The sequence below is a fragment of the Salvelinus alpinus genome, chromosome 25 (genome assembly GCF_045679555.1).
Source record: "Salvelinus alpinus chromosome 25, SLU_Salpinus.1, whole genome shotgun sequence".
Taxonomy (NCBI): domain Eukaryota; kingdom Metazoa; phylum Chordata; class Actinopteri; order Salmoniformes; family Salmonidae; genus Salvelinus; species Salvelinus alpinus.
In genome coordinates this window covers 24,418,003-24,556,823 of record NC_092110.1, presented here as the reverse complement: position 1 = coordinate 24,556,823, position 138,821 = coordinate 24,418,003, and the positions used below count along the sequence as shown (strand labels likewise).

Below are 138,821 nucleotides of genomic sequence, written 5' to 3'. Positions count from 1 at the left end.
TGTTTGTAAACTTCCGACTTCAACTGTATGTCCTCACACATGACACAACAACAAAGGCAAAAAGGCTCCTATATGTACAGTACCAGTCAAAAGTTGAAACACCTACTCATTCAAGGGTTTTTCTTTATTTTTACTATTTTCTACATTGTAGAATAATAGTGAATAATAGTGAAGACATGAAATGAACTATGAAATGTTATACATATGGAATCATGTAGTAACCAACAAATTGGTAAACAAATAAAATATATGTTATATTTGAGATTCTTCAAAGTAGCCACCCTTTAACTTGTTGACAGCTTTGCACACTCTTGGCATTCTCTCAACCAGCTTCACCTGGAATGCTTTTCCAACAGTCTTGAAGGAGTTCCCATATATGCTGAGCACTTGTTGGCAGCTTTTCCTTCACTCTGCGGTCCAACTCATCCCAAACCATCTCAATTGGGTTGAGGTCGGGTGATTGTGGAGGCCAGGTCATCTGATGCAGCACCTCATCAAATCAAATCAAATTTTATTTGTCACATGCGCCGAATACAACAGGTGTAGACCTTACAGTGAAATGCTTACTTACAAGCCCTTAGCCCTTAACCAACAATGCAGTTTCAAGAAAATACCTAAAAAAAAGTCAGAGATAAGAATAACAAATAATTAAAGAGCAGCAGTAAATAAAAATAGCGGGGCTATATACAGGGGGTACCAGTACAAAGTCAATGTGCGGGGGCACCGGTGTCGAGGTAATTGAGGTAATATGTACATGTAGGTAGATTTATTAAAGTGACTATGCATAGATAATAACAGAGAGTAGCAGCAGCGAAGAAGAGGTGGGGGGGGGGGGGGGGCAATGCAAATAGTCTGGGTAGCCATTTGACTAGATATTCAGGAGTCTTATGGCTTGGGGGTAGAAGCTGTTTAGAAGCCTCTTGGACCTGGACTTGGCACTCCGGTACCCCTTGCCGTGCAGTAGCAGAGAGAACAGTCTATGTATAGGGTGGCTGGAGTCCTTGACAATTTTTAGGGACTTCCTCTGACACCGCCTGGTATAGAGGTCCTGGAAGGCAGGGAGCTTAGCCTCGGTGATGTACTGGGCCGTACGCACTACCCTCTGTAGTGTTTTGCGGTCGGAGGCCGAGTAGTTGCTATACCAGGCAGTGATGCAACCAGTCAGGATGCTTTCGATGGTGCCTTTTGAGGATCTGAGGACCCATGCCAAATCTTTTCAGTCTCCTGAGGGGGAATAGGTTTTGTCGTGCCCTCTTCACGAATGTCTTGCTGTGCTTGGACCATGTTAGTTTGTTGAGGATGTGGACACCAAGGAAGTTGAAGCTCTCAACCTGCTCTACTACAGCCCTGTCGATGAGAATGGGGGTGTGCTCTGTCCTCCTTTTCCTGTAGTCCACAATTATCTCTTTTGTCTTGATCATGTTGAGGGAGAGGTTGTTGTCCTTGCCCAACACGGTCAGGTCTCTGACCTCCTCCCTATAGGCTGTCTCATCGTTGTCGGTGATCAGGACTACCACTGTTGTGTCATCTGCAAACTTAATGATGTTGTTGAAGTTGTGCCTGGCCGTACAGTCATGAGTGAACAGGGAGTACAGGAGGGGACCTGAGCACGCACCCCTGAGGGGCCCCTGTGTTGAGGATCAGCATGGCGGATGTGTTGTTACCTACCCGTACCACCTGGGTGCGGACCATCAGGAAATCCAGGATCCAGTTGCAGAGGGAGGTATTCCACAGATGTGGCATATCAAGAAGCTAATTAAACAGCATGATCATTACACAGGTGCACCTTGTGTTGTGGTCAATAAAAGGCCACTCTGAAATGTGCAGTTTTGTCACACAACACAATGCCACAGATGTCTCAAGTTTTGAGTGAGCGTGCAATTGGCATGCTGACTGCAGGAATGTCCACCAGAGCTGTTGGCAGAGAATTTAATGTATATTTCTCTACCATAACCCACCTTCAACATCGTTGTAGAGAATCTAGCAGTACATCCAACCGGCCTCACAACCACAGACTACGTGCAACCACACCAGCCCAGGACCTCCACATCTGGCTTCTTCCCCTGCGGGATCGTCTGAGACCAGCAACCAGGACAGCTGATGAAACTGTGGGTTTGCACAAGAGAAGAATTTCTGCACAAACTGTTATAAACCACCTCAGGAAAGCTCATTTGCGTGCTCGTCATCCTCATCAGGGTCTTGACCTGACTGCAGTTCGGCGTCATGACCGACTTCAGTGGGCTCACCTTTAATGACCACTGGCACGCTGGAGAAGTGTGCTCTTCATTCTTTCTTTCAACTGTACATGACAGATGGCAGACAGGATGTATGGCATCAAGTGGGCAAGCTGTTTGCTGATTTCAACGTTGTGAACAGAGTGCCCCATGTTGGCATAGGGGTTAATGATATGGGCAGTCATTAGCTACGAACAACAAACACAATTGCATTTTATCGATAGCAATTAAAATGCACAGAGATAAAGTGACGAGATCCTGAGGCCCAATTGTCATGCCATTCATCCTCCGCCATCACCTCATGTTACAGCATGATAATACACGGCTCCATGTCGCAAGGATATGTACACAATTCCTGGAAGTTGAAAATATCCAAGTTCTTCCATGGCCTGCATGCTCACCAGACATGTCACCCATTGAGCAGGTTTGAGATGCTCTGGATCAACGTGCACGACAGCATGTTCCAGTTTCTGTCAATATCCAGCAACTTCACACAGCCATTGAAGAGGAGTAGGACAACATTCCACAGGCCACAATCAACAACCTGATCTACTCTGCAAAAGAGATGTGTTGCGCTATATGAGGCAAATGATGGTTACACCAGATACTAACTGGTTTTCTGATCCACGCCCCTTCCTTTTTTTTAAAGGGGTCTGTGACCAATAGATGTATATTTGTATTCCCAGTTATGTGAAAGCCATAGATTAGAGCCTAATGAATTTATTTAAATTGACTGATTTCCTCACTGTAACTCAGTAAAATCTTTGAAATTGCTGCATGTTGCGTTTATATTTTTGTTCAGTGTTAAAGACATCTGCCTTGGAAACACTTGCTGTATTTTATGCACTTAAGGAGACAGGGAGTTCCTTTTTTTGCTCCAGTTCGAGAACTGGTCCAGGCAGTTTGCTGGGTGCACCTGACAGAATGCACACCATGTCTCCACACGCTGAGAGAACAGGAAAATGACTACAATGTTCTGTGTCTGTCTGTACACCGCTCTATTAGACAGTGAAAACAGCAGGGGCAAGCGTTAACAGGGAAAATGAGGAGTTAGGGCAGAACTAAAAGACAATCCTGTACAGTCTTGCTGCTGCCAACATGTGTATTTTCTTTGTCTACATAGTGAAAGACCCACAAGTCCTGATTCAAGAGGCTGAATAGAGAGAAATAACATTCTGTGTCAACAGACCAGGTCCAACCTTGATTCCTGGTTGATTATTACAGAGTTAATTTTTTACAGAACACAAAAACATACACTTCACTGAACAACTGAAATTCCCCTTTCTGGAATACAAAGTGAGACTAACTTGTTCGATTTCACCTCACAGCCCTGTGTTCAACCCTTACTACTACGATATCATCCCTTTTATGATCTCTAATTTCCATGTAAACAGGGGAGTCATCTGTCCCAGAGACTGACAGGTCAATTTCCTCCACTGGGAGGGTCATCTACCACCCTGGCTGACGTATAAAACTGGGGATTGGACCGGTCCTCTTATACAATTAGTGTTGCTCATACTGTATGTTCTGATCCCCATATAGAATGATTGTCATTAATATGTGACCAATGCACTGGTGCTTATATGGGACTAATCTCAGCAGTCAGAACCAGCACTGAAACAGAGAGCACCAGCTGTTCCGGAAAACTGTGTGATCCCACTCTCTGCAGCCGATGTGAGTAAGACCTTTAAACAGGTCAACATTCACAAGGCCGCAGGGCCAGACGGATTACCAGGACATGTACTGCGAGCATGCGCTGACCAACTGGAAAGTGTCTTCAGTGACATTTTCAACCTCTCCCTGTCAGAGTCTGTAATACCAACATGTTTTAAGCTGACCACCATAGTCTCAATGCCCAAGAACACTTGGGTAACCTGCCTAAATGACTACTGACATGTAGCACTCACGGTCTGTAGCCATGAAGTGCTTTGAAAGGCTGGTCATTGCTCACATCAACACAATTATCCCAGAAACCCTAGACCCACTCCAATTTGCTTACCGCACTAACAGATCCACAGATGATGCAATCTCTTTTGCACTCCACACTGCCCTTTCCCACCTGTACAAAAGGAACACCTACTGTTGAAGTCGGAAGTTTACATACACCTTAGCCAAATACAATTAAACTCAGTTTTTCACAATTCCTGACATTTAATCAGAGTAAAAATTCCTTGTCTTAGGTCAGTTAGGATCACAACTTTATTTTAAGAATGTGAAATGTCAGAATAAAAGTAGAGAAAATGGGTCAGAAGTTTGCATACACTCAATTAGTATTTGTTAGCATTGCCTTTAAATTGTTTAACTTGGGTCAAACGTTTCGGGTAGCCTTCCACAAGCTTCCCACAATAAGTGGGTTTTGTTGTTACGCCCGTTTATTCGTGGTTCCGGTATTTTTCCTGCACCATTGTATTGTGTTTGTTCTGGTGTTTACTTTATTAAATACCTTGTCCACGCATCTCAGCTCTCCTGCACCTGACTCCTTTTCACCAGTTACCCACAGCCTTGACAACTCCAATACCTTGAATTTGTTGTCCTTAAGCCATTTTGCCACAACTTTGGAAGTTTGCTTGGCCTCATTGTCCATTTGAAGACCCATTTGCGACCAAGCTTTAACTTCCTGGCTGATGTCTTGAGATGTTGCTTCAATATATCCACATAATTTTCCTGCCTCATGATGCTATCTATTTTGTGAAGTGCACCAGTCCCTCCTGCAGCAAAACACCCCCACAACATGATGCTGCCACCCCCGTGCTTCACGGTTGGGATGGTGTTCTTCGGCTTGCAAGCGTTCCCCCTTTTCCTCCAAACATAACGATGGTCATTATGGCCAAACAGTTCTATTTTTGTATCATGTGCAGTTGCAAACCGTAGTCCGGCTTTTTTATGGCGGTTTTGGAGCAGGGGCTTCTTCCTTGCTGAGCGGCCTTTCAGGTTATGTTGATATATAACTCGTTTTACTGTGGATATAGTTACTTTTTTACCTGTTTCCTCCACATCTTCACAAGGTCCTTTGCTGTTGTGAATTATAAGTGAAATAATCTGTCTGTAAACAATTGTTGGAAAAATTACTTGTGTCATGAACAAAGTAGATGTCCTAACAAACTTGCCAAAACTATATTTTTTCTAACAAGAAATGTGTGGAGTGGTTGAAAAACGAGTTTTAATGACTCCAACCTAAGTGTAAACTTCCGACTTCAACTGTATGTGAGAATGTTATTCATTGACTACAGCTCAGTGTTCAACACCATAGTGCCCTCAAAGCTCATCAATAAGCTAAGGACCCTGGGACTAAACACCTCCCTCTGCAACTGGATCCTGGACTTTCTGACGGGCCACCCCCAGGTGTTAAGGGTTGGTAACAACACATCCGCCACGGTGATCCTCAACACAGGAGCCCCTCAAGGATGCGTGCTCAGGTCCCCTCCTGTACTCCCTGTTCACTCATGACTGCACGGCCAGGCACGACTCCAACACCATCATTAAGTTTGCAGATGACACGACAGTGGTAGGTCTGATCACCGACAACGGCGAGACAGCCTATAGGGAGGAGGTCAGAGACCTGGACGTGTGGTGCCAGGACAACAACCTCTCCCTTAACATGATCAAGACAAAGGAGATGATTGTAGAAAACAGGAAAAAGAGGACCGAGCACGCCCCCATTCTCATCGACGAGGCTGTAGTGGAGCAGGTTGAGAGCTTCAAGTTCCTTGGTGTCCACATCACCAACAAACTAACATGGTCCAAGCACACCAAGACAGTCGTAAATAGGGCACGACAAAACCTATTCCCCCTCAGGAGACTGAAAAGATTTGGCATGGGTCCTCAGATCCTCAAAAGGTTCTACAGCTGCACCATCGAGAGCATCCTGACTGGTTGCATCACTGCCTGTTATGGCAACTACTCGGCCTCCGACTGCAAAGCACTACAGAGGGTAGTGCGTACGGCTCAGTACATCAGTGTGGAAAAGCTTCCTGCCATCCAGGACCTCTGCACCAGGCGATGTCAGAGGAAGGCCCTAAATTGTCAAAGACTCCAGTCACCCTAGTCATAGACTGTTCTCTCTGCTACCGCACAGCAAGCGGTACCGGAGTGCCAAGTCTAGGTCCCAGAAGCTTCTAAACAGCTTCTACCCCCAAGCCATAAGACTCTTGAACATCTAATCAAATGGCTACCGAGGCTATTTGCATTGCCCCTCCCCTCTTTTACACCACTACTACTTTAATAACTCTACCTACATGTACATATTACCTCAACTAACGAGTGCCCCCGCACATTGACTCTGTACCGGTACCCCCATGTGTATAGTCTCGCTATTGTTATTTTACTGCTGCTCTTTAATGACTTATTTCTTATTCTTACCTAGATTTTTATTTTATTTTTTTAACTGCATTGTTGGTTTAGTATCTCGTAAGTAAGCATTTCACTGTTGTATTCGGTGCATGTGATAAATAAAATTAGATTTGATTTGAAATCAGCTAAGAAGAGAGTAAAATGGGACTGATTCCTTTTGAATGGGAAATTCAATGCTACGGGACTTTTCATGGTCTTGATCCTTATCTAAGTCTCTGAACCAAGAAAAAGCATTTGAATACTGTCTGTAATGAATTAACACAGGTGCCATCATAGAAAAATTTACTGTATAGGGGCATTTTTCTCACAATGAGTGTGGTCTCTTGTTTGTATGTTAAAAATATTCCAAAACATGCATCCTGTTTCCAACAAGGTACTAAAGTAATATTGCAAAAAAAAGGGGCCAATCAATTCACTTTTTGTCCTGAATACAAAGTGTTACGTTTGGGGCAAATCCAATGCAACACAATACTGAGTACCACTCTCCATTTTTTCAAGCATAGTGGGGTCTGCATCATGTTATGGGTATGCTTGTAATCGTTAAGAACTGGGGAGTTTTTCAGGATAAAAAATCAATGGAATGGAACTAAGCACAGGCAAAATCCTAGAGGAGAACCTGGTTCAGTCTGCTTTCCACCAGACACTGGGAGATTAATTCACCTTTCAGCAGGACAATAACCTAAAACACAAGACCAAATCTACACTTGAGTTGCTTACCAAGAAGACAGTGAATGGTCCTGAGTTGCCTCGTTACAGTTTTGACCTAAATCTACTTGAAGATCTGTGGCAAGACCTGAATATGGTTTGTTTAGCAATGATCAATGACTAATTTTACAGAGCTTGAAGAATTTTGAAAAGAATAATGGAAAATGTTGCACAATCAAGGTGTGGAAAGCTCTTAGAGACTTACTCAGAAAGACTTGCTGCCAAACGTGCTTCTACAAAGTATTGAATCAGGGGTATGAATACTACTGTAAATTGAATATTTCTGTATTTAATTGTCAATAAATTTGCTAACATTTCTAAAAACATGTTTTCACTTTGTCATTGTGGGGTATTATGTGTAGATGGGTGAGATAAAAAAAGATGTAATAGATTTTGAATTCAGGTTGTAACACAACAAAATATGAACCAAGTAAATGTGTATGAACTCTTTCTGAAGACACTGTAAATATCCCCAAATATGTTTACATCCATGTATTTTGAGATACACAGTTTCATCAACAGCTTACAGAAACACACTAAAATCATTATCTCTACTGGCTTTATGCAGTGTATGTATTTTAGAATATACAATGTAAAAAACATAAACACAGAATAGCCATACTCATTTTTCAAGCCATGTTTGTGCATAATTTATAGACTAACATCTGACCAGAAAAATACTCTCAAAGTCCATAGAAGAAATTAAATATTTTTAATTGTCTGAAAATACATTGCTCTTTGCTCCATCTTTTTCACAACAAAGACTGATGCAGTCTCTGCCATTCGTAATGGAGGATGAGACAGGGAAAACAACTTCTCCAGGGCATAAGAACAGCAATGGTATGGGCACAGTGTGGCAATGGTTGAGTCCTTTCATAAAAATAGCCCTGGTAAAGTTGTGAGGTGTGGTAGACAGCGAACAAATAACATAAGAATAAATTACATTTCCCAGCCCTAGCGTGAAACTTTCCTCTGTAAATGATGGATATTTTATTTAAAGTGACTAATTGATTTGTTTAATAACCCGGTCAATGACAGAATGGTAGGTAAACAAGTTATCCAGGAATGTCAAGAGCCATCCAGTTCCATTGTAGCTCAGGTAATGAGAAGTCTTGAATGGCAGTGAAGAACTCTCTCGCCCAGTGAGGGCCTGAAGATAAATGGAAGATATTTCCCATTGCCTCCATACTTACTTGTCTTCTTTGCATTCTCTCATTCAGTCTCTAATGTCGTTGTCCAGTCTTTACCTCAGGCATACACGACAACGCTATACGATGGGGCTGAGGTATCCTTGCTGGGTAGCTTTATTGAGGGCAGCTTTAGTGAGTTGGACTGCATTCCATTCTTGCCACCAACCACCAGGGAGGTAGCCATGGCCATCTGGCGTGGCTGGATGGTGGAGGAGGGTGAGTTCTTGTGCATACGGGTGAAGACCTCTTTACAGCGTTTCCCCACCAGGTACAGGATCTCGAAGAAGGAGAGCAGGATACAAGCCAAACTGGTGACCACCATGAAGATGGTGAATATCCGCTTCTCAGTGGGGCGAGCAATGAAGCAGTCCACCTTGTTGGGACAAGGCTTCTGCTCACACTTGATGAGGGAGGGGAAGTCATAGCCCTCGTAGATATGGTAGATTAAATACACAAAGGTGGCATCCACAGCCATCTTGAAGACCAGGGTCAGGACGTAGGTCCACCACAGCCCTCCACGCTTCTTACCGGTGTTCATGTAGATTTTCTGGCAGCCCTCACCGTATTTTAGTGTGTGTTTACGCTCACGTTCATCTCTGTAGGCTACGTGCATTACCACCAGGAGAGAGGGACATGTGACGAAGATGAGCTGCAGTGCCCACAGGCGGACGTGGGACACAGGGAAGAAGTGGTCGTAACAGACGTTGTGGCAGCCAGGCTGGGCCGTGTTGCACGTGAAGTCTTTTTGCTCATCGCCCCACACATTCTCGGCTGCCACGACAAACACCATGACCCTGAAGAGGAAGACAACGGACAGCCACACGCGGCCGAACGCCGTGGAGTACTTGTTCACCCCACTGAGGAGGCTCTGGAGGAATGCCCAGTTCATTGTGAGACTGACTCACAATCTACCTCCCTGACGAAAGTTATTACGGAATAATTAGTGTGAGAAACTATTTCCACTGTTGGTTGAGATCTCAGGTAAAATTCTGGAGTGTTCTTCACTTTCAGTGATCTTTAGAAAAAGAGAGAGGAAGTGGGGAAAAGATTATGCCTTTGAGTATGAGTGAACAAAAGGACACAAACAACTGGTGTCACCTGTTTTCCCAAGTGTAAAAAGTAATTCCCAACCAAATAACTGGTAGCTATTTTCACACTTGCGAATTAAATTGAATAATAAAGTTCATATATTAAGGATGATAAAAGCCCCCATGTCCTAAAAGCACATGACAGGATTTCTGTTGAGTAGCAAGTTACAGTGCCTTCAGAAAGTAGTCACACCCCTTGACTTTTTCTAAATGTGTTGTGTTGCAGTGGGAATAAAATGGACTTAATTGTCATTTTTTGTCAACGATCTACACAAAATACGCAATAATGTCATTTGTAAAAATAAAAAAAAAACAGAGTCAATACATGTTAGAATAATCTTTAGCAGCGATTACAACTGTGAGTTTCTGGGTAAGTCTCTAAGACCTTTCCATACCTGGATTGTGCAACATTTGCCCTAAACAAACGTTTTCAGGTCTTGCAATAGATTTTCAAGCATATTTAAGTCCAAACTGTAACTCGGCTACTCACAATCACTGTATTTTTGGTAAGCAACTCAAGTGTAGATTTGGCATTATTACTTTAGTGCCTTGTTGCAAACATGACGCATATTTTTTTGATTTTTATTCTGTAGGTGCTTCCTTCCTTTCACTCTGTCAATTAAGTTAGTATTGTGCAGTAACTATAATGTTTTTGATCCCTCAGTTTTCTATCACAGCCAAACTCTGTTTCAAAATCACAATTGGCCTCATGGTGAATTCTCTGAACGGTTTCCTTCATCTCCGACAACTGAGTTAGGAAGGACACCTGTATCTTTGTAGTGACTGGGTGTATTGATACACCATACAAAGTGTAATTAATAACTTCACCATGCTCAAAAGGATATTCAATGGATTTTTTCATTTTTACCCATATACCAATAGTTTCCCTTTGCAAAGCATTGGAAAACCTCTGGTTTTGTGGTTGAACCTGTGTTTGAAATTCACTGCTCAACTGAGGGACTTTACAGATACGTGTGCTTGTGGGGTACAGAGACGAGGTAGTTATTCAAAAATCATGTTTAAAACCTATTATTGCACACAGAGTCCATGCTACTTATGTGACTTAAGCTAATTTTTAATCATTAACTTATTTTAGGCTTGCCATAAGGGGTTGAATACTTATCGACTCAAGACATTTCAGCTTTTCATTTTTTAGTAATTTGTGAACTTTCCTAAAAACATAATTCCACTTTGACATTATGGGGTATTGTGTGTAAGCCACTGACAAAACATCTCAATTGATTAAATGTTAAATTCAGGCTGTAACACAAAATGTGGAAAAAGTCAAAGGGGTTTGAATACTTTCTGAAGACACTAACTATTGCATTCATAGGCCTTAACATTAATAACGGACACATTTATAGTTTTTATCACACAGTTAGGCTGTGGAAATTGTTGTTGATTCTAGTCAGTGCTCTGCAGAGAAAAATTGTCTCAAATGCAATCACTGCAATCATCGAAAAAGAACCCAAACTTGATCTCTCGCAATCGTTATCTAATAACCTTATAGTACAGCTAGCTATTGATTCGCAGGTGGGAATCTAAACAAATAATGTACTTACACTTCAAAATGACTTTATATAGAAAGGACCATAAACTCCGTCGGGAAAGTTGCAGTTCGTATCGTAATGGATTAACATGATTTTACTGCGCCGCCACAGATGAAAATCTATGAAGATTTCCCAAGGGAATTTACATAGCGACGTTACCGTACAACGTTCCATTTATCCAGGTGTGGTTCGTGAACGAACCAACGAGCTGAGTGTTTTCGCCGGTCATTTAAATGTTATTCAGAGTGGGGCGGCTGATCATAGGCTTTATTTCAGACCTTTAGTCATAAATATCGAGTCTTTTTTTCCATTGAAGACCCATAAAATTAAATTATCAAATATATAATGCAACCTCTTAGAAATGTTGTGGTAGATTTTGAATGAAAAATCCTAAAAGACAGATTTCTAGAGGAAATGTAAGTATTTTTATTCACTATACAGTCCTACACTGTATCAACAAAGAAAACGTTTTATTTACAATTTGGAAAATGTGACATTTATCAGCAGCTGTTTATGTTTAGTATACAAGTGTTTATTGTAAGATTTACAGAGAAGGTGGGACAAACAGGGAGAATCCATGTACAGCAGATGAGTCATGGACATGTGTAGTACATGATAAAAACTGAGCAGTTTACCATTCTTCAGTCTGACACTGCATATTTTTCACAAATACAGTCACACACACAGCTACAACAGTCACTCTTCTGTGCTTCAAGTTAAACATACTCTCCACAGTCTGAAATGATCACTTTCTGCTTGGGCTTGCCTTCTTTTGTTCCTTGTGCCTGTGGGGACAGAAAACATGACATGAGTCTTGGTACACAACTTCTTCACAATCTGTAACAACCTATAGGACCCTACTTCCCCTCCATGGGAGACTCTCAATTGCCTACTCCTCGCATCCCCTCTCATCATCTCCTTCTCAAAACCCATTGGAGGAGAAAGTTAGAGGGTAGGGACCTCTGGCTTTCTCATCCAATGGGTTTGAGAAGGAGACAAGGAGAGGACGCGAAGAGTATGCTTTTGAGATCTTCCCCAGCATGTCCCTCCCCTCTTACCTCCATGGCTTTTGCCACCTCCATGCCCTCCATCAACTCTCCAAACACCACATGTTTGTTATCCAGCCAATCCGTTTTGTCACAGGTGATGAAGAACTGAGAGCCGTTGCTGTTTGCTCCAGAGTTATCCATGGAGAGCTGACCTATTACACAACAAAGCATCCTTCACTCATGCTGCCAAACATACCCTCGTAAAACTGACCATCCTACCGATCCTCGACTTTGGCGATGTCATTTACAAATAACCTCCAACAATCTACTCAACAAATTGGATGCAGTCTATCACAGTGACATCTGTTTTGTCACCAAAGCCCCATATACTACCCACCACTGCGACCTGTACGCTCTCGTTGGCTGGCCCTCGCTTCATACTCGTCGCCAAACCCACTGGCTCCAGGTCACCTACAAGTCTCTGCTAGGTAAAGCCTCGCCTTATCTTAGCTCACTGGTCACCATAGCAGCACGCGCTCCAGCAGATATATCTCACTGGTCACCCCCAAAGCCAATTCTTCCTTTGGCCGCCTTTCCTTCCAGTTCTCTGCTGCCAATGACTGGAACGAACTGCAAAAATCACTGAAGCTGGAGACTCATATCTCCCTCACTAGCTTTAAGCACCAGCTGTCAGAGCAGCTCAAAGATCACTGCACCTGTACATAGCCCATCTGTAAATAGCCCACCCACTACCTCATCCCCATACTGTATTTATTTATTTATCTTGCTCCTTTGCACCCCAGTATCTCTACTTGCACATTCATATATATATATTCTGCACATCTACCATTCCAGTGTTTAATTGCTATATTGTAATTACTTCACCACTATGGCCTATTTATTGCCTTACCTCCCTTATCCTACCTCATTTGCACTGTATATAGACTTTTTCTACTGTATTATTGACTGTATGTTTGTTTATTCCATGTGTAACTCTGTTGTATGTGTCGAACTGCTTTGCTTTATCTTGGCCAGGTCGCAGTTGCAAATGAGAACTTGTTCTCAACTAGCCTACCTGGTTAAATAAAGGTGAAATAAAAAATGCAGATTTGAATGAGTATAGTTTCTGATCACATGAGGATAAATGCACCTCTCTCTCGTGTGTAATAGGAAGCAGATTCTAGATGTAATTTTGGATTGGAGATGCTTAATGTGAGTCTGGAAGGAGAGTTTACAGTCTAACACCTAGGTATTTGTAGTTGTCCACATATTCTAAGTCAGAACTGTCCAGAGTAGTGATGTTGGACGGGCGGGCAGGTGTGGGCAGCGATCGGTTAAAGAGCATGCATTTAGTTTTACTTGCATTTAAGAGCAATATGGAAATGCATCATGCACTTCCTCACCACTCTACACATTCATTCACAGACAGACATATTTACAGCTGGACAGGGACATGTCTCACCTGCAGCAGTGTGTTTGAGGACAAAGTTCTCATCTTCAAACTTTCGTCCGTAGATGGACTTACCCCCAATGCCATTGTGGTTGGTGAAGTCTCCTCCCTGACACATGAACTGTGGAATGACACAGTAGAAACAGCTGCCTTTGAAGCCAAAGCACTTCTCATGTGTGCACAAGCAGCGGAAGTTTTCTACAGGAGATGTCAGAGCAGAGGAGTAGTAGATTTTAAGGGATGCTGCTTCTATTTAACAGGCATGAAAAACTGTAGACTAGAGAAACTTAATTGGCTGAATCTTACCAGCTTTACATATGATCTCTTTTGATACAGTCCAAATATTCCTCTAATGACAGGGTTCTATTTTCAGAAATGTCCCTGGTACTTTAAAACAAGGAGGACCATGGATACCTGCTGTCATAGGAACAATGTCTACTCGGAGCAGGAAGCGCAGTCTCCCTGCTGGCTTATTGCCAATCTTGATGTCCATGTAAACCTGCGGGTTTGTTCTCCCCTTCTTCGGCTGGGAGCTCACTCTGCAATCAATCAATGATAATATATTATTGTGACAGGCTTTTACAATATAAGATGTTATTACACAATGTACTACACTCACAGAGACCGACAGGAACACACACACAACTTGCATCTGCTGTTGTTGATTTGGCTGATTCTCCAGTGGACTCCGTCACCTCAGCCTCATCAGCGGTCGTTCCCGAGAACTTTTTCAGCCAATCATCATCTGCCCAAACTGAGGAAATGGCATAAAGTTAGCGATTTTATCACATCTATGGAGTTTCATTATAGGTCAAAGCCATGGGACAGTTTAAGTATTTATAGAGAGACTAATGAATATCACTCACCTGGACGAGAAGAGCCCTCTTTGATCCTCATAGGTTTGGCGATGTTGACCCGGATGGTTCTTCCAAACAACTGACTCCTTCTGTCAATAAAACAGAGGGAAAACCTGCATCAATGAGAATGGTTCAAACCACAGCTTTGAAAAATGAGAGTCACTGTCTCAGAGTACATAGTAGCAAAACAGGGGATAATGCAAAGGTCTATTAGTAAAACCAAACTGACTTTAGAAACAGACAGTGTTTCACTCACCATGTTATCAATAGCAGCAGCAGCATCCTGTGGAAGATGAAGGGGATGAAAGAATCACAGCAAATCAAACTGTATTAGTCACATGCGCCAAATACAACAGGTGTAGACATTACAGTGAAATGCTTACTTACGAGCCCCTAACCAACAATGCAGTTTAAAAACCCCCAGGGAATAAGAAATAAAAGTAACAAGTAATTAAAGAGCAGCAGTAAAATAACAATAGCGAGACTATATACAAAGTCAATGTGCGGGGGCACCGGTTAGTGGAGGTAATATGTACATGTAGGTAGAGTTAAAGTGACTATACATAGATGATAACAACAGAGTAGCAGCAGTGTAAAAAAAAAAAAGAGGGGGAGAAGGCAATGCAAATAGTCTGGGTAGCCATTTGATTAGATGTTCAGGAGTCTTATGACTTGGGGGTAGAAGCTGTTTAGAAGCCTTTTGGACCTAGACTTGGCACTCCGGTACCGCTTGCTGTGCGGTAGCAGAGAGAACAGTCTGACTAGGGTGGTTGGAGCAAAACATTACAACACAATCATTACTGTGAGCATTTCACTGTAAGGTCTACACCGGTTGTATTCGGTGCATGTGACAAATAACATTTGATTTGATGGCCAATGACCATCCACCACAACCACTAGATGGCGGTCCATGCTGAAACCTGAGCCATTGGAATACACACACATTTGTTAACTGGCCATATCCAACATAATATGGCATACTTGCATAGAGGTTGATTAAACTTATCTCAGCCAATTCAAATTCAATTAAGGCGAATCCTCTGTGCTTCTCTGCAAAGCAAACAATATAGGGTGCATTCGTAAATTAACTCTGGCCATCTACTCTGATTTCAGAACACTCGTCTGTGTGCCAGAGCACAGAATAACTGATGAATTTACAAACAACGTTCAACACCCGTTGAATATGGTCGGTGTCAGTAAACATTGGCAAACAGCGTTATTAAATTGTTGCCAGCAGCACAGTTAGTCACCAACGCACTGGATAACATGAAAACAGCCTGCTTGGGCGGTAAAATGGTCAGTGAGGTGTTCTCATTTGTGTCGGGAAGTATCTAAGTAAGCTATCCAACGTTAGCTTGGATGCTTGACTGCCTTTGTGAAGTCCGAACGCCCGGATCAACCCTACTCCTCGGCCAGAGCGTCCAGTGTGCACTCTGAAAGCTTCGAGAGCGAAACGCTCTGGATTTACGAACGCCCAGAGCGCACTCCAGATTGATTTTATAAACACACTCATGAGACATGAACTTCAGCTCTAACGTTAAGGTTTTCATCTCCAGTAGCAGCTAACTCTGGCTAAGTAGCCAGGCAGGATGGATGAGTTTCTCTTCACTGATTGCGCTTTACGTTTATGCAAAACACTGAATGGTAGTCTATTGGAATCTGAATATCTGTGATATCCCCGAACGGAATGAACGCCACATGCAGCACTTTTTCGTCCACCTCTGTGAGACCACCTGTCAACACATACAGTCACGTTAGCTAGCTAGTCAATCAAAGTAGTAAATGATCAGATAAACTAAACGGTTTCTTAAGTGTATTTGACTTCGTATTAAAACAATGAATGGGGCTTTAGCTACAACAACCAATAAGTTGCTAAACGTTATCGAGTTAACGTTACTGGTCGGTAGGTGGCCTGGTGGTTAGAGCGTTGGGCCAGTAACCGAAAGGTTGCTGGATCGGATTCTGTCGTTCCTGAACAAGGCCACTGTTCCTAGGCCGTCATTGTAAACACGAATTTGTTCTTAATTAACTGACTTGCCTAGTTAAACAATGGTAAAATGCTAGCTTACGTTACTAACGTTAAACAACTAACTTCATCAAGCTATTAAATGTGAAGCTAAATTGCCAGGTAAAGGTTTCATTCAACTACACAGCTAACAATATATAAAAAAGTGATGCGTATCCAACTCATCAACATAAAGGACTCGTTTGGTCGAAGCCATCTTGCTTTAACCCTTGCAGGGTTGCCACGTCCAGACGAATTACAAGCCCTGAAAAATACCCCAAAACATGTTTTCGAAGAAAGACAGGAGTTTCCACATTGATCCAATAAACACTTTTCCATTACGTTATGAGCGAATTAAAAATAAATATCGACGTCATTTTTAACGAAGTAGGAACAATTCTTGCAAGTTTAAGAAAAGATAAATCACAATTTTTAAACTCTTCAGATCATTTTCCATCAATGGATGTCGATTTAATTTGTTTTGACTGCTATGATTAAGCAATAAGGCCCAATGAGGTATGGTATATCGGCAATATACCACGAGCTAAGGGCTGTTCTGAGGACATATCCCTTAGCGGTGGTACTGTGTATTGGCCATATACCACAAACCCCTGAGATGCCTTGCTAGTTATCAACGTAAAAAAAAATATATGTTTTCGTCATTCCCTTGGTACACATGAATTCTATCATTTCCATTTCAGTATCACTCCAGACCCGTTTGTCCTTAAGACAAGTCGACATTAGAATGCAGTTTACTTTAAACTAGTGATTCCCAATCAACTGAATTTCACTCAAGTACCCAAATATTTTATATATATATTTAATCTTTAAAAGTCAGTTAAGAACAACTTCTTATTTACAATGACAGCTCCCCGGGAGACAGTGGGTGTTTGTTTTCGCAGGGGCAGAACAACATACATTTTTTACCTTGTCAGCTCAGGGATTCGATCTAGCAACCTTTCGGTTACTGGCCCAACGATCTAACCACTATGCTACCTGCCGCCCCAACCATTCAGTAACAGCCTCTGATAGTCAGCAGCATGTCACAGCGAAATGTATATTTTTCAAGATAAATGCCATGGCGGCCTTAGAGTAATTTAGCAGTAGCCACCTGCGTGCCCGGGAAAACCACGAACATGGCAACACTAAACCCTTGACCTCAGCAAAACTCGTGATTGGTCCATTACAACCAAAACCCACTTTCTTCTTCTGTGGATTTTATATGGCGGTAGGCCACCAACTGGACTGGACTGTTGACCAGAGACAGGGAAGGCCTAAAAACCCTACCCATTAATTCTAGTTTAGACTGTAACCTCATATAAATATCTTGTAATTTTAATTGATGACGACCTCTCTTTTAAATTGCATATTCGACAATTTACAAAAGAATTGACGCTGAAATTGGGATTTTATTTTAGGAATAAGGCCTGTTTTTCTTTTGAAGCCAGAAGGAGGCTAGTATCAGATACATCTATGGGGATATTTTATATATGAATGCTTCTGCTCAGTGTTTGAGATCAGTTGACACCCTTTACCATGTCACTTTGAGATTTATTTTAAACTGCAAAACCCTTACGCACCACTGCACTTTGTATACCAGGGTTGGCTGGCCTTCTCTAGTCACTCGTAGGCTCAGTCACTGGTATACTTTTATTTACAAAGCCATTTTGGGTTTACCTTTATATTTGGGCATTTTTATTGTTCAGAAATGTGGTGGGTACTCTCCACGTTTGCTGGACTTTATCCTGCTAACTGTTCCAAATTCCTGAACTGAATTTGGTGAAAGGGCTTTTATGTACTCTGCGCCATCGTCTTGGAACGCCTTACAAAATACTTTTAAACTGGAAGAACTTGTCCCGATTGGTATTTTTAAATCACTGATGAATGATCTCGATACTGATTACCTGACCTGTCAATGTTTTTAATTTGCTGTTTTTGATTTTGTTATACTCTTGTGAATTCTATGGTTTTTACTAGATTACTTGTAGTTTTTCATGTGGTTTGTATGTCATTTTTTGAAATGACTTGGTGCTGCCCATCTTGGCCAGGACGCTCTTGAAAAAGAGATTTTAAATTTCAATGAGCCCTTCCTGGTTAAATAAAGGTTTAATAAAAAATAATAAAAAAATAGTCTCATTAAAAACAAACTACACAAGTAAATACATCACCTGAAGGTTTCTTTAACAATTCACTTAAACTTGGCTCTTGAATACCATTACTCCTTAAATCGAATTACAATCTCTCCCTTTCCCTCCCATTAAATAGTGCTGGCACTGAAATAGAACATGTTCCACGGTTTCCATCTCCTCTTGACAGTGATCACACTTCCCAGTTGGATGATTTCCTACCAATTTCAATGTGCTGTTGAGCTTTGTGTGTCAGTCTCAGCCTTGTGATTACACTTTCCTCCCGTATCTCTTGACCCGAGGCCGTCCCTGACCCCACTTCTTCCTGAATTGTATACAGGTGTCTTCCCTTTCCCCTCCCTGTTCCACAACTCTTGACATTTTTTAACCACAGTTCTTATTAACCCATTGGCTTCTGAATTTACTGAATGACATTTCCATGTCAACATTAGGATGTTTGAGAGCCTGCTTGGCGAGAACATCCACCTCCTCATTCTCCTCTACTCCAACATGAGCTGGTACCCAGAGGAACCTCACCATTACCCCCATCTGTCTCAACCTAAACAGGCACTGCAAAGTCACATACAATACATTGTCTGCTCCGTGATACAAAGTGCTGAACATGAGAGACGATGACTACCCTGTCTGGCCTCACCTCCCCCACCCACTCTGTAGCATGAGTAAGGCCAGGAACTCCTTTGTGTATACTGATAAATTATCCATTGGTCTTTTTGTCACAGCCATCAGGAACACTAAAAGCTGCACCTGTGCTCCCTGTTTTAGGGTCCTTAGATCCATCAGTGAATATATTCAAGAAAGCATAGTACTGAGTTCTTAAATGTTCACTTACACTGTTTACTGAATCTACCCTAGGTCTAACATTGATTGAGGGAGAAACCAAGGGGGGATACCAAAGCCTGCCACTCTGGTGATCCACTTTTGAGCTCTGGCGCCACCCATCTTTGCAATTTAAAAATGCTGGCTCAGGCATAACCAGGGGTGTAATCATTATTCTAAATAGTTATAAAACGTTCTGTTTTGCAACTAAAACAAGCATTTCTATAGGACAGATTCAGGTACTGTAGGTCCCTCCCTGTTTGCTGAACCTGTCCAATAGAAACGCTAGTATTCATTGCAAAATGTAAAATTTCCAACTGTTTGGCATGATTACACCCCAGTGACACTCCACCAAGCTGAAATTATATGGCCTCGTCAACTCATAAAAATTGTAATTCTTTGTCACAGTTGTTGGCCAGTTGGTATAATAGTGGTCTCAGTCCTCAATTCCCAAATCCTAAATTATATTTACTTTATGCTCCCCAGTCTGCGAAGGTAGCTAGTTTAATGTACCATAATTCTTTGGTTTTGTGAAATGAATTAATAATTTCACCAAAATCGAATATTTCTTAAACGCTTCACTTGAGCAATGCAATGTGTACACACTATGGGGCTACGGTAGTATGCAAACGATAGTGGAAGAGAAAAAACAGACAATGTGGTACACTTGATATATTAATCCCTTTACTGAGAATAACATATACCACACCACCCATGATAACATGATGGGATGGAGGAATCCAATTGTTCAAATCATTAAACACAAAACTTTCAAACAAAGAATTAACAGCAAAGCTAATTTTCCTTACAGAAAACGGTTCTGTACTGGCCACAAAATAAAGGGCCTTAGTTGGAAGAATTCCATTAGTTTTTGGTGAAGTTTAAAATTGTTACACAACTAGAAAAATTAAGTATTGTAATATTTTGTTTATTAATGCTCAAGTATGTTAAAATGTATTCTTTTTAACCTTGTTTTTTATTTTTGCATAGGATTTTGTTGATGACCCAGGCATTTGAAACCAATGTAGTAATCTCTACCCGCCTTTTCTCAGTTGCCTGTGTACAAAAAAGAAAAACAAGCATAGGATGAGAAATATTATTATTATTTTTAAACATTTAGTAAGCGGTCTTTACACATCAGGAGGTAGCGGCAGCAGCGGTTGTAGTGATGACTCCCACTTTCTGTGTGGCATCCTTCTTTGCCTGGTGGGCCTGGAGCACGGCAACAGCCTCCTCCACCTGCACAAACAGTGAAATAGGAGACAGTCAGAGATTTGGACAAAACTATGACTCTAGATCCCTTATGATCTTATTCTGATATTATCCTGTTGCTGGTACCTTGGAGCGCAAGGATTCTTTGGACTCCAGCATGTGCAGCAGCTCAGAGTTGTCGATCTCAAGCAGCATCCCAGTGATCTTCCCTGCCAAGCTGGGGTGCATGGCCTGGATCAGGGGGAACAAGCGTTCCCCTGAGAGAGAGAGCGAGAGAGATGGAAGGTTAAGAATGGTTCTCACAGGTAAAATTATACTGTATAATTGCACCTTGTTGCATTGATGTTCAAAATCCCTCCAAAGGGTCTAGACTCTAGAACTTCCAAGGAACAATATGACACACCGCCAATCTGTTCCAGCACTCACTCACCAAGCATCTGCTTCTGCTCCTGAGGCGCTGCAGCAGCCAGCACAGAGGCTGTGAGAGGCTCCTGACCCTGCACATCAACAACTGGTTGAGACTGAGAAGAGAAAGACAGGCCACAAAGAGTTTAAAAACAGGGGGAAGTGATGAATATACAGTACCATTCACAAGTTTGGACACACCTACTCATTCAAGGGTTTTTCTTTATTTTTACAATGTAGAATAATAGTGAAGACATCAAAACTATGAAATAACACATATGGAATGATGTAGTTCCCAAGAAAGTGTTAAACAAAATCAACATATATGTTATATTTGAGATTCTTCAAAGTAGCCACCCTTTGCCTTGATGACAGCTTTGCACACTCTTGGCATTCTCTCAAACTAGCTACACCTGGAATGCTTTTCCAACAGTCTTGAAGGAGTTCCCACATAAGCTGAGCACTTGGTGGCTGCTTTTCCTTCACTCTGCGCCAACTCATCCCAAACCATCTCAATTGGGTTGAGGTCGGGAGATTGTGGAGGCCAGGTCATCTGATGCAGCACTCCCCTTCTTGGTCAATTAGCCCTTACACAGCCTGAGGGTTTGATGGGTCATTGTCCTGTTGAAAAACAAATGATAGCCCCCACTAAGCGCAAACCAGATGGGATGGCATATCGCTGCAGAATGCTGTGGTAGCCATGCTGGTTAAGTGTGCCTTGAATTCTAAATAAAGCAGACAGTGTCACCAGCAAAGCACCCCCACACCTCCCCCTCCATGCTTCACGGTGGGAACTACACATGCCGAGATCATCCTTTCACCTACTCTGCCTCTCACAAAAGACACGGAGGTTGGAACTAGTGTCCATGTCCGTGATTCTTGTCCCAAGCAACTCTCCTTATTGGTGTCCAGTAGTGGTTTCTTTGCAGAAATTCAACCATGCAGGCCTGATTCATGCGGTCTCCTCTGAACAGTTGACGTTGAGATGTGTCCGTTACTTGAACTCCGTGAAGCATTTGTTTGGGCTACAATTTCTGAGGCTGATAACGCTAATGAACTTATCCTCTGCAGCAGAGGTAACTCTGCTTCTTCCTTTCCTGTGGCGGTCCTCATGAGAGCCAGTTTCATTATAGCGCTTGATGGGTTTTGCGACTGCACTTGAAGAAACGTTCAAAGTTCATGACATTTTCCGGATTGACTGACCTTCATGTCTTAAAGTAATGATGGACTGTCATTTCTCTTTGCTTATTTGAGCTGTTCTTGACATATGGACTTTTTTTTTACCAAACAGTGCTATCTTATTTATACCACCCCTACCTTGTCACAACACAACTGATTGGCTCAAATGCATTAAGGAAAGAAATTCCACAAATTAACTTAAGGCACACCTGTTAATTGAAATGCATTCCAGGTGATTACCTCATGAAGCTGGTTGACAGAATGCCAAGAGTGTGCAAAGCTGTCATCAAAGGCAAAGGGTGGCTACTTTGAAGAATCTCAAACATAAAATATATTTAGATTTGTTGAACACTTTTGTTACTACATGATTACATGTGTAATTTAATAGTTTTGATGTCTTCACTATTATTCTACAATGTAGAAAATAGTAAAAATATAGAAAAACCCTTGAATGAGTAGGTGTCCAAACTTTTGACTGGTATTACGTATGTATGCATACAGTTGAAGTCAGAAGTTTACACACACCGTAGCCAAATTTAAACTCAGTTTTTCACAATTCCTGACATTTAATCCTAGTAAAAATTCCCTGTCTTAGGTCAGTTAGGATCACAACTTTATTTTAACAAGTGAAAAGTCAGAATAATAGTAGAGAATGATTTCAGCTTTCATCACATTCCCAGTGGGTCAGAAATTTACATACACTCAATTAGTATTTGTTAGCATTGCCTTTGTTTATCTTTGGTCAAACGTTTCAGGTAGCCTCCAACAATAAGTTTTGGCCCATTGCAACTGACAGAGCTGGTGTAACGGAGTCGGGTTTGTAGGCCTCCTTGCTCGCACACGCCTTTTCAGTTCTGCCATCTATTTTGTTAAGTGCACCAGTACCTCCTGCAGTAAAGCACCCCCACAACATGATACTGCCACCCCCATGCTTCACGGTTGGGATGGTGTTCTTTGGCTTGCAAGCCTCCCCCTTTTCCCTCCAAACATAACGATGGTCATTATGGCCAAACAGTTATATTTTTGTTTCATCAGACCAGAGGACATTTCTCCAAAAAGTACCATCTTTGTCCCCATGTGCAGTTGCAAACCGTAGTCTGGCTGTTTTATGGCGATTTTGGAGCAGTGGCTTCTTCCTTGCTGATCGGCCTTTCAGGTTATGTCGATATAGGACTCGTTTTCCTGTGGATATAGATACTTTTGTACCCGTTTCCTCCAGCATCTTCACAGGGTCCGTTGCTGTTGTTCTGGGATTGATTTGCACTTTTCGCATCAAAGTACATTCATCTCTAAGAGACAGAACGCGTCTCCTTCCTGAGCGGTATGACGGCTGCGTGGTCCTATGGTGTTTATACTTGTGTACTATTGTTTGTACAGATGAGCGTGGTACCTTCAGGTGTTTGGAAATTGTTCCCAAGGATGAAGCAGACTTGTGGAAGTCTACAATTTTATTTCTGAGGTCTTGGCTGATTTCTTTTGATTTTCCCGTGATGTCAAGCAAAGAAGCACTGCGTTTGAAGGTAGGCCTTGAAATACATCCACAGGTACACCTCCAATTGTCTCAAATTATGTCAATTAGCCTATCAGAAGCGTCTAAAGCCATGACATCATTTCCTGGAATTTTCCAAGCTAGTAGATGTCCTAACCGACTTGCCAAAACTATTGTTTGTTAACAAGACATTTGTGGAGTGGTTGAAAAACTAGTTTTAATGACTCCAACCTAAGTGTATAAACTTCCGACTTCAACTGTATATGCGTTTTATGGTTACATACACCAGATAGGTGCAGTTAAATGTGTTGTTTTACAGGGTCAGCCATGGTAATACGTCGCCTCTGGAGAAAATTAGGGTGAAGTGCCTTGCTCAAGGAGACAGACAGATTTTTCACCTTGTCGGCTCGGGTATTCGAATCACCATCCTTTCGGTTACTGGCCCTATGCTCTAACCGCTAAGCTACCTGCCGCCAGGTTAGTGAGTTTTACCTGCTGTAAGGCGATGGGGTGCACCACCTGGGGGTTAGTGTTGCGTACACTTGTGGCGTACTTGTAGGATGTCATGGCCCGAGGGGCAGGGACTCCCATGGAGGGACGAGGACCCATGGCCTGGCCAGCAATTCCTAATGGTAGGGATTAAACAAAGTATGTATGAGCCAAGCATATGAAGTTTGATGAGGTATTATTTCCACAATGTCAATTGTAATCAGATGTACTGAGGCAATCCAGTCTTACCAATTCTCTGAGCTCCAGAAGGCCCCATGCTTCGGGGGCCCTGGTCGCTGGCATTGGGAGTCAGGTGTCTCAGGTTGGCACGTGGACCAGGCTGGCGCAGGGAGTTGGGCATTCCCTGGAACCCACCTAGGAAGGAAGGTGGAGGCAGGGTTACTATTGGACAGAAGTTAAAGTCCCCATAATACAGTATGTCACCAGGACATGTAATACTTGAATAAACATCGCCTGGATATACAACTCATGATAGATTCAGTCATTGTGTATAATGTCATCTCTAACCCTCACCTTGGCCTCTGCCACCCTGCTGCTGCCAGCGGGGGTTGTGCCTCATCTGGGCCAGCTGATTGGGTGCATAGTAGGTGGTCCTGTTCTGGGCCTGACGCGCGCGCGCACACATAATGTTGCACAACATTAAAGTTCTCAATCTTACTCTACATAAAAAAAACGGATTCTTACTGGCATATGCACAGCAGTCTATCATATCAACTGTCAGAACCCTGACATGGCTGTTGTGACGGGCATTTCCAGTAAAGCACACAACTCTCAAAACCATTTGAACCCGCTCTCCCTTCAACACTAACCTGTGGCACTGCAGGCATGAAGTATCCACTGGCGGGCTGGAACTGGTTGATGATGGCATTGGCTGGCATGGCCCTCATGCCAGCGATGCGCTGCACATACTGGTTAGTGAGGTGGGCCTTGCGCTCTTCTTTGCGCTGAGCCAAGGCCACGTAGAGTGGCTTGGAGCCCACGATGCACCCGTTCATCTCAGTCACAGCCTTGGTGGCCTCCTCAGGAGAGGAGAAGCAGACGAACCCAAAGCCCTTGGACCGCCCCTCCTCCAGCATCACCTGCATTGAAAGAAGTCAGCTGTGTTAGATCTGGATAACATACTCCAAATACAAAACTAAAAAGGGGTCATTGTGTTGTTGGATCACATTGACCTCTGCTAAACGCTCTCACCTTGGCACTGGTGATGGACCCGAATGTGGTAAACTCCTTTCGCAGTTTCTCGTCGTCAATGGTGTCGTCCAAGTTCTTAATGTAAAGGTTAACGCCCTGAAACCAGAAATACACAGTTATGACACACATACTCAGCCTGGCTTGTTGCCTAATGGGTGGGTACTATGAAACAATATGTCAAGTTGAATGATGGCATTTGTTTCTTATCAGTGTTCTATTAGACATAGTGGTGCCAGAGGAGGTGACTGACCTGGTAACGGCTGATCCTCTCCTGTTTCAACATCTCAAACTTTCTCTTTAGCTCTGCCTGCCGTTCCATCTTCTTCTGAGCACGCCCCACGAAGACGGTCTTCCCGTTGAACTCTTGACCGTTCATCTCCTCACATGCCTGAGAAGAGATTAATTCGTTACAACCAGTGTATATGTAGTAAACCCATAAGTTAACACAATGTGATGAGTGATTGTCTCAGTATTTTTCCACCAACAATGAAATCCCACTGACTTGTATTGACAACTGTTGTTATGTGGGTATAATATACCTACCTTGTTAGCATCCTCGTGTTTCTCGTAACTCACAAAGCCAAAACCTCTGGATTTGCCACTGGGGTCAGCCATAACCCTCACACTGAGAGTTTTACCTGCAGGGAGGAAAAGGGAATAATTGGGACTCCGGTATATGAGTTTGGAGAAAGGCAAGTTCATGTTTAGGTTGCTTGGGTGGATTTCAAGACTAATATGTGAAAAACTAAATGGCTCCACTAATGAGAAAACTCAGTATGAACCTGTGTGTCACAGCTTACCGTATTGGTCAAACATTTCCTTTAGCTTGTCATCATTCATGTCGTCTCCAAAGTTCTTGATGTAGACGTTGGTGAACTCCTTTGCTTTGGCCCCCAGTTCTGCCTCCCTCTCCTTCCGAGACTTGAAACGTCCAACGAACCTAAACACAGCGAGAGAGCAGCGACACAACTCTTGTAAAACAGTCCTGAGCAGGAGGGAGAAAGGGACTGTGATCCATCTCTCATGTTTTTCATCTGAGATACATGTTTTCTGGCTTCAAGCTGGTGTTCACAGCACTGACATTGAGGATGCCCAGACATGACTACTAAATAGAAGGAAGCACTTCGTATAAGAGCACATTGAGTCAGTCAAGGACCTCTCAGGAACAACATTGATCAAACTTCTTGCACGGTTTGTGGCACCACAATCAGGAAAACAGAGCATTCATGCTATACACCCAGAACATTCATGCTATACACCCAGAACACAGCACACAAAGAATGACATTTCCTGGTCCAAGACCTGAAGGATGGAGGGACAGAGGTTCATAAAGAGGAAAGCTGAGGACCAAACGAGCTTGTTGGATCATTTTCCTCACCTCAGACTTTACCTTGCTATGCAGACCTCTCCCAATCCGTGCTCCAGTATTGCATTCCTGCACTCGCTCCATCACTAAAACACACAAGCGTGGTTAGACACACATACACACGACAGGCAGGCAGACGGGGTGGACAAACGTACAGACGGACGCTCAGCTAACACGGGGTGTGAGGTGACCAGAGTGTGGACATGTTTTGTAGGTTTAAAAAAAAAAAGGTTAATTTCCCAGTAAGCACTGCAAAAAAACATTCACTGTTAGTTGTGTAGTTCAACAAACCACACAGAAAGCCAGGGTGTATGGGGACAGTGTGGGGTGTTATATGGCTCGTTATATCTATCTACAGGCCTTTTTGGTTCCAGGTAGAACCCCTTTGGGTTCCATGTGTATCACTTTCCAGAGGGTTCTACATGGAACCGAAAAAAAGGTTCTCCTATACCTATGGGGATGGCCAAAGAACCCTTTTTGAGTTCTCTCATTCACCTTCATTATCACTAGAACTGTTTAACTTCCCCCTTAACAAGTTGAATTGTCTTTTGCCTTGTCACAGTATAGGCAAACAGATGAGCTACTACAATCCTTATCAACATCCTAGCTGCCCTTGATTTATCTTAACCAGGAGTCTCCAACCCTGTTCCTGGAGAGCTACCGTCCAGTAAGTTTTCGCTCCAACCCTAATCTAGCGCACCTGAATCTAATTATTAGATGATTGATAAGCTGAATCAGGTTAGATACAACTGGGATTGGAGTGAAAACCTACAAGAGGGTAGATCTCCAGGAACAGGGGCTGCGTTTCAAACTCATTAAAGACATACCCTCCACCACTTACCCTCGCCTTATGCCCTTGGGGGAATCCCCGCGGCCATCTTTGTCGTTGGTCCAAATGATTAACAAAGCAAGGGAAGTTGGCAATGTAAGCCCCTCAGCCCTCGTTTTTGATCGAGTTAGCAAGTGTACAATTATGGTCACTCCGGGCCTGAAATTTCCCATAATTAAATTCGCTAAGAAAAGTCAGCCAAAACTTAAAACCAACATTACCCACCCTCTCCTAGTTAATCAGACACTCACACCTTGCGATCGTTCAGAAGCATGCCGTTCATCTTCTCGATGGCGCGGTCAGCTGCGTCCTGCGTTTCAAAGTGCACAAACGCGTATCCCTTGGATCCATTCTCATCACATACAACCTGTTTGAGAAAAAAATGTATGCCGTTTAAAAAATACATTACATAGTACGTATACACATAATGTCTATGGTCATACAGATGTCTGGCCGGAAACACTTCCATCTTACTTTGCAAGACAGGATGTTCCCAAAGGCAGAGAAGGTGTCATAGAGGGCCTTGTTGTCAATGATCTTGTCCAGGTTCTTGATAAACACGTTGCCCACCCCAGACTTCCTGAGTGAGGGATCTCGCTGTGACCACATGATTCTGATTGGCTTCCCTTTCACCACATCAAAGTTCATGGTGTCCAGGGCTCTCTCGGCTAGAGGTCAGAGGGTAGAGTCAGGGTGTTAACTTACAACATTAAAAACATCTCAGACACTGGGTCCACCACACCATGTTGTTTATGCTATTTAGTGCCCACTTCGAATCATGGACACCACACCACTCTGCATGCTACACCATATGTACGCCTCCCAATCATTCACTCCACCAAATTGTGTCCTGGTGGACAGGACTAGAAGTTATTCCTGGTCATGTGGTCAGAAAAAAACTACTGGCCCTAGTTTAAAACTTCTTATGGCTGCATCCCGCTACCGGGATCGATATGACAGCAGCCAGAGAAAGTGCAGGGCGCAAAATTCAAAACAACAGAAATCTCATAATTAAAATTCCTCAAACATACATGTGTCTTATATCATTTTAAAGGTATTCTTGTTGTTAATCCCACCAAAATGTCCGATTTCAAATATGCTTTTCAGCGAAAGCACTACAAACGATTATGTTAGGTCACCATCAAACCACAATAAGCACAGCCATTTTTCCAGCGAAAGATAGCAGTCAGAAAAAGCAGAAATAGAGATAAAATTAATCACTAACCTTTGATTATCTTCATCAAATGACACTCATAGGACTTCATGTTACACAATACATGCATGTTTTATTTGATAAAGTTCATATTTATAACAAACAATCTGAGTTTACATTGGCGCGTTACATTCACTAGTTCCAAAACATCAAGTGATTTTGCATAGCCACATCGTTTCAACAGAAATACTCATCATAAATGTAGATGATAATACAAGTTATACACATGGAATTATAGATATACCTCTCCTTAATGCAACTGCTGTGTCAGATTTCAAAAAAACTTTACGGAAAAAGCAAATCATGCAATAATCTGAGACGGAGCTCAGAAGAATTTTGGGGTCAACAGAAACCAGAAAATACATGATAAATGTTTCCTTACCTTTGATGAACTTCATCAGAATGCAGTCCTAGGAATCCCAGGTCCACAATAAATGCTTGATTTGTTCGATAATGTCTGTTATTTATGTCCAATTAGCTACTTTGGTTAGCGCCTTTGGTAAACAATTCCAAAGTCACAAAGCGCCTCCACTATAACGTGACGAAATGTCCAAAAGTTACGTAACAGTCAGTAGAAACATGTCAAACGATGTACTGAATCAATCTTTAGAACGTTGTTAACATACATCTTGAATAACGTTCCAACCGGAGAATTAGATTGACTTCAGAAGAGCGGTGGAACGGACGTCCTCTTTAATTTTTTAAATTCATAATACAAAAATCAACTTACATTGCTACATCAAACATGTCTAGCAAACCAAACACCGGTATTAACAATGCTCAAACATACAAAAAATATAAATACAAATAAAATACAAAAAATATACAATTTAAGTGCAATTATATTCACTCTGAAAATATCTTATTATAATGATTCATGAAGATGTTATTCTTGTCGTTACTCACTGGGGTTAGTGTTTTAATAAGATAATTAAATTAAATCAGAAAAATTGGTAATTTTGGTATAGAATTTTGGAATTTTTGTTTGTGTATAAAGTATTTGGCAACAAGAATAAAAAAAATTAACAATCATTTCAGTGGTTTTGTTATCATTGCAATAGTAACATATTATGTATTTTATGTAAAATTTTGAAGTGCACTTCCTTAACTTTGTTTGGTATACAGTATTTGTAAGGCCTTAACCATGCATTTTTCCAGACAATGTCAGGAATAAGCATGTTCCAGAAAAACTTTCCTCTCGGTGTAAGTTGTATTTGTGAATGAAGAATTTGTCTTATATATTTATTACAACAAGATTTCTCAAGTAAGCCCACGCCTTCCAATCTGAGTTCTGGATAAACTTTGTGATCATTCCCAAAATTAAGATTACTTTTCATAAATGTAGTTAGACCACTGGGAACGGCTTTGATCACAGAAATAAACTCTCTGAAAGGTATTGGAAACTCTTTCAATGTTAGAAATTGTTCATATGTGAGAATATTACCCTTGTTGTCGAAAATATCAAGAACAAAGTCAATATTCCTCTCATGCCAGCTGGGGTAGAACATTGACTTATTCAACTTATTCCGCTTTATGAGGGGGAAAAATTGTGCAGGAAACATATTTTCCAGGCCAGTAAAGCTTGTTGGTGAAACCTAGCCAATTTAGCAGGTAATCTTTCAGGAATATAATTACATTTCAGTAAAAATTGAAGACCTCCCAATTTATTAAACACATTATTTGGAATGAAATACCATATTGAATCAGTATCGAGCAAACATTTTTTCAACCAGTTTATCTTGAAAGTGTTATTTATGTCAACAAAATCCAAACACTTCTAGACCGCCTTCAGCTCTTTTGTTAGAAAGGACATATTTTTTTAGTTTGTGAGACTTATTTTTCCAGATGAAGTCAAGAAAGGTCTTATTGATCTCTTTACAAGTAGCTGGATTTACACATAATGATAATGAGGGGTACACAAAACGAGACAGTCCCTCTGCCTTGGACAGAAGTACTCTCCCAAGTATAGAAAGATCTCTTTGTAGCCAATTATTAAATATATTTTTTGTTCTCTTAATTTTAGGAGAGAAATTCAAATGTTGTCTGACTAAGTGGTTTTTCGACAGATGTATTTCTAAATATTTAACACAGTCCATTACAGGAATATTTTCAATTTCTTTATCATCAGAGTCAAATAAACATAAGATTTCACATTTAGAAACATTCAGCATTAATCCCGATGCAATAGAAAATGCAGTTATAGCATTAAGGGCATGTGCGACCTGGTCTTTGTCTCTTAAGAAAAGAGTAGTATCATCAGCCAGTTGGGAAATTTTGATTTCTTTGTTAAAAATGGTTAAGCCATACAAATGTGCATCATTCAGAATATCTAGAGATAGAAGTTCCACAACCAAAATTAATAAAAATGGCGAAATTGGGCATCCCTGTCGTACACTTCTGTTGATACTAAATCTTTTGGAAGTATTAAGGTTTAGTAGCACAGAACTATTTATATCTTTGTAAAACATGCAAATTACTTTAATAAAATGTTCACCAAATCCAAAAAGTTTAAGAGACCTAAAGAGAAATTCATGTTCAAATGGGTCAAAAGGCTTTACAGAAGTCCAGAAATAGGACAACCGCATCTGAGTCAATTGCATCTGAATAATCTATAAGGTCCAAGACTAAACGAATGTTAGAGCTTATGTGACAGCCCTTCAAAAATCCTGTTTTGAGTCTCATTTATAATGGTATCTATTCCTTTCTTTAATATTTTGGCATAAACCAGAGCAATCAATTTTTAATCAACATTTAATAAAGTAATTGGTCTCCAATTGTCAATGAGAGAAGGGTCATTATCAGGCTTCGGAATCAAATAAATAAGGCCCTGTTTCATAGTGGAGACCATTTCCCCATTTTTAATGCAATCTTGAAACATATTGAAAATCGGGTCTTCTAGCAACTCCCAAAACTGTCTATAGAATTCAACTGACAGGCCATTAGGGCCAGGTGACTTCCCTTTTTTCATTGAATTCAGAGCCTCTCCAATTTCTCCAATTGACACAGGTGAATCGCAAACTGAGTGGAAATCATCCTCAATTACCGGGACACAACTCTGAATGTGGCGAATGTAACTTTCACAACCATCTTCCTGAAATTGAGAGCTGTAAAGGTTTTCATAAAAGGAATTGACAAATGATATTGTAATGGGATCTTTGCATAAAACATCGTTAATTTTGAGTGCAATTATAGATTTTCTTTTGTAGTTTCTCTTTTCAAGTGCAAAAAAGTAACTAGTGTTTCTTTCCCCTCTTCAATCCATTTTGCTCTTGACCTTACAAAGGCGCCCTTTGCCAGATCCGTGTAAGTCTGTTCTAATTCTAGTTGTAAAGACCTGAACACAGACTCCTCTTCTTCAGATAGATTATCTTTCTTTAGAAAACTGTCAAGCTTGCTCATCATCTCCTTTTCTCTATGGTTCTTTAATTGCATCAGCTCTTTGGCGCGTTTAATGGCTACCACTCTGACTTTATATTTGAAAAATTCCCATCTACTTCCATGACCCAAATCTTTTCTTGCAAAAATATCTTTAGCTAATGATTTGCTGTTTTCAAGTGTATTGTTTAATTTCCAATATCCTCGAGTACCTTTTGATTTTTTAGTAGCTTGTAAATTCAGGGAAATCAAGTGATGATCAGAAAAGGGAGCCAACTGATGATCTACATCTATAACAAATTGTAACAAAAAAGGGGAAATTAGGAATAAATCTATTCTAGATTTACGTGACATAGTTTTGTTGGTCCAGGTATAACCCTTAGCATCCGGATTGAAATAACGCCAGGCATCCTCAACACAGAGATCCTTGCACAATGTAATGATAATGTTACTATTTTGAGGGTTTTGACTCGTTCTAGGAGGAAAACGATCAGCAGATGCATCAGGTGTTTCATTAAAATCCCCTGAAATAATTAGAAAAGTCTGAGGAGGACGGACGTCCTCCTCATGTGAAGGCGCATGGTGAATGCGTGATCAGCCCGTGGAAGCGATTACTCATTCCTGTCTCCTTCGGCCCCCCTTCACATTAGAGTCATCAGACAAAGTTCTGTTTACTGTTGACATCTAGTGGAAGCCGTAGGAAGTGAAAACTCATCCATATCTCGCTGTAATTTCATTGAGAGCTTGGTTGAAAATCTGCCACCTCAGAAAAAATTCAAACAGGAAGTGGAACTTCAGGTTTTTGCCTGCCATATGAGTTCTGTTATACTCAGACATAATTCAAACAGTTTTAGAAACTTCAGAGTGTTTTCTATCCAATATGAATAATAATATGCATATATTAGCAACTGGGACTGAGGAGCAGGCCGTTTAATATGGGCACCTCTGTGCACCTTTCATCCAAGCTACTCAATACTGCCCCTGCAGCCATAAGAAGTTAATTAATTAAGGCACATTTCTTTAAAGAAACCACGCTACTATTGGAGTGTCCTAACTACTAACTAAACCATGTGACTATGGAGTCTGACCCCCGCCTGCCACCACACTGACCAGCTGTTAGGGGAGGGCACATGGCGCTCACAGACACATAGGACCAGAAGTGCCTTGCAGGCCACAAGTCATAATTTATGCACACTCTCATAATGAATATAAACAATGGGATACATACTGTACATGTACGGTTATAATTCAAATGGGGCAAATGGCTCTTGAAAACGTGACATTCTTTAACAGGTTCTCTTTTAGAGGTTCTAATTAATACCAGCCACTATTCATTTTATTTGTCCAAACTACATATGCTGCCAGTGTGCTGCAACTTCGATTTACGTTTCTAGATCTGCCTATCGTTATTTATGTTGTGCCAGTTTGCATTTTCCTGCTGCCTCTCTCATGTCCATCTGGGCACACGTGCCAACCAGAGACCTCCCCTTTGTTCCCGTCACTCCACAGCAACACACCCGGGCTTTAGAGCTAAACATGTCCGGTAAACAAAACAGAGCTCCCTTGCGTCTGCTGGCATCAGCAGTTTGCTGTGCAATTGTACTTCACACAAACCAGCTCAGAGATGGTGTGTGATGGTTTTTCATTGTCTGTCTAGTTCTGGAAGGTTCCCATGGCCAACCTTGATGAAAAAACATGAGCACCATGTGGAGCTGGGATTGCTGAATGGATGAATAGCAGAAATAGATAAACACATGAAATCAAACAAGAGGTGAACTGAATGTAACACACAAAAAACCCTTGAAGTGAACTTCACAGGTCAATGTGATATACTGTAAATGTATTTTGTCATAAAAACTGAAAACTGGATAGTTTATTCTAGGCGAGGCAGGTAGCCACCCTAATATATTCTGTCAAACATTAACCTTAAGTGGAGACTTTAGGGTTTTAGATATTATAGGCAGGGAATATTTAGGCTGCCTGAGAGATATTTAGAGAGGGGTCCTGAGTGTATGTGCTGGTGTGGAATGTTGAGGAGTTGAGCATTATCTGCCTGCCATTGATGGGAGACACATTCAACAAGAATGTTCAGATGATCAACACCAGGTCTTGAAACTTAAATGCAGCTGTGACATGCTGAAAGTGGAGATGGTCAGCCAAAGTGACTTTAGACACATGAAGGAAGACTAGTCTTTTCAAATTCACTGAACAAAAATATGAAAACGCAACAATTTCAAAGATTTTTCTGAGTTACAGTTCATATAAAAGGAAATATCTGAACTGAATTAATTGAAATAAATTCACTAGGCCCTAAATCTATGGATTTCACTTGACTGGGAATACATATATACATCTGTTGGTCACAGATACCTTAAAAAAAAAATAGGGGTGTGAATCAGAAAACCAGTCAGTATCTGGTGTGACCACCATTTGCCTCACGCACATCTCCTTCGCATAGAGTTGATCAGGCTGTTGATTGTGGCCTGTGGAATGTTGTCTCACTCTCCTCTTCAATGGCTGTGTGAAGTTCCTGGATTTTAATGTAAATCCAGAGCGTCCCAAACATGCTCAATAGGTAACATGTCTGGTGACTATGCAGGCCATGGAAGAACTGGGACATTTTAAGCTCCCAGGAATGGTGTACAGATCCTTGCGACATGGGGCCGTGCATTATCATGCTGAAACATGAGGTGATGGAGGTGAATGAATGGCACAACAATGGGCCTCAGCATCTCGTCATGGTATCTCTGTGCATTCAAATTGCCATCGATAAAATGCAATTGTGTTCGTTGTCCGTAGCTTATGCCTGCCCATGCCATAACCCCACCTCCACCATGGGGCACTCTGTTCACAATGTTGACATCAGCAAACCACTCGCCCACACATGCTGTCTGCCATCTGCCCAGTACAGTTGAAACCAGGATTAATCCATGAAGAGCACACTTCAGCGTGCCAGTGGCCACCGAAGGTGAGCATTTGCACACTGAAGTCGGTTACAACGCCGAACTGCAGTCAGGTCAAGACCCTGGTGAGGATGACGAACACGCAGATGAGCTTCCCTGAGACGGTTTCTGACAGTTTCTGCAGAAATTCTTCGGTTGTGCAAACCCCCAGTTTCATCAGATGCCCGAGTGACTGGTCTCCGACGATCCCGCAGGTGAAGAAGCCAGATGTGGAGGTCCTGGGCTGGTGTGTTGAGGCCGGTTGGACGTACTGCCGAATTTTCCAAAACGACATTGAAGACAGCTTATGGTAGAGAAATTAACATTAAATTCTCTGGCAAAAGCTCGTGGACATTCCTGCAGTGTACATGCCAATTGCACGCTCCCTTTACATCTTGAGACGTCTGTGGCAATGTGTTGTGTGACAAATCAGCAAATTGTAGAGTGGCCTTTTATTGTCCCCAGCACAAGGTGCACCTGTGTAATGATCATGCGGTTTAATTCGCTTCTTGATATGCCACACCTGTCAGGCGGATGGATTATCTTGGCAAAGGAGAAATTCTCACTAACGGACGTAAACAAACTCAGAACATTTTTGGGATCTTTTATTTCAGCTCATGAAACATGGGACCAACACTTTACATGAGGCGTTTATATTTTTGTTCAGTGTATGTGGTAGTAGTTGTACTACACTTTTACTTCGTGACATGATGCTAGGTTGAAGATGACAAAGGTTAAAAGCCAACTCATGCTTGACCCGACAATGTAGTCGGAGACTTCGTATGGAGAGTGACAGCATAACGAAGCCCCGGGAGGCATGCAGAGGCCAAATCATGCGCCGTACCGCATCGCCTTGCCACTCTCAAACTTTCAAACAATGCGGAGGGCTCCGTATAGCACCGTATTGACATGATTGGTTGATGGTAGGTGGGGGCGGGTGGTCTTGTATAAACACAAACTCACTTCCTTGACAACTTACTTCACAATAGCTCTGCTCAGCGCAAGAAGTATGAAAGCCCTGACTTATGCGTCGCAGTACGGCCACTTCAGACGTCAAATTGACCATGCAGAGCCTTTAAAACAATGGGATTCTAATATCCCATAACTCTTTGCAACAATGGGACTAGCTATGCTAGTTAGCAATCCGCGCTGGTAACAGGTTTGTGATGATGTTGTCTTAACCTGTATATTCACGACCTAGACATGACGTTATATTGTGTTTATGTGATCAAAATACAACCTCCAGGTAATATTGCCATGGGGTTCTCTACACTGGCTCAGACAAGTGATGGCAGGTATAAAATGAAAACATCCCAAACTGTATAAACAGTTGGCAAACACAGACACCTTCATAGAACACAAATTATAGCTCAATCCTGCCAGGTCACACTCACCAACAAATACAGCATTCTACTGTAGATGATAACTCGACATTGGATAATGAGAAGAGTGATTGTTGAATCAAGTGGCATATCAAAGCATGAAATTATGTTGTATTTCAGACTTCTTACAATAGCCACAGGATTGGGGCTTGGACTGACTCCCAATACAAATGCTGGAAATTCCTCAAGTGTGTACCCTTGTATGGCGTGAGTTGTGAGTGGATTTGGGAAAGAAATTGTAAGCCCCTAAAACATGAGCAAAACATTACAGATCCACATGTAGAATTACAGAACCCTTCAACAATTACTCAAGAAATCCAACCATAAAAAGGTGTTACATCCCAGAGAAAAGTTTCTGCTTCTACAAATACATTCCTGCTATCTATTCAGACTTATTCTTTTCAGATCAGATGACACAAATTAATGACATCACATGATCTGAAGAAAGCAGACAAATGCACAAGTTAATGTTCAGATGTGCCTTTTCTTCCTCTCTGTGTGTGTAAGGCAGCAGGGGAGGCGATGGGAATTAATTTCAATGCAGAACGTTTTCCTGATGGCCCTTTAAATAGGAGCTGAAATGAGTCACTTTGGGTTCCAGCGTTTCCCAAACTTGGGCCTCGAGACCCCAAGGCGTGCACATTTTGGTTTTTGCCCCAACAACACACAGCTGATTCAAATTATCAAAACTTGATTAGTTGATTTGAATCAGCTGTGTAGTGCTAGGGAAAAAGCCAAAACATGGGATCCTGAGGACAGAGTTTGGGAAACCCTGGGTTAGGCAGTGTGGAGCAGTACTCTGGAGAAAAACTGTAGCGCCACTTATTCAAACGTAAATGCAGAACACAGACAGTAGCCTGGCTACAACATGTACAAAGCAGGAGTCTTGGAGCAGATTCTGGTCAATCCTCCAACACTGTCAGATGGAAGAAGTGGGCCATCATTGCTATATTGGTCAAGAGATACTATTCCAAATGTGTACTTCTCCACTCAACGGAGTTGGTCCATGCAAGGCAAAACGTAGTTTGAGTCTGTACAGTATCAAATCAAATCAAATCAAATTTTATTAGTCACATACACATGGTTAGCAGATGTTAATGCGAGTGTAGCGAAATGCTTGTGCTTCTAGTTCCGACAATGCAGTAATAACAACAAGTAATCTAACCTAACAATTCCACAACTACTACCTTATACACACAAGTGTAAAGGGATAAAGAATATGTACATAAAGATATATGAATGAGTGATGGTACAGAACGGCATAGGCAAGATGCAGTAGATGGTATAGAGTACGGTATATACAGTGGGGAGAACAAGTATTTGATACACTGCCGATTTTGCAGGTTTTCCTACTTACAAAGCATGTAGAGGTCTGTAATTTTTATCATAGGTACACTTCAACTGTGAGAGACGGAATCTAAAACAAAAATCCAGAAAATCACATTGTATGATTTTTAAGTAATTAATTTGCATTTTATTGCATGACATAAGTATTTGATCACCTACCAACCAGTAAGAATTCCGGCTCTCACAGACCTGTTAGTTTTTCTTTAAGAAGCCCTCCTGTTCTCCACTCATTACCTGTATTAACTGCACCTGTTTGAACTCGTTACCTGTATAAAAGACACCTGTCCACACACTCAATCAAACAGACTCCAACCTCTCCACAATGGCCAAGACCAGAGAGCTGTATAAGGACATCAGGGATAAAATTGTAGACATGCAACAGGCTGGGATGGGCTACAGGACAATAGGCAAGCAGCTTGGTGAGAAGGCAACAACTGTTGGCGCAATTATTAGAAAATGGAAGAAGTTCAAGATGACGGTCAATCACCCTCGGTCTGGGGCTCCATGCAAGATCTCACCTCGTGGGGCATCAATGATCATGAGGAAGGTGAGTTATCAGCCCAGAACTACACGGCAGGACCTGGTCAATGACCTGGAGAGAGCTGGGACCACAGTCTCAAAGAAAACCATTAGTAACACACTACACCGTCATGGATTAAAATCCTGCAGCGCACGCAAGGTCCACCTGCTCAAGCCAGCGCATGTCCAGGCCCGTCTGAAGTTTGCCAATGACCATCTGGATGATCCAGAGGAGGAATGGGAGAAGGTCATGTGGTCTGATGAGACAAAAATAGAGCTTTTTGGTCTAAACTCCACTCACCGTGTTTGGAGGAAGAAGAAGGATGAGTACAACCCCAAGAACACCATCCCAACCGTGAAGCATGGAGGTGGAAACATCATTCTTTGGGGATGCTTTTCTGCAAAGGGTACAGGATGACTGCACCGTATTGAGGGGAGGATGGATGGGGCCATGTATCGCGAGATCTTGGCCAACAACCTCCTTCCCTCAGTAAGAGCATTGAAGATGGGTCGTGGCTGGGTCTTCCAGCATGACAACGACCCGAAACACACAGCCAGGGCAACTAAGGAGTGGCGCCGTAAGAAGCATCTCAAGGTCCTGGAGTGGCCTAGCCAGTCTCCAGACCTGAACCCAATAGAAAATCTTTGGAGGGAGCTGAAAGTCCGTATTGCCCAGCGACAGCCCCGAAACCTGAAGGATCTGGAGAAGATCTGTATGGAGGAGTGGGCCAAAATCCCTGCTGCAGTGTGTGCAAACCTGGTCAAGAACTACAGGAAACGTATGATCTCTGTAATTGCAAACAAAGGTTTCTGTACCAAATATTAAGATCTGCTTTTCTGATGTATCAAATACTTATGTCATGCAATAAAATGCAAATTAATTACTTAAAAATCATACAATGTGATTTTCTGGATTTTTGTTTTAGATTCCGTCTCTCATAGTTGAAGTGTACCCATGATAGAAATTACAGACCTCTACATGCTTTGTAAGTAGGAAAACCTGCAAAATCGGCAGTGTATCAAATACTTGTTCTCCCCACTGTACATATGAGATGAGTACTGTAGGGTATGTAAACAAAGTGGCATAGTTTAAAGTGGCTAGTGGTACATGTATTACATAAAGATGGCAAGATGCAGTAGATGATATAGAGTACAGTATATACATATACATATGAGATGGGTAATGTAGGGTATGTAAACATTATATTAAGTGGCATTGTTTAAAGTGGCTAGTGGTACATTTTTACATAATTTCCATCAATTCCCATTTTTAAAGTGGCTGGAGTTGAGTCAGTATGTTGGCAGCGGCCGCTAAATGTTAGTGGTGGCTGTTTAACAGTCTGATGGCCTTGAGATAGAAGCTGTTTTTCAGTCTCTCGGTCCCTGCTTTGATGCACCTGTACTGACCTCGCCTTCTGGATGATAGCGGGGTGAACAGGCAGTGGCTTGGGTGGTTGTTGTCCTTGATGATCTTTATGGCCTTCCTGTGACATCGGGTGGTGTAGGTGTCCTGGAGGGCAGGTAGTTTGCCCCCGGTGATGCGTTCTGCAGACCTCACTACCCTCTGGAGAGCCTTACGGTTGTGGGCGGAGCAGTTGCCGTACCAGGCGGTGATACAGCCCGACAGGATGCTCTCGATTGTGCATCTGTAGAAGTTTGTGAGTGCTTTTGGTGACAAGCCGAATTTCTTCAGCCTCCTGAGGTTGAAGAGGCGCTGCTGCGCCTTCTTCACAACGCTGTCTGTGTGGGTGGACCAATTCAGTTTGTCCGTGATGTGTACACCGAGGAACTTAAAACTTTCCACCTTCTCCACTACTGACCCGTCGATGTGGATAGGGGGGTGCTCCCTCTGCTGTTTCCTGAAGTCCACAATCATCTCCTTTGTTTTGTTGACGTTGAGTGTGAGGTTATTTTCCTGACACCACACTCCGAGGGCCCTCACCTCCTCCCTGTAGGCCGTCTCGTCGTTGTTGGTAATCAAGCCTACCACTGTAGTGTCATCCGCAAACTTGATGATTGAGTTGGAGGCGTGCATGGCCACGCAGTCGTGGGTGAACAGGGAGTACAGGAGAGGGCTCAGAACGCACCCTTGTGGGGCCCCAGTGTTGAGGATCAGCGGGGTGGAGATGTTGTTACCTACCCTCACCACCTGGGGGCGGCCCGTCAGGAAGTCCAGGACCCAGTTGCACAGGGCGGGGTCGAGACCCAGGGTCTCGAGCTTGATGACGAGTTTGGAGGGTACTATGGTGTTAAATGCTGAGCTGTAATCGATGAACAGCATTCTCACATAGGTATTCCTCTTGTCCAGATGGGTTAGGGCAGTGTGCAGTGTGGTTGCGATTGCGTCGTCTGTGGACCTATTGGGTCGGTAAGCAAATTGGAGTGGGTCTAGGGTGTCCGGTAGGGTGGAGGTGATATGGTCCTTGACTAGTCTCTCAAAGCACTTCATGATGACGGAAGTGAGTGCTACGGGGCGGTAGTCGTTTAGCTCAGTTACCTTAGCTTTCTTGGGAACAGGAACAATGGTGGCCCTCTTGACGCATGTGGGAACAGCAGACTGGGATAAGGATTGATTGAATATGTCCGTAAACACACCAGCCAGCTGGTCTGCGCATGCTCTGAGGACGCGGCTGGGAATGCCGTCTGGGCCTGCAGCCTTGCGAGGGTTAACACGTTTAAATGTTTTACTCACCTCGGCTGCAGTGAAGGAGAGCCCGCAGGTTTTGGTAGCGGGCCGTGTCAGTGGCACTGTATTGTCCTCAAAACGGGCAAAAAAGTTATTTAGCCTGTCTGGGAGCAAGACATCCTGGTCCGCGACGGGGCTGGTTTTCTTTTTGTAATCCGTGATAGACTGTAGACCCTGCCACATACCTCTTGTGTCTGAGCTGTTGAATTGCGACTCTATTTTGTCTCTGTACTGGGACTTAGCCTGTTTGATTGCCTTGCGGAGAGAATAGCTACACTGTTTGTATTCGGTCATGTTTCCGGTCACCTTGCCCTGGTTAAAGGCAGTGGTTCGCGCTTTCAGTTTCACGCGAATGCTGCCGTCAATCCACGGTTTCTGGTTTGGGAATGTTTTAATCGTTGCTGTGGGTACGACATCGTCAATGCACTTCCTAATGAACTCGCTCACCGAATCAGCATATTCGTCCATGTTGTTGTTGGACGCAATGCGGAACATATTCCAATCCGCGTGATCGAAGCAGTCTTGAAGCGTGGAATCAGATTGGTCGGACCAGCGTTGAACAGACCTGAGCGCCGGAGCTTGTTGTTTTCGTTTCTGTTTGTAGGCTGGAATCAACAAAATGGAGTCGTGGTCAGCTTTTCCGAAAGGAGGGCGGGGGAGGGCCTTATATGCGTCGCGGAAGTTAGTATAACAATGATCCAGGGTTTTACCAGCCCTGGTAGCACAATCGATATGCTGATAGAATTTAGGGAGTTTTGTTTTTAGATTAGCCTTGTTAAAATCCCCAGCTACGATGAATGCAGCCTCAGGGTGTGTGGTTTCCAGTTTACAAAGAGTCAGATAAAGTTCGTTCAGGGCCATCGATGTGTCTGCTTGGGGGGGAATATATACGGCTGTGATTATGATCGAGGAGAATTCCCTTGGTAGATAATGCGGTCGACATTTGATTGTGAGGAGTTCTAGATCAGGTGAACAGAATGACTTGAGTTCCTGTGTGTTGTTATGATGATCACACCACGTCTCGTTAATCATAAGGCATACCCCCCCGCCCCTCTTCTTACCAGAAAGATGTATGTTTCTGTCGGCGCGATGCGTGAAGAAACCAGCTGGCTGCACCGACTCCGTTAGCGTCTCTTGAGTTAGCCATGTTTCCGTGAAGCAGAGCACGTTGCAATCCCTGATGTCTCTCTGGAATGTTACCCGTGCTCGGATTTCATCAACCTTATTGTCAAGAGACTGGACATTGGCGAGTAGTATGCTAGGGAGTGGAGCGCGATGTGCCCGTCTCCGAAGCCTGACCAAGAGACCGCTACGTTTGCCCCTTTTACGGCGTCGCATAGGGTCCCCGGCTGGGATCAGATCCATTGTATTGGGTGGAAGGCAAAACACTGGATCCGTTTCGGGAAAGTCATATTCCTGGTTATAACGATGGTGAGTTGACGTTAATCGTATATTCAGTAGTTCCTCCCGACTGTATGTAATGAAACCTAAGATTACCTGGGGTACCGATGTAAGAAATAACACATAAAAAAACAAAATACTGCATATTTTCCAAGGAACGCGAAGCGAGGCGGCCATCTCGGTCGGCGCCATCTTATTTTATGTACACTGACTGTGCCATGCATGGTTCTGAGCAAGTTTACTTGAGAGTCCAAAGTGAGGGAAAACGTTTATCCTCGCCCATTAATTTTGTTACTTGCAGAGTTGGGGCTTAGCCTACGCCTCTTAGGTTGCCTTTGTATTGGTATGTTTGCACTATGTAGTGGAGTCGGGAGGTAACCACAGAGCTCTATATAGGTAACATAGGCGTGAATGATGTAAATATGATCAAAAGTAGGTGTGAATTATGTAGATATGATCAGAAGTATGTGGACACCTGCCCATTGAAAAATCTTATTCCAAAATCATGGGCATCAATACAGAGTTGGTCCCCGCTTTGCTGCTATAACAGCCTCCACTCTTCTGGGAAGGCTTTCCACAAGATATTGGAACATTGCTGCGGGGACTTGCTTCCATTCAGCCACAAGACCATTAGTGAGGTCAAGCACTAATGTTAGGGGATTAGGCCTGGCTCGCCGTGTGCGTTCCAATTCACCCCAAAGCTGTTCGATGGGGTTGAGGTCAGGGCTCTGTGTAGGCCAGTTAAGTTCTTCCACACTGATCTCGACAAACCATTTCTGTATGGACCTCGTTTTGTGCACGGGAGTATTGTCATGCTGAAACAGGAAAGGGCCTTCCCCAAACTGTTGCCACAAAGTTGGAAGCACAGAATCGTCTAGAATGACATTGTATGCTGTAGCTTTAAGATTTCCCCTCACTGGAACTAAGGGGCCTAGCGCGAACCATGAAGACAGCCCCAGGCCATTATTCCTCCTCCACCAAACTTTACAGTCGGCACTATGCATTGGGGCAGGTAGCGTTCTCCTTGCATCCGCCAAAATTCAGATTCATCCATCGGACTGCCAGATGGTGAAGGATAACGCATCACTCCAGAGAACTCGTTTCCACTGCTCCAGAGTCCAATGGTGGCCAGCTTTACACCACTCCAGCCGACACTTGGTATTGCGCATGGGGATCTTAGGCTTGTGTGAAATGGAAACCCATTTCATGAAGATCCCGACGAACAATTCTTGTGCTGACGTTACTTCCAGAGGCAGTTTGGAACTCTGTAGTGAGTGTTACAACCGGGGACAGACAGTCCTGTTCTGTGAGCTTGTGTGGCCTACCACTTCGCGTTTGAGACGTTGATGCTCCTAGACTATCCACTTCACAATAACAGCACTTAAGTTCAGCACTTAAGGCAGCTCTAGCAGGGCAGAAATTTTACTAAATTACTTGTTGGAAAGGTGGCATCCTATGAAGGTGCCGTGTTGAAAGTCACTGAGCTCTTCAGTAAGGCCAGTCTCTACTGCCAATGTTTGTCTATTGACATTGCATGGCAGTGTGCTCGATTTTATACACCTTTCTGCAACGGGTATGGCTCAAATAGCCGAATCCACTAATTTGATGGGGTGTCTAAACTTTTGTATATATTGTGTACTTTCTAACAGGAAATCATAACACAATTGATACTCATTAAAAGCAAGATGTGCTTTACATTGTATACTCTTAGACAGATGCACAGAATAACACGGTGAACAACATGCTAAAATCAAAGATCCAATCAACTCTTTACCGTTATGCAAACAGACACCGATTTTGAGGCATGCTTTTTTTCTTACCGTCCGTGGGTTGCGAGAAATTCACATAGGCATAACCCAGAGAGCGTCGGGTGATCATATCACGACATACTCGAATAGACAGCACTGGTCCAGCTGGGCTGAATTTCTCATACAGCATAGCTTCAGTGATATCAGGGTGCAGGTCGCCAACATATAGAGAAGCCATTGGATAACTCCCCTCATTCGCTGTGTTAATTTCTTGAAGTGCACAAAATGTATGAGTTCTTCCCTCACGCTAGCCACGAGAATTGTTAAGAATTGTCCGCCGGGGCAGAATCTCTGCGTAATGAGCCTAAGACGCTCTTTCCACCAAAATGTGACTTGACCTAAAAGTATTCCACGACTCGCTGACGAGAAGAGAAAAGAGACAGCTAAAACAGAATGAAATTTCGGCGTATTCTCCTGAAAATTCGATTTGTCCTAAACGTCGGGTTAAGCCCGAGGCCTATTATTAACCCCCAAAAATAATATTTTGCGATTTCAAATATTTTTTAGATTACGACAGCTACTTATTTTTGAGATTTTATGTATTTTATATTTTTCATATATATTTTTTTTAAAGTTGTTAAAGAACGGTGAGTTACACTCACGGTTGTTTTGTGGCCGGGAAAAGAGACTGCGTGGGAAAAGCATGGGCACTATATAGACAGTGCAGTGCGCAGAAGAAATAGACAGGGTCAGACTTGTGATAGAAAAAAAACTGAGCATGCGTTGTAAAAGAGAGCGCGGCGGGTGTTCCGTCACAACTACTCAACACAAATCCCTACAGCGACATCTGGGAGTGACCACAGCTTTTTGCCATTGACCGGTTTATTCAACCCAAAAATAATAATTGCGACATGTGTAGGGTAACATGGGGTAAGACTACCCACCTAAGATCAATGTCTAATTGCTGAAAAAAAGTTTGGATACTTTTTAAAATGTTATTTTTAGGTGGATGATGGTCATGCTTATGGTAACAAACTATAATGGAAAATGGCTGCAGTTTAAATTTTTATTATTTAATAAAATGTCATTTTTATGAAAGGAGCATTTGATTAGTTGAGGACGATGATTTATTTGGTCAAGTGTGATTATATCTACAACTTTTTCTAAACGACAATTAAAAAATATATATATTTACCTCATTGTTTTGATGGAATGACTTCAAACTGATGAAAAACAGGAAAATTGTAGTTGATCAGGACTAGTTGCAACCAAAGGAACTGTTAAAATAATTTTGTAAGACTAACGGGGGGCGTCTTACCACACAGAGGGCGTCTCACCCCATTAGTGGTGGAAAAAGTACTCAATTTTCATACTTGAGTAAAAGTAAAGATACCTTAATAGAATATGACTCAAGTAAAAGTCACCCAGTAAAATTCTACTTGAGTTAAAGTATTTGGTTTAAACCTTTCACGAGCCTCTACCCCGGGTCCGGGATCACCCCCCACCCCCCCCACACACTGATTAGCATAGCTAGCATAGCTTCACAAGTAGATAGTAGCATCTAAATATCATTAAATCACAAGTCCAAGACACCAGATGAAAGATACAGATCTTGTGAATAAAGCCATCATTTCTGTTTTTTAAAATGTTTTACAGGGAAGACACAATATGTAAATCTATTAGCTAACCACGTTAGCAAAAGACACCACTTTTTTTACTCCACCAGTTTTTTACTCCATCAGTAGCTATCACAAATTCGGCCAAATAAAGATATAAATAGCCACTAACCAATAAAAAACCTCATCAGATGACAGTCTGATAACATATTTATGGTATAGGATAGGTTTTGTTAGAAAAAAGTGCATATTTCAGGTAGAAATCACAGTTTACAATTGCACCGACCATCACAACTCGACTAGAATTACTAAAGAGAGCAACGTGTATGACCAATTTACTCATCATAAAACATTTCATAAAAATAGACAAAGCATAGCAATGGAAAGACCCAGATCTTGTGATTTCAGACAATATTTCAGATTTTCTAAGCGTTTTACAGCGAAAACACAATAAATCGATAAGTTAGCATACCACATGTGCAAACGTTACCAGAGCATCGATTCAAGCCAAAGAGAGCTATAACGTAATCATCGCCAAAATATATTAATTTTTTCACTAACCTTCTCAGAATTCTTCCGATGACACTCCTGTAACATCATTTTACAACATACATATAGAGTTTGTTCGAAAATGTGCATATTTAGCCATACAAAACCGTGGTTATACAATGAAAATACTAGCAAATCAAGCCTCAAAATGTCGGACGTCATCTTTCAGAGTGATCTAGTTTAATCGAAAGCTAATCATATACTTGACTAAAAAATACAGGGTTGACAGGAATCGAAAGACAAATTAGTTCTTAATGCAACCGCTGATTTACATTTCTAAAATTATCCTTACTGTGCAATACAGGGTTCGCCAAGTGAAGCGATAACAAACAAAATGGCGGATTATGCGTTTAAAATATTTCGACAGAACAACGATTTATCATATTAAATATTTCTTACTATGAGGTGATTTTCCATCAGATTCTTGGGCAATGTATCCTTTCTTGGGTCTAATCTTCTTTTGGTCAATAGATGTCCTCTGTCCTTCGAAATGTCCACTAACATCGACCGAGACCCCGAAACGTGCCCAAAGCTTCAAAGTGCACGACAAAGAAATTCCTCAAAATCGCACTAAACGGATATAAATTGCTATAAAACGGTTCAAATGAACTACATTATGATGTTTTTAACAACTATAACGACTAAAAACATGACCGGAGAAATATCACTGGCTAAACAACCATTTGGAAGGAGGCAAGTCCGATGTCCATCTTGCGTAAGACGCGCGAAGGGAAAGGACGGTACTTCCACGTTTTGTTGTTTTATAGTGGCTCTGATTGTGCAATCGACTCCATTCAAAGCGTGATGACGTACTGACACCCAGAGGAAGACGTAGGCAGTGTCGGTTTCTCCATAGCATTTACAGGCACCTTAAAACCGACCCCAGATCAGGGGTCAAAATTTCTGAAATCTGACTCCCTGTCAGGAAAAGTGCTGTAGAAGTAGTTCTGTACCACTCAGAGACAAAATTCCAACGGCTATAGAAACTAGAAAGTGTTTTCTATCCAATAATAACAATAATATGCATATTGTACGATCAAGAATTGAGCACGAGGCAGTTTAATTTGGAGACCAAAAAATGCTAATGCGGAACAGCACCCCCTATAGTTGCAAGAAGTATACTTAGTGACTAGTAAAGTGTGCTAAGGAACAGAAGCTGGGTATTGGAGAAAGGCCATCAGTTCTACCAGACAATACAGCTGATGAAGGCGCATGAACTTGGTGAACGGATAGACGTGGTTAAGGGCAGTGAGGAAGAAGGTGAAGAGCCGAGTGCAGAGGGAAGATGTGTGTTGAGGAAGAATGGCACCAATGGTCTGAGTCTTTATGTGGCTTTTGGTAAACTCCAAGCGGGCTGTCATTTGCCTTTTACTGAGGAGTATCTTTCGTCTGGCCACTCTACCATAAAGGCCTGATTGGTGTTGTGCTGCAGAGATGGTTGTCCTTCTGGAAGGTTCTCCCATCTCCACAGATAAACTCTGGAGCTCTGTCAGAGTGACCATCGGGTTGGGCTCCAGAGTTGGGCAGAGGTCTAAGGCACTACATCTCAGTGCTAGAGGCATCACTACAGTCCCTAGTTTGATTCCAGGCTGTACCACAACCGGCCGTGATTGGGAGTCCCATAGGGAGGTGCACAATTGGTCCAGCGTCGTCCGGGTTAGGGTTTGGCCGGGGTCGGCCGTCATTGTAAATTAGAATTTGTTGACTGACTTGCTTAGTTAGATAAAGTTTATAACCAAGGCCCTTCTTCCCCGATTGCTCAGTTTGGCTGGGCGGCCAGCTCTAGGAAGAGTCTTCGGGGTTATAAACTTCTTCCATTTAAGAATGATGGAGGCCTGTGTTCCTGGGGACCTTCAATGCTGCAGACATTTTTTGATACCCTTCCCCAGATCTGTGCCTCGACACAATCGTGTCTCAGAGCTCTACGGACAATTCCTTCGACCTCATGGCTTGATTTTTGCTCTGACATGCACTGTCAATTGTGGAACCTTATATAGACATGTGTGTGCCTTTCCAAATAACGTCCAATTAACTGAATTGACCACAGGTGGACTCCAATCAAGTTGTAGAAACATCTCAAGGATGATCAATGGAAACTTTTCATTTTTTTGTCTCATAGCAAAGGGTCTGAATACCCATGTAAATAAGGTATTTCGTTTTTTTATTAATTTGCAAACATTTCTAAAAACCTGTTTTCACTTTGTCATTATGGGGTATTGAGTGTAAGGCTGTAATGTAATGAAATGTCGAATATGGTCTGAATAATGTGGTCTGCAATTTCCAAATGCACTGTATAAATATTTTTATTTTATTTAACTAGGCAAGTCAGTTAAGAACAAATTCTTATTTACAATGACGGCCTAGGAACAGTGGGTTAACTGCCTTGTTCAGGAGCAGAACGACAGATTTTTATCTTGTCAGCTCGGGGATTCGTTCTAGCATCCTATCAGTTACTGGCCCAACGCTCTAACCACTAGGCTACCTGCCGACCCCACTAGGCTTCCTGTCACCCCTGTATATATTGTATCCACCCATTAGTTACCTAAAATATAGATGTATGCATTATACAAATGTATGCAAATCCTTCAGGAGGGCTTTGAGGGAGATAATAAAAAAGAAAAAAAGAGCCCTACTAACTTCTAAAAACCCTACCCCATCCCCTTCCAACATCAATAACCCTACACTTCTATATTTCCCTCTCTTCATCATACTTACACCAATATAACACATGCTCCACCGTTTCATCGACCATGCAATCCAGACACATACCATTTACATGCTTGCCAACCAGATGTAATGACGAGTTCAATGTCCTAGGCGCAACCGAGCAAACAACACCTCTTCCTTCCTATTCTGACCTTTGAATCTTGGTCCACCGACATTTCTCTGGAGGGCATATAAATATCGGCCCTTGTGTAACGGATGTGAAATGGCTAGCTAGTTAGCGGTGGTGCGCGCTAATAGCCTTTCAATCGGTTACGTCACTTGCTCTGAGACCTTGAAGTAGGGTTTCCCCTTGCTCTGCAAGCGCCGTGGCTTTTGTGGAGCGATGGGTAACAATGCTTCGTGGGTGACTGTTGTTGATGTGTGCAGAGGGTCCCTGGTTCGCGCCCGGGTCGGGGCGAGGGGACGGTCTAAAGTTATACTGTTACACTTGGTCTCAGTCCCATCTCTTCTGCCACACATCTATCAAAATTGCTCTGATCTTACATGTGGCCTCAGCTCTACCCAGTGGAGCATGAATATCAATTATATCTAGTTTTAAAGCCGTTTTGCCTATCTGGTCTACAATTTCACTCCCTTCCACACCCAGTCTCTCGATTCTCCTTAATAGTGTTAATGCTTACAATAGTAGATCACTCCTATTAGATTTTCCTGAGGATAAACTACTCAATACAGAAAGAGAATCTGAGCATAATACAATTCTGACAGGTTGAACGTCCTCCACCTACTGGAGGGCAACCACTATTGCCAACATTTCAACAGAGTACAGACAGTTAATCTATTAGTCTTCTACATATCTGCACATAAAATTCAGGAATGTAAAAGCCTGCTCCTGTGTGCCCACAATCTGGGTCCTTGGATCCATCTGTGAAAAACTGTAAAAATGCATAAACGTCTACCAATGTCATTGTCAACCAGTTTCCCTATATCACTGACTTCTGACCAATCTTTTATTTTTTTATAGCTAGCCTGATTGTTTGGCCTTTTATTAGGCTGTTATTACACAGGCAGCCCAATTATGATATTTCTTCCACAAAATTGGTCTTTTGACCAATCACATTAGATATTTTCACATCAGCTCTTTTTCAGCAACAAACACTCAATCTAGACAGTTTTATCTCAATCTCTTCATTCAAAGACTCAATCATGGACACTCTTACTGACAGTTGTGGCTGCTTTGCGTGATGTATTGTTGTCTCTAATTTCTTGCCCTTTGTGCTGTTGTCTGTGCCCAATAATGTGTGTACCCTGTTTTGTGCTGCTACCATGTTGATGTCATGTTGTGTTGCTACCATGCTGTGTTGTCATGTGTTGCTACCATGCTGTGTTGTCATGTATTGCTGCCATGCTGTGTTGTCATGTATTGCTGCCATGCTATGTTGTCTTAAGTCTCTCTTTATATAGTGTTGTCTCTCTTATCGTGATGTGTGTTTTGTCCTATATTTGTATTTGATTTATTTTATTTTTAATCCCAACCCCAGCATTTTGCCTTTTGGTAGGCCGTCATTGTAAATAAGAATTTGTCCTTATGTTAACTGACTTGCCTAGTTAAATGAAGGTTAAATAAATTAAAAGAGATGATCTGGTTGGTCAAAAGACCAATTAGTGAAAAAATATCAAATCGAATTGTATTTCGTACACCGTACAATGAAATGCCCTTAACCAATAACGCTTTAAGAAGTTAATTTAAAAAAACATATATAATAATAGATAAGTTTAAAAAATTGGGCTGCCTGTCTAAACGCAGCCTTACATTACTTGTTTACCCATATATGTGTAGGTAGGCTACGTCATTGGAAATACAGTAGAAATTCCTTTCTGATCAGTTTTGACAGAGAACTATTATTTCACAGGTAATAGCCAACTCGAGGCGGAGCGTAGCGTCCTGAAACTGAAGCACGCGTTGGATTCTATGCAGGTGTGCGGAAAGAGAAGAGAACGAACAAAGCAGAAGCGGCGTTCGCAGCTTCAAGAGCCAAATGGCGATACAGAAATACCTTTAAAATGACTTGAGTGCAAACGGAATTCAACATGGGAAATTTAGGTGAGTTTACTTGTATTCATTGTACGGATGTGTAGTTTAAATGGAAGTGAAGATACGTAGGCTACTACAGAAGTGTGAGTTACCAATCTGAGCATAATTTTCTGGGTGGGGTCGGGACGCCGACGTTTTTTTTGTAGAGGGTCTGTCATAAAAGGAACTGCCATGGGATGTCGTCGTGTTTATGGCAATGTCGTTTCCAGTATAATGCATAGATCTACCTAATGTAGTCTAACTATCTGGCTATCTGATTTAATATAGTAACATTAAACAATATGAATAACAGAACGTGGGTCAATAACGTCATTTTCCCAGTTTGGACAATGATTGCTCATTAGGCAGGCCTACAGTTTGCGCTGATCTGTGAAGGGAGTAGTACACAGCGTTGTACGAGATCTTCAGTTTCTTGGTAATTTCTCGCATGGAATAGCCTTAACTTCTCAGAACAAGAATAAACTGACGAGTTTCAGAATTAAGTACTTTGTTTCTGGCCATTTTGAGCCTGTAATCGAACCCACAAATGCTGATGTTCCAGCTTCTCAACTAGTCTAAAGAAGGCAGTTTTATTGCTTCTTTAATTAGAACAACAGTTTTCAGCTGTGCTAACATGAATGCAAAAGGGTTTTCTAATGGACAATTAGCCTTTTAAAATGATAAACTTGGATTAGCTAACACAACGTGCCATTGGAACACAGGAGTGATGTTTGCTGATAATGGGCCTCTGTACGCCTATGTAGATATTCCATTACAAATCAGCCGTTTCCAGCTACAATAGTCATTTACAACATTAACAATGTCTACACTGTATTTCTGATCAATTTTATGTTATTTTAATGGACAAAAAATGTGCTTTGTTTCAAAAACAAGGACATTTCTAAGTGACCCCAAACCTTTGAACGGTAGTGTATTCAAAAGTATGTGGACACCTCTTCAAATTTGTGGATTTGGTTATTTCAGCCATACCTGTTGACATATGTATAAAATCGAGCACACAGCCATGCTATCTCCATAGACAAACATTGGCAGTAGAATGGCCTTACTGAAAAGCTTCGTGACTTTCAACGTGGTACCGTCATAGGATGCCACCTTTCCAACAAGTCAATTCGTCTAATTTCTGCCCTGCCAGAGCTGCCCCGGTCAACTGTAATTGCTGTTATTGTGAAGTGGAAACATCTAGGAGCAACAACGGCTCAGCCGCAAAGTGGTATGCCACACAAGCTCGCAGAACGGGACTGCCAAGTGCTAAAGCGCGTAAAAATGATCTGTCCTTGGTTGCAACACTCACTACCGAGTTCCAAACTGTCTCTGGAAGCACTGTTCGTCGGGTGCTTCATGAAATGGGTTTCCATGACAGTGAAGCTGCACACAAGCCTAAGATCACCATGCGCAACAGCAAGCGTCGGATGGAGTGTTGTAAAGCTCACCTCCATTGGACCCTGGAGCAGTGGAAATACGTTCTTTGGAGTGATGAATCATGCTTCACCATCTGGCAGTCTGACGGACGAATCTGGGTTTGGCGGATGCCCGGAGAACGCTACCTGCCCGACTGCGTAGTGCCAACTATAAAGTTTGGTGGAGGAGGAATAATGGTCTGGGGCTATTTTTCATGGTTTGGGCTAGACCCCTTAGTTACAGTGAAGGGAAATCTTAATGCTACAGCATACAATGACATTCTAGACGATTCTGTGCTTCCAATTTTGTGGCAACAGTTTGGGGAAGGCCCTTTCCTGTTTCAGCATGACAATACCCCCATGCACAAAGCGAAGTCCATACAGAAATGGCTTGTCGAGATCGGTGTGGAAGAACGCTGACTGCGAGCGCTGACTGCGAGCCAGGCCTAATCGGCCAACATCAGTGCCGACCTCACTAATGCTCTTGTGGCTGAATGGAAGCAAGTCCCCGCAGCAATGTTCCAACATCTAATGGGAAGCCTTCCCAGAAGAGTGGAGGCTGTTATAGCAGCAAAGGGGGGACTAACTCTATATTGATGCACATGGTTTTGGAACGAGATGTTCGACAAGCAGATGTCCACATATACTTTTGGTAATGTAGTGTACATTGAAGTCAGTGTTTACTGTTTACCCACAGATTATCTACAGTGATGAAAAATATTGAAGCAATGTTTCTATCCTCTGCTCCAGGTGTGTGCTGTGCAGACCTGAAGGACAACAAGACCCTTATGAAAATGGGCCTGGGACTGGTGCTGGTGGGACACGTCAACTTCTTGCTGGGAGCGCTGGTACACGGCGTTGTGCTCAGGCACATCAACGTGCATGTTCAAGCCAGGGTCATGGGGTACGCCATCTACATCATCATCGCCCTGGTGGCAGGGCTCGTGGTGAGTGACTGGAGGCTGGCACCGATAATAAAACCACTGATCATCAGCAGCCAAACTATTCCCTGTGTTGTCCTTGCATTGTGTATTGCTCATTTGAGCAGTATACTGTGTTTTGGCTTTCTTTAATCAAGTAATGAGTCTTGTTTGGAATACAGTATCAGCCTGTAGTAACAGACCCCAAACAGAATATTGTAAAGGTTGTGACCTTTTGGTGACATTGTGGTAACTTTATCATGTGACCTGATAGTAGTAGTATCTCAGTTTGTGGTCCTTTGGTAGACTGGAGCCATTTTAGTTAGTGAATTGTTGGTTGTACCATTATAGCCTGTGGGCCAATAGGAGCAGTGTATTAGCTAACATGTGACTTGACTTCTGTGTCTTCAGGGAATCATAGCTGGAATAGTAGCCATTGTCCTATCCAAAAACCCGAAAAACAGGATTCTGGTAAATATTGCTTCATTCTCTCCTACAGTAGTTTCCTTCTCCACCTATCAGGGACTGGGCAAAATACTGTTTTGTGTTTGTATTTGTCAGAACTTGCCCTTGTGTCTGGGCACATTTAGTATCCTCTGGTTCTTTATCTATGTGTGTGGGTGAGTTAAACCCATATTTAAAAATGTATTGCATGCCATGTACATTCAAATAAAGGCAGCCATTATCAATACACATGCAAAAATGGAACCCACCCTCCATACACATACATAATTTGATTTACATATTAACTGTCAGTCATAGTCATAAAACTTACTTGTCAAACAATATATACTGTATAGGCATAATATACACATTTACACTGTTTTGTTGCATTACAAAGTGGGATTTAAATATACTTTTATCATTGATCTACACAAAATGCTCCATAATATCAAAGTGAAAAAATTATACAAATGTGATAATTCAATAACTAAAATATATAGTCATTGCATAAGTATTCACCCCCTTTGTTTAGGCAAGCCTAAATTAGTTCAGAACTAAACTTTGGTTTAACAAATCACAAGTTATATGGACTCACTCTGTGAAATAATAAGGGTTGACATGATTTTTGAATGATTACCCCTTCCTCTGTCCCCCATACATACATTTGTAAGCACAGCTTCAACTACAAAGACCAGGGAGCTTTTTGAAAGCCTCATAAAGAAGGGCAGTGTTTGGTAGATGGATAACAAATCAGACATTGAATATACTGTATCTTTTTAGCATAGTCAAGTTAATAATTATGCTGTGGATGATGTATTAAACTACACACACATCAAAGATGCAGTCCTCCTTCTGAACTAAGCCTTAGTTAGGACAGCAAGGAAACTGCTAGAGGACGTCACCATGAGGCCATTACTGATTTTAAAACGGCCATTGGCTGTGATGAGAGAACTGAGGATGATTCAACGACATTTTAGTGACTCTACAATAATGATAAAATAATACAAATATTGAGAAAATATGCATATGTATTCAACAAGGCACTAAAGTAATACTGCAAAAAAACATGGCAAAGATACTTTTTGGCCTAAACGCAAAACCTTATATTTGGGACAAATCCAACACAACACAACACATCACTGAGTAATTGCCTCATCTTCAAGCATTGTGGTAGCTGCATCATGGTATGGGTATGCTTGACATCGGCAAAGACTGAGGAGTTGTTCAGGATAAAAAGAAACAGGATGGTGCGACGCACAGGCAAAATCCAAGAGGAAAACATGGTTGTCTACTTTACACCAGACACTGGGAGAGGAATTCACCTTTCAGCAGGACAATAACCTACAACACAAACTCTATGGCAACACTTGAAACTTGCTGTCTAGCCATGGACCCAACACCTGGACAGCGCTTGAAGAATTTTGAAAAGAATGGCCAAATATTGCAGAACAGAAGACTCTCAGCTATAATCACAGCCAAAGGTATTTCTAACATGTTTTGAAGTGAATAATTATCTAATCAAGGTACATTAGTGTTTCCTTTTAATTAATCTTTAAATTTAATAATTTTTCTTCCACTTTGACAGAGTATTTTGTATAGATCATAGACAAATGACAATTAAATCAATTGTAACATAAGATGTAAGGAAATCCAAGGGGGGTGTAGACTTTACAGTATATAGGCGCTGTACAGTGTGTGTATATATATATATTTTTTAAATATAAATTTTTTTTGCTAAAATTGTGCTGACCTGCACCATGTGTAGCCACTTATTTTACTACCCAATAATATTGGTATATACACCTAGTACATGCTAGTCTACCTGTCACGTGAGCTTTTTTGTTTTTGGTAAATACGCTACGTGACAAAGTATTGAGGCTCGCTTCTTTTCAGCCACGCGCATTAGTGCGGTCGGGCATTGATATTGGGCGTTCGAATTCTTCCCAAAGGTTTTCGATGGGGTTGCGGTCAGGGCTCTGTGCAGGCCAGTCAAGTTCTTCCGCACCGATCTTGACAAACCATTTCTGTATGGAACTCGCTTTGTGCATGGGGGCATTGTCATGCTGAAACTGTTGCCACAAAGTTGGAAGCACAGAATCGTCTAGAATGTCATTGTATGCTGTAGCATTAAGATTTCCCTTCACTGGAACTAAGGGGCCTAGCCCAAACCACTAAAAATAGCCCCAGACCATTATTCCTCCTCCACCAAACATTATAGTTGGCACTGCATTCGGGCAGGTAGCGTTCTCCTGGCATCCGCCAAACCCACATTTGTTTGTCGGACTGCCAGATGGTGAAGCATGATTCATCACTCCAGAGAACGTATTTCCACTGCTCCAGAGTTAAATGGTGGCGAGCTTTACACCACTCCAGCCGATATTTGGCATTGCGCATAATCTTAGACTTGTGTGCGGCTTCTCTGCATTGGAAACCCATTTTATGAAGCGCCCGACTAACAGTTCCTGTGCTGACGTTTCTTCCAGAGGCAGTTTGGAACTGTGTAGTGAGTGTTGCAACGGGTGTTGCTTAAATAGCGGAATCAACAAATTTTGAAGGGGCGTCCATGTGCTTTTGTGGGTGTGTGTATATATACACTGCTCAAAAAAATAAAGGGAACACTAAAATAACACATCCTAGATCTGAATGAATGAAATATTCTTATTAAATACTTTTTTCTTTACATAGTTGAATGTGCTGACAACAAAATCACACAAAAATTATCAATGGAAATCAAATTTATCAACCCATGGAGGTCTGGATTTGGAGTCACACTCAAAAATAAAGTGGAAAACCACACTACAGGCTGATCCAACTTTGATGTAATGTTCTTAAAACAAGTCAAAATTAGGCTCAGTAGTGTGTGTGGCCTCCACGTGCCTGTATGACCTCCCTACAATGCCTGGGCATGCTCCTGATGAGGTGGCGGATGGTCTCCTGAGGGATCTCCTCCCAGACCTGGACTAAAGCATCCGCCAGCTCCTGGACAGTCTGTGGTGCAACGTGGCGTTGGTGGATGGAGCGAGACATGATGTCCCAGATGTGCTCAATTGGATTCAGGTCTGGGGAACGGGCGGGCCAGTCCATAGCATCAATGCCTTCCTCTTGCAGGAACTGCTGACACACTCCAGCCACATGAGGTCTAGCATTGTCTTGCATTAGGAGGAACCCAGGGCCAACCGCACCAGCATATGGTCTCACAAGGGGTCTGAGGATCTCATCTCGGTACCTAATGGCAGTCAGGCTACCTCTGGCGAGCACATGGAGGGCTGTGCGGCCCCCCAAAGAAATGCCACCCCACACCATGACTGACCCACCGCCAAACCGGTCATGCTGGAGGATGTTGCAGGTAGCAGAATGTTCTCCACGGCATCTCCAGACTCTGTCACGTGCTCAGTGTGAACCTGCTTTCATCTGTGAAGAGCACAGGGCGCCAGTGGCGAATTTGCCAATCTTGGTGTTCTCTGGCAAATGCCAAACGTCCTGCACGGTGTTGGGCTGTAAGCACAACCCCCACCTTTTGCAGCAATTACAGCTGCAAGTGTCTTTGGGTATGTCTCTATAAGCTTGGCACATCTAGCCACTGGGATTCTTGCCCATTCTTCAAGGCAAAACTGCTCCAGCTCCTTCAAGTAGGATGGGCAATCTTTACGTCATACCACAGATTCTCAATTGGATTGAGGTCTGGGCTTTAACTAGGCCATTCCAAGACATTTAAATGTTTTCCCTTAAACCACTCGACGGTTGCTTTAGCAGTATGCTTAGGGTAATTGTCCTGATGGAAGGTGAACCTCCACCCCAGTCTCAAATCTCTGGAAGACTGAAACAGGTTTCCCTCAAGAATTTCCCTGTATTTAGCACCATCCATCATTCCTTCAATTCTGACCAGTTTCCCAGTCCCTGCCGATGGAAAAACATCCCCACCACCATGCTTCACTGTGGGGATGGTGTTCTCGGGGTGATGCGAGGTGTTGGGTTTGCGCCAGACATAGCGTTTTCCTTGATGGCCGAAAAGCTCAATTTTAGTCTCATCTGACCAGAGTACCTTCTTCCATATGTTTGGGGAGTCTCCCACACGCCTTTTGGCGAACACCAAACGGGTTTGCTTATTTTTTTCTTTAAGCAATGGCTTTTTTTCTGACCACTCTTCCGTAAAGCCCAGCTCTGGAGTGTACGGCTTAAAGTGGTCCTATGGACAGATACTCCAATCTCCGCTGTGGAGCTTTGCAGCTCCTTTAGGGTTATCTTTGGTCTCTTTGTTGCCTCTCTGATTAATGCACTCCTTGCCCTTAATGCTCTCCTTTATTTAACGTATGTGACTTCTGAATGTAATTGGTTGCAACAGATCTTATTTAGGGGCTTTCATAGCAAAGAGGGGTGAATACATATGCACGCACTACTTTTCCATTTTTGAAGTTCACTTCACCAATTTAGACCATTTTGTGTATTTCCATTTACATGAAATCCAAATAAAAATCCTTTTAAATTACAGGTTGTAATGCAACAAAATAGGAAAAACACCAAGGGGGATGAATACCTTTGCAAGGCACTGTATGTAATCCCCTAACCCCTCTAATTGGAATAAACTAATGGACATCAACACTTAAGCTTCTACTTTCAGTTTTTATGGAGACTATTTTACGAGTTGTTTTTAGTCCCACCCTTCAGCTCCACTCAAACCCTCACGTGAGCATTTTTGTTTATTGCCCCTTGCAGATGTGGGCACTGTTGGTGGTCAGTTTAGTGTCAGGCCTTCTGGCAATCGCCTCCACTGTGGGGTTAACCATTTCCATGGTTAAGGCCATTATGAGTGGAGGTCGGGGCCTGCTGAAGAATTGCAAGTTCCCTGATGCGATTGGCTACTCCAGTGTCAACGAGTGCCCCTTTGACCCCACAAGGATCTATGTAAGTATTTTAATCAAAAGCTATTAATGACATGCACTTATGTTTTTAACTTCAATAAATGCACACAACAGTAGAATTTAATATTAAGATAAGAGACATATACTCCTCTACAAGCCCGTACTAACACACCTTTGTGCTCCCTAGGAAACTACTATTATTCTGTGGGTTCCTCTCATTCTAATGTGTGTGGTGGAAGTGGTGTTCTCAGGCCGCTGTTTTGCTGTCTGCACCTCCTTCCTCCGCCTCTGTACGTGCAGAAGACGAAGGAAGATTGTCAATGGCAGAAGGGTAAGTTAACTACCCGTACATGTATGATGACTTACCTTGTCTGAGACCTGAAGATTTGTATTAGCTCAGATCTAAAGCGCTGAACCCCAGGTGTGGGCCTGTTTTATATACGGCTCTCTGGTGTGGGCTAATGCAGCCTTGACGCGTCTGGATGACATTTGTTTGTATCCAGGTCGCAAAGTCCTGTCTTCACTTACAAACGGCAATGCTAAACGTTTCACCGACTGTGTGCTGATCAGGTGGCATATTCATTATGGCTATTCTGTTGCAAAACATTTCTCAATCAAAACAAATTTTGCTCTTACGGTTTCATAACCAATGTGAGTGTCATGTTTCACTATAGCTAATGTGTGGGTGTGCGGATCATGTTTTATACCCCTTTGTTGCAGGTGCGCATTCAGACTCCAGGTGAAATGTTACCGGTGTCGCCTACTCCTGAGTCAGAGCCGGCAGAGCAACACGAACTGCTGAAGCCTGACTCACCGACCGAGAGGAGTGAATGGGTCTGAACTATAGACTAATCCACCATCTGCACTGACTGTTCAGGACCCATGGTTCCTGTGTTGACTGGAGGGAGTAGTGCTATTGAATAACTGGCCAAATTTGAGGTTCTTGTCACATGATTGCCGTTTCTTAAAAAGGAATATGTTCAAGACCAACCTCTTGATGTGTCACTGCAAATATTGTCTACTTTACCTGTTTCCCCTGCCATGGAAAAGGAGTAGGGTTGCAAAGGGTGGGTATAGTACTGTTGAGGCTTACCAAAACTTTATCACATGACATCTAGTGGCCTTTTAGGTACTTCAGATTATCACAGGTGCTGTATCACATGTAAATTATGATTTATGTTTTTTTTAAAGCTGCAAAACAAGCTTGGTGAATACCATTTGAGGGTTTCAACATGAAATCACTTTTACTATGTAAATGTTTTGGCACATGGAAAGTCATATTGGAGCAGTTGCAGAGTTAATTGAAAATGTCATTATTGTTTAGTTCTCTCCATTAATTAGGCTATTTCCTCTTGAACATATGGTCTATCCACTAGAAATTAATGTACAAGATGAACAGATGTAATACATCAAGTAGTTTTGCAACTCTAAAAAGGAGCAACTGAAGATGTTCTGGACTAAACAATTCAATGCATTTGTAGTATATAGCTGTAGATTTTCTTAGTCTTCATATTTGTAAGCACTCCTGGGAAGACATCTTCAATTTCATGTTTGTAGAATAAAAACAGTAAATTTGTCATGACATTTTTGCTTGGCTTTAACTTAAAGGAATGTGCCCTTACCAGAACACCATGTTCTAGAGAAATAATCCAGGAACTCTGATTTCATTGGAACTAAACAATGACATGTTTAAAAATACAATACATGGAAGTCATTGGATTATTTATGTTTTATCACATACTGTACTGTAGGCCTGGTGTAGTATTCAGGTTAATTCTATCCTCCGGACAATATTGCTCAGAGTAGCTTTAGCCGGTAACACAGAATGAATACATCTTTGAGAAGTATACTTCATGTCATGTTTCCAAAGGCACAGGACAACAGTGGGACAAAATACAAAAGGGGGTACAAGAGATGGCAACATATCTATGATTTAAATTAAATCTGAAATTTATAAAATGCATAATATTTTATGCCAGGCCTTTAATATACTGTAGACTACATTTGTTTGGGTAAGGGGAGCAGTATTCATAGGATAAAGCATACAAAAACAGCAGTACTTATAAAAATTGCAACATTAAGTGTTCTAGAAAATACATGTTTAGCCCATTTCAATCTGGAGGGGTGGGATTTTCCCTTGCAGCAGCCAGTAAAGGTGACTGGTCTGGCAAACAGAACTATTCTCAACATGGCCCGGTTTCCCAAACGTAAAATCCATATCGTTATAACGAACTTAGCCTTCAGATGCTTTTGGGAAACTAGGCCCAGGTGTGATTGCTTTAAAAAGATGGCTAGGAGCTCCTCACGGTGTCTTGGACTCCTCTTTTGGCCTGTTGAACAGAGGGAAAATGACTTAACACATTGACTATTGGATATTCCCTAAACATTTAAAATGAATGTTTGCTAACCCCTTTGTGTCCATTTTCTCCTCCTCTGGCACCTTTTCTTCTTTTACTTCTATCATAAAGAAGCAACAAACAATTATCCTCAATGTGCAATGGGACATGGTATGCCTGATATAGAACTTAATGTCTATAAGGCTTCAAAAAGTTAGATGACTGCAGTTGTGCACCACAAAGCATCAGTATTCCACAAGAATGAGAGAATTGATTAAGATACCTTTCTTGTCATCAGCTTTCTTTTCATCACCTGCTTTCTTCTCTTCTCCCTCTTTTTCTTTGTCTTCTTCAGTCTTTGTTCTCTTGGCTTTCTTGAAGCTGGCAGCATTTCTCCGTCCGCCCCCTTGACCCTCAGCCTCGTCCTCAGAGTCTGAGAACTCCTCGTCACACGCTATCCTCTTGTCATGGGCGCGAACTGCACAAGAAGACATGAGCATCTCATCTGTGAGTAACTCAGACAAAGATTTGCGTGGCGGGGGCATTTAGAAGGTATATTTCTCATATGTTAATTCTGAGAAAAAGTAAGTATGCCAAGATTGTGTTACTATGAGATGCATGTGTTGTGGCTGTGTGTCAGATTTTAAAACGTGTAGGCTTGTGGCAGCAGATACCCTAGAGGATAAAGCGTTGTACCAGTAACCGAAAGGTTGGTTTGAATACCCGAGACGAAAAGGTGAACAAAAATCTGTCCTTGAGCAAGGCACTTAACCCTAATTTGCTCCAGGGGCACTGTACTACTTTTGCTGACCCTGTAAAACATTTCACTGCACATAGTGCATTCAGGAAGGAGACCCCTGGACTTTCCCCACATTTTGTTATGTTACAGCCTTATTCTAAAATGGAGTAAATCGTCACCTCCCCATATTGACAAAGCAAAAACTGGTTTTTAGCAAATGTATCACATTTACATAAGTATTCAGACCCTTTACTCAGTAGTTTGTTGAAGCACCTTTGGCAGCAATTACAGCCGCGAGTCTTCTTTGGTATGACGCTACAAGCTTGGCACAACTATTTGGGGAGTTTCTCTGCAAATCCTCAAGCTCTGTCAGGTTGGATGGGGAGCGTCGCTGCACAGCCATTTTCCGGTCGGGGCTCTGGCTGGGCCACTCACTGATCCCAAAGCCACTCCTGCGTTGTGTTGGCTGTGTGCTTAGGGTCATTGTCCTGTTGGAAGGTGAACGGTCGCCTCAGTCTGAGGTCCTGTGTGCTCTGGAGCAGGTTTTCATCAAGGATCTCTAATTTTCTCCATTCATTTCCCCCTCCCTGCCGCTGAAAAACATCCCCACAGCATGATGCTGCCACCACCATGCTTCACCATAGGGATGGTGCCAGGTTTCCTCCAGACGTGACACTTGGCATTCAGGCCAATCTTGGTTTCATCAGACCAGAGAATATTGTTTCTCATGGTCAGAGTCTTTAGGTGCCTTTAGGCAAACTTCAAGCGGGCTGTCATGCCTTTTACTGAAGAGTGGATCCATCTGGCCACTCTACCATAAAGGCCTGATTGGTGGAGTGCTGCAGAGATGGTTGTCCTTCTGGAAGTTTATCCCATCTTCACAGAGGAACTCTGGAGCCATGTCAGAGTGACCATCGGGTTCTTGGTCACTTCCCTGACCAAGGCCCTTCTCCCGATTGCTCAATTTGGATGGGCGGCCAGCTCTAGGAAGAGTCTTGGTGGTTCCAAATTTAATTTGGACCGTCAACCTCATGGCTTGGTTTTTGCTGACATGCACTGTCAAACCTTATATAGACAGGTGTGTGCCTTCCCAAACCATGTACAATCAATTGAATTTGCCATAGGTGGACTCCAATCAAGTTTTAGAGACATCAAGGATTATCAATGGAAACAGGATGCACCCTAAGCTCAATTTCGAGTCTTATAGCCAAGGGTCTGAATATGTAATTATTAAGGCATGTTTATTTTTTTATACATTTCAAACAACAAAAAACATTCACTGTGTGGGGTATTGTGTGTAGATTGAAGGTAAAAAGAATGTAATACATTACAGCCTTGTATTAAAATGTAACAAAATGTGGAAAAGGTTAAGGGGCCTGAATTGCACTGTATTTGACAAACATTTTTCTTCATTGTCAGTCGGGTCTAAACATTTGGACAGGGGACTTACTGGATATGCGTTTGTTAGGGTCTTCCTCCTCCTCGTCTCCACTGTCCTCCTGCACGGCGTCTTCTGGGATGGCCTGCATCTGGACCCCCGGGGCGTGGGGCAGCATTCGAAGGTTCTCAAACAGACGCTGCCTGAATGGACACATACAAGTGAGACGCATTAACCTACGTGACACCACTTCAACTAACAGTGGCAAAAATACCATCATAGATACACGTCTCAAGGTCAAGGATATGTATAACAAGTGCCGTAATATGACCTATGTGGTATCTGAAATTACCTCGTCAATAATTAGCTTACATAACGGTTACTGTTTATGACCCAAATCTAAAGACAGTACTTCATTATGACCAATATAGTTTGATCGTGAACAAAAATATTGTTCTAATTACGTACAGTAGGCACAAAGTGTGGTCAACGACTCACTTGATCTTCTCCAGGTAGTCGTTGGTGTTCTGGTTGGTCATGTTGGAGGGACTGATGTGCAGTTTGAAGTCTGGCCCAAAGTACTCAAAGTAATCATTGTATGGAAGCTCTGTGGAGAAAAAATCATGTTATCAACAGTGACATACGTCTACTGTAGTGGAATCTATCCTAAAACACTCATGCCCCTCAGACCTGTCAAATACTAATACTAGAAAGTAAAAGTACATAAATCAACAGTGCAGCAGGATGACTAATAAAAAGCTGGAGCACACCCAGAGAAAAGTATTTAGTGTAGAGGTGCTAACGGCAAATAAACTATAAAGCTATAAATAAAAAAATTACGTCGCACACTATATACAAACTCCCAGTAATTTATTGGGTAAAACCCTAACACTGCCGCCTTCAGCACCCCACAAAAATGTGTGTGCAACCATTTATTTTTTATAGTGTCATAGGTGGCAGCAGGAGAGCTCACCGTTTGGTATGGAGCTGTCTAGGGCCACAGCTGTCTCATAGGTCCAGCAGCGGGCCACGTTCCGGATGGTATAGCCTCCACCCCCCAGCATCAGCAGGGGCAGGTTGAAGCTCTTCATGTACTCCACACACTTAGCATGGCCTTTGATGGTGAGGTTAAAGCAGCCAAGCCTGTCTCCCGAGAGAGAGTCAGCTCCACACTGAAGAACCACTGCACTAGGCTGGTACATCTCCATCACTTTAGTCATGATCTGCACACAGACATAAATTAAATTGATATTTTAGTCATTTAGCCAAAACTCTTACCCAGAACGACAGTTAGTTGAATGCAATCAGTTGTACAACTGACTTGGTATCCCCTTTCCCTTTCAGATGCTTCTGGAAGCTGGTTCCACCATTGGGGTACCAGGACAGAGAAGAGCTTGTTTGGCTAAATGGAAAGTAGAATGTGGTCTATCTACACTTGGGTCTGTTTGAGTTACAGGGAGGAGAGATTAAATACAGCCAAGATAAGTTAGTATACTTACAGGCTTGAATATGGCTTCGTAAGACTCGTCATCTATCCCATCTCTCAGAGGGTAATTCACAGCATAGTACTTGCCTTTCCCTGCGCCAATATCCTTGAGAAATAACAAAGCAGACTCAGTCAACTACAAATGTGGACACAAGCTCTGCAAAGTTGACCAACAAAGCAATTATGAAACTACAATCACCAGGCCGTGAAGTTTTCTAAGTATGAATTAAATCTATCCTTTGTACATCTTTTAATAAACAATACCACCAATTTGCATCCCCTGATGATGACATGACAGCCTCACCCTCAGGTCTCCAGTGCCGGGGAAGTACTCTCCGTACTTGTGGAAGGACACGGTCATGACCCGGTCTGTGGTGTAGAACGCTTCCTCCACTCCATCTCCATGGTGAATGTCAATGTCTATGTACAGAACTCTCTGGTGGTATCTGGGGGAAAATAAGATTTACCATCAACAGGTTGAATAACAATCTCCTAAATATGGCGTACCTATAGTGTCCCAAAGTGAAAAGCCTATTGAGGTCCGTTACTATTGAGATCCGTTAAGGTATATCATTCCCTACGTTTCACAAACTTGATGAACTGCAGTGGAGCGGTTGTACTCACTTCAGTAACTCCAAAATGGCGAGCACAATGTCATTCACATAGCAGAAACCTGACGCCTCAGACTTCTTGGCGTGATGGAGACCTCCAGCCCAGTTAATAGCAATGTCTGTCTGCTGTTTGTTCAGCTTCACAGCTCCAGCTAAAACACAGGGGAAGAGAAGCCAAATCAGAGAATCAATCAGAGAGCATGAAACTATGGCTACATTCTTGTAATGGACAGCCACAGAAGAGGCCAAGTAAGCCAGAGAATATTCCAACTATCCAGGGAAAATGTGTCATCTAAAAGGGTAGACCTACACCTGTATATTAACTTACCAACAGAGCCTCCTGTTGAGAGCTGGCAGAACTCAAACAGGCCATCAAACACAGGGCAATCTTCACCAACGTTGACTGTGTGAGAATTGCATAAAATATGTTAATCTCAAAAACATAAGGACAAAGCTGGCCTAGAGGCTTTTCAAAGTATTTATTTCTGACTTTTCATGGGCTACTGCTCAATTGTATAGGTATATTGAGACATGACATCCTCTCTGCCTAAAACTCACATCTCTGCATCTGTTTGCTGTACTCCGACATGTTGTCAGGCCGGATGGAACGCAGGAACTTGATGTAGTCATCACTGTGGTACTTGGTCATCTCCTCTCCACTGGCTTTGTGAGGTCGCTGAGACCGACATGGAGAAGATCAGTTACTGAGACCTCACTACCTAGGTATTAACCTTTCAATTCAGAACTATTGAGTTTGCAGGCTTTCTGCTGCTCTTATGAATAGTTCCAGGATTTTCAACATACGTATATCTCCATCTTTCTGTAGAGACCATAGTTCAGCAAGAGGTTGTGTGTCATGCGGATACGGTGTGGCTTCATGGGATGCCCCTGGCCATAGTAGTAATTCCCAACATCACCTTTGAAGGAAGAAAGTGGACATCAGCAGATGTCCAATGAATGCATATTAGCTAATTGTTCTGTACAGCATAGCCTTTATCTACTGATGTACTTCATTTGATTATAAAAAATATATACAGTACCAGTCAAAAGTTTGGACAAACCTGCTCATACATTTTAGCTATTTTCTACATTGTAGAATAATAGCGAAGACAAAAGTATTAAATAACACATATGGAATCATGTAGTAACCAAAAAAAGTTTAACAAATCAAAATATTTTATATTGAGCTTCTTTAAAGTAGCCACCCTTTGCCTGGATGACAGCTTTGCACACTATTGGCATTCTGTCAACCAGCTTCATGAGGTAGTCATCTGGAATGCATTTCAATTAACTGGTGTGCCTTAACTTCTAGGATAGGGGGCAGCATTTTCACATTTGGATGAAAAGCATACCCAAATTCAACTGCCAGCTACTCATCTCCAGAAGATAAGTTATGCATATTGTTGGTAGATTTGGATAGAAAACACTCTGAAGTTTCTAAAACATGTCTGTGAGTATAACAGAACTTATGTAGCAGGCGAAACCCCGAGGACAAACCATTCAGATTTTTTTTGGGGGGGGTCACTCTTTTCAATGAGTTTTCATTAGGAAACCAGATTTCTAAGGGACCTGCTTGCAGTTCCTACCGCTTCCACTGGATGTCAACAGTCTTGAGAAATTGGTTGAGGTTATTCCTTTCTGTAATGAAGTACAGCTATCTTGAACGAGAGTCACATTAAGTGTCCTGTTAGATAGAAGCGCGTGACCAGAAAGCTGGCTATAGTTGGTTTTAATCCTGTATTGAACACAGATCAGCCCGTCTTCAATTTTATCGATTAACGTTAAAAAACACCTAAAGTTGTATTACAAAAGTAGGTAATTTTTTTTGGGCAAAGTTTACAGGTAACCTTTGAGATATTTTGTAGTCACGTTTGAGCAACTTGGAAGCGGTGTTTTTCTGGATCAAACGCGCCAAATAAATGGACATTTTGGATTTATATCGACGGAATTAATCAAACAAAAGGACCATTTGTGATGTTTATGGGACAGAGTGCCAACAACAGAAGCTTGTCAAAGGTAAGGCATGAATTATATATTTTTTTTCTGTGTTTTGTGTCGCGCCTGCAGGGTTGAAATATGCTTCTCTGTCTTTGTTTACTATTGTGCTATCCTCAGATAATAGCATTGTTTGCTTTCGCCGAAAAGCCTATTTGAATTCTGACATGTTGGCTGGATTCACAACCAGTGTAACTTTAATTTGGTGACTTTCACGTGTGATTTAATGAAAGTTTGATTTTTATAGTAATTTTTATATTAATTTGAATTTGGCGCTCTGCATTTTCTCTGGCTTTTTGCCAAGTGAGACAGTAGCGTCCCGCCTAAACTCAGATTTTTGGATATAAATATAAACTTTACCGAACAAAACATACATGTATTGTGTAACATGAAGTCCTATGAGTGTCATCTGATGAAGTTCATCAAAGGTTAGTGATTCATTTTATCTCTTTCTGCTTTTTGTTACTCCTCTCTTTGGCTGGAAAAATGGCTGTGTTTTTCTGTGGCTATGTACTGACCTAACAATCGTTTGGTGTGCTTTCGCCGTAAATCCTTTTTGAAATCAGACATGTTGGCTGGATTCACAACAAGTGTAGCTTTAATTGTGTCTTTCATGTGTGATTTCATGAAAGTTAGATTTTTATAGTAATATTTGAATTTGGCGCTCTGCATTTTTACTGGCTTTGGGCCAAGTGGGACGTTAACTTCTCTAGGATATGTGGGACGCTAAGTTAATTTGTGGAATTAAATTACATTTCTTTCCTTTTTAATGTGTTTCAGCCAATCAGTTGTGTTGTGACAAGGTAGGGGTGGTATACAGAAAATAGCCATATTTGGTAAAAGACCAAGTCCATATTATGGCAAGAATAGCTCAAATAAGCAAAGAGAAACAACAGTCCATCATTACTTTAAGACGTGAAGGTCAGTCAATCTGGAACATTTCTAGAACTTTGAAAGTTTCTTCATGTGCAGTCGTACAAGAGTTCAAGTAACAGACATCTCAACATCAACTGTTCAGAGGAGACTGTGTGAATCAGGCCTTCATTGTCAAATTGCTGCAAAGAAACCACTTCTAAAGGACACCAATAAGAAGAAGTGACTTACTTGGGCCAAGAAATACAAGCAATGGACATTAGACCAGTGGAAATCTGTCCTTTGGTCTAATAAGTCCAAATTTTAGATTTTTGGTTACAATCGCTGTGTCTTCGTGAGACGCAGAGTAGGCCAACGGATGATCTCCGCATGTGTGGTCCCACAGTGAAGCATTTAATATTCAAGGCACACTTAACCAGCATGGCTACCACAGCATTCTGCAGCAATACACCTCCCATCTGGTTTGCGCTTAGCGGGGGCTATCATTTGTTTTTCAACAGGACAATGACCCAACACACCTCCAGGCTGTGTAAGGGCTATTTGACCAAGAAGGAGAGTGATGGAGTACTGCATCAGATGACCTGGCCTCAACCCAATTGAGATGGTTTGGGATAAGTTGGATCACAGAGTGAAAGATAAGCAGCCAAGAAGTACTCAGCATTTGTGGGAACTCCTTCAAGACTGTTAGAAAAGCATTCCAGGTGAAGCTGGTTGAGAGAAAGCTTTGCACAGTCTTGGCCATCGTCAATGCAAAGGGTGGCTACTTTGAAGAATCTCAAATATATTTTGATTTGTTTTACACTTAAGTTACTACATGATTCCATGTGTGTTATTTCATAGTTTTGATGTCTTCACAATTTTTCTACAATGTAAAAAAAAAAAAAAAAATTGAGTAGGTATGTCCAAACCTTTGACTGGTCATATATATATATATATACATTTTGTGTGTGTGTGTACTTGTTTTACATTTACTCTATTGATTGATATACAACAGCATTTCACTGCACCCGCCATAACACCTGCTAAACTGTGTATGGACCAAAAGTGATTTGCAGTAACAAACAATATTTTCATTGATTGAAAAGATACTACCCGGAATTTCGGCGGCCATATCTACTTGGGAACCAGCATGTCAAAATCATTCAAAAGTTGATATATTTTTGTTGTTGTTGCGTTTTAGCCAACCCAAACTCTTTTCCTAACCTTCATCTGCTACGTGTATTCTCCTAAACCTGCTATGAAAAGTCAATTCTGACAAAAGTTGGATCCCTTCTAGCTATGACCATTTTGGAAATGAGGCCCTTTATCCAAAATCCCTTAGTATCACTTTAAATGTAACAATTCTGACCAACGTATGCACATTTGAGGAGAATGGACGGTCACTAAGCAAGCAATCTGGCCAATGTAACGAAACTGGATGCATTTCTTTTGTAGAAAATCCCTATAAATCGCATGCTTATTACGTCTAGGAAGTGAAATAGGTTAGCTAGTAGCTAACGTTGTTAGCTTGCTAGTATAGCTAGCTAATGTAGCGAGCGGTAGTTTAGTATTTTTGTGGATTCCAATGCTTGCATAAGCTAATTAGTTGGCTAACTAATCGGTTCTACCTTTGTACAAGCTAGCTATCAAGTTAACCGAAAAGATAAATTGTGGACAAGTAACGTTAACTTGACGTTTTACACAATGGAGAATAATATTTGGCAATAGTGAACATTCTCAAAGATCAACGTACGGAATTTGGAAATGCCTCGCTCTTTCACAAAGCTAACATTAGCTAGCTAGAGATGCTGCACGTTTGCACACCGAAGTTAGCTAGCTGACAAATCTGACCATTTGCACCACTTTTAACATGGCACATTGTACAATAACTCGATGTATAGCAAAATGAGTACTTACCATCATAATAGTAGCAAACTTTTTTCTTTGTTCCTTGAGAACTCAGCGCCATTTTACAGCACAGACTACAGTGGGCGAAAAGCGGCAGCTGTACTTGGGAAAAGGGGTGTATACAATCGGTTACTTTGTAGAACGTCACTTGAACCAATCAAGTAGTCGTTTACAATGTAGACGGCGTTGCAGACACATCCCGCCACAACAAGGACGGTTTTGGATTTCAGGTAGGCATCTTAAAAATAAAAAAAATGGACACTTATTGCTCATGTTTACATTCCTTTTTATGTTTTACTTTTTATTGAATGAGCATCATTGACATTTCATATGAATTTCTTGTCAATGGCATTAACAGGTAAATTAACAGAGTAGGCCTAACATTTGTGCTTTTGTAAGATACATCATGTCATCTTCCATTTATATTCTTCAAACGCATAGCAAAATATAGAAATAGATTATAGCAATAACTAAACAGTACAAAATGGAACAAATAACATGTAATGTCAAAGAAATTAGAGGATACAAAAGTACTGTGGTATCTTCCCTGAGCTCTCAAAAATGTTACACTATATATGCTTTCATTGCATCCTCCTTTAAACTATTAGGTGTATATCTGTCTGTCTACAGAGCCTAAGATAACAAAGTGTGTTTTGAAAGGAGATCCAGCAAGGTTCTCAGACAGACAGTATCAAAAGCATATAAACTGGGATTATATCTCTGTGTTTTAACAGTTGGAGTTAATGTCTGTCATGACCTCTCCTCTCCTCTCCTATCCCATGTCTGTATGCCTTAGCAAGGCTGTTCTTGGTACTGCCCCTCTGTTGCTGTGAAGAAGTCCTCCAGAACGCTCCTCAGGTACTCAAAGGTTGGCCGGTTCTCTGGGCTCTCATTCCAGCACAGGTTCATAATGTTGTACAGACCTTCAGGGCAGTCCTCCGATCGGGACATCCGGTAGCCTCGCTCCAGGTTCTGGATCACCTCTGGGTTACTCATGCCTGACAGTGGGAGAAGACAAGAGATGGGGATGCAGTCTGGCTGATAATTTGGGAAAAGTGTTGTAATTTGGTGAACAAAATATGTGATTTTTGAGGATTACTGTATACAGGTGCTATTTGGAGAATGGTGTGGAGTATCCTCAGTCAAATACCTGGATATGGGATACGACCATACGTCACTATCTCTGTCAAGAGGATCCCAAAAGACCACACATCTGACTTGATGGAAAAGGTTCCGTAGTTTATAGCTTCAGGTGCTGTCCATTTAATGGGGAATTTGGCACCTGAAAAGTGAAGTAGGTTTAGTTTATGGTTATGTTCATTTCAATAGCACCCAATGCATTCTACATGAACACTTGGCGGGGCTATAGTACAGAGAGAGTTCCTGGCAAAGCAGAAAGCACTCAGAACATTAAAGCACATCCATTTTTATAGTGTAAACTAAGGAAAGTCATTCTACCCTCTCTGGCTGTGTACTCGTTGTCCTCGATGAGTCTTGCGAGTCCAAAGTCAGCAATCTTACAGATGAGCTCATCAGACACCAGGATGTTTGCCGCTCGGAGGTCCCGATGGATGTAGTTCTTCTCTTCAATGTAGGCCATTCCCTCAGCCACCTACAGGAGGCAGTACAACATAAGGAAGGATTTTTTCCCCTTCACCTTTATTTACCAGGTAGGCTAGATGAGAACAAGTTCTCATTTATAACTGCGACCTGGCCAAGATAAAGCAAAGCAGTGCGACCCAAACAACAACACAGAGTTATACATAGAATAACAAACATACAGTCAATAATACAATTAAAAAATATATATATTTACAGTGTGTGCAAATAAGGTAGGATAAGGGAGGTAAGGCAATGAATAGGCCGTAGTGGCTAAATAATTACAATATAGCAATTAAACACTGGAGTGATAAATGTGCAGAAGTTGAGTGTGCAAGTAGAGATACTGTGGTGCAAGGAGCAAAATATAAATGTTATTATTATAAATAAATAACAGTATGGGGATGAGGTAGTTGGATGGGCTATTTACAGATGGGCTATTTACAGATGGGCTATGTACAGGTGCAGTGATCTGTGAGCTGCTCTGACAACTGGTGCTTAAAGCTAGTGAGGAAGATATGAATCTCCAGCTTCAGTGATTTTTGCAGTTCGTTCCAGTCATTGGCAGCAGAGAACTGGAAGGAAATGCGGCCGAAGCAGGAATTGGCTTTGGGGGTGACCAGTGAAATATACCTGCTGGAGCGCCTGCTACAGGTGGGTGCTGCTATGGTGACCAGTGAGCTGAGATAAGGCGAGGCTTTACCTGGCAAAGACTTATGAATACACTGTGTGTGTGTGTGTGTGTGTGTGTGTGTGTGTGTGTGTGTGTGTGTGTGTGTGTGTGTGTGTGTGTGTGTGTGTGTGTGTGTGTGTGTGTGTGTGTGTATTAGAGACAGACAGGGCAGAGGAAGATTCCTGTGACAGGGAGGTTATATCTGACTTCCTCAGATCAAATCTCTGTTCCTCACCTTGGTGCTCCACCCAGTTTTCACAGGCAGGTTATAATTGTGACTGATCTAATCATATTTGTCTTTACCCTAAATTAATTTAATAAAGGCAAAACCGTAACATTTCCTGTGTGAGAAAAATGAGTATGATTATGAAACATATGATGGTAAGAGTGTGCAAGTTTTTCTGTGGTAGGAATGAGTGTGTTCTCACCGCCCCCTTCATGTACGTGTGTGTGTGTTTAGGCAGACATTGGTGCATATTTCAGACGTAATAATCTCACAGATAGGCGTCATGGGGCCCGAGGTCCTTGGGAGAAAACCGAGAGGAGCGTGTGTTGTATGAACTTGACCTCATCATCATGCCCAAAAATGTCTACATTTTCACTCACTAGCTCTAGGGTTCATGTTGTTTCACTGTCTGTCACGTCACACAAAAAAACACATCTTAGATGCCCCTCTGCCCTCACTTTCAGTTGATGTGAAGATATTCTGACTCTAAACAGGCAGCCCTGCTCTCAATAGCACGATACACTAGACAGAGTTTCCAGTTGGGCCAGAGTCATTTCTTACAGGACTCATTCCATGGCAGTTCCATGGCAGTTGTGTTCTTACTCACTACGTGCTCACAGCAACGTATGATGCTGAATGCCGTCAGTGTTCTAGCTATTGCTCAGGAACGTTGTCTTTTTCCATAATACCTTCCATAGAGTAGGCTCTTCCTCTGCAACAGGCGGCTTTGAGAGTACTCTGAGCTTGGCTATTTGACATCCCTGTAACCCAATTACACCTCCATGTGGCTCAATTTCCATTACTGTAAATGAGAGTACATAATTGAACCCTGAAGAAGGCACAGTGATGCCGAAACGTTGGTAAATACCCATGAAATTGCTGGGAGTTTATACATGGAGTGTGCGACTTTCTTTATTTTGATAGTTTATAGTTTATTCACTGTTAGTCAGCACCTCCACACAAACTATTATTCTGGGTGTGCGCCAGCTCGTGTTTTTTAATATAATTGAACCATAACATTACGTTAGTGTAGCCCAATTAAATTAGATGTTGGTGTAAGCAGATGTTCTCCCATCTTTGGCCCAATATTTGGCCGTCAAACTACTCCTAAGTAATTTGTCCTTATACGAGAGGCTCAAACAGCAATACAACTGCTTTCTTGATATTATGAAGTTCAAGGGGTGAGTAACACAGTGGTGGTGACACAGTTAGATTTGTGTCAATGTGTCTAGACTTATGGTGTTATTGTTAATAAACCTCACACAGGGGTCTCCATTGTTACAGTGAGATTAGTGTAAGCCTCATAATAGCAAGGGCTGTTTCCTGTCGACGAGGATCATACAGAGAGAATAGAAAATGAAAGAGCGAATGGAGGGGATAGTGAGACAGAGTTTGGGAGACAGTGTATAGAGAGCTATTGAGATTGAAGTAAAGAGCGGGGGACTTGCCTGAGACGCCATATCTATGAGGGTGTTGATGGGTATTCTGGATCCCTCGGGCGTCTTGAGAAAATCTACAAGAGCGCCTGTAATAAAGTATGATCAAGTTATTAAAATGACAGATATGGGTCTTTCTATAAGCTAGGGTACCAGTGAATATTTCCTACACTGGACAACTTGCTACAGCTGTTGATAAGTCATTGATAATAATCAGCAGATTTTTTTCTTCATGTCATTACATTAAGATATAAGGGATCATAGCTATAGTCAATAAAATTCACCAGTTGATTTAAAACCTATGTTTAACCCTTTATCATGGTGTCTTGAAGGATTTGTCCAAAATCCTTGCATTCATGGCAGTGTAAGTTGTCGTTATACATATATTAAGCATTAATCAGTTAAATTAGACATTGAACTTGAACCCTGTAAGAATCATGGATCTAGCTGTTGGACAGTTTGTTGTATAGAGATATCAGAAATGCAGTGTAACTACATAACATTTAGTGTCTCCTTATGGTATGGCTTGAAAACAGTTTTCATGGGCACACAAATCCAAAATAATGTAGGCATTGCAAAATCGAGTGCATCTAACCAAAAAAGCTACCTTAGCTTGATACTTAAAACCTAAATCGATACTGTCATTAATGTGGTTGTTCAGTAATTATGCATAATACTTGTTGAATGCCATTTGGTGTCCAATTGGTTAGTTATGCTGTGATATTTTCAAACTTTTTCTGATTGACAGTCAAGTGACGAACAGCTGTTGTGATAGGGTAAGTGATGCAACAACAGCCCAAGTACTGGAAAAAAAAGTGTTTGTGAGGAATGTCCAGAATATATATTGTGCCTGGTTCCACATTGAATCTAATATCCCGAGTGAATTGAGGTTAATCATCGGTTGTTGTCTGTTTCATTTACAGCAGGGTCTCGTTAGGTTTAACAGAGAAATCATCAAGGTAATGAGTTCATGTTTTCTTATGTTTTTGTACCTCGGATTGGACACCGAGTCTACTGTGCACACTTGTATAGGACAGACTATTGAGCAACACCCGACGCTATTCATATGAGTTATTCTGGATATAATGACAACAAATGACATCGTCTAGTGGGCTTATTCACAACATGATCTGTTAATGAATTAACATGACAAATACATGTTGTTTTCCATGTTACACCTGCAATTTTAAACAATACAAGTGGCTTGAATTAGCCTATTGAACATGAATTTGTACTGGAATAGGCCAACCCTTGAAAATGTCCTTACTTGGTGCTTGAAAAGTTATTGTAATTATTGTAGCCAATTTAGAAGTTCTCCTGCTCCCTTTATAATTACCTGTGATTACATTTTTGATCAGTTTTTGTGAGCGATGTGGCCACTTTCGTTTGTTTCCCGTCACTTCATTTAAAGGGTGTTGCACTTTGATTAAAACAGAACGATGCCACAGGACCTCAGCCAGCCAAGGCTAGCAGCAGGAAATGCCTTAAGAAAATAGGAATGACTGTTCCAGGAAAGAAAGGCAACAGGCTTCTGTGCTTCAGTCCAGAAGGACTCCTTTGATGTATGTGCGCCAAGGTCGCGGTATAAACCAAGGTTGCGGGGGATGTTAAGGGTGCCACGCCTGTAATTTTCCAATTGTATTGTCTTCAGTGATGAAAAAAAAGGACAAATTGAGAGGATGGGAACATCAAGCCTTCCTTTCTAGTGACAACAGAGGCAACAATTGTGTCTGTGAACACGTGAATCACAAACAAAGAGACAGCTTATAGAGGACTATACAAAGGCCCGACATTCACTAGCTCGGAGCACTTACATACTGAAGATGGTGATGCACGAGTAACAGTGTCTTCCAATGTGCTTTGTTATTGTCTATCGCAATGTAAGGCCTTCAAAAAGGCAACAACAAACTTTGAGGGCAATGTGAAAACATGCAGGTGATACACTAACAGTAGTCAGAGGTTAAGACCGAGGCTACTGGAGAGAACATATTGGTATCAAAATATGTTGTTATTCTATGAAGTTACGTGTTCAGTGTCAGTCTGTGTGCAGTGCAGTGCACCTGTAACCATGGTGACATTTTTGTTGGTCTGGGTTTGCTACCCTTTTACAGGCAGCCTCTCTCTTTGTTGTGTGAGGAGAGAAAGAGAGTAGTCACTGGACAGTGGCTGAAAGGCCTCGTCTGACTGGGGGATTATGGGGGTTGAAGGGGGTGGGGGGGGGGTCTGTGTACTGACACTGGAATGGAGCCACGCGCCCATGGGGGTTGACACAGGTCCCATCACTGAACAATGAGACGGTGAATCACCACTCTCCTATTTGACATCACTTTTTTTCCAGTCAGAACAGACTTCCCTTTGGTGTGTAGACATCAGAGGCCCCGGCTGGTCAGGGAAAACAGAGTTAAAGTTCACGTTTGTTGATTTGATTATTTTAGTTAAGGCAAGTGCCGCAGGTTCACCAAAATAGAAGAACATAACTGAATAGAATAGGATCAAGGTTACCTATTGTATAGGGAGTTAGTCTTACCCTGAAAGACGAGCATTGACCATTAGCCTAATAACAATGTAAACCTAGATAGTGACACCCACCGTTCTCCATGAACTCTGTGATGATGTAGATGGGCTCCTGGGTTACCACGGCGAAGAGGCGCACCAGGCGCGGGTGCTGCAGCTCCTTCATCAGGTTGGCCTCGGCCAGGAAAGCAGCCATGGACATGGTGCCCACCTTCAGGTTCTTAATGGCCACCTGTCTGTGGTTGTTATACAGACCTGCAGCATAGAGGAAGGCCATTGGTGATACAGTAAATAAATATACAGTATATGGTAATACTACTATCACACTACAGTGTTATTATTCAGTAGTGTAGTATACGATGTGTAGGCCTATGATAGAGTCACTTGAGGACATGCAAGTTCACTATCGGTCACTCTCAACTAGTTGAGTTATATAACCTATGCTGTAAGGGTGAGAATCAACTTGTTTTGTTATTGAAAGCATTCTTCTCTACATTTTATCTAAAACAAAAATGGTGATGAACTTTTTTCCAATCTGACAAGCGTGGATAAACATTTAATGTGAAACAACAACCACCCCAATGATGTGGGTGTATTCAGTTGCTGCTGTTCGGATGAGGAAAGGAAAAATAAATATGTTGCCAAGATCGCATGCAGGAGGAAGTTGTTAATACAAAGTTCCATGGCAGGCTATTTTGAGCTCTGATACAGGGGGTTGTTTTGAATGTAGCATTGTGTTCACATACGTGAAGATGGACGATAGGGAAATCTCCCCCTCCAATGGAAAAATTGTGTGGAGGGTTTAGATTACATTACCATATATTCTCACCATCAAAACATTGGAGTTTCTTGTCTAATGTTTGATTTTAGGGTCACAATGGGAGGCGATAGTAAATATTGTAATATAGACATACATGTATGAACTAATGTGAAGAGCTTCAGAGAGACTTAGCTACAGACTCTGGTTTTTGACTAGATCTTCAACCTAAAACGCTCACTGGCTCTTGCGTAATCCAACTGATACCTGACATCAATCCCAAGAGACTTTATACCAGCTCAAACAAGCCCTGCAGTCATGGCAGTATTTAGGAAATTACACACAATGCAGAACTAAAGCCTAAACTAAAGCTGCTCTGGCAGACAGAGAGAGACAGGCCCAAAGCCAGATTGAGCAACTGGTTGCTTTATATCTAGGGCATCTATGTAAACCAACACACACATTTGTATTCTGAAAATGTCCACTGTGGTTAGCCTAGTATATAGCCTGAACAGTGGTGGAAAAAGTTCCCAACTGTCATACTTGAGTAAAAGTAAAGATACCTTAAGAAAAGAGGACTCAAGTAAAAGTCACCCAGTAAAATACTACTTGAGTAAAAGTCTAAAAGTATTTGGTTTAAAATATACTTTCTTGTTTTTAAAATTTACGGAAAGCCAGCGGCACACTCCAATATTCAGACATAATTTACAAACGAAGCATGCGTGTTTAGTGAGTCTGCCAGATCAGAGGCAGTATGGATGACCAGGGATGTTCTGTTGATATGTGTGTGAATTTGACTATTCCTGTCCTGCTAAGCATTCAAAATGTAACGAGTACCCTTGGGTGTCAAGGAAAATGTATGGAGTAAAAAGTACAATATATCCTTTACTCACCCATCCAGACTTCCCCAAACTGCCCGGCCCCGAGCCTGCGCTCCATCTTGAGGGACTCTCGGGGGATCTCCCATTCGTCCTGCCACCAGGGTTTCTGGGGCACACGGGACTGGCAGGGCTTCATCAACCGGGTGCACAGGCCATCCGCCTCACCTGCAGACACATACAACACAGGCAGAGTCAAAGGTCAAACAATGCCACCTTATACGGTTCACATTTTAAAACAGATGAGTATGTGCACTATGGATGGTATAGTAATGGTTTTTGGTACCAAAGCTATATGTATTGTTTGGCTGATGTATTATTGTGTTCTGACTGGAGGCATCGTTCCAGGACTTCAGACAGGATGTGAGTAATAGCACGTACGTGAGTGATGCTGGACCAGCTCTTTCAGGGAGTTGAAGGATATCTTTGCGGTGATGTAGAAACCACCAGTATCCAAGTTGCGGATTCGGTAGTGCTTGACCGTGTCTCCCGTGTTCGGATCAAATTCCCTGACAGACAAGGAGAAGGAGCCTTTGGTGGTCTCACTCTCTCTGACCACGAAGGAGCCCTGTGTGTTCCCCGGAGCTAGCAGGAGCCTCATGGCATCATTTCTGGAGAGGTTCTTGAAAAACCATCTGAAACACAACAAACAGGCGTAGAACTTCAAACAAAACCACATCCCTTTCCCTTAACGGGTGTTGACTGTTGTGTATGGGGAGATGGTGTTGGGGTTGAGTAGACGCTGTTGGGTGATGTATGTTCTTCCTACGTGACTTAAAGTGAAATTAAATACAGTTATTTGAGTTTCTGAATTGACTTACGTCTCCATCTCCATGGAGTTCAGGGGGGCAACAAAGTTGTATGGGATGAAGCCCTTCTGGCCTGTGATGAGCGACTCTGCCATGAACCACTCCGGGTCATCCCTAGACAGCACACACAACAACAACACTTACATGTAGTATAGCTGTTCTAACTAACACACACTATCTCACTATATCATACTTTCCAAGCCTTGGCAATGTGTCATGCTCCGTCAAACAACTACGCACTTTTGCATAACTACACAACTATACCACATCCTCTAAAAAGTAAATGGCATCATCACACATCCTCCCCTATTCTTACTTATTGAGGATCTTCAGCTTGTCTCCCTTCTCAAAACCCAGGTCATCACTGTGGTTGGGTTCATAGCTGTATATGGCAACCACCAGGCTGTCTGCACAACACAAAACCCGCATGGGTTAGGAAAACATAAACAGTAATGATCAGATTTGACCCCCAAGAAGATGGCACATATTTACCCACATATTCATGTATAAGAACATACCTGGTAGAGGGGAAGAGGGAGGCGTGAGATGAGAGGGGTATGGGATCAGTTGATCTGTGTACTGATAAGAGCAAAGCAGGTTAAGGTTCAGTAAAATAACCTAGGTTTCCACTTGAGAATTCAAAGATTGTCATTCAGTGTACTAACAATATGGAAGTTCAAGTTTTTATTTGCATGAGAACAGTAAATAGAAAAGTCTGGGGGGTTTACACTTACAATTTAATTGACGGTAAAAACTATTCCATTTTAACCAGATTAAGATTACATTTCATTTAACAGGTTTTACGTAATGTTTACTTTGTGCCAACAAACTGGCCCACAACAAAATGGCATTCACATGTGCTCTTCTCCTGTATTTGTAATCTATACTGCCTTCAGAAAGTATTCACACCGTATGACTTTTTCCACATTTTGTTGTGTTACAAAGTGGGATTAAAATGTATTTAATTGTCATTTTGGGTCAATAATCTACACAAAATACTCTGTAATGTCGAAGTGGAAGAAAAATGTGAACATTTGTAAAGAATTCATAAAACATAAAACACTAACATATCTTGATTAGATAAGTATTCAACCCCCTGAGTCAATACATGCTAGAATCACCTTTGGCAGCGATTACAGCTGTAAGTCTTTCTGGGCAAGACCTTGCGATACCTGGATTGTGCAACATTTGCCCATTATTCTTTTCAAAATTCTTCATGCTCTGTCAGATTGGTTGTTCATCATTGCTAGGCAACCATTTTTAGGTTTGCCAAAGATTTTAAAGCAGATTTAAGTCAAAACTGTAACTCGGCCACTCAGGAACATTCACTGTCTTCTTGGTAAGCAACTCCAGTGTAGATTTGGCCTTGTGTTTTAGGTTATTTTCCTGCTGAAATGTGACTTAATCTCCCAGTGTCTGGAAGAAAGCGTACTGAACCAGGTTTTCCTCAAGGATTTTGCCTGTGCTTAGCTCCATCCTGTTAATTTTTATCCTGAAAAACTCCCCAGTACGTAACGATTACAAGCATACCCATAACGTGATGCAGCCACCACTATGCTTGAAAATATGGAGAGTGGTACTCAGTAACATGTTGTATTGGATTTGCCCCAAACATAACACTTTGTATTCGGGACAAAAAGTGAATTGTTTTGGCACATTTTTTTCAGTTACCAAAAAAAAACTAATTTAGTGAATGTTTACAGTCCCAATTAATTGCCCACACAAAAGCCAACTTCCCCCCAAATTATGTAAATTGTCAATTCCCAAGCACTGACATGCACAACACCCTTTCAGGTAGACCATGGTTGCATAGGTAATATTCATTGATACCTCAATTAAATGCATATTGGAGATGTTTTTGTGTGAGACCATGTAAAAATGTCACACCCTCTTCCTCGCATTCCACTCCAGTTACCCAGCCACGTCCAGACGCTATGCCGCCGTCGAAACACACTCACCAGTTTAGCTGACTTGGGGGGAATCGGGCAGTTGCAGTGGTCACACACTTCGTCTAGGTTCTCTATCCAGTCATCATCATAATCTGAACTATAGTTGCATCCCATTTTACCTGGAACATAGTCAAGAGTTTCTGTCAGTTTACATCACCACATAATAGAAGAGATTGATTGACAAAGTATAATAGCAATTACTCAAGTACAATTTTGTGTACTTGAGTAAAACAATATAGTTGCTTAGTGCCTCATACTTAGACTTGGTTCCCAAGAGACTTAGTGAACTAGATAGCTGTAGTTTATTATATTACCCTCTTAAAAGTAAAGAGCTGTTCAATTTCAGATCCCTTAAAATTTCAAATAAACAAACTTTTTGCCCAGAATGTATTTTATGTTAACATTCATTTAAACATCTAATATCCCTTAAGTCCCCAGCCCTTCACAAACAACTCAGGATGTCCTGATATGACTAAATCAGCCGAGTGAAACAATTAAGTAATAATCTTGGCCAGACCAAAAGGTGAAATGGATCAGGAGGTATTAAACATACATTCTTGTTTCTGTGTAGCTTCACATCAATACACAACAACCAGAGTGTAGCAGGATTTAAAAATATCCCCCATCGCAATTTCAAATACTACAACACATTGGCATGTACGCCTTCAGTAAACTGTATATAGGCCTTGTCCAATAGTAATGTGATGAGGAACTGCATGGGACTGAGAACTGATCCATATACTGTGTCGTTTGCTGGGATATGACAGACTTAAGATGGTGACAGATGCAATGAAGAGATTTGCCAATAATAGGTTAATAGGTTAAATAGATTTGCCAATAATACTGTATATACAAAAGTATGTCGACACCCCTTCAAATTAGTGGATTCGACTATTTCAGCCACACCTGTTGCTGACAGGTTTATAAAATCGAGCACACAACCATGCAATCTCCATAGAGAAACATAGTAGAATGGCCTTACTGAAGAGTTCAGTGTCTTTCAACGTGGCACCGTCATAGGATGCCACCTTTCCAACAAGTCAGTTTGTCAAATTTCTGCCCAGCTAGAGCTGCCCCAATCAACTGTAAGTGCTGTTTTTGTGAAGTGAAAACATCTAGGAGCAACAACGACTGAGCCGCGAAGTGGTAGGCCAAACAAGCTGACAGAACAGGATCGCTGAAGCGTATAGCGCGTAAAAATTGTCTGTCATCAGTGGAACACTCACTACCGAGTTGCAAACTGCCTCTGGAAGCAATGTCAGCACAATAACTGTTCGTCGGGAGCTTCATGAAAAGGCTTTCCATGGCCTGCACAGAACTCTGACCTTAACCCCATCGAACACCTTTGGGGTGAATTGGAACGCCAACTGCGAGCCAGACCTAATCGCCCAACATCAGTGCCCGACCTTACTAATTCTCTTGTGGTTGAATGGAAGCAAGTCCCTGCAGCAATGTTCCAACATCTAGTGGAAAGCCTTCCAGAAGAGTGGAGGCTGTTATAGCAGCAATGGGGGGACCATCTCCATATTAATGCTCATGAATTTGGAATGAGATGTTTGACGAGCAAATGTCCACATACTTTTTTAGTGTAATTTAATGACACCTTTTTTGTTGAGACGCCAAATTACTAAATGTTTCACAAGGTACATTTCGTGTTATAATTATTTGACTTAATTTCGGAATGAATCATAGTTCGGATTCTTTGATAGAAAATGTGATTATATGTAAAAATCGTACTAATCCGGTGTTAAACCATGTGTGGCATGCTCTCGGTGCGGATGGAGTGCTCTACCCCTCAGCAGTACAGTATGACAACGGGGTCAGTGGGCTAGTTGGAGTCACCGCCTGTCCCAAGGGCACAAATCCGTGAGAAAATCTGACGGGTCGGGAAATGCCTGACCCCGGTAGCGATAGTCTACCCCTACACTGGGATGCTCAGGGACGGAATGGTGGAGGACGAGAGGGATGGTTTTTGGGTAACATCTCTTCTGCTTCTGTCTGGCAGCCTCTTACAGAAATAAATTGAAACAAAGTCAAAATTTTCCATTTGAAAGGATTCCCCTTTTGGTATCGTATTTGAATCATATTCAGCTGCTGATGGGCTGCCCTCCTCTCAAGGCCAAAGGCCAGATTGGTTTGTGTGACTCACAGTGCGCTGCCTTTGGTTTGTTGGCTTTATTATCATTATGTTGTGCTGCATTTGTCGAGACATTGTTTTTGATTCTGTCTGTTTCACCTCCACTCTCTGCGATGCTGTGTGGTGTGATAATGGTCATACTGGAGGTTGGACAATGGTCACACAGAGGTGGAGACTGGACACGCTGCTCTTTAGGCTACCTAGTGGTATGACTAACCTGCATTGCTCTTCTCAGAGCTGTATTCATGAATTACATCGACAAGATGGCCTTCCATAAGTACATCAACTGATCTGTCAGACTGCTCTGAAAATATGTTGTTGCTTTCATGAAATTATCAAGTTTTACATATGCATATTAGATACTCTATAGCTGTAATGATTTGCTATAAAGATGGATACTAAATCACAAAGTCCTTCTTGGTCAACAGATCCCTCCCTGACAAACAAAAACCCTAAACAATTGTGTGTCAACTTGTAATAAAAGCATAATAACCGCAAGAATTGCATTCACCAAACCAGATGTTTAAATTACCAGTTTTTCCCTGTTGTTTTGTATGACCTTTTAAGCCAAGCCAAATGTTGTTTTTTCAGTACAGTTAACATCTTCTCAATATTGAATATAGCCTAAACATTTCTGATTCTGCTAATTTACTGTAGAAGACAAGTGATTACATTGTTGTACAATCATCCTGATAAATTACGCTTTCAATGGGAGAACACACCAATATAGATGAGTGCATTATATAGCACATCAGGTTGAAGACGTACCTCATGAAACCTCCCCAATGTGCTCTTCAACAGGGTGTCAGCGATTTCACTGGTCTACAGCCAGAGCAGCTTTATCCATGATTTAGATATCTAGTAATCCTATCAAAGACAGCAACTAAGAATATAACACTACTTTTGGAGAGAACATAAGAAACAATAGGATGTTGAGTGAGTTTTTCAGGCAGGGAGTCTTATATGTGAAGATCTCATCACTCCCTCATGCATTGCCATCCAAATGTACACTCGCACACCCACACACACAGACACAGACACAGACACAGATACACACACACACACATACACACACCTCAGTGGAGATATAGCAGCCCAAAGGGCTTCCTGTCGTTGAAAGGTTGAGGGTTGTTCTGCAGTGGCTCTGACAGGTGCTACCCATGCAGCTGTGTGTTACACAGGGAACATTGGGCTCCTCTGCAAATGGGTCAAGACAGTACCTCTCTCCTAGTGTGTGAATACTTGTGAATGCTCTATAATATTTATGACTGAAAATATGATGTATAATATATAAGTAATATCTATCTAGATGTAGTGTATATCAAAATATCAAATGACTTTATTCTTGCTATGTAACTACTGTAAAAAATAAAAAAAGAGAGAAAGAAAGAAAAGTGGCATGTATGTAAAATGTGTGTATAATTTACATGTAACAACAAAATAAAAAACTGTACAAAAAAAAGTTAATTTTTGTCCTCCGAAAAGGGGGGGGGGTGGATGGGTCCAATATATATATAATCATTTTAAAAAGTACATAATAAATATTTGTAAATGTTCCATCGGTCACAATTATTTATTTTTGTATTTTTTTTAACCTTTATTTAACTAGGCAAGTCAGTTAAGAACAAATTCTTATTTACAATGATGGCCTACCCCGGCCAACCCCTAACCCGGATGATGCTGGGCCAATTGTGTGCCACCCTATGGGACTCCCAATTACGGCTTGTTGTGATACAGCCTGGAATCAAACCAGGGTCTGTAGTGACTCCGCTAGTACTGAGATGCATTGCCTTAGACCGCGGCGCCATTCGGGAATTGGGTAAGATCTTGGTAAAGGAGAGTCTCAGGCAGTCGATAGACATTTTGATTCAGATCTTCTGTATATCGCAATGAGACCGTTATTATGGGAAATTTGTGTCATCACCATTTAGTTGTAATTGCCAAATGAGTCATTGGTCCCCAGTTCCTCTCTCTGGTCTCACTTCTGTGCCTCTGTGAGGGAACGTTGTCAACGCTGTGGACCACATCGCTCTTTGTGGCAGTGGCAGGCTGCAGCTTTAGACTCTAGAGCATGTACAGAAGTCAGCCCAAACATGTACAGGAAGTGCACTGAAATATGTGCAACTGTGACTGCCACAGGTGATTCTCACATATTAAACCACTCGATTGAAGACTTTTTCCATTAATAAGAAGCATGAGTGTGTCTCAGAAATTGTATTATGTATCCAGAAAACAATGTTTTATAGTTTTACTTTGTAGAAGGCACAGTGATGCCGAAACATTGGTGTTTTACCCAATACATTACTGGGAGTTTATATACAGTGCATTCGGAAAGTATTCAGACCCCTTGACTTTTTCAAAATGTTATTACGTTACAGCCTTATCCTAAAATTGATTAGGATAAACTACACGCAATACCCCAAAATGACAAAGCAAAAACTGTTTTTTAGACATTTTTGAAAATATATATAAAATAATTATAATGAAATATCATATTTACATAAATCAAATCAAGTTTATTTTATATAGCCCTTCGTACATCAGCTAATATCTCGAAGTGCTGTACAGACACCCAGCCTTAAACCCCAAACAGCAAGCAATGCAGGTGTAGAAGCACGGTGGCTAGGAAAAACTCCCTAGAAAGGCCAAAACCTAGGAAGAAACCTAGAGAGGAACCAGGCTATGAGGGGTGGCCAGTCCTCTTCCGGCTGTGCTGGGTGGAGATTATAACAGAACTATGCCAAGATGTTCAAAATGTTCATAAGTGACAAGCATGGTCAAATAATAATCATGAATCATTTTCAGTTGGCTTTTCATAGCCGATCATTAAGAGTTGAATAGCAGGTCCGGGACAGGTGGCGGTTCCATAACCGCATGAATACATAAGTATTCATACCCTTTGCTCAGTACTTTGTTGAAGCACCTTTGTCAGCGATTTCAGCCTCAAGTCTTCTTGGGTATGATGCTACAAGCTTGGCACACCTGTATTTGGGGAGTTTCTCCTATTCTTCTCTGCAGATCCTCTCAAGCTCTGTCAGGTTGGATGGGAAGCTTTGCTGCACAGCTATTGTAAGGTAAACCTTCGCCCCAGTCGGAGGTCCTGAGCGCTCTGGAGCAGGTTTTCATCAAGGATCTCTCTGTACTTTGCTCCGTTCATCTTTCTCTCGATCCTGACTACTCTCCCAGTCCCTGCCGCTGAAAAACTTCCCCACAGCATGATGCTGCCACCACCATGCTTCACTGTAGGGATGGGGTCACATTTCCACCAGACGTGACACTTGGGATTCAGTCCAAAGAGTTCAATCTTGGTTTCATCAGACCAGAGAATCTTTATTCACGTATTTAACGGTATTTAACGGTGTGAAATGTATTAGAATTATAAGACTATGTGAAATGTATTAGAATTATAAGACTATAATCCAATAATGTATGTGTGGGACAAGTTAAGAGGGAGAAATGTATGGTTGAGAAAACAGAGGCTGGTAGACTACACATAACCTGGTTATGGCTCTGAAAAAGCTGACAACAGGAAAGAGGGCCCCCAAGGCTGGTAGAAAAGTGATGTGTGTGTGTGTGTGTGTGTGTGTGTGTGTGTGTGTGTGTGTGTGTGTGTGTGTGTGTGTGTGTGTGTGTGTGTGTGTATGTATGTGGGGGTGTGGGTTATAAAATGACTGTGTTTGCATTTTTGACTTCAGAACATTCTCTGAATTAAGAACTAACCTATTGCAGACTGGTGGCTTTATCTAATTCTTCATTAACCAGGGTCTTACAAACTTTTGGGAATTGGTCAAAGCTATAGTGATAGTTGAGTTCAACCATTGGGATAAAAATACTCGTGACAGGCCACTTCTCATGCTCTTAAAATGTTGGCGGCCAGAGAAGACACGTTTCCGAGGTGAGCAGGACGATTAGGAAATGGCGTTACGTCGGGATGCTTCCGGGCTGCAAGCAAAGTCGGGAGAAGAGCAATATTTTTATTTATTTTTAAATAAAAATATGTATTTTTTGAATATTCGAAACATACAATATACTTGCAGTGAAGCCGCTCAACAACCACATCACATCAGTCATCCAACAGATTCCCATTCAGAGCGACACACAGAAGCATCCAGGGTCAATGCCCTGCTCAAGGGCATGTTGACCGATCTACCCCGAGGCCAAAAAACGTGAACCCGAACCCTCCAAGATCCCCCCACAGTTCCCCAATAGCTGTCCCTCAACCATTCGAAACCCCTCCCACAGTCCCCCCAGGTAGAAAAATAAAAAATGCAATTAATTCCATTCCCCACCCCCAAGAACCCCCCAATGCACCAACAACCAAGAGAATGAACTAAAGAGAAAAAAGGAAAAGACAAGAAAACAGCAAACAACAATGCAAAAATAATAAAAATAAATAATAGATTTAGAACAAAGGACATCAAGGACAACTAAAATCATAACAGCAATGCCAACTGTATATGTTTGTGTCCATGTCTGGCACTATTACATGTATGTGTGTGTGTTTTTGTATGTGTTTATTTGAATGAGAGTGTGCGTATATACATGTGTACAAACACCTGCACGGCATCAGCCCCAGGCAAACCGGCAATAGTTGTAAAAACACTGCCACTTAGTGTCATTCAATTTTATTTTTTATTTATTTTTTGTAACTTTTATCTTTGACTGTCATTCTATCTCTCACACAGCAACTCCACTCCCACTTGTCTCCAATTCCACATCCCAACCCTCAGCTTCCCTCAGCCCATCCCATCTATCTGCTGGACACCCACTTCGGGTTTCTACGCAACACATATCTTTCAACTATGCTGTGATGTTTAACGTACAATTTCAATCTATCTAATCGAATAGAATCCACAGATTGCGAGTTGAAGATAAATACTTTTACTAAGAGTATTAGTATATTAGTAATTGACTGAACCAGTCTCTCCAGATCTCCTAACAGTACTATTTCTAGGGTCAATTTTAGTTCAATGCTATGCATTTTCAGCCATTCCTGAACCTGAGACCAGAAACAGGCTACCTGAGGGCAATACCAAAATAAATGGTCTATTGATTCTGTATCCTCACAACAAAATCTGCAGATCTTCGATGATTTTATGCTCCAAATATTCCAAATTTTGTTGGTGGCAAGAATTCTATATAATAATTTTAGCTGATAAGCATGAAGTCTTGAATCTTGCGTTGTTTTATATATCAACTCATACACCCTGTACCATGGAATCGGTACATCAAAAATCTCTTCCCAACTATTTTTGCAATCTGTATGGCACAGTTGTCAACATAATGGTCCTGAAATGAAACTGGTATACTTTCCTATTTATGCTATTTTTATTTCTCCGCCAGTTTTGATCTTTTATATTGGGCAGACAGACCAGTTCCCTACCTCCTCCCGCTGCCACCTACCTCCTCCATTTTTGGGGTAATGCTGTAATCAATTGGTTGTACTCTTGGAGTGAGCAGACCTTCCCGTACAATTCTGATAACTCCGTGAATGGCAAAAAGGCCATTTTAAAACTTAAGCTTTTCTTAGTAATCTACTTGAGAACAATTTAGGGTTCAAATAAAACTTTTGAATGAGTGAAGCTTTTACAGAGAGGTTTAGTGCTTTCATATTTAATCATGTCAACCCACCCAATTCAAATTCATTATATAGATAGGCACGTTTTATTTTGCCTGGTTTAGCGTCCCAGATAAAGCGAAATATTTTTTGCTTATATGATTTGAAAAAACGAATCATCAGGAGTAGGCAGCGCCATAAGTGAGTAAACTGAGATATGACTAAGGAGTTAATTAGGGCAATTTTCCCATAAATAGACAGGTATTTACCTCTCCATGGTTGCAGGATCTTGCAGTTTTCTATTGAAATTCATTGTGGAGAGCTTATATCTTTTGTGATATGAATACCAAGTATGTCTACTTCACCGTCAGCCCATTTTATAGGTAAACTGCAGGGTAATGTAAAAGTTGTATTTTTTAAGGATCCAATAGGTAATATTGTACACTTATCATAATTAGGTTTTAGTCCAAAGAGTACAGAAAAGTTATCTAGATCTTCAATGAGACATTGCAGGGATCTAGTTTACGGACTTAATATAAAACTTGAGTCATCGGCATACATGGACACCTTTGTTTTTAAGCCTTGGATTTCTAATCCTCCAATGTTGTTATTGGATCTGATTTTAATAGCTAGCATTTCGATGGCCATAACGAATAGATATGGTGACAGCGGACACCCTTGTTTACCTCCTCTTGACAATTCAAAACTCTCTGAGAAGTAGCCGTTATTTACTATTTTACACCTGGGGTTGCTAAACATTATTTTTACCCATTTTATAAGAGAATTACCGAAATTTAAAAAATCCAGGCATTTATAAATAAAATCCAGTCTTACTTTATCAAATGCCTTTTCAAAATCGGCTATAAATATTCCTGGCTTCTTATATGTTTCATGATGTTCTATTATTTCTAGTAGTTGTCATATATTATCTCCAATGTATCGTCCATGTAAAAAACCTGTCTGGTCAGGATGAACAATACTTGGTAAAACCCTTTTAATTCTGAGTGCTATGCATTTTGCTCGTATTTTTGCACCACAACATTGAAGTGTAAGGGGCCTCCAGTTTTTTAGATAGACTGGGTGTTTATATTTGCCATCTGGCAAAATTAAAACAATCTAACAAGCTTTTAGTATATCAAAAAATACTTGATATACCTCTACCGGTATGCTATCAAGCCCTGGAGTTTTCCAGACTGAAAGGAGCCTCAATAGCCTCAAAAGGTTCTTCCTCTGTAATTTGGCCTTCGCACTGATCTTTCTGTACATTTGTTAATTTTCCATTTTTGATATTATTTGAAAATAATTCCTTACCATCATCTTCATTCAGTGGGAAAGGATGAGACGGAAAAGAGAACATCTGCCTAAAATAATTAGCTTCCTCTTTTAAAATATCATTCAGAGAATCATAGATGACTCCGTCTTCAGTAACGAGTTTCTGCAAATTATTTTTGTTAGCGTTCCTGTATTGGAGATTCAGGAAGAATGTTGGGCATTTTTCTCCATATTCCATCCAGTTTGCTTTATTTTTGTAATAGATTACATTACAAGTTCCTCAAGTTCTTTTTGTTTTTCCTCTAACTTATTTTGTATCTCTGTAGTATCGTTTTTATTGCTATCTACCTGTACTATTAGTTCATTGATTTCCCTTGTTAGTCTTGTCTCTTTATCCATAAACTGCTTTTTTATTATTGATGAATATTGAATTGAATGACCCCTGAAGGTACATTTATCCCAAACAATAAGGGGATTTGCTGAACCTTTATTATACTGGAAAAATTCAGTTATAAATTATTTTGTCTTAGTTAAAAATAAGTTGTCCTCCAGTAAACTTTGATTACATTTCCAATATCCCTGTCCATGTGGAAAATCAATAAGAGTTATGTGAATGCCAATTAGATGATGATCTGATCGCATTCTGTCTCCTATTAAAACCTTTTAAACCTTTGATGCAAGAGAGAAATAGACAAGAAAGTAGTCAAGGCGACTAGCTTGATTAAGTCTCCTCCATGTATATCTCACTAGGTCAGGGTTTTTTAGTCTCCAAATATCCACTATTTCTAATGTGTCCATAATATCTGTGATTTCCTTAAGGGCACGGTAATGATAGTTTGTAGAGTGATTACCTTTACGGTCCATTGAGGTACTTAACACTGTGTTATAGTCTCCTACCATAATGATTAGATCATTTGTTGTCTGTAAGTTCAACAAATTGTTGTAAATGTTTTCGAAGAAGTGTGGATCATCCTGATTTGGACCATATAGATTAATGAGCCAAATCTCTTTTTCGTCCACTTTCATATTTAAAAGGATCCACCTTCCTTGCGAATCATTCCTGACTATTTGCACATTCAGATCGAAATATTTGTTAATTAATATCATCACACCATTTGAGTTCCTTTGTTCATGACAGAAAATTCTTTCACCACTCCATTCCTTTTTCCACGCAACTTCATCTAAGGATGTAGAGTGAGTTTCCTGTAAACAGTAAATGTTATATTCCTTTTCTAGTAAGCCATGTAAAGACTGATCTTCTTTTTTTATAATCTGCTAAACCGTTACAATTATAACTGGCTATACTTATTTCACCCCTTACCATAACTAGATACTATTCTCAGTCTAAATTTACCATAATTAGTGTTTGTAAAGTTACTGCCATCAGAGATATTATGAAGGTCAAAACTAGAGCTTTCAAATGTCTGATATTTAGAATTCAAAAAATAGGTTCTAGCAATATTTGTTTTATTCCCTTGACTGTTTGCCTGTGAGTCAATGCCACAAATGTTAGAAAATTGAGACAAGATATTATGTGTGTAGCAAATCTGAGTAGGTTGATGTGTATGATATTGGATGTGATATAGTGAGAGCGTGTACGATGTCTGTATAAGAGTAAGACTATAATGTGTGATGTCCAAATAAATAATAACTCTTCCAATTTGCATGGTTGAGTTTCTATGTGTGTAACATGTAGTGCGTATAGCCTTAATATTCATAATGATAATTGTAATCCATATCGTATCACCATCATAGTTGCATCATAATTACCTTTAACATAATTGAAAAACACATCCCAGCATTTCCATAGCAATTGACGTTTCACATGATCATGAAAGAGACATTGCATTACTCTAGAGACGGCTTCACTACAGTACAAATGTATTCCATACAATATGTTATTATTCCCAATGCCCCTATTCTGATATCTTCCCCTTGCTTGTTGTAAATGTATATAAACTTGTAGACAAATACATAAAAAAGACAGACAAACAATAAACACATTAAATTATAAAACAGTTCTTGACAATAGAGAGAGAGGGAGAGAAGAGAAGAGAAAAGAGAGAAAGAGGGAGTGAGAGAAGAGAGCGAGATCAGGTGTGTGTGTGTATGTATAAGTCCATACAGTATGTGTAAGCAAGCATGTAATTGAGTACGTGTGTGTTCATATCCATTTCATAATGTTCAGATATTTTTACAGTTTCCATACCTTCTTTTTTTTGTAACCTGAAGTCCCTGTAGAATTTAGTACAGCCATGGTGTTATGGAGCTGTCTCGGAATAGCTATCCATCTATAAAGAGTTTGTCCACAATGAAGAGGAATATTGGGACAAGGACACAGAAAGGTCGATTTCTGAGAAGGAATGGAGGGTAAAAAAGAGGAAGAAGAGGTCTAACAGAATGAGGATTTGAATATCAGGAAGAGGGCAATAGAAATGGAGATGTGGTATCGAAGAAGATTGGTGTCAAGTGCAAAACAGAGTAAACCGAGCACCCGACCTAGTTTTGTAGGGGAAATGGAAGTGAATGAGGGCGAGTTAAGTGAGGTGGAAGGTGTGGTGAAGAGTTCGGAACCTGAGCCTGGCAGTAATGGACATGATAAAGAAGAATCTGGTCCAGTACATTTTACATTTAAGTCATTTAGCAGACGCTCTTATCCAGAGCGACTTACAAATTGGTGCATTCACCTTATGATATCCAGTGGAACAACCACTTTACAATAGTGCATCTAACTCTTTTAAGGGGGGGGGGGTTAGAAGGATTACTTTATCCTATCCTAGGTATTCCTTAAAGAGGTGGGGTTTCAGGTGTCTCCGGAAGGTGGTGATTGACTCCGCTGACCTGGCGTCGTGAGGGAGTTTGTTCCACCATTGGGGTGCCAGAGCAGTGAACAGTTTTGACTGGGCTGAGCGGGAACTGTACTTCCTCAGAGGTAGGGAGGCGAGCAGGCCAGAGGTGGATGAACGCAGTGCCCTTGTTTAGGTGTAGGGCCTGATCAGAGCCTGAAGGTACGGAGGTGCCGTTCCCCTCACAGCTCCGTAGGCAAGCACCATGGTCTTGTAGCGGATGCGAGCTTCAACTGGAAGCCAGTGGAGAGAGCGGAGGAGCGGGGTGACGTGAGAGAACTTGGGAAAGTTGAACACCAGACGGGCTGCGGCGTTCTGGATGAGTTGTAGGGGTTTAATGTACAGTAGTAGTGATATTTTTGGAGAAAGTGGATCCTTGCCTTTTGGTGGATCCATTTGTGGTTTCATGGTGGGTGGGAAAGGAGTTGTGTGCAGTTGAATCAGTGAAGGTAACCTGTAGTGGACTTGTGATATTTGTTTGTGTTTCCTCTGACCAGAGGGAGCAGGCGCTCTGTGTCACAGAACTTGGGTCAAGATCTGTTATCTGCTTTGCTCTTAGGAACAGGGCACCATTGAAAGGAGTGATTTCTGGGGTATAGTTAAGTGTGGAGGTGGAGTAATTGAAGTTGAAGATTCCTGGAGTTTGTGATGCCGGCTGTTTGGTGTGACGCAGACCCAGTGGTGAGTGTGGTGAAACAGAGGAGTCACTGTCAGCCCTTTTTGAGTTTTGAATCAGTCTTACCCGACAAAGTCATGTTAGGATATATCAGTTATCCTGTTTGAGCTTTTGTGCCGAATCCACTGCGCTGTTTCAGGTGCAACGTTTATGGTCATGTCGCAGCAGTTTGTAGGAGGGAGATTCCAAGATGTGGGAAGGGTGCAGCAGGGCATGGGATAGAGGATTGTGTAATTTCGGTGGATAAAGTTGTGTGTGTCATCTGTAGGGGTGCCCATGTTGCTGGGGATCAGAAGTGTCCGGTGCGAAAGAGGCAGGTTGAGGTGGCTAGAGTCAGAGTTGTGAAGAAAGTGCCGTATGCTGTGGCAGTGAAGAAAGTAGAGGAAGATGGGTCAAGGGTGAGGGATCCTGAGAGGATCCCTGTGAGTAGTAGATCTGTGCCAGCACAGAGGGAGAGGCCAATGAGTGATATATGCTTCAGTAAGTTTGGCTTCTTAGCGGTCATAGCAATGGTTATCCACTATACCACATAAATGGAATGTAAATCACAGAAAATAGATGTGGTGGCATCTGCAGAGAAGTATTTGGGTATACAAGATTTGACTTCAGAGAAGCTACAGGGTGTGTTGAGTGGTGGTGTCCCGTCCTCCCAGGCCGTTGGCATGGTGCAGGAGTAGATAGGATCAAAGTAGTGGAATGGGCTAGTGGGTTTTTAATGAGTGTAGGGTTAGTTGGAAGGGTGTTTTCTTTCCCCCCCATTTTGTATCACAAAGTATAATGGATTTATATTATAGTCCAGTTGGGGGAGGTAATGCAACATATTGGATGACAACCTCCGTTAAACTCCAAAGAAGAAGAAGAAGAAGCAAAATGATCTTCACCAGGCTTCCCGTTTTCAGGAAGCCTGGTCTGCAACAAGGCTAATTCAGTGTAAACGTCTAATCAGATAAGTAATGTTGGTGTCACAAACATAATCCAATACCTGCAGATTTTTTAAATAATAATTAAAATACCTAAGATTTTAAGGAATTTCTTTTGAAGTGCATTTTAAATGAACTGATTAACCCTTCCTCAGAACTCTGAGGGAACCTCTTTAGGAGAAGCACATGCCACACATTTCTGTCTTTATGTCTCAACTATCCCCATATAAATAAAATTCTGCAGGCACAGAACAGAATCTATTGTAAGGCCCTGTCACGTTCCTGACCTATTGTTCCTTTTTCTGTTATTTATTTAGTTGGTCAGGGCGTGAGTTGGGGTGGGTTGTCTTTGTGTGTTTTTGTTTAGTCTAGGGGTGTTGTATGTGTATGGGGTAGAGAAGAGTGAGGTTGTCTAGTTATGTCTATGGCTGCCTAGATTGGGTCTCAATCAGAGACAGCTGTCATTCATTGTCTCTGATTGGGAGCCATATTTAAGGCAGCCATAGGCAGTAGGCTTTTGTGGGTAGTTGTCTATGTTGAACGTTTGTTGCTTGTCTGTGCACTTACGTTATTTAGCTTCACGGTCGTTTGTTGTTTTGTTAGTTTGTATATAGTGTTCGTTTTGTGTTTTCTCTCTCTTCTCAATAAAAGAAGATGTATTTTGCACACGCTGCGCCTTGGTCCAATCTCTCTAAAGAAGACGATCGTGACAGAACTACCCACCAACCATGGATCAAGCAGCGTGAGCGGAACCAACAACAGCGGCAAAGTAACCAGGACTCGTGGACATGGGAGGATGTATTGGACGGCAAGGGTTGCTACACATGGGAGGAGATCCGAGCTGGAAGAGATCGCCTCCCATGGGAACAGCTGGAGGCGATTAGGAGAGCAGAGGCAACCGGAGAGAGGAACCGGAGTTATGAGGGTACACGACTAGCAAGGAAGCCTGTGAGTAAACCCCAAAAATGTATTGGGGGGGGCTTAGAGGGAGAGTGGCGAAGTCAGGTAGGAAACCTGCGCCCACTCCCTGTACTTACCGTGGAGAGCGAGAGTACGGGCAGACACCGTGTTACGCAGTAGAGCGCATGGTGTCTCCTGTACGTGTGCACAGCCCGGTGCGGTACATACCAGCTCCTCGTATCGGCCGGGCCAGATTGAGCATTGAGCCAAGTGCCATGAAGCCGGCTCTACACATCTGGCCACCAGTGCGTCTCCTCGGGCCGGCTTACATGGCACCAGCCTTACGCATGGTGTCCCCGGTTCGCCTACATAGCCCGGTGCGGGTTATTCCACCTCCCCGCACTGGTCGGGCGACGGGGAGCATACAACCAGGTAAGGTTGGGCAGGCTCAGTGCTCAAGGGAGCCAGTACGCCTGCACGGTCCGGTATTTCCGGCGCCACCTCCCCGCTCCAGACCAGTACCTACACCACGCACCAGGCTTCCAGTGCGTCTCCAGAGCCCTGTTCCTCCTCCACGCACTAGCCCTGTGGTGCGTGTCTCCAGTCCAGTACCACCAGTGCCTCCAGTCCCGGCACCACGCACTAAGCCTCCTGTGCGTCTCCAGAGTCCTGTACGCACTGTTTCTTCTCCCCGTACTCGCCCTGATGTGTGTGCCCTCAGCCCGGTAACACCAGTGCCGGTACCACGCACCAGGCCTATAGTACGCCTTGAGAGTCCAGTGTGCCCTGTTGTTGTTCCCCGCACTAGCCTGAAGGTGCGTGTCCTTAGCCCGGTACCTCCAGTTCCGGTACCACGCACCAGGCCTACAGTGCGTCTCAGCCGGCCAGAGTCTTCCGTCTGCCCAGCGGCGCCTGAACTGCCCGTCTGCCCAACGGCGCCTGAACTGTCTGTCTGCCCAACGCCGTCTGAACTGTCCGTCTGCCAAGCGCCGCATGAACTGCCCGTCTGTATTGAGCCTTCAAAGCCGCCCGTCGGTACTGAGCCTTCAAAGCCGCCCGTCTGCCATGAGCCTGCAAAGCCGCCCGTCTGCCATGAGCCTACAGAGCCGTCCGCCAGACAGGAGCCGCTAGAGCCTTCCGCCAGACAGGAGCCGCTAGAGCCTTCCGCCAGACAGGAGCCGCTAGAGCCTTCCGCCAGACAGGAGCAGCCAAAGCCTTCCGCCAGACAGGATCAGCCAGAGCCTTCCGCCAGACAGGATCAGCCAGAGCCTTCCGCCAGACAGGATCAGCCAGAGCCTTCCGCCAGACAGGATCAGCCAGAGCCTTCCGAGAGCCATGACCAGCCAGAGCCGTCAGCGAGCCATGACCAGCCAGAGCCGTCAGCGAGCCATGACCAGCCAGAGCCGTCAGCGAGCCATGACCAGCCAGAGCCGTCAGCGAGCCATGACCAGCCAGAGCCGTCAGCGAGCCATGACCAGCCAGAGCCGTCAGCGAGCCATGACCAGCCAGAGCCGTCAGCGAGCCATGACCAGCCAGAGCCGTCAGCGAGCCATGACCAGCCAGAGCCGTCATCCAGCCATGACCAGCCAGAGCCGTCATCCAGCCAGGATCCGCCAGAGCCGTCATCCAGCCAGGATCCGCCAGCCAGCCAGGATCCGCCAGCCAGCCAGGATCCGCCAGCCAGTCCGGATCCGCCCCTTATCCTGGTGCTGCCCCTTATCCTGGTGCTGCCCCTTAGTCTGGTGCTGCCCCTTAGTCTGGTGCTGCCCCTTAGTCCGGTGCTGCCCCTTAGTCCGGTGCTGCCCCTTAGTCCGGTGCTGCCCCTTAGTCCGGTGCTGCCCCTTAGTCCGGTGCTGCCCCGGTGCTGCCCCTTAGTCCGGTGCTGCCCCTTAGTCCGGTGCTGTCCCTTAGTCCGGTGGGGTTAATTTGGAGGGTGGCCATTTGGAGGAGGCTACGAAAGCGGGTAGTGACTATGGTGGGGTGGGGACCACGACCAGCGCCAGAGCCGCCACCGTGGACAGACGCCCACCCAGACCCTCCCCTAGACTTTATGCTGGTGCGCTCGGAGTTCGCACCTTAAGGGGGGGGTTATGTCACGTTCCTGACCTATTGTTCCTTTTTCTGTTATTTATTTAGTTTGTCAGGGCGTGAGTTGGGGTGGGTTGTCTTTGTGTGTTTTTGTTTAGTCTAGGGGTGTTGTATGTGTATGGGGTAGAGAAGAGTGAGGTTGTCTAGTTATGTCTATGGCTGCCTAGATTGGGTCTCAATCAGAGACAGCTGTCATTCATTGTCTCTGATTGGGAGCCATATTTAAGGCAGCCATAGGCAGTAGGCTTTTGTGGGGAGTTGTCTATGTTGAACGTTTGTTGCTTGTCTGTGCACTTACGTTATTTAGCTTCACGGTCGTTTGTTGTTTTGTTAGTTTGTATATAGTGTTCGTTTTGTGTTTTCTCTCTCTTCTCAATAAAAGAAGATGTATTTTGCACACGCTGCGCCTTGGTCCAATCTCTCTAAAGAAGACGATCGTGACAGGCCCTCACCTTGGTGAAGTGATTCTGTGGCTCAAATCTCATGACATTCACAGTGACTGCAGCTACAATGAGTGAAAACTATTGACAGAAAATGAAAAAACTATTCAAGCAATTAGCATCTGTCTAAGTCAGGGGGATTCCTCTTTTTTCTACTACAGATTATTGTCACTTATTCGTAACTTGGGTTTGAAATCACATCTCTTACGCAGGCTCATTGAGATAACTATCTAGGTGCAGTAAAACCCATTTTCAAACCCTGTCACTTTAGTGCTTTTCTTTATGATACATGTGTTATCTGGCTGCTGATGAGTGGATGAGCTTACCGCTATTCTCAAAACTAAACAATGCTTTGTGCTATGCTTTTTGTTTCCCGTAAGCTTCCTGATCTGCTCCATTAAATCATAGGGGTGGTAAGCTACTGTCACCCTATCTTTGTTTTACTGAAAATGTACGGTATGTATAATTTTTGAATGTCTGGTTAAAATAGTAATATTACGTAGTCTTATGTATTATTTGTCAGTAAGACCAGTGGGCTGGCCTGCAGTTTGCAATATTAAACTTTACATTGAGTTGTGTGGTGTTTGCATTTTATTGCACACAACCATCACGTGTAGATAATGCCACCAACATAATTTCCCTAAGGGGACAATAAAGTCAGTAAACACTACAATATTTCACAAGCTGCACTGTGAGAATATTCTATGTATCGTAACTAATCTACAAACATAGACAGAAATTAAATTTGTCTTCCCTACAGACACACAATGCAGTGTCACTATAGTTACTTGAGGGAGTTACAACTGCATGTATTTGATTTCAGACAAAGGAAATTAACTTGAGTGGGCCTACCCTAGCCTGGAGGATAAAAAAAATGCTGAAACAGTCAAGATATAACGTACTTAGGGCTATCAGTTTATTAGTTGATTAACAGTGCATATGAGGGGAGTGAGGACAGAGAAAACCATCTTAACTGCAGGGCAGATGAACTTTATGACAACTGGAAACAGCATAGGTGAGAGACACTAGAAATAGAAGCCACATTACACAGGAAATGACATGAGGATATCCAATGAAGGACCAGGCCTTAAGGTACTACCTGAGACCCTGTGTACCCTGTATTTATCCTGCCATTCATTACAATGGTTCCAATTGGCCTGGTTCTCTCTCTTTCTCTCTCACGTCATACATGAGGTCATCTCATAAACTAGTATATCACGTCTACTTCACACATCTTGTATATGTACCCATTTTGTACAATAATTGATAACAACTTGACATGGTTATGAACAATTTATGCTTGTACCCCTTAAAGGCCCAGTGCAGTCAAAAATGTGATTTTTCTGTGTTTTAGTTATGTTTTCACACTATGAGGTTGGAATAATACTGTGAAATTGTGACAATTATGACAACTGCCCTCATGGTGTAAGAACTGTTTGAAATGACCTCCTGAGTGGCCTCATAGGACGGCGCACAATTGGCCCAGCGTCGTCCGGGTTAGGCTGGTGGGGCTCTACCAATTGTCACTTAATTGTTACCCAAAAATGATTTGATATTGAGAAAAGAAATGGCTGCATTGGACCTTTAAGGGGTTTTCTGATAAGTTAAGCCTATACCACATCATTTTAAAAAGATTAATGCCTGATGCAGTTGAAAGATGAAACTGTGCATTAATGAAATTTTAGGATCATACAGCTAAATGAGCACTCAGTGAGGTCACAGGTAATGACAGAGGTCATTTACCCAGTTCTCTAATGGATAGACAAACTGACAGACAACTAAAAAAAACATTATTTTCAATTTCAAGTTTGTTGCCTTTTTACATGTGAGTTAATAGCAAACAAAAAAACTTTTAACAACAAGCATCTCGAAAGAACAGCTCTGTCTCCAATCATTTATATTTCCCTCATAGATTAAATGATAACCATAACATATTCCTGCATTATATAGGTGAAAACTCTGTACATAAGGCACTTACAAATCTACATTTTGATGTATTACAACTTTGTAACAAAGTTTTTAACTTTTTAAGTTTTAAACTTTGTTGGGTAATATTCAGCAAACATCGATAAAAACCCACAAAATCCTGTTCAAAATTAACTCCCTCTTAATTTCCCCAAAGATACTTTCAGTTTCTCCTCCTATCTCTCTTCCTGAGAACAATATCTTTAAACACATCTAAACTCAACCCTGATAATCTGACACAACATTGTCACATTGGACTGTGATCTGTCTTCATCTAATGGAAAATAAAATGCATGGAGTACATAGGACATAGCCTCCAATTATGTCATATCATTGAAGCCATGACCCCATGGAGGTCCTTGTTATTTTTGGTCTCTAAAGAGGTGAAAGAATGCTGGAATGTGACCTCCAGCTTCCTGTGGACTGCTGTCTGGGACTCTGCCAACACAGAGGTGGGGGGCCTGGCCTTCAACAGAGTTTGGGAACATGTCCCTAGTGATGTGACGAGTGTCTTATATATACTTCCTCCTGGGCTGGGGTTACAGTATGGAACTCAAGTTAGTGAGTGTTAGCGCTGTGATAGATTTTTCTGCATCTGAAGAAAGAGAATTCCCCTTTGCAACTCTCAAGAGACATCTCTAGTTACAGTTGTGTTCACCATCATGGCAGTCTTATTCATTCTATCAGAGGGTCATATTAACTATTGCTTTTGTACAGTGCAATTGATCTGACACCATGGTGATCCAGACTCGCACCAACTCCATCCCAGATCCACACCTCATCACTATCTTCCCTGTCTACTCTGACCTATCAGTCAGCACCTTCCCTGAGGTACAGTAGAAAGGTGCTGCTATGCGATGGGTTTATGTTTTGCCCTTACAGGGCTTTACTATGGAGGCCTGTAACTATCTCTCTCAAGTCAGGGCTAGGGCACGAATCAAAGGAGTCATTTCCATTTCCTCCCACTTGGCTAATTACTGTCTGCACACTCTTCCAGCCATTCGTCTTCCCTCTCGTGTCATAACAGAAACCTTTGCAGTGAAACACCCCAAATTACCCTGCGTAGATTAGACAGAGGTGTTAATACAGCAAATCCATCCTCACAAGGTGGAATATGTTTTAACAGAGGGAGAAGCGTCGGAAGTTGATGTTCATCTTGGTGAGGCCAAGGTGTTTGAGGGGGGTGGAGAGGGCGAAGGCAGCCTTCATGGGGATGTCACAGAGCAGGTCAGACTCCTCACCACACTCCTTCAGCTCGTAGGTGGCGTCGTCTAGCATCTCCTTGTGGCGGTGACACACCTGCTCCACCTTCAGCCGGTGGATCTCCACACGCAGGCGGATCAGCTGCCGAGCTAGACGGTTGTCCTGGAACCGCATCTCCCTCTGAGGATGGCAGGCGGAAAGGAGAGAGATGAGAGAGAATGGGGAGAAATCAGTCATCAAATATAAAATTCTAGCAATCAGACCCCAGGATTAGGTTTTTGCATTTAGTGGGTGCTATTGATGTGTAATCACATGATCTATGTGAAAAAATACTTTGCCTTTCTATTTGGGGATTTTTTAGCTCTGAAATTAACACAAGGTCCCTATTGTTTTAGCATGTTTGCATTATTTTGGATGCAAAGATAGCACAAAGTCATGCTCTAGTCAGACAAGCATTCAAGCAAAATTAAACAGTGAAAGCACGATTATTTCCCATAAATCTCTCCGTCACACAACAGTGGCATCTGACACAGAGACTCTATGCTCTGGCACGTGTGCATCATGAGGATGCCAAACCAAACCAGTGTAACTACCTGGTAATTACGTTTGCCAAATAGTTGCACTGCCTCTTATTCACAATGGTGGAAAAAGTACTAAAATGTCATACTTGAGTAAAAGTCTAAAAGTATCTGGTTTTAAATGTACTTAAGTACAGTGGTAGAAAAAGTATTCAAGTAATACTTAAGTAAAAGTACAAAGTAAAAGTAATTGCTATACACCCAATTCCTTATTTTAAGCAAACCAGGCAGCACGATTTTCTTATAATTTTTAATTACGGACAGACAGGAGCACACTTCAACACTCAGACATCATTTACAACCACAGTATTTGTGTTTCGTGAGTCCGCCAGATCAGAGGCAGTAGGGATGACAAAGTGTTATATTGATAAGAGTGCCCTAATTCTGGCCTGGTTGAGCATTATAAATGTAATAAGTACTTTTAGGTGTCAAGGAAAATGTATGGAGTAAAAAGTACATTATTTTCTTTAGGCATGTAGGGGAGTAAAAGTAAAAGTTGTCAAAAATATAAATAGTAAAAATAGTAGATACCCCAAAAAACGACTTAAGTAGTACTTTAAAGTATTTTTACTTAAGTACTTCACACCACTGCTTATTCATATGTACTATCATATTTTCGTTGTATTCTACATATCTAGGAAATGCAGAGATAGTGTAGCCTAATTATTTTCTAACATGTCCATGTACAAATAACCGTGTCAGATTTGGAGAAAAAAGGGTAATTATGTTGAATTTCGGCATTCAAAAAATGTGTGCTCACCAACTCTTTCCTAAGAAATTCCAACGCGTCATTAATGGTATCGAAGCCACAGATGTTGCGGATGGTTAGATCTGAGTTCTCATCCCGCATAATTTCAGGCAAGAGCACATATTTCTCTGCAGTCGCTTGGACATTTTTTGAACCATTTGGGTTCTCCTTCCATGGTTGGCTCTGCAAGCGCTCCTGCCATTCAAAGTATGATGGTCTGCGGGTTTGTAACTTTAGTTTTTCGGTAAGTGCTTTCACATTGTTCAAATCCTCAGCTTCTCCCTCAGTATCTCCATCGGGGTTATCCTCACCTCCCAGCTCTTTAAAATCCATTGCAAGTGCTCTAGACGTTTAAAAAGGATCTGCTTAAAAATACATTTCAGAGGCTGCAAAAAAGTTGGAATTAGTTATTCACAGAGCACGATGCCTCTTGAAGCACATGAAGTGTTCTGTCACTGGGCTTGCCAGTTCTAGATTGGAGTGTACTGGTGATCCTTTATTTATAGAATGCTAAGGAGAAGCAGAAGTGGCCTCCCATATCCATTATGGAGAAGAGATGTAGTTCATGCAAGTAGCCTCCCCCATGATATCCACCTGACCACACCAAGGTGAAACAAATAGTTTGCTGTGTCCACTTATGGCAGCACCCAGGTGCAGCTTTTAACATTGGAATGCAATGATTTGACATGTCAATGGTTCAAAGGTTTTGTATAATTTCCCCTCTAAATTCCTTAAACACTAAAATGGCAATGGGATGAAATTGATTTAGCCATATCTCTTAAACGTTTTATGTTAAAGACATGCTGCTGTACTTTGGCGACTAAAAAAGTATTTTTGAAACCTCCCGCTTTGGGCAGGATGTGTAGTTCATAAATGCATTATCTATGAGCAGACTTACTGTCTTACCTCAATTAGCCACAAAATCCCTAGTTTGAAAGCAACTGTTATCTTGAAGCTGTTTTCCCTACATTTCCCACCACCTTGGGCAGCCCCTAGCAATTCCAGTTCTAGCCAATGAGCTTCAGCCCCTCACATTTGAGTGAAAGCTAGCGAGAGGCCTGTCCAGCGTTATCCAATAAGGTTGCAGTGTGGGCCCAACGGCTCAGTGGACACAGCAGAGAGAGAAAGAGAGTGAGAGCAATGACCTGGTGCACATATGACATAGTATGCAATTTTCGGGACTACTTTTGTATCCTGAGTGCTACTTTCAGAACTACTGGCTAAAAAGTATACAAAAGTACCTGAGAATCTCTTTAAGATGGCTCCTCGATACATTTAGGGTTTAAATGGAATGTTTGTAATTAAAATATGTTATTTGATCAGATAATATTGTGGTGTAGCCATTCCATGTTTAATAGGGCAGGTACAGGTAGCTATACACAAACATCATGTAATTAGTTAATGGTCTTCCTGACAGACAAACAGCTGACAAACTCCTTAGAAATAGGGATTGGAATGTCTTAATTTGAGGCAATGCCTCCATCTAGTGGTAATTTTCGAACACACTTCTGGTCAATTGCCCAATAATGCCCAATAATGGGCTGGAAAGATGGATGGGATAGCAATATGCTGCATGTTTTAGACAATATGTGAGTGTAAACATTTACTCACCTATTACTTGAACTCCAGATGATATATATATATATATTTTTTTAAATCAAAGACTAGGTCACACACAGGAAATGAGAAGGGTATTGCTTTAGGTTAGTGACCTGAAGTTACTAGAGTAGCATCTACTTGGTTGGAAGCCGAGGCTACTAAATCAAATCAAATCAATGAGTAATGTAAACTAACTAGTCTGGGACGGTTCAACAACAGCTTGAAAGAGACAGAAATCAGTCAGCAGCTGATTTCACTCAAAAAATCAAGTGGTGAGGTTTGCTGTCTTGAGACTGTCAGTTCTTCAGCAGGTACCAGGGCCCTGTGGATACGTTATAATGACTGACTAGATGCAGACGATACCATTATCTTATCATGAACTGGGTATTAATATGAACCGAGTATGAATTGAATGAACTTTTTTAGGCAAGATTATCTACAAAATGCAAACCCAATATTAGGCTACACACTAATAGGCATTTTGAAATGAATTGCCCCGTATTGATAGGATCTTTGACTTTGTGTTCTCTCACCACTGCTTTCAGGAAACGCTCACTTCCTTCTTTTGTAACCACAAGATGTTTTCACATTTTAGGGGCTGGTTGGAAAGCAGCCAAGTATGGCTTAAAGAGGTGTCCCCACAGGCAGGGTGGGTTAATGAGAAAACGAAAGGAAATAACTGCTATGAAGAGGTTATTAACTTCAAACAAACACTTCGCCTAGCTGTAGCTACAGCAAGCTACAGTCAACATTTGGACCGTGTGGCAAAATACCCTTTTCCATGGGACAAGAATAAGTGGTTTAATTTCAATAATTCAGATGAGTAGCCTAAACAAGATTCAGAAGAGGAAAATAAACTGTGAAGACTTTTTCTGCCGCGCGCGACTTGGATCTCCGTGCGCTTCTTGTCATCTTGCGCTGATGCGATGGAGTTTTCAGAGCACATAAAGACCGCGAACGTTGAAGATGTCGTTCTGAGACGGCCGTTTCATCCACCGATGCAAGGAACGTTATGTGTCACTGGCCACCACCTGCTCTTCTCTAACAGAGATGGAGACAGCTCGCGGCTGGTCTTGTTACTTCTCAGAAACATCGATGCCATAGAGAAAAGGTAAGTGGGGTGAGGGCAATACGTGACCGCTTTTTCCACTAAAGTATTTAAATGTCATATTCAAAGGTGTAATGATGGACCATATAGCACTATACAGAACTGCTGCCATATTGCCTGAATACCCCATATTTCAATGTGCTGACAGCCAATTGTCACATTGGGGAAACTAATAGTTACTAATAAAGTGTTTAACATGTTAACATTTTCCCAGCCTACATCAGTCTGATTGTTGGGTCAGGGTGCCTGTGTAGCCTGTTGATAAACATGTCTCACTAACCCATCTTGCTGTCTCTCTCCCTCCATCCTTCTCGCTGTCTCTCTCCCTCCATGCCCAGTGTGGAAAACCTGTTGGGCTATTCCAGTCTCTTCTCTAGTACAGGCCAGAGTCAAAGGTTTGACATAAGTGTGACACCTTGCGTGTGAGTCTGTGTGTGTTTGTGCGTTTTGCAGTGTGCTGCTATCCATGTCCTGTGCAGCACTGTGTGAAAATAACAGGATTCTGATGCTGCAGGAATAATAACCAATCCCACCTTCGCTCAAGCTCTGTCTCACATGCCATCTTTTTGAATCCTCTCCATATGCTTTGTGTCATGAACTGCGAAGAACCAAATGCAGGAATTTCAGTGCTCATTTACTGCAGTTATGAATCTGGTTCAGACAGTACATTTGGAGGTGTAGTGCAGACAGAGTTGATATGGAGGGGAAATGTGGGCCTCACATCCTTTCTCTGAGAGAATCTCCACTCCCACCAGCTGGTTGGATTGGACTTACTTTTTTGAATGCTTTTTTGGAGGGGAGGCAGCCTAGATCATGGAACCCTGAGGGGAAGTGTTGAGGGTAATATGTGGGGTTAGACAGAAGCCCTATAATGATGTGTGTGTATTTCATATGAAGGCCTTCCGGGTCCTCTGGAACAATCACCCTCAAGTGTAAGGACCTGTGTGTTCTGCAGCTGGACATTCCAGGCATGGAGGAGTGCCTGAACATTGCCCGTTCCATTGAGGTACAGTAGCAGGGTGGTAGAATACACACAGGCTGTACATACATACCCAGCATGTAAAAACTAGTATTACAGTCATAAAGGTTTAACAACATTACAATTAGTGTTTTGCTTTTTGTTTTGACTAGACAGTAACTTTTTGCCCCCCTGCTCTCCCCCCCCCCCTCTCTCTCTCTCTCTCTGTAGTATCTCTCTTCTCTGGACATTGTGTCCGATATGTATCCATTCTTCTACAGACCGCTTAAACTCAGTCTGCAGGACCAGTGGGGCCTCTCATCGCCTGAACAGAACTACGCTCAAATGGAGGAGCTAGTGAGTGCAGCACAAACACACACACACAGATGTCCTTTCGTTTTAGAGTAAATGCAACAATCAGTGCCAATCATCACAAACATTAAGAGGATACAAAACATCCATGACAGACTGACCAGGTGAATCCAGATGAAAGCTATGATCCGTTATTGATGCCACTTATTAAATCCACTTCAATCAGTGTAGATGAAGGGGAGGAGACAGGTTAAAGAAGGATTTTTAAGCCTTGAGACAATTGAGACATGGATTGTGTATGTGTGCCATTCAAGAGGGTGAATGGGCAAGACAAAAGATTTAAGTGCGTTTGAACGGAGTATGGTAGCAGGTACCAGGCGCACCGGTTTGTGTCAAGAACTGTAACGCTGCTGGGTTTTTCACTGGGGAGACCAAACGGAGGCGTCAAGATAAATCAATCCTGCTGAGGCCACAATACCAGCCCTGCAGCCGATTACATGTGGTTCCACTTACTGCATTATGACTGTGTAAACAATACATGTGAGAAACGACATGAATCCATGCTCATATATATAGTCAGCTTCCTGTGGAGCCCTTGTCATGGGGAATTTACTCTAGTTCTAAAACACATAACCTGGGGATCGCTATGTCAAGAGACCCTATTAGAATCAAGATAGTGGGTGTAGGCACTGTTAGAAGAAATCATACTATTTAAAACCAAAAGGGTTCAATGGCTCGCTTCATATATGGCCCTCAAAAAGGTTCTTTATACTGTAGAACGTTAAATCACCCTTATTTTTAACAGTGACCAATATGTACCTATTGATCTGTGTTGTGTCTTCCTATCTTCTCTCTTTCTCTGCAGCAGGACAGGTGGAGACTGAGTCATGTGAACAAGGACTACTCTGTGTGTCCCTCCTACCCCCCTGCTGTTATTGTCCCTCACTCCATAGACGATGAGACATTGGTGAAGGTGGCCAAGTTCAGACAAGGGGGCCGCTTCCCTGTCCTCTGTTATTACCACAGGAAAAATGGCATGGTGAGATACGCATGGATCCACTTAGTCACACACACAAATACTTTTATGTCACTACAATGTACAGTAATTAATGTTGTTTGACATTAGATGGTTTTAAAAAAATTATGTTTTATTTATTTAACTAGGCAAGTCAGTTAAGAACAAATTCTTATTTTACAATGATGGCCTACCCCAGCCAAACCCTCCCCTAACCCGGACGATGCTGGGCCAATTGTGCGCCACCCTAAGGGACTCCCGATCACGGCCGGTTGTGATACAGCCTGGGATCAAACCAGGGTCTGTAGTGACGCCTATAGCACTGAGATGCAGTGCCTTAGAACGCTTCGCCACTCGGGAACCCTTCTTTATCAAATAGCAAAATTGTGTTTCCCAGGTCATCATGCGCAGCAGCCAACCCCTGACAGGAGCCAATAGGAAGCGCTGCAGAGAGGATGAGCTCCTCCTCCAGGCGGTGATTGACGGCTCTGGGCTGGGTTACATCATTGACACCCGGTCCAACCAACAGGCTCAGCAGGCCAGGATGACAGGGGGCGGGTTTGAATCTAAATCTAGCTACAGTTGCTGGAAGAGACTGCACCGTCAACTGGAAAGGTGTCTGTCTGTGTGTTTGCCTGTTGTGTGTGAGTTTTTTTCATTTGTTTGTGGCTACGTATATCTAACCTAGTTGCCAGGGTGTTTCTGCTTTAACCAACCCCTTTTTTGTAGCTCTATGCTTGTTGACTGAATAGTTATATTTGTGTGTGTGTGTCCCCAGGGGGAAGGTGCTCCAGGAGAGTCTGATAAAGTTGGTGGAGGCTTGTGGGGATCACTCCCACAGTGTGGATCGCTGGCTCAGCAAGCTGGAGAACTCCAAATGGCTCTCTCACGTCCACACTGCCCTGGCCACAGCAGGCCTACTGGCAGAGTGTGTGGAGAGGTAGATGTGCACTCTACTCTCAGAACCCTAAATGTAATGTTTTCAGAATGGGGCGGCAGGTAGCCCAGTGGTTAGAGCGTTGGGCCAGTAACCGAAAGGTTGGTAGATTGAATCCCCGAGCAGACAAGGTAAAAAGCTGTCGGTTTGCCCCTGAACAAGGCAGTTAACCCACTGTTCCGAGGCCGTCATTGTAAATAAGCTTTTGTTCTTAACTGACCTGCCTAGTTAAATAAAATAAACATAATGTGAGCGGACCAACTAATTGGGCGTCACTCTAAAGTGGGAAGGTGGAACAAACGAGTCAGGAGTAGGTTTCTTGATTGAACACAATTCTATATTGAGGGCATTTGGTCAACACAAACACTCCAACATAATCAATGAAAATCTTCTTCTCCAGATTAAACAGGAACACAATATGATTGTCTTTTAAACTATAACAAAAGTCACCGGATTGTCACCGTCTTAATGGTTCTTCATAGATAGCTCCTCTCTCTCGGTGGCAATCTTCCAGAGTTAGTTCTTCCCCCTTCTGCTGGTTCCATACTCTCTCTTATAGGGGAAGGAGAATATCTCATTAGTAGTGTCAGCTGTGCTTAATTGCCTCTGGTTACCTTGTCTCCCATGCCTTGTTGGGCTACCATCCGTGAGCCCAGCCTGCCCTCTGGTGGTCCTTCCACATACCTTCCCCCTCAGGACCGAACCGGAGGGTCGGGCGCCAGACGCACCGTCTTGGTCGCGTCGGGACAGCGCGTCTGCATTCCCGTTCCTCGATCCGGCCCTGTGGATGACATGGAAAGAGAACGGTTGTAAAGACAAAAACCATCTGGCTATTCTGTTGTTATTGTTTCTCTTACCAGCCATCCACGTGAGGGGCGCATGGTCCGTAACTAAAGCAAACCTCCGACCCAGTAGGTAGTACCGGAGATAATCGAGGGCCCACTTAATGGCTAAGGCCTCTTTCTCTACGGTAGCATACCTCTGTTCCCGATCGCTGAGCTTCCTACTTATGAAGAGAATCGGCTTCTCTGCTTCGCCTTTACCCTGAGCTAGTACGGCCCCGAGCCCCATATCCGAGGCGTCGACCTGCACAATGAACTCTTGTGAGAAGTCCGGAGCCTGTAGGACGGGATCAGAACACAGGCCATCTTTTAGCGATTGAAAGGCCTCTTCCGTCTCGTCTTTCCACTCTACCTGGTTTGGCAAGTTTTTCTTGATGAGGTTTGTGAGGGGATTGGCAATGGTTGCATATCCCGGGATAAAACGGCGATAATATCCCGTTATCCCTAAGAAGGCCCGAACGTCCCGCTTGGTCCGGGGTCGCGGCCAGTCCCGAATTGCCCTGGTCTTCTCTGCCTGTGGGCGTATTTTCCCATTCCCCACGGTGTACCCCAGGTATTCCGCTTCGGACAGACCCAGGCAGCATTTATTTGGATTGGCCGTCAACCCTGTGGCTTCCAAACTCACGAGCACCGCCCGTAATCGCAGGAGGTGACTATCCCAGTCCTCGCTGTGGATAACCACATCGTCTATGTACGCCGCTGCATACTCTTGATGGGGCCGTAGAATGGCATCCATGAGGCGTTGGAAAGTTGCAGCGGCACCATGCAGTCCGAAGGGCATCCTCACATAATGGAAAAGCCCCTCTGGTGTGGCGAAGGCAGTCTTTGGGCGATCCTCCGGAGCCACCGGCACTTGCCAATATCCTTTCGTCAAATCCAGGGTGGTGATGAACTTGGCCTTTCCTAAGCGCTCCAAGAGTTCATCCACGCGGGGCATGGGATACGCATCGAATGTAGAGATGGCATTCACGGCCCTAAAATCGTTGCAGAGTCTCATACTACCATCGGATTTGGGGACCAGGACTATGGGACTGGACCACTCACTCGTCGATGGCTCGATCACACCCATCCTCAACATCTCCCTTACCTCGTTCTTAGCGATGACTCGGCGAGCCTCAGGAATCCTGTAAGGGCGGATATGCACCTTCTTGCCGGGTTCAGTGTGGATATGGTGGAACAGGACATCTGTTTGTCCTGGGAATGGAGAGAATATTCGACCGAAGTTCATAATCAGCTTGTCTAGCTGTCTTGACTGCTCCGGCAGGAGAGTTTGACCACGGCGCACCGGTGGTAGAGCCTCCTCTTTTCCTTTTCCCTCCAGGGCCATCAAAGCCACCTCCTCCTCTCTTCCATGGTACGGCTTCAACAGGTTTATGTGATAGAGTTGGACCTTCTTCCTTCTATCAGGTTGCTTGATGAGGTAATTGACCGGTGAGACCCTTTTCATTACCTCGTAGGGTCCCCTCCACTGTGCCAGCAAGCGATGTTCGGCCGTGGGCACGAGCACCATCACTTTCTCTCCCACGGTGAACTCACGGGGGGTCGCGGACTTATCATAGGCCCGGCCTTGGGTCCTTTGTGCCTTCTCCATATGCTCCTTGACTATGGGCCACACTGCTGACAGGCGGTCTCTCATCAGGGTAATATGTTCTATTGTGGATCGAAAGGGGCATGGTTGGGTCTCCCATGTCTCCTTGGCTAAGTCGAGGATCCCTCGACAGGGTCTGCCATAGAGCAATTCAAACGGAGAGAATCCAGTGGATGCTTGGGGTACTTCTCGCAGGGCAAACATTAAGTGTGGGAGAAGCATGTCCCAGTTTTTCCCGTCTCGGGACACCACTCTTCTCAACATGCTTTTAATCGTTTTGTTCAAGCGTTCACACAACCCGTCTGTTTGAGGGTGGAATATGCTTGTACGTATCTGTTGAACCTGATACAACCGACACAAGTCCTTCATCAACCGCGACATGAATGGGGTTCCCTGATCAGTTAAGATCGTCTTGGGGAGGCCCACCCGAGAGAACATCATGAATAATTCCTTGGCAATTCCCTTTGACGACATGTTACGCAGGGGTATGGCCTCCAGGAACTTGGTAGCGTAATCTATGACCACTAGGATGTACTCGTGTCCTCTGGCGGATTTTGGGAGGGGTCCTACGAGGTCCATAGCTATGCGTTCAAAGGGAGTCTCTATGATGGGGAGAGGAATCAAAGGGTTACGCAGGTGTGGCCGTGGAGCTGTACGTTGACATTGATCACACGTCCTACAATACCTGGCCACATCCCGGGTGACCCGGGGCCAATAGAATCTCTGCATGATTCTGTCAATAGTCTTGTCTCGTGCCAGGTGTCCTCCTAGGACGTGGGAATGGGCTAACTGTAGAACTGTATCCCTGTATGGTCTAGGCACCATTAGTAATTCCTGGTTTTCCCCCCTTCGTCGTACGACCCAGTATAAGAGACCCCGCCTGATTGCATAGTAAGGAAGAGGGGGCTCACCTGATCCGTCGACGTTCCTCCCGTCGATTACCTTCACCTTCCTCATGGCCTCCCTTAGGTCTGGGTCTCTATGCTGCGAGGTGCCGAACTGTCCCTTTAATTCCTGGGGCAGATCAACCTCGGTAGAGGGATGTGGAGGATGTTCCCCATCCCCCTCAGGGGTGACCGATGAGAACCCCGTCCAGGTTCCCTCCTCGGATGGAGCTTCAAATATATCCCTTAGCGTCTGGTTGCTCCTTCCTTCCTGTGTAGTGTATAACCCTTCACAGGTGTCTTCATCGGTGGTTTCCTGGAATATCTGTCGTAAACGTTGGGTTGCTATTTCTTCCTCTGCTGCAGAGGACGAGGACGTAGCTACGTCTCCTTGTAGGACTACTACCTCGGGCTTGGATTTTCTCTTCTTTCCTGTCCCCCTTCTTTCCATGCATAACGTCATCTGCCGAAGCTCCTTATATAGGGGACAGTCTCTCCCGATCAATAATGGTACCTTCAGCTGGGGCACTTTCCCTGCCCTGACTGTACACCTTCCTTTTGGAGTGAGAATCGGCAGATTCACAGTGGGGTAATAGTGGGTGTCTCCATGGATACAGGATACGGCTACTTTGTCTGGTAGCAGTGTTGCGGAGGTCACCAGCCGCTCCTCTACTAACGTAACCATACTTCCAGAGTCGAGAATGGCTACCACATCTTGTCCTTCGACTCGAACTGGAATCTCTGGGGCTGGGGCTATTTCTGCTAACCAACAGTGTTGATCCTGCCCTCTCAAACCGCGATGTGTGGGGGTGGGCAGTGATGACTCTGTGACCATGGGCTCGTCCTTGCTAGGACATTGTGGGGCATAATGGTCGGGAGACTGACATTTATAACACCGACCCTGCTGTGTGGGGGATGACTTCTCCCACCTCCGGAGGGGGTTTGGACGTTTCGGTGGCGGACGCGTCGGTGTGAGTTGTGGTACGGGATTGTAAGAATCCTTCAGATCCTCCTTGTCACTTTTTAACAACTCCCCTGTAGACCGATATGTTTCCACCGCCTGGGCTATGTCGTCGGCTGACAACGGGTTGGCTTGCCCCACAACCCTTTTTAAGTCACTGGGTAATTCCCTCAATATCTTGTCCACTACGAGAGTCTCTATCACCTGTCCTACTCCCTTTTCAGGTTCTAGCCACTGTTTCGTCAGTTGTATTAATGCAAAGATCTGGGCACGGACGGGTTGGTCAGCTGTATAGGTCCATTGATGGAACTTTACGGCCCTATCTCTGGCAGTCAGCTGGTACCGGGATAGGATCTCGGTTTTTAGTCGCCCATAGTCCGCAGCTTCGCGGGCATCCAGGTCAAAATAGGCTTCCTGAGCCACCCCGGTCAAAAGAGGAGCTAATGCGCTTGCCCATTCTGTGGGCGGCCACTCTTCCAAGGTGGCCGTCCTTTCGAAGGTCATGAGGAAGGCCTCAATATCATCCTCCTTGGAGAGACGAGGTAAGATGGCGTGAGCAGCCGCTCTTGGCTAAACTCTAGGTTCTTCTCGCCGGCTCAGCTGTTGTTGCAGGAGTTCTATGGTTGTATGCTGTGTCGTGATCAACTGTTGTAGTAGGGCGTTGTCCATCGTTCTTGAATGGTTCCTCCGGGTCTACTGGAAGAATCTTGATTTACTCACTTATCCTTGTGTAACTCGTCCACCTAATGCCCACATTCTCCACCAATGTGAGCGGACCAACTAATTGGGCGTCACTCTAAAGTGGGAAGGTGGAACAAACGAGTCAGGAGTAGGTTTCTTGATTGAACACAATTCTATATTGAGGGCATTTGGTCAACACAAACACTCCAACATAATCAATGAAAATCTTCTTCTCCAGATTAAACAGGAACACAATATGATTGTCTTTTAAACTATAACAAAAGGCCCCCGGATTGTCACCGTCTTAATGGTTCTTCATAGATAGCTCCTCTCTCTCGGTGGCAATCTTCCAGAGTTAGTTCTTCCCCCTTCTGCTGGTTCCATACTCTCTCTTATAGGGGAAGGAGAATATCTCATTAGTAGTGTCAGCTGTGCTTAATTGCCTCTGGTTACCTTGTCTCCCATGCCTTGTTGGGCTACCATCCGTGAGCCCAGCCTGCCCTCTGGTGGTCCTTCCACAATAAACACAAAATAACATACAGGAACTCAAGTCATTTTGTTCTCCTGATCTGGAATACCTCACTATCAAATGCCGATCGCATTGCATTCTGAAAGAATTCTTGAAAATTTGATTTGAACACTGTGCAGCATAGTCTTACACTGAGTCATAATGTGTGTTGTTTTGCTTTTTTTAAATTGCTGATGTGCTGTTTTGTTTCCTGTATTGTACAATATCTTGTTTACGTGTAACATTGTTCTATGTTATGTAACCCTCTATGGTGCTCTGGCCAGGGATGGCCACTCTGTTCTAGTCCATGGCTCAGAGGGCACAGATACCACCCTTCTGGTGAGCTCTTTGGCCCAGCTCATCCTGGACCCCAACACACGCACACTGGCCGGCTTCCTGGGCCTCCTAGAGAGGGAGTGGCTACTGGTGAGACCCCTAAAATAGTCACACGCTACCTCTTATGTCACAACTATTTTCAAACCCACATATACTGTAGATTGACAGCTGGTAATGTGTACATTAGTCCTGTGTACATTCAATGGCTAACTAGCTATACTAGCTGAAGCTGTGTGTATGTTTTTATCTGTGTTTTTATCTCAGTGTGTGTGTTTTTGATCTGTTGATGTGTGTGTGTACTCCCTTTCCACAGGCAGGTCACCCGTTCCAGCAGCGCTGTGCCCACTCAGCCTACTCCCACGCCCGTCTGAGGCTGGAGGCTCCAGTGTTCGTGCTGCTGCTGGACTGTGTGTGGCAGCTGGCACGACAGTTCCCTCTGGCCATGGGCTTCTCTGAGCCTCTGCTGCTGCGGCTGGCCATGGAGGTCTACGCCTCAGACTATGGCACATTCCTCTGCAACAGTGACCAGGAGAGGTGAGACATTCATGCGTTGTCCAGACTGTCCTTATATCCACAGTCATTGTCCAAGAGTTTAGTGTATCCACACTAAATCCACGGCCGTCTGTCCATCTGTCTGTACCTTTCCACTTACTCTTAATCTCTCCCTCTTTCTTTCGCTCTCATCAGGTGTGCTGCAGGGGTGAAGGAGAGAACCCACTGTCTGTTCCAGTTCCTCCTGAAGCCCAGTGAGAGGGAGCGTTACTCTAACCCCCTGTATGAGCCCACTGAGCTGGCCATCTGGCCCTCCATTCAGCCACAGTCCCTGCAGCTCTGGAGAGGTGAGTTACAGTAACACAGGCAGATCTGAGTCTGCTTTCCCTTACTGCAGCCCTCTGATATACAGTATGTTGGATGGGTGAATTTGAATAGTTATTACATTAAGAGTATCAAATAAGGAAATGTCTTAATTGATGAGTATTAAGCAATGAAATGGTAGATCATGTAAATAAATACATTATTTACTACCAAGATTCCTCTGTCTGGATGTGTATCAGGTCTGTTCCTGCGTTGGACCCAACATGCTGTGCACCTAGAGAAAGCTCAGGAGGAGTTGCGGAACCTTGTCATTGAGTGCCGTGGGGCAAGTTGAAAACACTGATAAATTGGGGTCGAAAAATACAGTGACACACTGGACTGATGGAACACACAGTGACACTCATCCTGGTTGATTGACTGTTGAGGAAGAGAACAAATAAAAACTTTTTTTGTGAGAAAATTATGCTCCTATGGACATGAATTAGATAGGTATTCATCCATCCCAAAGAATATCAAATTGCATTGCATACTGTGAACGTTCCTCACTGTTAAATACTTTTCTCTCATGGTGACATGCATATATTTTGTATCTACCTTTTTTATAGCGTTTTCACTGCAAGTCCATATTTCTTTTTTTATAATGTATTGTGTATTTTTTATTTTTGACCTACAAACACTTTACATTTTAGCAATTTTTTAAATAATTTGATACATGTCAAGGTACTCAATATGCAAATGTTTTATTAAAAGGAATTTAATTTATTTCATAGCTTATTTCTTGCTAACATTTGTAGTGTGATGATCCACCCCAAGAACCCTGGGACTAATGTGATGTGCTTTTAAATTTCGCCTACCCCCCCCTCCCCATTGCCTGCTAGTAGCATTATGCGTTTTGTCACTTTTTTTTAATCCCCTCTCTGACTCTGACGTAAGCCTCTACACTGCAGCCCTGTTCAACATTCAACATTGCAACAATACAAATCCCCTGTGAGCAGGTAGTCAGCATGTTTGCCCACATGTTGGCCCTATAGCGTAGCAGGCTGGATATTGTAGTAATTTACAATTGAGTCGTGACCTCTCGCGTTCTTACATCATAACGAGGAAAACCACGTATCCCAGGATGACTTTCTTCAGCCATGTAGTTACCCAATGGATGCTCGGTGCGCTTATTCAGTGACCAATCGGGGGGTAGCCTAATCTTTTAATTCTAAGAGTTAAATACCACGAAATCGTGTTATCAGCGCAATTTACATCAATTAGTTTATTAGCCTAGTGTGGGATGCGCTTGTGCGATCTGTAAAGCTTCATTTTGGTCAACAAGTGGTTGGCACGATCAACAGAGACAGATTCCAGGTTTTTGTCAGCACACAGGTAAAATGTTGTTTTCTATTAATTCTTCTGATACATAACGCGTGGTGTTCCAGTCAATACGAACACTATAAAGTTGATGTTTTAAATTAAACAACAATGTTACATAACTAACTTATTGGCCTAAACCTAACATGGTCAACTTACATAAATCCGTAGAATTAATAGTGTCTATGACCTACGTGGTGTAATTTCCTACTGAGAAAGATTGATTTGACGGATGAAATAGATAACATAGCCTCTTGTCTTTGTTCGAACTTTTTCCTCAGGGGCAGCAGCTCGACATGCTATCGGGTATGCGGGTCTGTGTGCCCTCCGCTGCAGCTCTATTCGGCTCGTTGTGCCATGGCTGTCGCAGCTGGGCACGTAGTTTGTCATTCCGGGGTTTTAGTTGGTCGCCCCGAAAGATCAGCCGGTGGACCAGTCAAGATTCCATTGACCTACCTCCTGCGGAGAACCCACGAATTCTCATCACAGGTTAAACCATTTAAAAAAAATTGTATTTAAAAAAAAATCTCAAATAGCAAATAACACTTTATGGACCATAGGCTATATATGCTTTATATATGTGTTTATAATCTTCAACCGACACAGACAGAAGATGACTGGCCACCCCTCAGATCCTGGTTCCACTCTAGGTTTCTTCCTAGGTTCCTGCTTTTCTATGGAGTTTTTCCTAACCACCGTGCTTCTATATCTGCATAGCTTGCTGTTTGGGGTTTTAGCCTGGGTTTCTGTATAAGCACTTTGTGACATCTGCTGATGTAAAAATGGCTTTATAAATACATTTGATTTGTTTATGAAAATATAAAAATTTGTTTAAATGTTTTAACAACAGCAATGGCATGTTGTCAATCTCGTTTTTGTCATTTAGATTTGTGTTCACTGTTTAGTAAGTGGCAATCCTATTTTCCCTCACTACAATAGGCTGTGAGCAGACTGTGCTAGGGACAAAAAGGCCCCAGCGAGTGACCACTGGCAGAATAATAGCTTGAGGCCAGTTTTTGTCTCTAGGCTACATAAAGCTTTGGTGAAAACAAAAAAAGGTCACAGCCTGGTTGGAGCAGAATATGAAAAAACATCCAGACCAATTTTTTTCTGATATTGTACACAAGAAACACATTTTCACCCATATATTCTCGATTTTGAGACCTTTTGAGCAAATACAAATTAACAATTGAGATGATGTGTTGTTTTATGAATTCTTATTAATTCTGCATTGTACTATTTATTTTCTCTTCATGGAAAGGTGGTCTTGGACAGTTAGGTGTGGGGCTTGCAGAAATCCTGAGGTGAGAAAAAACTAAAGAGCAATCTTTTCTTCAAAGGGTAAAAGATGTTGATAGCCTGAATCTTCCCCAGATTGTAGAATTCTCATTTAACATCTACAAATAGATAGTTTGGATTCTGGGGTTCACTCCAGTTAAATACAGTAAATTCAGGAATTAACTGAAATTGCAGATATTAATTGAATATCAATGTGTAGGAAACAGTACGGAACAGAAAACGTTATCCTGTCGGATATCAAGAAGCCTCCACCAGAAGTGTGCAGAAGTGGTACGTTTTCTTTTTTGGACTGATCAACAATTCTCTCTTAATCTCTATACCATGCACATCTCCATACTGTGCTTATCAAATCCTCTTATTTTCTGCATGAAAGAACATGTCTCCTAACTTAGGTTTCCTAAGCATTTCAGCCCAAAATACGGAGAATAAACTGTATAAAACTGTATTAAAAATAAAGAAAGTTGTACACTCTACATATATATACACCCAACAATGGGTAAACCTGAAATGTTGGTTTGGTCTACCCATTACAATTTTGGGAAAAAATATAGTGTATAACTTTCTTTATTTTTATACAGTTTGTTCTCTGTTAGTGAACACCTTTACAAAATAACTAATGCTATTTAAGTCTCAAAAAGTCTTATCAAACTCTTTGTCTCTCTCTTCTCTTCTCCCTCAGGCCCGTTTGTGTATGCTGATGTGTTGGACTATAAGAACCTCAGAGAGTTGGTGGTGAATAACCGCATCACCTGGCTGGTACATTACAGCGCTCTACTCAGTGTTGTGGGAGAGGCCAATGTGGCCCTAGCACGCAAGATCAATATCACAGGTCAGCTCCAGGATCACACACAAAAGCTATCACAGTATCCAGGGCACCACCCTTTTTGTATGTTTTGTATGTTTTTGTCTAAAGATTCTCTCTTTGCTGTACTTTCTAGGGCTTCATAATGTGCTGGACCTGGCTCTGGAGAGCTGTTTACGTCTCTTTGTCCCCAGCACCATCGGAGCCTTTGGCCCTTCTTCTCCCCGTGACCCTGCACCTGACCTGTGTGTCCAGAGGCCTCGCACCATTTATGGGGTGTCCAAAGTGCATGGCGAACTGATGGGGGAGGTGTGACCTGTTATGTTCACACATACAAACATACATACTGTACATGCACACACAAACAGTCGTAGATGCAGTCATAATGCAACCACATCGCTGTCTAATGCACACTTCTGCACGCATGCACACACACACACAACCTGCCGGTCCTCTCTTATAGACAGAGGAATCTAGAAAGAAAAGCGAGATCGTTTTGCCATTTATCTTTTTCAGAGAGAGTAAGTAAATTCATTAACACAGCAGATAGGGCAGATTAAGAGAAGTATGCTGCAGAAATATGCTTTTGCTGGTTATTTGCTGTACCTTCGATTGTGTTAAATCTCTCTCTATTAGTATCTTCATCACAAGTATGGACTGGACTTCCGCTGCCTACGCTATCCTGGCGTCATCTCAGCTAACACACAGACTGGGGGAGGAACAACAGGTAACCCATATTTATCATTTAATCATTTATTAAAGTATTAATGTCACCATTATAGGGATATATTCCAATACATTCTGTGTAAATTTTTGCCCTCCCATAGACTATGCTGTCCAGATTTTTCATGATGCCCTCAGCACGGGTCACCACGATTGCTATTTACGCGCTGACACGCGACTGCCGATGATGCATGTTGGTGACTGCCACCGTGCGACTGTGGAGTTCATGCAGGCCCCGGAATGCCAGCTGTCGCTGCGCACATACAACATCGATGCCATGAGCTTCACCCCTGAGGAAGTGGCCACGGAAATCCGCAAGCACCTGCCCCACCTCAAGGTCACCTATAACCCTGACTCTGTCCGCCAGACAATTGGTATGTTCATTGTTCAGCTTAATGGTGTGTGTCTGATGTTCTGTGTAGTGTTATTGAACTTCAAGATGTATGATTTGAAATAAGCCATAGCAGAAGTATATAGAAACTTTTCTCCTTCATAGTGTATAGAGTAGATATAAATAAATCAATTTTATTTTTCTAGTACTATTAAATATTGGAAGCCTTGCATGTTCATTTTTCACACGGTCACCAGTCATGAATGATGTCATCATACAGTCTTATTAAGTTGTGATATGTAAAAACTCTTGACCTTGATTGTGCAGCGGACAGCTGGCCGGTGAGGTTTGATGACTCCAACGCACGGAGAGATTGGGGCTGGAAGTCGACATATGGGCTTGAGGAGCTCGTCTCAGACATGCTGAGCTCCATCCGTGACAAGAGGACCAACGCCGGACTGCCAGTCAGCTAGCAGGTCCCGCCCACAGAGAGTGACCTACCAATCACTATTCCCTTAAGTCCGCTTCAGCCTGGGTCTGCCTATCACAACAGACCCTCTTTCCTTAGCATCATCTCCAAACCAGGACTCTTCTGTAAATCAGGATAAAAATACACTATTTTCAAACCTGTCATCTTCAGCCAGAACCACTCAACTTTCCACAACAGTGGACACTGACACCACAGACACACACACACACACACACACACACACACACACACACACACACACACACACACACACACACACACACACACACACACACACACACACACACACACACACACACACACCACACACAAGTAACAGGCAACAAGCACACACTCTCATAATAGCAGCTTTACTCTTTTCAGGGAACCATAGTGTCAACCATTCTCTTCTGTTGTGACTGTCTTCAGTTTATGTTGTTTTAAATGTGATAGAGAATTTTAATATCATAGCAGGTTTAACATAGGCCTTAAACGTCTGGGGGAAATAGGCTTCAGGCAAATTATTTTACATATAGTTAGTCATACCTTCAGTTTCCAGTATCTCCAGTATCTCAAATGGTTTCATTTACATTTTACATTCACAGTACGTCATTTAGCAGTCTTATCCAGAGCGATTTACAGTTAGTGCATTCATCTTAACATAGCTAGGGGAGACAACCACATATCACAGTCATAGTAGGTACATTTTTCCTTAATAAAGAAGTTATCAGCAAAGTTAGTGCTCATAGGAAATGTTTCTCCTTGCCTGCTGTATTAGGGTAGTATAGAGGGCACAGTGATTTCCTTCCTGGCCTGCTGCGTTAGGGTAATATAGAGGGAACAGTGAAATGACACAGGAGCAGTGAGAGATATAGGGACAACTATCAGAAGAAATAGAAAATCCACAATGTTTACAAAAGGCCTGCCTTTACAACACAACTTCAGTACATTTTCAAACATCTCCACATTTCTTTACAGTTAGTGTGATTTTGAGTACAAATGGGTACCAAATAAATTCAGAATTGAAGCCTTATTTTTAATTGACAACTAATTAGAAATATATTTGTGAGTAATGAACAAAATTGCAGTGTACTTTTGATCATAAATTGAATAAATCTCTTAATTTGCTCATTCTGTTTTGTTATTTGCTTTCAGGTTATTTATTATGGTAATAGGCTAACTGGTAGGTCTACTGTGTGTTAATGAACAGATCTAGGCCTATATCGTTCAATCCTTCTGAACTACATATTAGGGTTTCATAAATCTAGCAATAAGTTGGGCTGAAATTCAAATAAATAATTTGTGCAAAAGATACATAGACCTACAGTTGATTGAGAGAGAATGTTGCCTACAGTATCAGCAAATATTTGTATTACTAACTCAAGATAGACCAGAGCCTGTCGTTTTCAATGGGAGCAAGTTAATCACTGTGGAAAGAACAAGCAAGGGGATGGGCATAGCCAAGCACGAGCTAGTGAGATCCTATTGGCGTATTTTAGCATTTATTTGCATATTTCCGTTAGGGAACGCCTACTCTGCGAAGTGTGCCTGTGCAATTTCTCCATTCGCCCTTGCACTCCTTCTAAACAACGCCATTTTTTACAACTTTGGCAAAGGGTGACTTTTACAAAACGCATTCCACTCTGTTTGTTACAGATTTTAGTTTTGGAAACAGAAAACTGTATGGAGATCAAATGTTTAATCGATGAGAAAATTTGCAGAATGTCGACTAACATTCATCTCGCTCCACATTATTCCACTGCCGGTCACCGGGCTTCCTCTCAACATCATATTTGGTAGTGAGCGGTAACTCCAACCGGATGCCTCACATTTATACATCCGGTGAAATATATGGTTCATTGTTCTATCTGTGGTATCAGGCTGCAACATATACATACTATTCACGACAAAATGTATGATATTTAAATTATAGGTCGATGTAATTTGGCAACAGTAACTAAAAAAACATAATTAAAACTCTGACAGCAAAAAATAATAATTTCGTCATCTTCCCATTTACTTCTTCCGTTCTGCTGTAAAGGAGGAGTTCTGTCGCGCGTTGTATGCTGGGGTTTGGTAGTACGTCTTTCGCCAGACTCTGCTATCAACCGCTTTTACATCTTTCTCGGCTAATAACATGGACGCGGGATTCTTCCGCGTAAGATATTTACAATGTTACTATTAATTGTTGAATGGTGTTCCAAATGTATAGTACATTCCTTTAGGTTTGTAAATATGTGCCATTATAGACAGACGAGCTCGTGCGCCATTCCGCTGCAATGAGAAGCTAATGTAAAGATGGCGGCTGCATTAAACTAGCCTAGCTAGATATATTTATGTTTTGCGTAGGTTGTGTGTTTCCATTTCAAACTATGTTCATTACTGATGTACAGTAACTATAGGTGATAAATAGCTACATGTGTTACCTAGTGTTAGACTTGTTGGTTGCAAAATTGGTTTGGTTTATTTTAACCAGACAAGAGGCGGGGCATGTCTACTCGGGCCTCAGCTCACATCGAGATTAGCACAACTATACTGAACAAAAATATAAACGCTACATGCAGCAATTTCAAAGATTTTATTTCCTTATAGTTACAGTTCCTATAAGGAAATCAGTCAATTTAAATAAAATAAACCGTAATCTATGGATTTCACATGACTGGGCAGGGTGCAGCCATGGTTGGGCCTTGGGGGGCATAGGCCCAGCCAATCAGAATTAGTTTTCACCCCACAAAATGGCTTCATTAGACAGAAATACTCGTCAACATGTAATGATCATGCTGTTTTATCATCTTCTTGATATGCCACACCTGTCAGGTGGATGGATTATCTTGGCAAAGGAGAAATGCTCACTAACAGATGTAAACAAAATTTGAAAGAAAAACGCTTTTGTGTGTATGGATCATTTCTAGGATTTTTTATTTCAGCTCATGAAACATGGGACCAACACTTTTATATTTTTGTTCAGTGTAGTTGGCAAGCTAGCAACATAAACTCACATTTATCTCCATAACAAGGGTTTTGCTTAGCTAGGTACTTATTTTCCACTTTGTTTGACACCTATTTATTCAATTAAGTCTTGTTTCAAAAGTTGCAGCTAGCTTACGTTATGTTTCACCATGTTGTGACGTATGTAGCTAGTTTCTGCTAAAGGGATAAGTACAAATAATAAAGAACCAACATTTATCATTGAAATAGTTAATATAGCTAGTAGTTATGTAAACTGTTGTTTTGTACTTGTCTCATACAGGGCACAAGTGCAGAACAGGACAATCGCTTCAGCAACAAGCAGAAGAAACTTCTAAAGCAACTGAAATTTGCAGAATGTCTGGAAAAGAAGGTATGATAAACAACACTGCTTTTAGCACATCTTCTAATTGAATTCTCAGGGTACCCACAACTAATTATATGGTATTGGCTGTAGCTTCTGTATAGCCTGATTTTTGTTTAAGTGTGGAATGGGTTTAAGTTGGTAATTAATTCTTCCTTCCCTAGGTGGATATGACCAAGGTGAACCTGGAGGTCATCAAACCTTGGATCACTCAGCGAGTGACGGAGATCCTGGGGTTCGAGGATGATGTCGTCATAGAATTCATTTTTAACCAGCTAGAAGAAAAGGTAATACTATTGACTCCAATTCCTTCCTTTTCTTGTACATGCATCAGATGTTAGTTCTATAAACTTAATGAGGAAAAGATAGGTTGATGTAACAAAGTGTATTGCTTAGAAAAAACGCAATATAAATGCAGATGGGGAAAGAGCTACCACCGGTGTCCAGTGTAAAGGAAAAATACATAATTTGAATGACACAAAGTTGTTGCTGTGATATATGACAAAGTGCCTTTGTGCCACAGTTTTCTAATGATGATGTGATTTATGATTCAAAAGGCCTGAACCAATATGGATGTTATACCTTGCATCAGAAGTATAGCACCAACACCTTATTAGCTCTCTGCTGAGCCCAAAGTGTCACTGAGCCCAACTCTCCCTGATGCAGTGTGTGGTTTGAGGTGAGTTATGGTCAGGGATCAACATGCTAGTGATAGAAACACTTGGACAATGCCATGCCATTTTCTCCATATACCTTTGAATTGCGCCACTAGTTTGTCTTTTATATCTCCTCTGTATCCTATCTTTGGAGTGTGTTAAAGTTGAGAGGCTTCAATTGTTAGGCTATTGATCCCCCTTTTATTTGAGTAGAGTATAATGACATCTGTAGTATCTTCATTCTGGGCTGTGGGAAAAACAGTGCTTTTAAAATTATCCATTGCAATGCACATGGACCCTATTCTGCATAAATTATAAGTTGCATCAGTGCACTTGTTGGCCAAGTTTTCCCTCCAGTTTGTTACATTTCATTGCCCCCCAATTTGGGAAGTCCAATTGCATGGTTCAAATTATACTTGTGTATTATAATCGCCTTCATTTTCCCCCCCACCTAAGTAGCATTTGGCCTATAAAACATGACTTCAAAGGGACATTTGTGATATAATACACTGGATGAAACCTTGGATGTAGAAAAAGGAAATGTTTAACTGTACTGAAGCCTAATAATTAATCAACAACTTATTTTTATGAATGGTGCATGACTCACAGCAATCCTAGGATGACTTTTATTCATACTAATATGTTGCTGGAATCTCGTAAAGGTACTATCTGTTTTAGTCAACTTAGCCTAATACTGAGAGGGGAAAATACATTCAACTACACCTTACCGATTTTCATTTCTGTGCAATTATGTTATAATGCTATAACATCACAGTAATGATAAAGGCCTTATTAGTCATTATTATTTAGATAAAGGGGTATCTAACTTTCATTCTTGACTTAGATGTTGAAATAAAACCCCTTTTTTAAATGTCTTGTGCACTCATTATTGCTTGTTCGTCTCTTGCAATTTAGATAAATGATATAACAATAAACTGAAGGTGGTTGAGTCTCAAGCAGTAGGGAGGCGGAAGCAAGCCAAGGGAGCGTCTCTTTCTGCAGGAGACTCGGGCGCTCCATACCCACTGATCCCGCGGGACACACTGAAGACACCGGGACTGTACTTGCAGTTTTGGGTTTTGATGCACTCTGTTTTGTGGATATCTGTTCATCTCTCAAAGAATAGACTGTGGGGAGGCCGAGAACAACAGGACAGGAAGACTAGTTATTTATGATCAAGATTATTGACAGTAATGGTGATGGGTGGGATAGTTAAATATTTATTAGATTATATTTTATGAAGGTTAAGTCAGCCTTGATGCATGCAGTGGGTGTCCTTTACATGGATGATGTAGCACTAGCACTTATGTCTCCCCTCAGCTATTCTCAGTTTCGGGTTTCAATTACCTAATTAATGGGGTGGAGATAAGGAATCACAGCCTCAAGTCAACAAAAGTTTGTTAGGTTGCAATGACTGTCTGCTTTGGGGCCCAGCGGTCATATACTGTAGCTATTGTCTTTTGTTATGAAGGTGGCTGCCATTATTTAGCAGGCAGGTGTAGCTTAGTGAGGAAACAAAGGGGAAGGCAGTCGTCTGAGCGAGACCCCCCCCCCCCTTCTCGCTCTCGCGAGTTCTCCCTCCATGTTAAATTGGTGTGTTTCTCTCCCCCTTGGTGTGTGTTGCAGCACCCGGACAGTAAGATGATGCAGATCAACCTGACGGGCTTCCTGAATGGGAAGAATGCCAGAGAGTTTATGAGGGACCTGTGGCCTCTGCTGCTCAGTGCCCAGGACAACATTGCCGGTATCCCCTCCGCCTTTCTGGAACAGAAGAAAGAGGAGATCAAACAGAGACAGGTGAGCAACCAGACACAATCTCACAATCACCACATTGGTGTCATGCACATGTGTTTTACGGCTTTGGCCTTGCATGTTCTTTTCTGTGGAACACTAGTCACTTTAATAATATTTACATACTGTTTTACTAATTTCATATGTGTATATACTGTGTTTTATTCGATGCCACTCCAACATTGCTCCTCCTAATATTTATATATTTCTTAATTCCATTCTTTTACTTTCAGATTTGTGAGTTTTTAGGTACTATTGCACTGTTGGAGCTAGGAACACAAGCATTTCTCTTCACCCGCAATATCATCTGCTAAATATGTGTATGTGACCAATAAGATTTATTTGTTGCAGATTGAGCAGGAGAAGCTTGCCTCTCTGAAGAAGATTGATGAGAAGAAGGAAAACAAAGATAACAGAGAAAGGGAGAGCCCCAGAAGGTGAGAAATCACACTAAATAAAATCCCTTGAAGTCAACGTCCATCAATGTTTAAAGATGGTTCATGTGGCATTTATTCTTATCACATTGTTTGTTGTCGTACAGGAGGAAGTCAAGGTCACAGTCTCCACGGCGACGGTCTCCAGTGAAGCGGGAGAGAAAGCGGAGTCACTCCCGCTCCCCGAGGCGTAAGCCCAGTCCCAGCAGCTCCCCTCCACCAACAGCCCCAGCCGTCACCCTGGTCAGTGTTACATTGCCCCAGAGCACTGAGGAGCCCCAGCCAGAGCCAGACACCTCTGAGAGCGCCGTACCTGAGCCAGTCATTCAGGAGGCCTCTTCCACCAGGTAAGATGATGGTTTGGGCACCGACTATATCTGGCAATATTCAGGGATGTGATTTTTTCCTGATTTGGTATTTCTAGATTTGTAATAATTGAATCTAATTTGTGGTATGTTTTTAATTTTCAAGTGATTTGGTGAAGCCGCACACTGTGGTTGTGGTACCTGACTCTGTGATGAAGGTCAAAGAACCCTCCCCGGGTAAGGCTTCTAAAAAGGAGGAGAGGCCCAAGCCCCGGGAGAAGGACGGCAGGAGGGACAGGCCCCGTCACCGCTCTCGCTCCCATTCCCGCAGACGACCTAAATCGCGCTCCAGATCTTACTCCCCACGCCGGAGGCCGAGCCCCAGGAGACGGATGTCCCCTCGTCGTAGGAGCCCCCCCAGACGTGGCCCCCCAGGCCCCAGACACAGGCGCAGTCGCTCCCCTGTCCGCAGGTGAGTGGAGGGCCATGCAAGTGTAGCAGAGTGCAGAAGTGTCCATTACTGAAGCTGTCATTAACTAGCCAATTTACCAAACAGCATGTAAACCTGCATTGTGGTTGATTTGTGCTTTGTTTGTCCAATAGGCGGCGCTCTCGCTCCCCATCTTCTGGGAGCAACTCCTCCACGCCTCGCTCACCTCAGAAGGCCATGAAGAGAACGTCAACCACACCTCCCAGGAAACAGCCCCGCGGCCACGCAGCTGATCCCTCCCTCAGCCCCTCCAGGAGAAGAGCCCCCAATGGTAGCCCCTCTGGGAAGGCCCGACGCTCTGCCTCCCCTCGGGCTAGAAAGGGCCGGTCCTCAGCCTCCCCGTCCAGATCAGCTGGTATGTTGGTTTTTCTTACTTCTCTCCATTCTAAATATAGCTACATGCCACCTGCTCATCCCTGCTCTAATGTACATTAAGTACTATCAGAGTTTACAAAGGGCTGTGCTGAACTTGGCCCATCATCCCTATCGAACTTCCTCACCATCTCAGACGTGGGACTCCCTCACCTTGTCAGTGACGTCTTGTCACATGATCAGTCTCTGAGTGTGATACACATACACCTTTCGTCTACAAAATCTACCAGGGGTGGCTATGTCTATACAGCCAGAAGATGCCCTTTGCCTGTTGAACTCAGTGACCTGGAAACTTATTTTTCATTTTAAATCCCTGGATTACTTGATTCCTAGGCAGGCCTGGTTACAGAAGTATGACACTTGAGGTCCTTAGCGGGAGCTCAATGGCAGTCCGGGGCTAATGGAAACTACTGAATCATAAACTTATTTTCGGGCTGCTGAAACCAGAATGTATCAGTCCTACCACTGGTGTTATACAAGTAAGTGTATTTGTGAATGAATCTTTCTGGAAAGACTTTGGGCCCCTAAAGCGTCTTATTGATCTTTAGGTTTAAAGAAGAAGCCAGGATCAAGGAATGATTCACTGTCTCCTGTTCCAAAACCCAGGCATTCTGAGGCATCGGAATCAGGTGAGTCTGCCTTCTAGTGTTTGTCTGTGTGGTGTGATGCACCATGGGTGTGGGTGGATCTTTGTGTTTTCTCTAGCACTGAATGGAGACTCACTGCTTTGCTTTTCAGAGGGCGCTACCGCAGATCCTGTGCAGCAGCGACGTCAGTATCGCAGGCAGAATCGGGAGACGTCTTCAGGTTATAATTGTTTTTATTTGTCCCTCACCCCATCTTTTTTGCTAGCCGTCTCATCTTGCACCCTCATCTCGTGGGTCTTGAAGTTGTGCCCAAATCCCCATCTACGTGTTTTTCCTTTTAAACGGCCACCTTATGTTGCTACTGGGAAATGATGTGTGCTGTCTACTTTTGGATTGGTTACAGATACTGGATCATCCTCCTCAGAGGACGAGGGGTCCAAGAGGCCGGGCGGGGGGCCAGCGGCAAGGAACGGGAATGTCAGGAGGAGGCGCAGTTGCTCCCCCTCCTCCCCCAGGAGACGACACAGGGACTGCTCCCCCCGGTCAGCTATGGACGGTTTCTCCTATCCCTCTCTCACTGTCATGATTAAAGTTTAGAGGTTTTGCCCACATCATGCGTTCCTCGTTTAATTGTTTTCCCTCTACAGAAAAAGACGCTCCCTCTCTCCTGGAGGACGTAGATCTCCCCCACGCCGTCGCAGATCTCCCTCTCCTCCTCCGAGACGCAGGTAAAAACCTTTTGCTACTCTTTTTTTCCCTCTGATTCCCTCAGTACTGAGCATTGTCCAAAATTGTGTACCACACCTGAGAATCAAAGAATAACTTGGCTCGTATGTGCTCCTCTGTTCCCCCAGGTCTCCCTCTCCACCTCCTCGCAGACGCTCCCCCTCCCCCAGGCGGTACTCTCCCCCCATCCAGCGGCGCTACAGCCCTACTCCCCTGGGCCCACAGAAGAGAAGGCTATCAGGGTCTCCCCCTCCCAAACGCCTTTCCCCGATGCCCAAGCGCCGTCCCTCCAGGTCCCCGAAGCGCAGGAGTCCCCCTCCCCAAAAGAGACGCACACCTCCCCTCCCCACCTCTCCCCCCCGACACAGGAGGAGCCCCATGCTCCCATCCAACCGGCCAGGCCGGGACACTCGCTCCCCCCCTGCTGTTCACAGTAACCGCCTCTCCCCCTCCCCTGCCAACCGTGGTCGGGCCATGCGTGGGTCCGCTAGTCCTCAGGGGCGCTTTGACTCCTCGGGCACCTCTCCACCTGGCCAGAGGCGCCAGGTGTCCCCCTCACACAGCAACAGGGCAATCCGCAGGGTGTCCCGGACACCAGAGCCCCGCAAGAACCAGAGGTAAGCAGCTTCTAATTGGTCTTATTGATGCCAAAGCAGGTGCTGCACAGCAACAACTCACTCCTCGCTTTTTAGATGTATTTTCCAGATATCACATTTTTTTCTGTCTCTATCAGAGCCTCTCAGAGCCCCCAGCCTATGAGGAGAGCGTCATCAAGGTCCCCGTCTGGTTCTCCTAAACCAGGAGCCTTGAAGCGGCCGGCCCCAGCCTCAGGCTTCCCCTCATCGGGCTGCTCGGCCAGTGGCTCGCCATCAGCCCCTCTGGCCAAAAAGGCCAGCAGCGGCTCTGGCAGCCCTTCTCCAAACAAGGTGAGTTTAAAGCTGCTGTCTGTTAATAGTACAACGTGAGATTTAAAAATGTGTTTGACTCAACTAAGTGGCTAGTTGGGGAAGCGTTCTCATGTGAGTAATAGCTGTTGTGTGTTTCTGTGTACTAATACTATGATGACTTGATGTGGTGGTCGACGGTAAAATAGTTTAACCAATGATGTCCGTCATCACACCCTCTTCTTGGCCCAACTGCCAATTAAATACTTAGTCACTCTGCTTTGTCCTCTCCATCTCAGAATTCAGACACCGAGGCTGGAGGAAAGAAAAACAAGAAACATAAGAAGGAGAAGAAACATAAGAAGGACAAGAAGCACAAGAAACACAAGAAACACAAGAAGGACAAGAGTGGAGTGCCGGTGGCTGCTGGGGATGGCCAGGAGAAACTGTGGATGGAAGGGGATGGAGACTCCGACCTTAAAAAGGTGAAGTCTACTCTTCTGATTTACTGAGGGGGTTTAGCCTGCTTCACATATCAGCTCCACTAGTGTCTAAGTAGGGGTGGGCAATGAGGACATTTTATTTTTCAAATTTGACCGTATTTAGTTTATCCTATAATGACATTAGAGCGGCAACAAATAAATTGTAAATGGTTTTAATGGGTCTGTCTCCATTCTGATTGTTTGATACTGTTCAATCAAACTTAAATTAGGGTGGGGCAGTAAGGCCTAAAAATAAAATCTACATTTCTTTCCTAACAATTTACATCTAGATGTTTTCTCAATTACCTTTGTTGTACAATTGAAGGTCAATACGCTGCATTTCTAACAGTCAGCCTTCCACAACCATAGGACCCATGAATAAATGATTTTATCAAAATAGTTTAACCTGCCATTTTGCAGTAGTCACTGATCTGGCTTTTAACTTCTTATGGCTGCAATCCCGCTAACGGGATGATATGACAACAGCCAGTGAAAGTGCAGTGCGCCAATTAAAAAAAACAGAAATCTCATAATTAAAATTCCTCAGACATACATGTGTCTTATACCATTTTAAAGGTATTATTGTTGTTAATCCCACCAAAATGTCCGATTTCAAATATGCTTTTCAGCGAAAGCACTACAAATAATTGTTAGGTCACATCAAACCACAATAAGCACAGCCATTTTTCCAGCGAAAGATAGCAGTCAGAAAGAAATTCATCACTAACCTTTGATCTTCATCAGATGACACTCATAGGACTTCATGTTACACAATACATGCATGTTTTATTTGATAAAGTTCATATTTATAACAAACAATCTGAGTTTACATTGGCGCGTTACATTCACTAGTTCCAAAAACATCCAGTGATAGTGCATAGCCACATCGTTTCAACAGAAATACTCATCATAAATGTAGATGATAATACAAGTTATACACATGGAATTATAGATGTACCTCTCCTTAATGCAGCCGCTGTGTCAGATTTTAAAAAAACTTTACGGAAAAAGCAAACCATGCAATAATCTGAGACGGAGCTCAGAACAATAGTAAAATTAGCTCCATGTTGGAGTCAACAGAAACCAGAAAATACATGATAAATGTTTCCTTACCTTTGAACTTCATCAGAATGCAGTCCTAGGAATCTCAGGTCCACAATAAATGCTTGATTTGTTCGATAATGTCCGTTATTTATGTCCAATTAGCTACTTTGGTTAGCGCGTTTGGTAAACAATTCCAAAGTCACAAAGCGCGTCCACTATAACGTGACGAAATGTCCAAAAGTTCCATAACAGTCAGTAGAAACATGTCAAACGATGTATTGAATCAATCTTTAGAATGTTGTTAACATACATCTTGAATAACGTTCCAACCAGAGAATTACATTGACTTCAGTTGAGCGATGAAGCGGAGCTGCCTCTCACGTGAACGCGCGTGGTCATTTCATGGCAGTGGTGAATCATTCCTGTCTCCTTCGGCCTCCCTTCACATTAGTCATCAGACAAAGTTCTATTGACTGACATCTAGTGGAAGCCGTAGGAAGTGAAAACTCATCCATATCTCGCTGTAATTTCAATGGGAGCTTGGTTGAAAATATACCAGCCCCAGAAAAAATCCAAACAGGAAGTGGAACTTCTCAGGTTTTTTCCTGCCATATGAGTTCTGTTATACTCACAGACATAATTCAAACAGTTTTAGAAACGTCAGTGTTTTCTATCAATACTAATAATAATATGCATATATTAGCAACTATGACTGAGGAGCCGGCCGTTTACTCTGGGCACCTCTGTGCACCTTTCATCCAAGCTACTCAATACTGCCCCTGCAGCCATAAGAAGTTGTCTTTCTATGAAAATGCCCCTTTTGTTACTTATTTAACCTGAACAATTCACAGCCACTAATAATGACCAAGCTCTTGTAGCAGGAGAATGCATTATAGAAAATTTACACAGGTCTCATAAACAATCTGCCAAGCACACGCCCATGTGCTGATGAGTAGCCAGCTAATCTTTATATTTCAATTCTAGCCAACTTGGATCTATTAGCTAGCTATCAAGGTAGAACAGTTGAACTGCTAATCACTTTCCTATCTATCTCCACTTGTTTGAACAGCATGCTAGCCTGCTCACTTTGTTTTAATGTTGAAATCAAGTGGCATAGCTGGATAGGAAGATGCTTATTTCACAGAATGAGAACGAGTTGGCAATTCCTTATATAAATGCTTTTATGCTCATTTCAAATTTACAGAAGACTAAACAGCTACCACAACACTGTGGCTAAAATGCTGCTAGCGGTACCTTCATTCCGCACGCTGACAAACGTAGCAATCTTCCAGGATCAATGTTCATTGATATTCCTATTTTCAGTAGTGTCTTCTCTGCGCACAATTTGGGGAGTTGAGACAAACAAGGTATCGTTATAATGGCTAAGTTCTTTATTACAGTAATACAATGTCTACTTTTTTTGATATCCATATAACTGATTCTGTTGGACCAAACCAAAAGATTGATTTGGAACTGCTTGTCAGAGGCGTGCTCTGTTGTGGGTGGCATGGGCTTGGTTTGTGAGTTAGTGGGAATGTGCACATACAGAGGAGCGAGCGGGACTAGACTAAAAAGATGGAACGAGCATTCATAGAGAAGTCTGACTGCATTTAAAGCTCTTGCTAGCAAGTTGGCCGTTCTCAGCTGTTAAACTTACTGGCGGTAAAAATGGAATTGCCATAATTTTCACCAGTTTCATCTGTGGTTATTACATTTAACAAACCATACATTAATATACCATTTGTAGAAAGGTAAAGTAAAAATCCAAACTGGTCTACAGTACCAGTCAAAAGTTTGGACACCTACTCATTCAAGGGTTTGCTTTATTTTTACTATTTTCTACATATTAGAATAATAGTGAAGACATCAAAGCTATGAAATAACACATGGAATCATGTAGTAACAATCAATTTTATTTGAGATTCTTTAAGGTAGCCACCCTTAACCTTTGACAGCTATGCACACTCTTGGCATTCTCTCAACCAGCTTCACCTGGAATGCTTTTCCAACAGTCTCGAAGGAGTTCTCACATATGCTGAGCACTTATTGGCTGCTTTTCCTTCACTCTGCGGTCCAACTCATCCCAAACCATCTCAATTAGGTTGAGGTCGGGTGATTGTGGAGGCCAGGTCATCTGATGCAGCACCATCACTCTCCTTGGTCAAATATCCCTTACACAGCCTGGAGGTGTGTTTTGGGTCATTGTCCTGTTGGGGAAAAAATTATATGCCATCCCATCTGGTTTGCGCTTAGAGGGACTATCGCTGCAGAATGCTGGGGTAGCCATGCTAGTTAAGTGTGCCTTGAATTCTAAATAAATCACTGATAGTGTCACCAGCAAAGCACCATCACACCACCTCCATGCTTCACCATGGGAACCGCACATGCAGAGATCTCCTCAGAACAGTTGATGTCTGTTACTTGAACTCTTTGAAGCATTTATTTGGGCTGTTAGGTTCTTATTTTTCAGAGTAAATAACCCACGGACACTAGAGAAGCTTTAACCAAGTTTATTCTTCCCAAGGGTTCTGTACAGCTGAAATCAGACAGCAAAACATTTCAGACACCACAGTTTATATACATCCTACTTAAGACACTCTTCCTCCTTACAGTTTATTGCTCCACAGGAAAGGTAACCAGATACCAACCCTGATTACTCCCTTAAGGGGAACTGACCTCACCCCTCACCTCCTAATCCACAGATATCCATCTGTCTTCCCTATATCAACACATCGCTCTCCTCTCCTCCATCAAACACATTCCAAAGCCTTCTGGCTTTTTACAAACTCTTTATTTTCAAGGCTTTGTCTCTATCATTTATTTAATATCTCAATGTTCAATGTTTAGCCGACTCCAACAGCTGTAATTTCTAAGGCTGGTAACTAATGAACTTATTTGCTGCAGCAGAAACTCTGGGTCTTCCTTTCTTGTGGTGGTACTCGTCAGCCACTTTCATCAGAACGCTTGATGGTTTTAACGACCACACTTGAAAAAACTTTCAAAGTACTGGGAATCTTCCATGTTGACTGACCTTCATGTCTTAAAGTAATGATGGACTGTTGTTTCTCTTTGCTTATTTGAGCTGTTCTTGACATATGGACTTGGTATTTTACCAAATAGGGCTATCTTCTTTATACCACCCCTACCATGTCACAACACAACTGATTGGCGCATTAAGGACATTCCACAAATGAACTTTTATCAAGGCACACCTGTTAATTGAAATGCATTCCAGGTGACTACCTCATGGAGCTGGTTGAGAAAATGCCAAGTGTGCAAAGCTATAGTCAAGGCAAAGGGTCGCTGCTTTGAAGAATCTCATATCAAATATATTTTGATTTGTTGAACACTTTTTGGTTACTAAACTGAGCAAAAAAAGAAACGTCTCAGTCAACTGCGTCTTATTTTCAGCAAACTTAACATGTGGAAATATTTGTATGAACATAAGATTCAACAATTGAGACATAAACGGAACAAGTTCCACAGACATGTGACTAACAGAAATGGAATGTGTCCCTGAACAAAGGGGAGGCAAAATCAAAAGTAACGGTCAGTATCTGGTGTCACCACCAGCTGCATTAAGTACTGCAGTGCATCTCCTCATGGACTGCATCAGATTTGCCAGTTCTTGCTGTGAGATGTTACCCCACTCTTCCACCAAGGCACCTGCAAGTTTCCGGACATTTCTGGGGGGAATGGCCCTAGCCCTCACCCTCCGATCCAACAGGTCCCAGGCGTGCTCAACTGGATTGAGATCCAGGCTCTTCACTGGCCATGGCAGAACACTGACATTCCTGTCTTGCACAGAACGAGCAGTATGGCTGGTGGCATTGTCATGCTGGAGGGTCATATCAGGATGAGCCTGTAGGAAGGGTACCACATGAGGGAGGAGGATGTCTTCCCTGTATTGCACAGCGTTGATTGCTTGCAATGACAACAAGCTCAGTCCGATAATGCTGTGACACACCGCCCCCAGACCATGATGGACCCTCCAAATTGATCCCACTCCAGAGTACAGGCCTCGGTGTAACGCTCATTCCTTTGACGATAAATGTGAATCCGACCATCACCCCTGGTGAGACAAAACCGCGACTCGTCAGTGAAGAGCACTATTTGCCAGTCCTGTCTGGTCCAGCGACGGTGGGTTTGTGCCCATAGGCGATGGTGAGGACCTGCCTTACAACAAGCCTATAAGCCCTCAGCCAGCCTCTCAGCCTATTGCGGACAGTCTGAGCACTGATGGAGGGATTGTGCGTTCCTGGTGTAACTCGGGCAGTTGTTGCCATCTTGTACCTGTCCCGCAGGTGTGATGTTCGAATGTACCGATCCTGTGCAGGTGTTACACAATCAACTGTCCGTCCTGTCTCCCTGTAGTGCTGTCTTAGGCGTCTCACAGTACGGACATTGCAATTTATTGCCCTGGCCACATCTGCAGTCCTCATGCCTCTTTGCATCATGCCTAAGGCACGTTCACGCGGATGAGCAGGGACCCTGGGCATCTTTCTTTTGTTGTTTTTCAGAGTCAGTAGAAAGGTCTCTAGTGTCCTAGGTTTTCATAACTGTGACCTTCATTGCCTACCATCTGTAAGCTGTTAGTGTCTTAACCTCTCTGGGAGTCCCAACTGGCCAACATCCAGTGAAAATGCAGAGTGCCAAATTCAAATAAATTACTATAAAAATTCAACTTTGATGAAATCACACATTCAATATACCAAATTAAAGCTACACTTGTTGTGAATCCAGCCAACGTGTCAGATTTCAAAAATGCTTTACGGCGAAAGCAAATGATGCTATTATCTGAGGATAGCACCCAAGCAAACACAGACCATATTTCAACCCTCCAGGCGTGACACAAAACGCAGAAATAAAGATATAATTCATGCCTTACCTTTGACGAGCTTCTTCTGTTGGGACTCCAATATGTCCCATAAACATCACAAATGGTCCTTTTGTGCGATTAATTCCGTCGATGTATATCCAAAATGTCCATTTATTTGGCACGTTTGATCCAGAAAAACACCGGTTCCAACTTGCGCAACGTGACTACAAAATATCTCAAAAGTTACCTGTAAGCTTTGTCCAAACATTTCAAACTACTTTTGTAATACAACTTTAGGTATTTTTTTAACGTAAACGTTAAACGTTAAACCCTTTACAATGAAGCTCTGTGAAGTTATTTTGATATTTACGAATTATCTTTGAAAGATAGGGTCCTGAAAAAGGGAGGTTTCTTTTTTTGCTGAGTTTACATGATTCCATGTGTTATTTTATAGTTGTGATGTCTTCACTATTATTCTACAGTGGAAAATAGTAAAAAATAAAGAACCCTTGAATGAGAAGGTGTTTTAAAACTTTTGGCTGGTACTGTAGTAAATAAGGTTTACCCCCCCAGCCCTACATCTAAGCATCCCATTTATTTCAATCAAAATGAACATAGACATTGTTGTAGAAGTTGAATGGTGCACTGCTATCATTTATTGCATGTCATCAGCTAATGTATTTCTTTATTCTATTACTTTGAAGCATCCTGCTACATGATCACACCTACCTTGCAACGTAACCGAAATATGATATAATTAATGCTACCTTTCTTTAAGGAATCAGACAGTGAAGTAGAAGAGCGTCTGGACGACCTGGAGAAGCACCTGCGAGAGAAGGCACTGCGTTCCATGAGGAAAGCTGGAAAGCTGTCCCCGCCACTGTCTTGAAGCCCGACCACACCCCTCCCTCCTCCAAATCTTCCATACACTTTATTTTATTTGTCTTTAACCTGGTTCAGCTTTAGAATGTACAAATTGTTTGTTCTTTAGTTTTGTTTTTACAGGTTTGCTCATCTATTGACGGATGTTTTTTTATCAAGCGCTTGAATTGTCACACGCGATCTTCCAATTTAATTTTTTCCCGTATCTTTGACCCAAAATGTGTTATTGCTTATATCCAATGTAGAAGTATATTTGTTCGATCCCTCAATTTTCAAGATAGGATCTTAGAGGGGAAGTCTTTCATTATGAAGCTTGCATTGTACAAGCTTCTACATCTCTCGTTCTATAACATACAAAATATTCAACTGTGGTAATTTAGGATTGCATGTGCAGCCAGCGAGTCTCTCCTCTGATGTGCATGAAATGGACTAAACAAAAGCAAATGCACAGATTAAATCTGTCCCTTTTGTCAGCGGGCATTGTATGGTGCGGGAATGCTGTTTGCTCTCTAAAATGGATAACAGTTGGATTTTCCCTTTTTTTGTTATGTAATAGAGGTGTTTGACATTGCAGTAAATTCTGGCTTTGAAAAAGTCACGTTTTAAAAAGAACTAGACCTTTTTTCCCATGATTCTAATGGTCTCTGACCTCACCAGAGAGCAGGGGTTTGATTTCCCACATGGGTTGATATGCAGTCATACTTTGAGTTCATGCTGGTCCACTCTTTTGCATTAAGCCGTTCATTGCTGTGGAAGTGCTATTTGACTTGTATTTAAAAACTCCTGCATTTGTCATCCTTTCAAAATTAAAATATGTTTTATATAAAAAATGATAATTTTGTAAACATGAAAGTTAATTGTGCAGCATGAAACTTGTAAAAGGTGCACTGTAACATAGTGGTGTCCATTGCAAATAGTCCTGCACCACACTATGTACAGTGCCTTCGGAAAGTATTCAGACCCCTTGACTTTTTCCACATTTTGTTACAGCACAGCCTTATTCTAAAATGGATAAAACCAATTTGTTAAATCCTCATCAATCTACAGTTGAAGTCGGAAGTTTACATACACCTTAGCCGAATACATTTAAAACTCAGTTTCACAATTCCTGACATTTTAATCCTGGTAAGAATTCCCTGTCTTAGGTCAATTAGGATCACCACATTTATTTGTACGAATGTGAAATGTCATAGAGAGAATTATTTATTTCATCTCAATCCTTAGTGGGGCAAGTATACATACTCAATTAGTATTTGGTAGCATTGCCTTTAAATTGTCTAACTTGGGTCAAACGTTTTGGGTAGCCTTCCACAAGCTTCCCACAGTAAGTTGGGTGAATTTTGACCCATTCCTCCTGAGAGAGCTGGTGTAACTGAGTTAGGTTTGTAGGCCTCCTTGCTCGCACATGCTTTTTGTAGTTCTGCCTACACATTTTCTATAGGACTAAGGTCAGGTCTTTGTGATGGCCACTCCAATACCTTGACTTTGTTCTTTAAGCCATTTTGCCACAACTTTGGAAGTATGCTTGGGGTCATTGTCCATTTGGAAGACCCATTTGCGACCAAGCTTTAACTTCCTGACTGATGTCTTGAGATGTTGCTTCAATATATCCACATAATTTTCTTCCCTCATGATGCCATCTATTTTGTGAAGTGCACCAGTCCATCCTGCAGCAAAGCAGCCCCACAACATGATGCTGCCACCCCTGTGCTTCACAGTTGGGATGGTGTTCTTCGGCTTGCAAGCATCCCCCTTTTCCTCCAAACATAACAATGATCATTACGGCAAAACAGTTATGTTTTTGTTTCATCAGACCAGAGGACATTTCTTCAAAAGTACAATCTTGGTCGGTTTTGGAGCAGTGGCTTCTTCCTTGCTGAGCGGCCTTTCAGTTTGTCGATTATAGGACTCATTTTACTGTGGATATAGATACTTTTGTACCTGTTTCCTCCAACATCTTCACAAGGTCCTTTGCTGCTGTTCTGGGATTGATTTGCACTTTTCGCACCAGAGCAGTTAATCTCTAGGAGACAGCATGTCTCCTTCCTGAGCGGTATTACGGCTGCGTGGTCCCATGGTATTTATACTTGCGCACTATTGTTTGTACAGATGAACGTGGTACCTTCAGGCGTTCGGAAATTGCTCCCAAGGATGAACCAGACTTGTGGAGGTCTTGGCTGATTTCTTTTGATTTTCCCATGTCATGCAAAGGCACTGAGTTTGAAGGTAGGCCTTGAAATACATCCACAGGTACACCTCCAATTGACTTGAATGATGTCAATTAGCCTATCAGAAGCT

The 138,821-nt window shown here is 42.6% G+C and overlaps 10 protein-coding genes across 22 annotated transcripts; 4 read left to right on the top strand and 6 right to left on the bottom strand.

Annotated features, from left to right (window-relative positions):
- Nucleotides 1-7,984: 7,984 nt before the first annotated feature.
- Nucleotides 7,985-11,309, bottom strand: LOC139553708 (gap junction beta-4 protein-like). Its single transcript, XM_071366307.1, has 2 exons — nt 11,130-11,309; nt 7,985-9,494 (listed from the first exon to the last, which is right to left on the bottom strand). Exon 2 carries the CDS (start codon nt 9,366-9,368, stop codon nt 8,538-8,540), a length of 831 nt encoding a protein of 276 aa, XP_071222408.1. The 5' UTR covers nt 9,369-9,494; nt 11,130-11,309; the 3' UTR covers nt 7,985-8,537.
- A 210-nt stretch (nt 11,310-11,519) lies between these two features.
- Nucleotides 11,520-17,795, bottom strand: ppie (peptidylprolyl isomerase E (cyclophilin E)). Of its 3 annotated transcripts, XM_071366305.1 has the most exons (8): nt 17,530-17,795; nt 14,670-15,463; nt 14,423-14,502; nt 14,176-14,310; nt 13,971-14,095; nt 13,569-13,754; nt 12,176-12,318; nt 11,526-11,902 (listed from the first exon to the last, which is right to left on the bottom strand). In XM_071366305.1, exons 5-8 carry the CDS (start codon nt 14,047-14,049, stop codon nt 11,834-11,836), a joined length of 477 nt encoding a protein of 158 aa, XP_071222406.1. In that variant the 5' UTR covers nt 14,050-14,095; nt 14,176-14,310; nt 14,423-14,502; nt 14,670-15,463; nt 17,530-17,795; the 3' UTR covers nt 11,526-11,833. The 3 variants fall into 3 exon arrangements, with proteins under 3 accessions (XP_071222407.1, XP_071222406.1, XP_071222405.1); XM_071366306.1 differs by lacking the exon at nt 17,530-17,795 and having other exon boundaries at nt 11,520-11,902; nt 13,632-13,754; nt 14,670-16,857; XM_071366304.1 differs by lacking the exon at nt 17,530-17,795 and having other exon boundaries at nt 14,670-17,101.
- Nucleotides 17,796-20,043: 2,248 nt separating this feature from the next.
- On the bottom strand, nt 20,044-44,882 carry pabpc4 (poly(A) binding protein, cytoplasmic 4 (inducible form)). Of its 3 annotated transcripts, none has more exons than XM_071366303.1 (14): nt 44,838-44,882; nt 28,037-28,230; nt 27,814-27,929; nt 26,168-26,307; nt 25,911-26,005; nt 25,618-25,755; nt 25,368-25,463; nt 24,986-25,255; nt 24,690-24,780; nt 24,405-24,530; nt 24,159-24,292; nt 21,024-21,114; nt 20,720-20,850; nt 20,044-20,620 (listed from the first exon to the last, which is right to left on the bottom strand). In XM_071366303.1, the coding sequence occupies exons 1-14, from the start codon at nt 44,878-44,880 to the stop codon at nt 20,519-20,521; spliced, it is 1,767 nt and encodes a 588-aa protein (XP_071222404.1). In that variant the 5' UTR covers nt 44,881-44,882; the 3' UTR covers nt 20,044-20,518. The 3 variants fall into 3 exon arrangements, 2 of the variants coding, with proteins under 2 accessions (XP_071222404.1, XP_071222402.1); XM_071366301.1 differs by having other exon boundaries at nt 44,248-44,862; XR_011670708.1 differs by lacking the exon at nt 24,690-24,780 and having other exon boundaries at nt 44,248-44,862.
- Nucleotides 44,883-50,724: 5,842 nt separating this feature from the next.
- tmem54a (transmembrane protein 54a) lies at nt 50,725-60,301 on the top strand. Its single transcript, XM_071366298.1, has 6 exons — nt 50,725-51,108; nt 53,247-53,443; nt 53,828-53,887; nt 58,574-58,762; nt 58,907-59,050; nt 59,440-60,301. The coding sequence occupies exons 1-6, from the start codon at nt 51,096-51,098 to the stop codon at nt 59,557-59,559; spliced, it is 723 nt and encodes a 240-aa protein (XP_071222399.1). The 5' UTR covers nt 50,725-51,095; the 3' UTR covers nt 59,560-60,301.
- A 128-nt stretch (nt 60,302-60,429) lies between these two features.
- On the bottom strand, nt 60,430-70,184 carry LOC139553703 (probable histone deacetylase 1-B). Its single transcript, XM_071366297.1, has 13 exons — nt 70,034-70,184; nt 66,074-66,186; nt 65,828-65,945; nt 65,598-65,672; nt 65,283-65,421; nt 64,963-65,104; nt 64,672-64,764; nt 64,146-64,395; nt 63,671-63,779; nt 63,245-63,375; nt 61,339-61,533; nt 61,128-61,176; nt 60,430-61,049 (listed from the first exon to the last, which is right to left on the bottom strand). The coding sequence occupies exons 1-13, from the start codon at nt 70,083-70,085 to the stop codon at nt 61,022-61,024; spliced, it is 1,494 nt and encodes a 497-aa protein (XP_071222398.1). The 5' UTR covers nt 70,086-70,184; the 3' UTR covers nt 60,430-61,021.
- A 102-nt stretch (nt 70,185-70,286) lies between these two features.
- Nucleotides 70,287-92,193, bottom strand: lck (LCK proto-oncogene, Src family tyrosine kinase). 3 transcript variants are annotated; one of them, XM_071366295.1, is made up of 13 exons: nt 92,041-92,193; nt 83,771-83,869; nt 80,875-80,984; nt 79,435-79,495; nt 79,233-79,323; nt 78,929-79,030; nt 78,489-78,742; nt 78,123-78,275; nt 76,548-76,727; nt 73,971-74,047; nt 71,483-71,636; nt 71,175-71,306; nt 70,287-71,022 (listed from the first exon to the last, which is right to left on the bottom strand). In XM_071366295.1, exons 3-13 carry the CDS (start codon nt 80,977-80,979, stop codon nt 70,817-70,819), a joined length of 1,515 nt encoding a protein of 504 aa, XP_071222396.1. In that variant the 5' UTR covers nt 80,980-80,984; nt 83,771-83,869; nt 92,041-92,193; the 3' UTR covers nt 70,287-70,816. The 3 variants fall into 3 exon arrangements, with proteins under 3 accessions (XP_071222396.1, XP_071222397.1, XP_071222395.1); XM_071366296.1 differs by lacking the exon at nt 83,771-83,869 and having other exon boundaries at nt 92,041-92,176; XM_071366294.1 differs by lacking the exon at nt 92,041-92,193 and having other exon boundaries at nt 83,771-84,035.
- A 6,402-nt stretch (nt 92,194-98,595) lies between these two features.
- fam167b (family with sequence similarity 167 member B) lies at nt 98,596-102,707 on the bottom strand. The gene is made up of 2 exons (XM_071366292.1): nt 102,208-102,707; nt 98,596-101,049 (listed from the first exon to the last, which is right to left on the bottom strand). The coding sequence occupies exons 1-2, from the start codon at nt 102,526-102,528 to the stop codon at nt 100,786-100,788; spliced, it is 585 nt and encodes a 194-aa protein (XP_071222393.1). The 5' UTR covers nt 102,529-102,707; the 3' UTR covers nt 98,596-100,785.
- A 1,706-nt stretch (nt 102,708-104,413) lies between these two features.
- LOC139553698 (myotubularin-related protein 9) lies at nt 104,414-115,502 on the top strand. 5 transcript variants are annotated; one of them, XM_071366288.1, is made up of 11 exons: nt 104,588-104,905; nt 105,241-105,297; nt 105,800-105,908; nt 106,092-106,217; nt 107,038-107,211; nt 107,585-107,802; nt 107,966-108,127; nt 113,873-114,014; nt 114,238-114,458; nt 114,612-114,763; nt 114,980-115,502. In XM_071366288.1, exons 1-11 carry the CDS (start codon nt 104,721-104,723, stop codon nt 115,072-115,074), a joined length of 1,641 nt encoding a protein of 546 aa, XP_071222389.1. In that variant the 5' UTR covers nt 104,588-104,720; the 3' UTR covers nt 115,075-115,502. The 5 variants fall into 5 exon arrangements, with proteins under 5 accessions (XP_071222390.1, XP_071222389.1, XP_071222388.1 ...); XM_071366287.1 differs by having other exon boundaries at nt 105,241-105,324; nt 107,041-107,211; XM_071366286.1 differs by having other exon boundaries at nt 105,241-105,324.
- A 524-nt stretch (nt 115,503-116,026) lies between these two features.
- LOC139553700 (L-threonine 3-dehydrogenase, mitochondrial-like) lies at nt 116,027-120,851 on the top strand. The gene is made up of 9 exons (XM_071366291.1): nt 116,027-116,111; nt 116,378-116,585; nt 117,358-117,400; nt 117,595-117,665; nt 118,075-118,224; nt 118,334-118,506; nt 118,834-118,924; nt 119,025-119,294; nt 119,579-120,851. Exons 2-9 carry the CDS (start codon nt 116,393-116,395, stop codon nt 119,722-119,724), a joined length of 1,137 nt encoding a protein of 378 aa, XP_071222392.1. The 5' UTR covers nt 116,027-116,111; nt 116,378-116,392; the 3' UTR covers nt 119,725-120,851.
- An 886-nt stretch (nt 120,852-121,737) lies between these two features.
- On the top strand, nt 121,738-137,359 carry LOC139553697 (serine/arginine repetitive matrix protein 1-like). 3 transcript variants are annotated; one of them, XM_071366284.1, is made up of 16 exons: nt 121,738-121,878; nt 122,971-123,060; nt 123,216-123,338; nt 125,334-125,504; nt 125,850-125,935; nt 126,040-126,279; nt 126,404-126,709; nt 126,841-127,082; nt 127,648-127,728; nt 127,838-127,906; nt 128,090-128,228; nt 128,334-128,414; nt 128,541-129,029; nt 129,146-129,338; nt 129,596-129,781; nt 136,427-137,359. In XM_071366284.1, exons 1-16 carry the CDS (start codon nt 121,858-121,860, stop codon nt 136,436-136,438), a joined length of 2,529 nt encoding a protein of 842 aa, XP_071222385.1. In that variant the 5' UTR covers nt 121,738-121,857; the 3' UTR covers nt 136,439-137,359. The 3 variants fall into 3 exon arrangements, with proteins under 3 accessions (XP_071222385.1, XP_071222384.1, XP_071222386.1); XM_071366283.1 differs by having other exon boundaries at nt 136,420-137,359; XM_071366285.1 differs by lacking the exons at nt 121,738-121,878; nt 122,971-123,060; nt 123,216-123,338 and adding an exon at nt 123,604-123,730 and having other exon boundaries at nt 136,420-137,359.
- Nucleotides 137,360-138,821: the final 1,462 nt, after the last annotated feature.

Coding starts and splice junctions, on each gene's coding strand:
- LOC139553708 (XM_071366307.1), bottom strand. CDS start 9,368: ATGAACTGGGCATTCCTCCAGAGCCTCCTCAGTGGGGTGAACAAGTAC.
- ppie (XM_071366305.1), bottom strand. CDS start 14,049: ATGGACATCAAGATTGGCAATAAGCCAGCAGGGAGACTGCGCTTCCTG. Junction 13,755..13,970: donor CATTGTTCCTATGACAGCAG/GTATCCATGGTC, acceptor CATCTCCTGTAG/AAAACTTCCGCTGCTTGTGC. Junction 12,319..13,568: donor CCTCAAACACACTGCTGCAG/GTGAGACATGTC, acceptor GTTGTGTAATAG/GTCAGCTCTCCATGGATAAC.
- pabpc4 (XM_071366301.1), bottom strand. CDS start 44,413: ATGGCTTCTCTATATGTTGGCGACCTGCACCCTGATATCACTGAAGCT. Junction 26,308..27,813: donor CTTCTGAACGATCGCAAGGT/GTGAGTGTCTGA, acceptor CGCTGTGTTTAG/GTTCGTTGGACGTTTCAAGT. Junction 24,293..24,404: donor TTCTGGAGCTCAGAGAATTG/GTAAGACTGGAT, acceptor CCCTACCATTAG/GAATTGCTGGCCAGGCCATG.
- tmem54a (XM_071366298.1), top strand. Junction 53,444..53,827: donor CCCTGGTGGCAGGGCTCGTG/GTGAGTGACTGG, acceptor CTGTGTCTTCAG/GGAATCATAGCTGGAATAGT. Junction 58,763..58,906: donor TTGACCCCACAAGGATCTAT/GTAAGTATTTTA, acceptor TGTGCTCCCTAG/GAAACTACTATTATTCTGTG.
- LOC139553703 (XM_071366297.1), bottom strand. CDS start 70,085: ATGGCGCTGAGTTCTCAAGGAACAAAGAAAAAAGTTTGCTACTATTAT. Junction 66,187..70,033: donor AGTTTGCTACTATTATGATG/GTAAGTACTCAT, acceptor CTTCCTTCAAAG/GTGATGTTGGGAATTACTAC. Junction 63,376..63,670: donor GACTACCTGGAGAAGATCAA/GTGAGTCGTTGA, acceptor GTGTCCATTCAG/GCAGCGTCTGTTTGAGAACC.
- lck (XM_071366295.1), bottom strand. CDS start 80,979: ATGGGATGCAACTATAGTTCAGATTATGATGATGACTGGATAGAGAAC. Junction 79,031..79,232: donor AAGCTGAAGATCCTCAATAA/GTAAGAATAGGG, acceptor TGTGCTGTCTAG/GGATGACCCGGAGTGGTTCA. Junction 71,023..71,174: donor TGGTCGTATCCCATATCCAG/GTATTTGACTGA, acceptor TCCCACTGTCAG/GCATGAGTAACCCAGAGGTG.
- fam167b (XM_071366292.1), bottom strand. CDS start 102,528: ATGGATTTTAAAGAGCTGGGAGGTGAGGATAACCCCGATGGAGATACT. Junction 101,050..102,207: donor AATTTCTTAGGAAAGAGTTG/GTGAGCACACAT, acceptor TGCCATCCTCAG/AGGGAGATGCGGTTCCAGGA.
- LOC139553698 (XM_071366286.1), top strand. CDS start 104,721: ATGGAGTTTTCAGAGCACATAAAGACCGCGAACGTTGAAGATGTCGTT. Junction 106,218..107,037: donor ACGCTCAAATGGAGGAGCTA/GTGAGTGCAGCA, acceptor CTTTCTCTGCAG/CAGGACAGGTGGAGACTGAG. Junction 114,015..114,237: donor TAGAGAGGGAGTGGCTACTG/GTGAGACCCCTA, acceptor CCCTTTCCACAG/GCAGGTCACCCGTTCCAGCA.
- LOC139553700 (XM_071366291.1), top strand. CDS start 116,393: ATGCTATCGGGTATGCGGGTCTGTGTGCCCTCCGCTGCAGCTCTATTC. Junction 117,401..117,594: donor GGGCTTGCAGAAATCCTGAG/GTGAGAAAAAAC, acceptor ATCAATGTGTAG/GAAACAGTACGGAACAGAAA. Junction 118,225..118,333: donor ACGCAAGATCAATATCACAG/GTCAGCTCCAGG, acceptor TGTACTTTCTAG/GGCTTCATAATGTGCTGGAC.
- LOC139553697 (XM_071366283.1), top strand. CDS start 121,858: ATGGACGCGGGATTCTTCCGC. Junction 123,061..123,215: donor CAGAATGTCTGGAAAAGAAG/GTATGATAAACA, acceptor TTCCTTCCCTAG/GTGGATATGACCAAGGTGAA. Junction 127,083..127,647: donor CTCCCCGTCCAGATCAGCTG/GTATGTTGGTTT, acceptor ATTGATCTTTAG/GTTTAAAGAAGAAGCCAGGA.